Consider the following 144179-nt stretch of genomic DNA (forward strand, 5'->3'; position numbering starts at 1 on the left):
TGGCCTTATCTGATCCTGCTCCAGGGTGGGAGGACAGAACACTATCATTCAAAACATCTTGTAACTCTTCTGCAATCTCGTACAACATTTACATTTACATTTAAGTCATTTAGCAGACGCTCTTATCCAGAGCGACTTACAACCAAGTACTTCTCTCCAGCTGCCACCACAACATCTATCCTCTGTGATTTACGTTCCACATCCTGCGGTACAAATGACAACCATGGCTATGAACGCCCAAAAAAACAACCTTAAGCACATTTTATTCCTATCACTCTCTATTGGCCTCAGCCTACTCACAGGGCTCCTCTTAGGATCTCTCACCCTGGACCCATCATCCTCTACTCTCTTCACTGGCTTAGCATATGACATCTTCTGCACTACTCTGATCCTGGCAACCTCAACCTGCCTTTCTTTCACCGGACACCTCTGATCTCCAGCACCATGGGCACCCCTACAGTTTACATACACAACTTTTTTCAGATATACTACACATTCCTTTGTCTCATGTCCTCCGGCACGCTTCTCACATCTCCCTCCTACAAGCTGCTGCCACATGACAAATAAGCTAAAACACCTAAAACACTGTAATGGATTCGGGACAAAAGCTCTCATGGGATAACTGACACATCCTAACTTGACTTTATCTGGTAAAAACTCTGTGCATCAAAACTCGGTAGTGCAGACAGGAGCGGAATGAGTGGAACGGTATTTTCTGTTTCACCACGCTCTCCATCGGGTCTATGTCGCACCAAACGGCGCTCATCGCAGACATGGAGAATCTTCAACTTCAGTTGATCCTCCTCAACACTTAACACCACTCCAGTTATCACTCCTTTCAACACTCCTTTCTCCTTTCTCTTTCTCCACTCATTTCCTTTCTCCCTGCTCCAGAGAGGAAGGCAAAGTCACAGTTCTTGTTCCCAGTCGCATATGGCAGAGTGCACGCTCCTTCTGGACGGCAAAAAAAGGTTTTACAAAATCGACACGATTCACTTTCACCGACCCAACATTCCCCAACCTCTTCTCTACCCAACCTGACACCACATATGGATCTGCCAGAAGGCAAGGATCCATTCTCTCCAAAAAAATCTCACTCCCACTGGGCCAGATTCATCTTTGTCATCATCAAGACGAGGCTCAAGCTTGGCGGTCTTCACCACACCTGCCACCGCAATGATTGAATCCTCACGCTCGTCACGCTCAAGTTCCTTCTGTAGCTCTTCTAAAAGTTCTGTGTGATCCACCATTTCATATTCCACTTTTCTCCTTTTTTTCCTGTCCGCCATCTTTACTCCCATCTCATGGCCACACTGGCAGCAATCCCAAAAAGACATCTCTCGTTGCCTCCTTCTCAAAACACATAGGATAAGAAAGTCAAAGGTTCCTCCCCTCTGACCTTTTCCTCCAATGGGTTTTGAGAAGGAGACAAGGAGAGCACGCGATGAGTCAAGGAAATGCAATTGAGATTCTCCCATTGGCACATGTAGCAGAAAACCGTGAGTTGGTGCTTTGCCATTAGGGATGTTATGTCATGTTTTGCATGTCAAAGTAAAGGAGAACAACAATCTTGTTCATGTTGCATGTCTTCTATTCATTACGGTAGATTGTTGGGTGAAAATACAGTTCCTTTCGACTGACTTGCTTCGTGGAGTATAATCACAGTGTGTTTTATTTGTACGACCTTTTAAACGTTTAGGTATCTGTATTTTATTGTTTCATTGTGGATCCAAATAAAGTAATCAAAACGTGTGTGCGTTTGTCCCAGCTGTTGCAGGCTGCAGCGGGCAAGTTTTACCCTCACATCCACGTGGAGTATGAGTGGAGCCTGAGGCTTGATGAGATCGACGAGAGCGATGACGATCTGGATGACAAGGTCGGACTGGGACTTGACGTTCACACACGCCTGGGCATAAGCACACAACTTGAAATCCACATGCGGCGCTTAAATGTTTGCTCCAATCTCCCATTGACGTCAATGCATGATTCAGGCCAACGTGAAAGTTGACACTCTTCCATGTTGACACTTCCAAGTTGACGCGCCTGTTGTCTCTCTCTCCCCCTCTCTGTCTGCAGCCTAGTCCCATCAAGAAAGACCGCTCTCCTAGGCCGCAGAGTTTCTGCCACGCGTCCAGCATGTCTCCTCATGACAAGCTGTCTCTGCCAGGCTTCATCAGCCACCGGGACAAGCAGCAGCGCATGTCTTACAGCGCCTTCACCAACCAGATGTACTCCGCCTCCACCGACCTCACTTCCTCTTCCTCCCCTGTGGCCGACGCCCCCCCTCTGCCCCCCAGGAACCAGGGCAAAGGTGAGACCTGATTGTGATTGGCTAGGGCCCAGACGCTTATCAGTGTAGGGTGAAGTTACCCCTAGATGCTCATCTTTGGTCAGTTTTGCGTTTTACCCACTCATGGTTATGGATAGGAATGGGGAAAGAGGAAGCTGTTTCTAGATCTGTACCTAGGGGAAACTTCAACCCGGAGCACTCTTATCAGTGTGACAAGCATGACAAGATACATGGAGATATAATGAGATCATGTTTGACCTATCTCCTCTTTTTACATTGATGTTCATGCAAATTTCTACCTTAAATGCAAATGTCCTAAAGGTTGTGTGGCCAGTTGTGGAATGTTCATTGGATACGCAGCAGGTTGGCTAGCATTTACATATATGGAGACTTGCAAGTTGTCTCTTATCTCTAACACTGGTACTCAGGAATAACACAGTAAAACGGTTTACTGTTTTGCTCTGTATAAAACATTGTTATCATAACACTAGTTAACCAAGTTGCTTATATGATTAATCTTTCCCCCTCTTTCTCTTTCTCTTTCTCGCTCTCTCACACACACACACACACACACACACACACACACACACACACACACACACACACACACACACACACACACACACACACACACACACACACACACACACACACACACACACACACACACACACACACACACACACACACACACCCTTGAGAGGAATGTAATTTGTCAATCAGGGTGGGAAGCGGCTGTCATATAGACTGCTTACACAAGCAAGGCACCTCCCAGGAAATGATGGCTGCAGGCGAGGCGGGAGTGAAAGGGAAAGTGGAGATGCACACAGCCAGATAGGAAAATACACCCGGCTGGTCTTTTTAATGCTTCTTTATGGGAATCCAGGGGATGCGTCCCAAATGGCACCTTATGCCCTACATAGTGCACTACTTTTGACCAGAGCCCTATGTGATTCCCTATGGGCCCTGGTCAAACAGTGCACTGTATAGGGAATAGGGTGCCATTTGGGACGAAGACCAGCACACTTCCTTATCATCAACACTATCTGACCATATACAAACAGACTCCTGGAGGCAACCAGCAGTCAGCACAATTATAATGAACCATAACATCCCTCCCTGAGGACAGGAGTTAGAACACCAACACTCACACCACAGTTTACTCTTCACTATCCTTGTTACAATACAGTACATTGTTAAAGCCTATACAAACTACTATATGCTTGTTACAATACAGAACATTGTTGAAGTCAATACAAACTACTATATCCTTGTTACAATACAGTGGGCTACATTGTTGATGCCAATACAAACTACTATATCCTTGTTACAATACAGTGGGCTACATTGTTGATGCCAATACAAAGTACTATATCCTTGTTACAATACAGTACATTGTTGAAGCCAATACAAACTACAATATCCTTGTTACAATACAGTACATTGTTGAAGCCAATACAAACTACTATATCCTTGTTACAATACAGAACATTGTTGAAGTCAATACAAACTACTACATCCTTGTTCCAATACAAACTACTATATTCTTGTTACATTGTTGATGCCAATACAAACTACTATATCCTTGTTACAATACAGTACATTGTTGAAGTCAATACAAACTACTACATCCTTGTTCCAATACAGTACATTGTTGATGCCAATACAAACTACTATATCCTTGTTACAATACGGTGGGCTACATTGTTAATGCCAATACAAACTACTATATCCTTGTTACAATACGGTGGGCTACATTGTTGATGCCAATACAAACTACTATATCCTTGTTACAATACAGTACATTGTTGAAGCCAATACAAACTACTATATCCTTGTTACAATACGGTGGGCTACTTTGTTGATGCCAATACAAACTACTATATCCTTGTTACAATACAGTACATTGTTGAAGCCAATACAAACTACTATATCCTTGTATCCTTGTTACAATACAGTACTATTGTTGTTAAGCCAATACAAACTACTATATCCTTGTTACATTGTTGATGCCAATACAAACTACTATATGGTGGTGGGCTACATTGTTGATGCCAATACAAACTACTATATCCTTGTTACAATACAGAACATTGTTGAAGTCAATACAAACTACTATATCCTTGTTACAATACGGTGGGCTACATTGTTGATGCCAATACAAACTAATACAAACTACTATATCCTTGTTACAATACGGATGCCAATGGGCTACATTGTTGATGTCAATACAAACTACTATATCCTTGTTACAATACGGTGGGCTACATTGTTGAAGCCAATACAAACTACTATATCCTTGTTACAATACGGTGGGCTACATTGTTGATGCCAATACAAACTACTATATCCTTGTTACAATACAGAACATTGTTGAAGCCAATACAAACTACTATATCCTTGTTACAATACGGTGGGCTTCATTGTTGATGTCAATACAAACTACTATATCCTTGTTACAATACAGTACATTGTTGAAGCCAATACAAACTACTTTATCCTTGTTACAATACGGTGGGCTACATTGTTGATGCCAATACAAACTACTATATCCTTGTTACAATACGGTGGCTACATTGTTGATGCCAATACAAACTACTATATGCTTGTTACAATATGGTGGGCTACATTGTTGATGCCAATACAAACTACTATATCCTTGTTAAAATACGGTGGGCTACATTGTTGATGCCAATACAAACTACTGTATCCTTGTTACAATACAGTACATTGTTGAAGCCAATACAAACTACTATATCCTTGTTACAATACGGTGGGCTACATTGTTGATGCCAATACAAACTACTATATCCTTGTTACAATACAGAACATTGTTGAAGCCAATACAAACTACTATATCCTTGTTACAATACGGTGGGCTACATTGTTGATGCCAATACAAACTACTATATCCTTGTTACAATACGGTGGGCTACATTGTTGATGTCAATACAAACTACTATATCCTTGTTACAATACGGTGGGCTACATTGTTGAAGCCAATACAAACTACTATATCCTTGTTACAATACGGTGGGCTACATTGTTGATGCCAATACAAACTACTATATCCTTGTTACAATACAGAACATTGTTGAAGCCAATACAAACTACTATATCCTTGTTACAATACGGTGGGCATCATTGTTGATGTCAATACAAACTACTATATCCTTGTTACAATACGGTGGGCTACATTGTTGATGCCAATACAAACTACTATATCCTTGTTACAATACAGTACATTGTTGAAGCCAATACAAACTACTATATCCTTGTTACAATACAGTACATTGTTGAAGCCAATACAAACTACTATATCCTTGTTACAATACAGTACATTGTTGAAGCCAATACAAACTACTTTATCCTTGTTACAATACGGTGGGCTACATTGTTGATGCCAATACAAACTACTATATCCTTGTTACAATACAGTACATTGTTGAAGCCAATACAAACTACTATATCCTTGTTACAATACAGTACATTGTTGATGCCAATACAAACTACTATATCCTTGTTACAATACGGTGGGCTACATTGTTGATGCCAATACGCTGTTGAGTGGAGTGAAGAAAACCAGCAGCTGCTTTTTACTCACAAGAGCTTTTACCCGCAGGTCTCTTTTGAAGTGGTCATTGGAGTTGCTTGCTTAGGCATTTGCTGGTGCAATTTCTCCTCTTCTGCTTTGCTTGTCACTGATAAGATTTTATCGGCTGCTTTATATTGTCGACGTCCCAAAAGGCACCCTATTCCCTATATTAGTGCACTACTTTTGACCAAGGTCTACAAAGGACTCTGGTCAAAGGTAATGCACTACTTAGGGAATAGGGTGTACTTTCAAATGCAAACCAGTGTGTGGGAGAAGCTCTCTGAGCTTGACATAGATTCTCTCCCACACTCTTCATCTCTCTCTCTCTCTCTCTCTCTCTCTCTCTCTCTCTCTCTCTCTCTCTCTCTCTCTCTCTCTCTCTCTCTCTCTCTCTCTCTCTCTCTCTCTCTCTCTCTCTCTCTCTCTCTCTCTCTGTTTTTATCCTTTCTTTCTCTTTCAGCGCCCCATTTGGCATTCCTCGGCTCTCACTCGCACTACGCCACTCTGGCTGGCACTCGACCATACATCAGTGAATATCCAGTTTTTACATTTTGTCCTGCTGTGTATAGATCTGCTGCCCAGTTGTACTAGTAGCACTTTACGTCCCAGTAAAAAAAACGGGTGGCGTCTTCAACTTATAACAATTGCACTGTAGCAGTGTGGTTCGGTATTATTTGCTTACCCACAGTCTCATGACATTTTGTGACATGTCGCCACCCCTGAGCTGTAAAGTGTTACCATAGCTGACGCAATGACATCATATTCCCTACGTAGTGCTCTACTTTTGATCAGAGCCCTATGGGGTCTAAAAGTAGTGCACTACATATAGGTAGGATATAGGGTTCCATTTGGGATGCAGATTGACTTTCCTCTCTGACCGGCTGAGTTCTCTATTAGCCACGTTCTTCTAGCGTCTGTTTCCAGGCTTACACACTGCTGGGAATGGGACTAGCTGTTTCGGGAGAACTTACTCTATGTAGGTCTTAAAATCTCAGGAGTGTGTACATCGTAGGATGCTGCTGAGGGGAGGACGGCTCATAATAATGGCTGGAATGGAGTAAATGGAATTGCACCAAACACATGGAAACTATGCCGTTGGTGTATTTGATACCGTTCCTATTCTGCTCTAGCCATTACCACGAGCCCTTCCTTCCTCCCCAATTAAAAGGCCACCCACCTCTTGTGGTGAACACCCACCTACAAAGATAGGACGAAACGACACACACACACACTATACATTGTTCTCTGTTCATCTTCTTTGTATTCCCATCCAGGATTTTTCTGTTCACCAGTATGCTTTTTTTTTTTTTACCTGCATTGATGTTGTGTTAACATATCTCCCCCACGTTGTCCAGCAACTTTGTTGAACCCTGTCCTGATGGCAAGACACCTCCCTCTCAAACTACCTTCCCCAGCCCCTCACCTTCCTGTTGGTATCCCAGGTGACCGAATGAATGACACCTGTCCATCGCCTGTCCCTTCACTGCATGAGTTTGTATGTTGTCACCCCTCCAGCTCCTCCCTCCACCCTCACCCCTGGAGGCAGCTCCACCCTGTCTAAGAAGAAGCCTCCGCCCCCTCCCCCTGGGCACAAACGCACCCTGTCTGACCCGCCCAGCCCGCTCTCCCACAGTAGAGGGGGCTTATCCGGGGGTGAGTCCTCCCTCTGTGGCCAGACCCAAGCAGGCACATCTGAATACTACTTGGTCGTCTTTATTAGAAGGACATGATCTATAATCCATTCAACTCGCTGGTCCTGGAGAGTCGTAGTGTGTGCAGGCCTTTGGTCCAGCCCAGCACTAACACACATGATTGAACTAAGGTCAATCTAATTGCATACCCACACTGAGGCCCTACAGGACCAGAGTTACTCATATCTGGCCTAGTATTGAGGTTTCCAACCATATTCTCCCCATGACCAGAGTGTTTCAGTGCTGTTTATAAATGACACAGACACAGCCTGATCATTTTGTTGTGTGATGGCAATCCTGTTTAATGTATGTGTTAGATGTCAGATCATTATTTTATTTTTATTGTTTTGTTGTCTTGTCTGTCATTTGAAATACAAACAGCATATTACAGTGTCCTCTTACTGTGAGACAACGCTCTCAAACATCATTAGTATGGAAGAAAATGCTGATTATTACCTGAGGAATACCAGATCACTAGCGTACAGCTTCTGTACCTCATAATAGTCCATAATGGTAGCTAATGGAAAGCTCAGCCCCCACCTCTTCTACTATAAAAATTGCATGTTGTGGTACAGCAATATATTTGTATTTGTATACCAGTTATAGTACAGTACATTCGGAAAGTATTCGGACCCCTTCACTTTCTCCACATTTTGTTATGTTATAGCCTAAAATGGATTGAATTATAATTTTCTCTCATCAAACTGCGCACATTAGTCCAGGCGCCGAAGACGTGGATGTCAATTAAGGCAGCCCCACGCACCTCTCTGATTCAGAGGGGTTGGGTTAAATGTGGAAGACACATTTCAGTTGAAGGCATTCAGTTGTATAACTGACTAGGTATCCCCCTTTCCCTTTCCCCTTTCCTAATGACAAAGAGAAAAACGTTTTTTTTTATTTTTATGTTTGCAAATGTATTTACATAAATATTCACACCCTTTGCCATAAGACTCGAGGTGAGCTCATTGAGCTCAGGTGCATCCTGTTTCCATTGACCATTAAGATGTTTCTACAACATTATTGGCATCCACCTGTGGTAAATTCAAATGATTGGACATGATTTGGAAAGGCACACACCTGTCTATATAATATAATAATAATATATGCCATTTAGCAGACGCTTTTATCCAAAGCGACTTACAGTCATGTGTGCATATATTCTACGTATGGGTGGTCCCGGGAATCAAACCCACTACCCTGGCGTTACAAGCGCCATGCTCTACCAACTGAGCTATAAGTTCCCACAGTTGAGAGTGCATGTCAGAGCAAAAATCAAGCAATGAGGTTGAAGGAATTGTCAAATCAAATCTTATTGGTCACACACACACACACGGTTAGCTGATATTAATGCGAGTGTAGCGAAATGCTTGTGTTTCTAGTTCCCGACTATGCAGTAATATCTAACAAGTAATCTAACAATTTCACAACAACTACCTAATACACAGAAATGTAAAGGGATGGAATATGTACATATGGATGAGCGATGGCCGAGCAGCATAGGCAAGATCCAATAGATGGTATAAAATACAGTATATACATATGAGATGAGTAATGTAAGATATGTAAACATTATTAAAGTGGTGATCCGTTTATTACAGTGGCTAATGATTTGAGTCTGTATGTAGGCAGCAGCCTCTCTGTGTTTAGTGATGGCTATAGAGCTGTAGATCTCTGAAACAGGATTGTGTTGAGGCACAGATATGGGAAAGGGTACCAAAACATTTCTGCAGCATTGAAGGTCCCCAAGAGCACAGTGGCCTCCATCATTCTTAAATTTAAGAAGTTTGGTACCACCAAGACTCTTCCTAGAGCTGGCCGCCCAGCCAAACTGAGCAATCGGTGGAGAAGAACCTTGGTCAGGGAGGTGACAAGAACCCAATGTTCACTCTGATAGAGTTCCGCTTTGGGAGAAACTGGGAGAAATGTGAGAAACTTCCAGAAGGACAACCATCTCTGCAGCACTCCACCAACCAGGCCTTTATGGTAGAGTGGCCAGACGGAAGCCACTTCTCAGTAAAAGGCACTTAAAGCACATAAGAGTCCACTTGCAGTTTGCCAAAAGGCACGTAAAGGACTCTCAAACCTTGAGAAACAAGATTCTCTGGTTTGATGAAACCAAGATTGAACTCTTTGGCCTGAATGCCAAGCGTCACGTCTGCAGGAAACCAGGTACCATCTCTACAGTGAAGCATGGTGGTGGCAGCATCATGTCTGGAGGACACTTGGCACCATCCCTATGGTGAAGCATGGTGGTGGCAGCATCATGTTTTTCAGCGGCATGGACTGGGAGACTAGTCAGGATCAAGGGAAATATGAACGGAGCACAGTACAGAGAGATCCTTGATGAAAACCTGCTCCAGAGTGCTCAGGACCTCAGACTGGGGCGAAGGTTCACCTTCCAACAGGACAACGACCCTAAGCATACAGCAAAGACTACGCAGAAGAGGCTTCAGGACAAGTCTCTGAAGGTACTGAGTGGCCCAGCCAGAGCCTGGACTTGAACCCGATCAAACATCTCTGAAGGGGACCTGAAAATAGCTGTGCAGCGACGCTCCCCATCCAACCTGACAGAGCTTGAGAGGATCTGCAGAGAAAAATGGGAGAAACTCCCCAAATACTGGTGTGCCAAGCTTGTAGCGTCATACCCAAGAAGACTCGAGGCTGTAATCCTGCCAAACGTACTTCAACAAAATACTGAATAAAGGGTCTGAATACTTATGTAAATGTTTTTTTAGATATTTATAAATTTGCCAACATTTCTAAAAACCTGTTTTTGCTTCGTCATTATGGGGTATTGTGTGTAGATTGATGAGGGAAAAAGACACATTTTATCCATTTTAGAATAAGGTTGTAATGTAACAGAATGTGGAAAAACTGAAGGGGCCTGAATACTTTCCGAATGCACTATATATCAATATGTTATGTATAGATGAATTTCAAATATTTTTACATAAGAATCATAAGGAATTATTATGAATTATAATAATAATAATTGAAGCAGGAGAATTAAATCAAACATACAAGCTGTGTTTATTTAGATGACCATTTTGGGACTTGGGGAAATATAGGGCTGAATATATTATTAGAGTCTATACATTATTATGTATAGACACAGAGCAGCATATTTCCATCTTTCACAACCATCTCGATATTTCAGGAAGTGACTCCACCCCTCCTCCTGCGAATAAGATGTCACCTTTGTCCAACAAGTTTGAGGGCATTCCACAGCAGCAAAGGTACATAGACATCCATTTTGGATGCAGGCATTTAGAATATTTTCCAGAATATTGTTTACGTATGATTGCCAGATTGAGAGTTCTGATCGGATTATGTTTCATTAACTTCAAATAACCATCTGTTTTTTTAGCACTACTTCTAGCATCACAAAGTCTACACTTGGTCCAAGGGTTCTACCCAAACTACCTCAGAAAGGTACGTTGAAATGGGATTAGCAATGCCTATAACTGATGGTGGGAGCACATTATTTATGGCATATGACCCAGCTTTAGAGTCAGCATATGTTTAATATAGTACCTGTGCCCTGATTCTTCTCTTAGTGGCACTGCGTAAGATCGACACCATACACCCATCTATGGACAAACCTGGCCTGCCCCCGGAGGTGCTCCAGAAATCCCCTCCAGGACCTGAATGCCTAACAAAAGCCATCCTTCCCGACAAGCCGCAACTAGGGGACCTTCTCCCCAAACCCCAGCTCTCTGAACTGCCCCCTAAACCTGGAGAACTGCCCCCCAAGCCCCAGCTCGCCAACCTCCCTCCCAAACCCCAGTTAGGGGACCTACCGCCCAAACCCCAGCTCAAAGACCTACCCCCCAAGCCTCAGCTCTCCCAAGACGGCCATCCGAAACCAGGGGCAGCAGATCTGCCCAATCCGAGACCACCCCCTGGAGAGCTTGCGCCGAAGCCCCAGCCCCCCGACTCCCCGGTGGCTAATCAACAGGCAGAGATGGAGAGCCCGTCCCCCCAGGGCAGCGAGGACACCAATGGGAGCCCAGCGTGTGCTCCAGAGACACCAGTGCCCTTGCCCCGGAAGATCAACACGGTAAAGTTCACTCAAGGACACACAGCAGAAACCATAGCACTTTTCTGGTATTATTGAATAATATCTAGGTAGTTCTGCAAATAGTAGTGTGTTCCCACTGGTGGGTTGTGGCCAGTTCCTCTTGGGTTGAGGCCACAGACAGGGTTGTGGTGGCATTGTTAATTGGTGGGTCACAACACATAATGTTTTTGCAACCAGACCAGTCCACATACTATTGACTTGTCTCTAGTGACATTTTGGTAATGTTCATGTGTGTATTTAGGGGAAGACCAAATCTCGGCGGGTGAAGACAATCTATGACTGTCAGGCTGACAACGATGACGAGCTGACGTTTGTGGAGGGAGAGGTGATCATAGTGACAGGAGAGGAGGACGGGGAGTGGTGGGTGAGTAACGGCCCCCTAGAAGGCTCACTGGTGCTACACTTAAACTGTTATACCCTTACTGGTGTTACCCTAACCCCTTCTCAGCCTAACAGGCTCACTGGTGTTACCTTAACCTAGTCCCAACCTAGCAGGCTCACTGGTGTTACCTTAACCTAGTCCCAACCTAGCAGGCTCCCTGGTGTTACCTTAACCTAGTTCCAACCTAGCAGGCTCACTGGTGTTACCTTAACCTAGTCCCAACCTAGTAGGCTCACTGGTGTTACCTTAACCTAGTCCCAACCTAGCAGGCTCACTGGTGTTACCTTAACCTAGTTCCAACCTAGCAGGCTCACTGGTGTTACCTTAACCTAGTCCCAACCTAGCAGGCTCACTGGCGTTACCTTAACCTAGTCCCAACCTAGCAGGCTCCCTGGTGTTACCTTAACCTAGTCCCAACCTAGTAGGCTCACTGGTGTTACCTTTAACCTAGTCCCAACCTAGCAGGCTCCCTGGTGTTACCTTTAACCTAGTCCCAACCTAGCAGGCTCCCTGGTGTTACCTTAACTAGTTACCACTTTGCCGTACTCACAGCCAAACAGACCTTATAGCAGGCTAAACATTGAACAGGAACACTGTTCAGTGCGGTTGCCCTCACCTAACACGTTATCACTCTCTCTCTCTCTCTCTCTGTTTCCTTTCAGATCGGCCACATTGAAGGGCAGACGGAAAGGAAAGGGGCATTCCCAATGTCCTTTGTCCACATCTTAAGTGAATGACAGCCAGATGAGGCTTGCACTATAACCCCCCGCCCTCACCCCTAGTAGTATCCCTGTTCTGTAAATAGCTACTGTAACAACATATGAAACCAGTGTGCTAAAGAAAAAAACACAAGAAACCGAAGTAAGCTCAACTAGCCACTGGATGCTGAGCACATCCATGTTGTAAATAAAACAAGTATTCTTACCAGTATTATCTAAACCTTAGAGCACGGCCTATGACTGCCATAGCCACTCTCAAAACCTAGCACTTACCCTAAAGTCTATGTTCATGCTGTTACTGTGTGTACATATATATATATATATATATATATATATATATATATATATATATATATATATATATATATATATATATATATATATATATGTATATATATATATATATATATATTTCTGTGTGTGTGTGTGTATATACATGTTTTATTGTACAACCATGTACAATCATACATGTGCTCTCTGCCTGCCAGATAACAGGGCAGCTGTGTTTCAATATTATCTGTAATCATTTTACTGGTGGGCATCACTGATATCATTGCTTGCATTTCTGGAGAAGGACAAATACGAAAGAAACCATGTCACCCATGTCTCACCATTTCGTCATCCTACACCCCCATTAGACTGAAGAGATTCTCATGTCTCCGACTGAAGCATACCATGATAACTCATGATGAAATACGTCTTCATTCAGTGTGTTCCTTGTCGTTGCTCGCTTTGTGTTGCACATGTATTAGGATTGTCTCAGTATCACACCTGCTGCTACTGTACGGTGGGATATCAGAAGCCCCTGTGGAACCTCACAGGTCACCAGTAGTTCTCTCCTCTTAACACCGTTTCACTGTGTGATCAGTCATCTCCACCTTACTATGTAGACCTTTCTGTGCATGGTAGAAACATGACTGGAATTGAGCAGTGCTATTTAAAAAAAAAGCCACTCAGGGTTTGAAGAACCACTTCTGATCGCTACAAACACTCATGAGGACATGGGAAGGTCAATGAGGTCAGTCGAAGCAATAATTGTGGAGAATTCTCAGATGGCCTAGGGAGAGGTTTGAACAAATGTCCATTGACACTTCAAACCCATACAGGGTTAGGTCAATCAGGATTTATATATGGGACAAGAGTCACAAGTGCCACTGTTTAGACAAACTAAGATGTAGCCGGTGTGGACATTCAAATTCATCCAGAAAGAGGCAGTCGAGGAGAAATAAAGTTTGCCTAGCCCAGTGTTATATCCTTAGAATGCTGAGTGCTTTTTGGACAGGTCATTGCAACCAGATGGAACTGATAGATGTGTCCTTACCTCCCCATTGACTAATTCCTCTGGTTTACACTCTATGTAAAGGAATATCAACCCCAATCATTCCATTGTATTAAAGTGTTTTGTTGTAATGGATTTGAATCATTTGCCGTTTTTATATTCCAATAATAAGAATAAGTGTCACCAACCCAGAACAGCATGTACAGAAACTAACACTTGTAGTCACTTCTAAAGAAAAAGGACTAGTTGCTACAAATGTACAGGACTTCAGGGAAAGTAAAATACTTATTTCAGTCTGAAGCTTTTTGCACATTTAAACATTTCAGTCTAAAATGCAACAGGCCATTCAATTCCTGAAGTCATTCCAGAGGAGTCAAATGTAAAAGCAACTTCACATTCAAAAACAGTGCCTTGTGTTGCAACACCCACACACACACAGTCAACTTGATGCTACAAGCTCTTTTCATAACAGAACTGGTAAACTAAAATTCATTCATTTTGAGACATGGCCTTTCTGTGCATGCTTCTTTGATCCTTATCCACTGACTTGATGACCCCCACAGCAAACATCTGCTTCAAGCACCTTGCTGCAAAACGACCTGAAGGAACGGTGGGTTAGCTGCCTTGTTCAAGGGCAGAACAACAGATTTTTACCTTGTCAGCTCAGGGATTCAATCTTCAATCTTAACTAGTCCAACGCTCTATCCACCTACCTCACGAGGAGCCTGCCTGTTACGCAAATGCAATAAGAAGCCAAGGTAAGTTGCTAGCTAGCATTAAACTTATCTTATAAAAAACAATCAATCAATCAATCAATCATAATCACTAGTTATAACTACACATAGTTGATGACATTACTAGTTTATATAGCGTGTCCTGCGTTGCATATAATCGATGCGGTGCGCATTCGCAAAAAAAGGACTGTCGTTGCTCCAACGTGTACCTAACCATAAACATCAATGCCTTTCTTAAAATCAATACACAGAAGTATATATTTTTAAACCTGCATATTTAGCTAAGAGAAAGGCTAGCAGGCAATATTAACCAGGTGAAATTGTGTCACGTCTCTTGCGTTCATTGCACGCAGAGTCAGGGTATATGCAACTAATTTGCCAGAATTTTACGTAAATATGACATAACATTGAAGTGTAACGGCATTCTTCGTTTGTCGAAAGAGAGTCGGACCGAAATGCAGCGTGGTTGTTACTCATGTTCTTTAATGAATGAATCGCGATACATGAAATAACTTATACAAATACAAAACAACAAACGGAACGTGAAACCTAATACAGCCTATCTGGTGAACACTACACAGAGACAGGAACAATCACCCACGAAATACAAAGTGAAACCCAGGCTACCTAAATACGGTTCCCAATCAGAGACAACGAGAATCACCTGACTCTGATTGAGAACCGCCTCAGGCAGCCAAGCCTATACAACACCCCTACTCAGCCGCAATCCCAATAACTACAAAACCCCAATACGAAATACAACAAAATAAACCCATGTCACACCCTGGCCTGACCAAATAATTAACGAAAACACAAAATACTAAGACCAAGGCGTGACAGAACACCCCCCCCTAAGGTGCGGACTCCCGGACGCACCTCAAAACCATAGGGAGGGTCCGGGTGGGCGTCTGTCCATGGTGGCGGTTCCGGCTCAGGATGTGGACCCCACTCCATTAATGTCATAGTTCCTCCCCTTCGCGTCCTGGGATAATCCACCCTCGCCGCCGACCATGGCCTAATAGTCCTCACCCAGAACCCCACTGAACTGAGAGGCAGCTCGGGACTGAGGGGCAGCTCGGGACTGAGGGGCAGCCCGGAACTGAGGGGCAGCCCGGGACTGAGAGAAAGCCCAGTACTGAGAGGAAGCCCAGTACTGAGAGGAAGCCCAGTACTGAGATGAAGCTCAGGCAGGTAGTAGGCTCCGGTAGATCCTGGCTGGCTGGCGGATCTGGAAGATTCTGGTTGACTAGCAGATCTGGAAGATTCTGGTTGACTGGCAGATCTGGAAGAGACTGGTTGACTGGCAGATCTGACTGCTCTATGCAGACTGACAGCTCTGGCTGCTCCATGCAGACTGGCAGCACCTTGCAGACTGACAGCTCCTTGCAGACTGGCAGCTACTTGCAGACTGGCAGCTCCTTGCAGACTGACAGCTCTGGCTGCTCCATGCAGACTGGCAGCACCTTGCAGCTCCTTGCAGACTGGCAGCTCCTTGCAGACTGGCAGCTACTTGCAGACTGGCAGCTACTTGCAGACTGGCAGCTCCTTGCAGACTGACAGCTCTGGCTGCTCCATGCAGACTGGCAGCACCTTGCAGCTCCTTGCAGACTGGCAGCTCCTTGCAGACTGGCAGCTACTTGCAGACTGGCAGCTCCTTGCAGACTGACAGCTCTGGCTGTCTCCATGCAGGCTGACAGCTCCTTGCAGACTGACAGCTCCTTGCAGACTGGACGTTCTTTGCAGACTGACAGATCTGGCTGCTTCATGCAGACTGACAGCTCTGGCTGCTTCATACAGACTGACAGCTCTGACTGCTCCATGCAGGCTGACAGCTCTGACTGCTCCATGCAGGCTGGCAGCACCTTGCAGACTGGCAGCTCCTTGCAGACTGGCAGCTCCTTGCAGACTGGCAGCTCTTTGCAGACTGACAGCTCTGGCTGCTTCATGCAGACTGACAGATCTGACTGCGCTGAACAGACAGGAGACTCCGGTAGCGCAGGAGAGGAGAAAGGCTCCGACAGCGCTGAAGAGGCGGGAGACTCCGACAGCGCAGGAGAGGCGAGGTGCACTGTAGGCCTGATGCGTGGTGCTGGCACTGGTGGTACTGGGCCGAGGACACGCACAGGAAGCCTGGTGCGGGGAGCTGCTACCGGAGGGCTGGGGTGTGGAGGTGGTACTGGATAGACCGGACCGTGCAGGCGCACTGGAGCTCTTGAGCACCGAGCCTGCCCAACCTTACCCGGTTGAATACTCTCGGTTGCCCTGCCAGTGCGGCAAGGTGGAATAGCCCGCACTGGGCTATGTAGGCGAACCGGAGACTACGAGCACAAGGCTGGTGCCATGTAAGCCGGCCCAAGGAGACACACTGGGGACCAGACGCGTAGAGCCGGCTTCATGTCATTTGGCTCGACGCTCAATCTAGCCCGGGCCGATACGCGGAGCTGAAATATACCGCACCGAGCTATGCACCCGCACTGGGGACACCGTGCGCACCACTGCATAACACGGTGCCCGCCCGGTCTCTCTAGCCCCCCGGTAAGCACAGGGAGCTTGCGCAGGTCTCCTACCTGGCGTAGCCATACTCCCTGTAAGCCCCCCCCAAGACATTTTTGGGGCTGATTCCCGGGGTTCCATCCACGTCGCCGTGCTGCCTCCTCATACCAGCGCCTCTCCGCTCTCGCCGCCTCTATTTCCTCCTTGGGGCGGCGATATTCACCAGGCTGAGCCCAGGGTCCTTTTCCGTCTAGTTCTTCCTCCCATGTCCAATTCTCCAAGTGGTGCAGCCTCTCCCACTGCAGCTGCTTCTGTTGCCTCTCCTGTGGCTCCTGCCTGTTAACACGCTGCTCGGTCCGTGTGTGGTGGGTGATTCTGTAACGGCGTTCTTAGTTTGTCGAAAGAGAGTCGGACCGAAATGCAGCGTGGTGGTTACTCATGTCTTTAATGAATGATCGCGATACATTAAATAACTATACAAATACAAAAACAACAAATGGAACGTGAAACCTAATACAGCCTGTCTGGTGAACACTAACACGGAGACAGGAACAATCACCCACAAAATACAAAGTGAAACCCAGGCTACCTAAATACGGTTTCCAATCAGAGACAACGAGAATCACCTGACTCTGATTGAGAACCGCCTCAGGCAGCCAAGCCTATACAACACCCCTACTCAGCCGCAATCCCAATAACTACAAAACCCCAATACGAAATACAACAAAATAAACCCATGTCACACCCTGGCTTAACCAAATAATTAACGAAAACACAAAATACTAAGACCAAGGCGTGACATGAAGGTTGTGCAATGTAACAGCAATATTTAGACTTAGGGATGCCATCCGTTAAATAAAATATGAAACGGTTCCGTATTTCCCTGAAAGAATAAACATTTTGTTTTCGAAATGATAGTTTCCGGATTCGACCATATTAATGACCCAAGGCTCTTGTTTCTGTGTGTTATTATGTTATAATTAAGTCTATGATTTGATATTTGATAGAGCAGTCTGACTGAGCGATGGTAGGCAACTGCAGGCTCGTAAGCATTCATTCAAACAGCACTTTAGTGCGTTTTGCCAGCAGCTCTTTGCAATGCTTCAAGCATTGCACTGTTTATGACTTCAAGCCTATCAATTCCCGAGATTAGGCTGGTGTAACCAATGTGAAATGGCTAGCTAGTTAGCAGGGTGCGCGCTAATAGCGTTTCAAACATCACTTGCTCTGAGACTTGAAGTAGTTGTTCCCCTTGCTCTGCAAGGGCCGCGGCTTTTGTGGAGCGATGGGTAACGCTGCTTCGAGGGTGGCTGTTGTCGATGTGTTCCTGGTCCGAGCCCAGGTAGCGGCGAGGAGAGGGATGGAAGCTATACTGTTACACTAGCAATACTAGTGTGCCTATAAGAACATCCAATAGTCAAAGGTATATGAAATACAAATCGTATAAGAGAGAAATAGTCCTATAATTGCTATAATAACTACAACCTAAAACTTCTTACCTGGGAATATTGAAGACTCATGTTAAAAGTAACCACCAGCTTTCATGTTCTCAGCAAGTAACTTAAACGTTAGCTTTCTTACATGGCACATATTGCACTTTTACTTTCTTCTCCAACACTTTGTTTTTGCATTATTTAAACCAAATTGAACATGTTTCATTGTTTATTTGAGGCTAAATGGATTTTATTGATGTATTATATTAAGTTAAAATAAGTGTCATTCAGTATTGTTGTAATTGTCCTTATTACAAATACATTTTAATTTGATTTTAAATCGGCCGATTAATCAGTATCGGCTTTTTTTGGTCCTCCAATAATCAGTAGCTGTATCGGTGTTGAAAAATCATAATCTAGTCTAGATGGGGAGCACCTGGTGTACAAGCAGCCATTTGTTAAAAGACCAGACATGTAGGAAGGAAAGCCATGTGCCAGTAAAACATTGATCTAGAAAATGTTATGCAGTAACAGCTGCAATTTCTAAGCTCACTACCAGTACCCTGAAAAGATGGTGAGAAGTGTAGTGTACCTCAAGGAGGGTAGGTGAAAAAGCTCTCAGGGGGTTCTGTTGGGGATCATCTTGACAGTGGCAGCATCTCCAGACTTCAGGGTCTGGGGAAAGTCCTCTAGCGTCTTTCCTGTGCGACGGTCAAGCTTCTCCTTCAGCTCTGCAAAGCGGCAGGTCACATGGGTGATGTGGCAGTCCAGCACAGGAGAGTAGCCCATCTTGATTTTGCCAGGATGGTTCAGATTATGAGCTGTGGGAAGTAATACAGAACTAAATGAGCACAGTACAATGTTCTCAGCCACATCTTCGCAGCGGAAGTTCTTCACAGCTAAGTTCTTGATGTTGAAGCCCATGTTGTGACCAGGCCCAGCCAGCTCCAGACCCTGGTGGTGCATCTAAATGGACTTGACCTCTGCATTAAGCTTTGTAGGGGACAACGACAGGATCATGGTAGGCTTCAGAATCCCAGTCTTGATCTTCCACACTGGAACCTTTGAGCAGTGACATGTACACAGCAGACATCTTTATAAATTAAATCAAAATTCTCTCACTTTCTGAGATGGGAGAATATGGTTGACCCCGGTCCAGCCAAGATTGGAACGAATTACACAGCAGTGGGATCATAGCTGATTCTTGAGGAAAATGCTCACGCTTTGGATCACTTCATCAAAGTGTCTTGTTTGACACCGAGCGCGTAGGAGAGCCAGGCATGCTCCCTGGTCTGGCCAAACCGGCCTCGAACTCCCCTCTGGCAGCAGACACCACCAGAAGGGCAACATCAGCCTGAAATGAATGGTGAACAAAGGCACAAGATTAGGTTACCACCAAGACCAATCATTCGCATTGGCCTAAACTAGTGATAGACAACTAGTCCTATGGGGACAGATTGGTGTCACTTTTGCCCCAGCCAACACACCCAACTCCAATAATCAACATCTTCAGTTTAGAACGCAATTACTTCAACCAGCTATGTTTGCTAGGGATGGGAAAAAGTGTGAAATCACACCAGCTCCCGAGGACTGGAGTTTCCCCATCCCTGGCCTAAACTGCAAACACCCACAGGCAGATAGGCTACCATGGACAGCTTACCTGTGATGACCCAGTGATCATGTTCTTGATGAAATTGCGATTGCCTGGAGCATCAATTATCGTAGCGGTGTATTTGTGGGCGTTGAACTTCAACAATGAAATGTCAATGGTTATTCCTCACTCCCTCTCCCAGGCATGTTTGAAAGAGCTATTACCCATCTGTAGGAGGATAAATTAAATCAGCCACAATTGCAGTTGCTCAAGGAAATGTAACTGATGTTGCTCCAATTAGTTTGCTTGCTATTTGTTCCTTACCTGGGCTGCAGTCTTCTCGTACAACACTACAAAGTTCAAAGTTATTGCACATGCGCACGACTCTGAAATAAAATAATTTCTCACTGATATGCAACTGTACCACAAGCGATGTTCAGGCAGAGCATTTGATATTGTTATTATATTATTTTAATGATTACTTCATTGGCAACGTGGGCAGGAAGGAAGGAAATGCCAACCAAGAACAGTGAGCCATCATCTTCATGCATCAAACATCTTATAATGAAAGAAATACTTTAAGTTTGAATTTTGTAAAATTAGGGTGGATTTTGTGAAGAGGTGGGGAAATTATTGTTATCTATCAATAATGACAAACCTTCTGGCATTGCCGAGTTATTGTAGATAGAGTCAGCTAACATCCTCAGTAGCTTTCTATCTGTCATATCTTTAATCTGAAAAAGGAAAGTGTTTGTCTTCAGGCCAGCTCCTAGAAAACTGTTGGGAAAAAATGTGTTTGACTAAATACAATGCTGCAGGCCCTAGTTTGATCTTATCTTGATTTATTGTCCAGTCATATGGTCAAAGAAGGACCGAGTTAAGCTGCAGCTGGTCCAGAACAGACCAGCCTGTTTTTATCTTCATTATAATCAGGGGGCTAATATCAATACTATGCATGCCAGTCCCTCTTGGCTAACAGTTGAAGAAAGACTGACTACACCGCTTCTTTAAAAAAAAATAAGAAACAGTAATGTGTTGGAAATTCCAAATTGTTTGCATAGTCAACTTACACACAGCACTGACACATACACATGGGCTTTACGGAAGTGTGGCCAGAACAAAATAAGCAAACATGTTTGGTGTTCGCCAAAAGGCATGTAGGAGACTCCCCAAACATATGGAAGTATCTTGACACAAGGCGAGACCCAGATGCAGCCACAGGAGGAAGATGGTTGGAGTCATAGAATGTTTATTCGTCCAAAAGGAGTAGTCAAGAGAATGGTCGTGGACAGGCAAAAGGTCAAAACCAGATCAGAGTCCAGGAGGTCAGGTGAGACTAAAATTGAGCTTTTTGGCCAACAAGGAAGACACTATAAATGGCGCAAACCCAACACCTCTCATCTCCCCGAGAATACCATCCCCACAGTGAAGCATGGTGGTGGCAGCATCATGCTGTAGGGATGTTTTTCATTGGCATGGACTGGGAAACTGGCCAGAATTGAAGGAATGATGGATTGCGCTAAATACAGAGAAAGTCTTGAGGGAAACCTGTTTCAGTCTTCCAGAGATTTGAGACTGGGATGGAGGTTCATCTTCCAGCAGGACAATGACCCAAAGCATACTGCTAAAGCAACACTTGAGTGGTTTAAGGGGAAACATTTAAATGTCTTGGAATGGCCTAGTCAAAGTCTAGACCTCAATCCAATTGAGAATCTGTGGTATGCCTTAAAGATTGCTGTATAACAGCGGAACCCATCCAACTTGAAGGAGCTGGAGCAGTTTTGCCTTGAAGAATGGGCAACAATCCCAGTGACTAGATGTGCCAAGCTTATAGAGACATACCCCCTTATGCACGCTCAAGTTTTCTGTTTTTTTTTATATTATTTCTTGTTTCTTTCACAATAAAACATATTTTGCATCTTCAGAGTGGTTGGCATGTTGTATTAATCAAATAATACAACCCCCCCAAACATCCATTTTAATTCCAGGTTGTAAGGCAACAAAATAGGAAAAATGCCAAGGGGGTACTTTCGCAAGCCACTGTATGTGCACCACATCATTGCTCTGCTGTGTGTGCATGATGTGCCTCTTGCTAGCTGTCAGTCAAATGGTGGGAAATGTAGGGACAATGTCACAACACAGCTTCCAGAAAAATAATTAAGGATTTAGTTCCAAATTGCGATAAGACAGCAATTCTGCTCATATAGATTATGCATGTTTTTTTATTTCACCTTTATTTAACAGGTAGGCTAGTTGAGAACAAGTTCTCACTTACAACTGCGACCTGGCCAAGATAAAGCAAAGCAGTGCAACACAAACAACAACACAGAGTTACACATGGAATAAACAAACATACAGTCAATAACACAATATAAAAAAAGTCTATATACAGTGTGTGCAAATGAGTTCAAATAAGGGAGGCAAGGCAATAAATAGGCCATAGTGGCAAAAATAATTACAATATAGCAATTAAACACTGGAGTGATAGATGTGCAGAACATGAATGTGCAAGTAGAGATACGGCAGGGTAGCCTAGTGGTTAGAGCATAGTAGCCGGAAGGTTGCAAGTTCAAACCCCCGAGCTGACAAGGTACATATCTGTCGTTCTGCCCCTGAACAGGCAGTTAACCCACTGTTCCTAGGCCGTCATTGAAAATAAGAATTTGTTCTGAACTGACTTGCCTGGTTAAATAAAGGTAAAATAAAACACATTAAAAAAAAAATACTGTGGTGCAAAGGAGCAAAAAAACAGTATGGGGATGAGGTAGTTGGATGGGCTATGTACAGGTGCAGTGATCTGTGAGCTGCTCTGACAGCTGGCGCTTAAAGTTAGTGAGGGAGATATGAGTCTCCAGCTTCAGTGATTTTTGAAATTCGTTCCAGTCATTGGCAGCAGAGAACTGGAAGGAAAGGCGGACAAAGTAGGAATTGACTTTGGGGGTGACCAGTGAAATATACCTGCTGCAGCGCGTGCTACGAGTGGTTGCTGCTATGGTGACCAGTGAGCTGCGATAAGGTGGGGCTTTGCCTGGCAAAGACTTATAGATGACCTGGAGCCAGTGGGTTTGGCGACGAATATGTAGCGAGGGCCAGCCAGCGAGAACATACAGGTCACAGTGGTGGGTAGTATATGGGGCTTTGGTGACAAAACGGATGGCACTGTGATAGACTGCATCCAATTTGCTGAGTAGAGCGTTGGAGGCTATTTTGTAAATGACATCGCTGAAGTCAAGGTTCGGTAGGATAGTCAGTTTTACGAGGGTATGTTTGGCAGCATGAGTGAAGGATGCTTTGTTGAGAAATTGGATGCCGATTCTAGATTTAAATTTTGATTGGAGATGCTTAATGTGAGTCTGGAAGGAGAGTTTACAGTCTAACCAGACCCCTGGTTAATTAACATAGCAGGTTAGGATATAAGGTTAAGGTTAGGAAAAGGGTTAGTGTTTGCGAAAATGCTCTTCTAATCTGCTGCTAAACGTCACTTCCGGTAGTAGCTGTATCAAGTGGCGATTTTAGGAAGTCTCAGACCGGGGTTTGAGAAGTCAATGAGAGAAGTGAACAGTTCTTCCTTAGTTAATTTCCTTTAAATCTAAAGGCACAACCTAGATTTGAGCTAACATCTTAAGTAGCTGAACATGTTATTATTCCAACCTCACGTTTGAATGGTAAGGCGAAAGCAACCAACTGTGTTGAAGAAAGTTGAGGAGTGAAGTCAGGGGAGGTGCATCTGTGACAGAACGTCGGACAGTAACAGTAAGGTTTGTTTATAATGTCGAATAAACATGTCACCAACCACCATATTACACAATCACACAAACTTAAATCATGTGTGTAGGCCTACATTGTAGAATCAACTAGTGAGAGGGAGCATCAAATATCACATTAATTTGTATACACTCAGTGGACAGTTTATTAGGTACGCGGCTGTGGCTGGTTATATAAAGCAGGCAGAGAGGCTTTGAGGCATTCAGTTACTGTTCGATTGAAAGTTAGAATGGGCAATTCGAGTGACCTAAGCGATTTTGAGAATGGTATGATCGCTGGTACATGAGTCCATGGCTCCATCCTTCCTGGTGTCAATGGTACAGACTAGTGGCAGTGGTGTAATGGTTTAGGGAATGTTTTCCTGGCACATGTTAGGTCCCTTGATAACAATTGAGCAAAGTGTCCATACCCCAAATAATTCAGGCTATTCTGGATGTACCTAATAAACTGGCCACCGGATGGTCTGGTGGCAAGTTGGTTCTGTTTCAGTCATGTCTTTGGTCACATTCGCGTGGGTCAAACAAATCAAATCAGTGTTTTTATTTGTCACATGCTTTTGTAATGCTTACAGGATGAAGAACAGTTTCTACAACGGTGTATCTAAGGCTCTGGTCTGTCCAACAAGTGAGGGTAATACTGCTATCCACTAAATTGTTTTAATTATTATTTTGGGGATAAGGCAGGGTCACATGTTTGTTTTTTCATGCGTTCAGGGAGGGTTTAGGTCAAATATATTTTTTTGAAGGGAGGGCCATCCATTTACATTTTCATTTTGGAGAAGTCTGATTTATATAATAAAAAACGTTCACTGCCCTAAATGCTTTAAAATTCACAAAAAGCTGATGAAGATTATTTCATCGAACAAAACAAAAAGATCTCCTAGCCTGTGTTTCCCACAGACTTCATTTTCGGCGTTTATCCCAAAAACTCTACAAAAGCACAATTTATTTCCACATAGGCTTTGTCCAATGAACCATGGAGTTTATAAAAAAATGTTTTTGCTTTGTCATTATGGGCTATTGTGTGTAGATTGATGAGGGGGGGAAATTATTTAGTCCATTTTAGAATAAGGCTGTAACATAACAAAGAAAAGTCAAGGGATCTGAATACTTTCCGAATGCACTGTACATGAAAGCAGGAATAGAAATTATGCTCGCCCGAGGCAAGTACTTTTCAGACTGGGCTAGTAGACAATGTGCCAAACTAACCTGACACAGCAGTGACATTTTGCCTTTACAAACATTGCATCCCACAGATTTAGGACCTGAATGTTACCAGGGCTGGTAGAAATCATGGTCTGCTGGCCAGTGCCCAAAATCCTTATGTTCCATCCCTGCATATCAGTCCCTTTCAGACGATCCCCCTATCATTGTTGGTTCTCCTCAGTGACCTCATAGCTGAGGGTTTTAACTTCCCTCTTGAGAATTAGAATCAGAAGTACAGTCATATAGCTCATTGCAATACTTCACCTCTTCTGGGAACTAGTACCCTAGACTGTCCTGATCATCTAGTTGAGCATTCCAGATAATTCCTCCATCCCAGCAGAAATGTCTCGTCCACATAGTAGGATTTTAGATGTGCAGATAGACCAAAGACCAGTCTATTTTACCATGACTATAGTCAAGTCTGTGGATTAATGTATTTTAATACAGCGAGGGAAAAAAGTATTTGATCCCCTGCTGATTTTGTATGTTTGCCCACTGACAAAGAAATGATCAGTCTATAACTTTAATGGTAGGTTTATTTGAACAGTGAGAGACAGAATAACAACAACAAAATCCAGAAAAACTCATTTTAATGAGAGAAATAAGTATTTGACCCCCTCTCAGTCAGAAAGATTTCTGGCTCCCAGGTGTCTTTTATACAGGTAACGGGCTGAGATTAGGAGCACACTCTTAAAGGGAGTGCTCCTAATATCAGGTTGTTACCTGTATAAAAGACACCTGTCCACAGAAGCAATCAATCAATCAGATTCCAAACTCTCCACCATGGCCAAGACCAAAGAGCTCTCTAAGGATGTCAGGGACAAGCTTGTAGACCTACACAAGGCTGGAATGGGCTACAAGACCATCGCCAAGCAGCTTGGTGAGAAGGTGACAATAGTTGGTGCGATTATTCGCAAATGGAAGGAACACAAAAGAACGGTCAATCTCCCTCGGCCTGGGGCTCGATGCAAGATCTCACCTTGTGGGGTTGCAATGATCATGAGATCGGTGAGGAATCAGCCCAGAACTACATGGGAGGATCTTGTCAATGATCTCAAGGCAGCTGGGACCATAGTCACCAAGAAAACAATTGGTAACACACTACGCCGTGAAGGACTGAAATCCTGCAGTGCCCGCAAGGTCCCCCTGCTCAAGAAAGCACATATACATGCCCGTGTGAAGTTTGCCAATGAACATTTGAATGATTCAGAGGACAACTGGGTGAAAGTGTTGTTGTCAGATGAGACCAAAATGACCCCAAGAACACCATCCCCACCGTCAAACATGGAGGTGGAAACATTATGCTTTGGGGGTGTTTTTCTGCTAATCGGACAGGACAACTTTACCGCATCAAAGGGATGATGAACAGGGCCATATACCGTCAAATCTTGGGTGAGAACCTCCTTCCCTCAGCCAGGGCATTGAAAATGGGTCGTGGATGGGTATTCCAGCATGACAATGACCCAAAACACACGGCCAAGGCAACAAAGGAGTAGCTCTTTGTTTTTGGCCGGGTATGGTTCTCAATCAGGGACAGCTGTCGTTGTCTCTGGTTGAGGACCATACTTAGGCAGCCTGTTTTCCCACTATGATTGGTGCGTAGTTATTTTCTGTTTAGTGTGTGCTGCAACTGGCGGAGCTGTTTCGGTTGTGCCTTTTGTTTCTTTGTTATCTAGTGTTCAGTTATATTTAATAAAATTCCGACCATGTACCACGCTGCACCTTGGTCCTCACCTTCTTCAGGCTATGACAATCGTTACAGATCATTTCTTTGTCAGTGGGCAAATGTACAAAATCAGCAGGGGATCAAATACTTTTTCCCCCTCACTGTATTTACAGTATGTTACCATTTTAGTTATTAGCTAGCTAGTATTTTTTATTTTCTTCAGATGGGTGGACCGGAAACCCAGTGACAACACTTGGGTCTGCAGGTGCCATTTTCCTGTGGGAAAGAGAAATGGCCCTGAATTTACCAGAAAAGGTGCTCATCCACCATGGCAGAAGTGGAAGATCCGGACTGCTGTTTGGGAAACAAAAACAAACAATGAGGCGTAAGGATTGGGTGTTGAGGGACCACATGTCACATTGTCCAAGGTGGATTTGTGTTATAATAAAGAATGCATTTTTTGTCCAGATAAAGATGGTGTGTTTTAGCATGGAAAAAGATCCACCACTGACCACGTCTCTTTGTTTTCCAGTTCAACAGAGTGCATCCCTCAGGCCTTCTGGTACATGGATAACCTGTGCCCGTGTGATCCGAGCGCAAGAGTCCAGTTGTAGATTACAGCAGATCGAGCTTGTGGACGGACATATCAGTAGCTCATCAAATGTGATACAATATTGTGTACAACAGTACATTTGAAGATATATCTGTACAGTATGTTTGTCATGTTTGTCTATGGTTCTTAGGACTTATGGTTGGGTGTTGAGGGACTACTTGTCACATTGTCCAAGGTGGGTTTGTGTTACGATAAACTATTTGTTTTCTGTCCAGATGAAGTTGGTGATACAGTTTTGAAAAAGACCCACCACTGACCATTCATTTAAATATTGTCAGTTAATCATTCCACTTAAACTGGCTGGATAATTAGCTGACAAATTAACATACTGTGCAGATATATCTACAAATTCACCTGGCTAAATTATAGTTTGAGGAGTGACATGATGCTGTAATGATACATTTTTAAATGGGCTGGTTTAACAGCAAAATGAGCTAAACGGAAATATCTGCAAACTACTTTAATTATTGCATTATTGCAAATGTTCCAAATGGCCCTGCATTTAACAGAAAAGGAAGCTCCACACGACGAAGGGGGTACGAAATAATTTAAACATCACAGATATAAGTTCTCAGACCATTGATTGAACGTACATTAAATACATACTTTAGTTGGCTGCTTTGAGCAAAACTTGTATGTAATGTAACCTATTCTGGGAGCCTAGTGTGTGTGTGTGTGAACTATGTGAAATATTTTTGGACCATAGGCTTCCCTGAAAACAGGTACTGACAGGAGGCGCGACAAATACACTGGTCCAGTGCCCCACCCCATCAAAAAAACTGATTGGAATAAAACCTCAAGGTAAGAACAAAAACTGATTTGTATGCAAAAACTATACGATATTTACAGATGTTCACTGTTGCAGTGACAACTTTGGGAGCATGTGTCCTTGAAAAACTCCTCTAGTCCAGCAATATGAGTCTGCCAAAGGTCGTCACGCTGGATGGGGATGGTGATGGAGGCTATGGTGGTCCACTCAACAAAGAAGCAACTGTCCCTTCCAGTGGAGATGCCCTTGGACCTGGTGCCAGTAAGGATAGTCTTCACGGAGGCGGTAAGACCTTTACTCCTCATGGATATAGAAATCCTTCAACTTCACTGCGTCTTCAATGGTAAATTCTCTTGCACCATACGGACACTTGACCTCCACCACTGCTGTGGTGCCCACCAAACCATCGGTGAGATACCCAGGATCCCATAGCCTGTGTCCCAAAGCCCTGACTCCTGCCCCGTAGCCATTTTGAATGCCTTGATACCCTCATCTTCATTATCTGTGCCCCACTTTACAGACAACACCCCATCCAACGACTATGATTGGAGGACCCTTTTTTTTATAGCAGCGACAAAGTAACGCGCTTGGTCCTAACTGCTACAAATTGCTGGCCGTCAACCTCCTCTCCTCATGGTGTGCCAGTTGAGGTTGGTGCTCTGTCAAACGGTTGCCTGCTGTATAGCCTCCTGCTGCTCCACCGGCAGCGCCATGCCAGCCAAGATGCCTGCATGCCCTAGGTGCCCTTCTTTTTAACAATGTCCGGCACAGACAGGTTCTTATGGCTCAGGTTCATGGAGCCATGCCATTCCACTGAACCTGCACCTTAGCCACTGAAGATCCTCCTCTATGGGCTCTCGGGACAGAGGGTTATAGTCTTCTGCCGGGTACAGGTCCTCCGCTGACTGCACCTGGTTGGGCACGACTGGCTTCCTCTACTCGCATTCCACATACGTACAGCCAATAACTGCAAAAATAGCTAATGCAGCCACATGGCTACACTTATGAGCTCCATGGCAGCATTCCCATGTGGTAGATAGAATCGCCTGGTCACCAATAGAGAAATGCCAAGAGGAAGGATTTTAAGTGCCACGTGCCTTTCAATGCATGACTTTGAATGCCAAGAACTGCATTTGTTGTAAGAAATGTGTTGTATAAATAAAGTTTATTTTAATTAATGACATTACTGCTGTAGAATATTTCATAAACAGTCATTTTCATGAGGACAAGTGCAGTTTTTCCGTAAACTTTTAATTGATAACTTGGGATTTTATCACGTGACATACTGTATTAATCATACAGTGGGAATGATCCTATAAATCAAGACTGTACCACTCATAATAAATAAACACTGTGCCTTTTAAGATTTGTCTCTGGTCATGCAACTACAATACAGACTGGATGTATAAGCAAAGTCAATTCTGAATGTCAATAGATTTTTAGATTAATTCTCATCAATGACAACATTCTAGAACTAAGTTACTGTATTACTCATCAACAGTTGAAGTCGGAAGTGTACATACACCTTAGCCACGTACATTTAAACTCAGTTTTTCATCATTCCTGACATTTAATCGTAGTAAAAATTCCCTGTCTTAGGTCAAATAGGATCACAACTTTATTTTAAGAATGTGAAATGTCAGAATAATAGTAGAGAGAATGATTTATTTCAGCTTTTATTTCTTTCATCACATTCCCAGTGGGTCAGAAGTTTACAAACACTCAATTAGTATTGGTAGGATTGCCTATAAATTGTATAACTTGGGTCAAACATTTCAGGTAGCCTTCCACAACTTCCCACAATAGGTTGGGTGAATTCTGGCCCATTTCTCATGACAGAGCTGGTGTAACTGAGTCAGGTTTGTAGGCCTCCTTGCTCGCACACACTTTTCCAGTTCTGCCCACACATTTTCTATAGGATTGAGGCCAGGGCTTTGTGATGGCCACTCCAATACCTTGAGTCTGTTGTCCATAAGCCATTTTCCACAACTTTGGAGTATGCTTGGGGTCATTGTCCATTTGGAAGACCCATTTGTGACCAAGCTTTAACTTCCTGACTGATGTCTTGAGATGTTGCTTCAATATATCCACATAATGTTCCTCCCTCATTATGCCATCTATTTTGTGAAGTGCACCAGTCCCTCCTGCAGCAAAGCAACCCCACAACATGATGCTAACACCCCTGTGCTTCATGGTTGGGATGGTGTTCTTCGGCTTGCAAGACTCCCCCTTTTCCTCCAAACATAACGATGGGCATTATGGCCAAACAGTTTTATTTTTTGTTTCATCAGACCAGAGGACATTTCTCCAAAAAGTACGATCTTTGTCCCCATGTGCAGTTGCAAACCGTTGTCTGGCTTTCTTTATGGCGGTTTTGGAGCAGTGGCTTCTTCCTTGCTGAGCGGCCTTTCAGGTTATGTCGATATAGGACTCGTTTTACTGTGGCTATAGATCATTTTGTACCTGTTTCTTCCAGCATCTTCACAAGGTCTTCTGCTATTGTTCTGGGATTGATTTGCACTTTTCACATCAAAGTACGTTCATCTCTAGGAGACAGAATGCGTCTCCTTCCTGAGTGGTATGATGGCTGCGTGGTCCCATGGTGTTTATACTTGCATACTATAGTTTGTACAGATGAACATGGTACCTTCAGGCATTTGGAAATTGCTCCCAAGGATGAACCAGACTTGTGGAGGTCTACACATTTTTGTTCTGAGGTCTTCGCTGATTTATTTTGATTTTCCATGATGTAAAGCAAAGAGGCACTAAGTTTGAAGGTAGGCCTTGAAATACATCCACAGGTACACCTCTAATTGACTCAAATGATGTCAATTAGCCTATCAGAAACTTCTAAAGCCACAACATCATTTTCTGGAATTTTCCAAGCTGTTTAAAGGCACAGTCAATTTAGTGGATGTAAACTTCTGACCCACTGGAATTGTGATACAGTGAATTATAAGTGAAATAATCTGTCTGTAAACAATTGTTAGAAAAATGACTTGTGTCATGCACGAAGTAGATGTCATAACTAACTTGCCAAAAATATAGTTTGTTAACAAGACATTTTTGGAGTGGTTGAAAAACGAGTTTTAATGACTCCAACCTAAGTGTATGTCAACTTCCGACTTCAACTGTAAATCTGAAATCTGGGGTAATCTGGTTAAGGATGTTATAATTGATTAAGTGTCTATTTCCTTGTAGAATACTGACAGCTCTATAGAACATATTGTATTGCTAAGATGCCTAAACTTAACTTAATAGCTATACTCACGACACAGGAAAAACTTTATCCCTCATGCTGGCCCAGACTAAACAGGTAAATTGCCCCTGCACTTCTCCACATGGCCAGTGTTATAGTGGTCTTCTCCCCTTTTAATGCTCTTATGCTCATACTTGAAAAATGCCATAAGGTTCGAAATAGACACCAAAGTCAACATACTATACAAACAAGTAATACAAATCACTTTTAAGATTTACTGCTCTGCTCACTATTTTTTATTTATTTTTGTAAATAGAGGCGAATATATTATCAAAACATTACGCCAAGTTAAGCCTCACTATTTTAAAAATATATAGCGCAAAAACGATTGGAACCATTTTCGAGTTTGACTGCTAGGTTTTATGGGTACTATGAGGTGTCCACTGAAATCCACAATCAGCCTGTAGACGATGTCATGGCGTCATTGGCCAGATAAGCGCATGCGCAGACATCTCGCCCCGAGCTGCGCAAGTGCAGGCCATTAACTCAAAGGCTAGCCTTCGATATAAAGTTGTTTTTGACGAAAATTAAAACGTGTCAGTTTGTCACTTTCATGCAGTTGGAGTAACAACATATTCAACTACTTATGAATTTTGCCCAAATCTAGCTTTTATCTTTAGATTTTTTAAAAATGTAACAACTAAGGAAGAATGTTTCACTTCTCTCATTGACTTCTCTAACCCCTAACCTCAGCTTGGTCTGCTTGGTGTGCTTCAAAACCGTCACCGGAAGTCTTGTGATGTTGCGCATCTGGCTTTAGAAACTCTGTGTTGGCGAGCTCTAAAGTTACTCAATGTCGCCATGACATCGTCTACAAGCGTGATCGGGAATTTCTATTGGGGAAGCAGTTTCTACATATCGTCATACTAAATCATCCTTTCCTTAATCGTTTTCTAATTTCAATTTCAATGTGGTGACGTCAGAGTTGGGACGTCCCAAGGATCCCATTTAGATTTTTCCATGACGTTCGACCAACCGGGAAATAGCAGACAGCTGAAGCAACTCGTTATTTTTTGAGCTGCTACCAGGTGTACGGCGACTCCCTTTTCTCTTACTTCGAGCATCAAGGTAAAACCTTTTTTTTTTCATGTTATTTGTTTAGGTAGTCTCAAACACAATACTGTTAGTGCTGCTGTGATAGGAGCAGGCAGAGTAGCCAACAGCAGGAGTAACATTCATTGGGGTCTGTGTTCTCTTTATCGCCGTTGTGCGTGAAAGGCATTGCCAAAACATTGCAAAAAATATAAGCATTTTGTTTCATGTAATATGGCTACACATTTTAGTGTGTGTCTGTGTGTCTGTTTGTGGTTTAAGTGCATCGATAACTTCCTTCCTCTAAATTAATTTCAACCCCCCTGACCTTAAGCGTAGGCTGTTTTGCTCCATGAACGAAACTTCTATGTGGAAGCACCTGCTTTCAATATACTTTGTATCCCACATTTACTCGTTTACGTTATTTTCCCCTGTATGTAGCATATCACGTTTGTGTGCAGATGCTGCTCCATCTTGATGACAGACCATTCGTCATAGTGCATTGTAGACTAGATACAGTGCTAAAATATTACCTTATGGCTGGGTTTATGATCTAAGAGCCAATACCTGGATATGATGTGATAAGCATTGATATTGAATATGATGAGCAAGAATTTTAAATAATTTCCATTTTTTTATTAACCCCTTCCATTTATTAACCCCTTCCAAGTGGAAGTGAGAATGTTCAGTAAGTTAGTGTAATAATGTCATGCTGGTAATGTGACTAGGCTGTGGTATATTGCCATGATGTTGAGTGCAACATCTGCTGTACAAATACCACATGCTTAATCTCAGTGCTCTGTATGTAGTCTATGGTGATATTACTTATACTAGCATACTTTCCCCAAAATATTATACAGATCTGAGATGTAGTCTACAGAGACCCACAATGGAGTGTTATTCTAAGTTACTAGCACAACTCAACAACCACATTATTCCTTTCACTTAAGAATGGCACTGTGATAGCGTAGCCTAAAGAGAGGGACACTGTGGTCCATTTTAAGACGTCACCTCCATGGCATACGAGAGGTAAACAGGCTTTGCCAGCATGGTGCTTGTATGGGGCAAACACACCACTGCCTGTCCATTGTAGGAACAGATGCTGTAAATAAAGGAATTCTCGCTGTGCTTTGTTGTCAGCCATGTGTTAGTACTTCTGTTACTACTGAGAGACATAGCCCTAATCTTACTTTAATTTTCAGGCAGTTGAATCTAAAGTTACAAAGCGGGAGTTGTTCCTCTATGTGGGAACCCTGTGAATGAGTTATCACATAGCTGTAATTGAATGGGTCATTAACCCAGAGAAAGATCATTTTAGATTTAATCCCATAAGACCAATATGCAGCCAGGCCCACAGTTAAGTAACAATGATGTTTGTTGCTCTGTCTGCTCAGCCTGGCTGGGTTTGTCTCCTTTATGTGAAATCACCATGAAAGCCTTTCTGCAGTGGGAGCTCAGTGGAGTTGACCCAGTAAATTCTCTCACATGAATATCAATCTACTCATCCTGTATGGCATGATGACTCATATCAATGTGACTGCAATGCATTTCAGTTTAGTCTCAATCAATTCTGGAGCATAATTTCATAGTGATTTCTTTTGAGAAGATACACAGTATAGGCTAATCTACATGCGCTGTATTCCCAGTATACATAACATTCAAAAACTATTCATTAGTCCTTGATTTATTCCCCATTTGGTTGTTACAGCCTGAATTCAAATTTGAATGAATATTTTTTTTTTCTTACCCGTCTACACACAATACCCCATAATAACAAAGTGAAAACATGTTTTTAGAAATGTTGCCAAATGTATTTAAAATGAAATACAGAAATATGACATTTACATAAATATTCACACCCCTGAGTCAATAGTTTCGAGAAGCACCTTTGGCGCTGATTACAGCTGTGAATCTTTTGGTATACGCCTCTAAGAGATTTGCACACCTGGATTGTACAATATTTGCCCATTATTCTTAAAATATTTTTCAAGCTCTGTCAAGTTGATTGTTGATCATTGCTTAACAGCAATTTTCAAGTTTTGCCATAGATTTCCAAACCGATTTGAGTCAAAACTGTAACTAGGCCACTCAGGAAAATTTAATGTTGTCCTGGTAAGCAACTCCAGTGAATATTCGCCCTTGTGTTTTAGGTTATTGTCCTGCTGAAAGCTGAATTCACCTCCCAAATTCTCTGTTGGAAAGCATACTGAACCAGGTTTTCCTCTGCGATTTTGCCTGTGCTTATGGCTGGATTCAGTTTCTTTTTATCCCCCAAAAAACTCCACAGTCCTTGCCGATGACAAGCATACCAATAACATGTTGCAGCCACCACCATGCTTGAAAATATGAAGACTGATACTTGGTGGTGTTGGATTTGCCCCAAACATAACACTTTGTATTCAGGGCAAAAATCAAATGTATTTTTTTCACGTTTTCTTTGCAGTATTACTTAGTACTTAGTACTTATTACTTAGTTCACCATGCTCAAAGGGATATTCAGTGTCTGCTTTTTGTTTTACACACTTTTACGAGACACTGAAAACCGTCCATGGTCTTTGTGGTTGAATCTGTGCTTGAAATTCAATACTCGATTGAGGGACCTTGCACATATGTGTGGTACAGAGATGGGATAGTCATAAAAAAAATGTTAACCACTATTATTGAACACATAATCAGTCAATGCAACTTATTATGCGATTTGTTAAGCACATATTTACTCCTGAACTGATTTAGGCTTGACATAACAAAGGGGTTGAAAACTTATTGACTCAAGACATTCCAGCTTTAATTAAAAACAATTCATTAAAAAAAAGCCACTTTGACATTATGTGGTGTTGTGTGTAGATCAGTGACACAATCTCAATTTGAACTATTTTAAATTCAGGCTGTAACAGAACACAATTTTGAGAAAGTAAAGGGGTGTGAATACTTTCTGAAAGCACTGTAGGTCATTTAATTCATTATTTGTTTATCTGACAAATAATTGTATTACTTTATAATAACACCACAATATACAGTAATCCCAGGAATCATAGCATTCCAAGACAAATATTTTAAACCTCTAACTATATCATACTTGAGTTGCAGTTATTTTTACATTTAGATGTACGTGCACATATCTTTATTACTGTAGGCTACTGTTTTTATTTTTTTAACAGCTATACACTACTTTGACTTCTGCTCGGATTCGCAGGCTGTAAACCCATTTTCCATCCACTCCATCAACCACTACTAAGCTATACTGGAATGGCGCCGGAAGGGGTAGCTGCCGTTTTATTGGTTCTTAACAAACCGTGCTATTTTCTTTTTTTTCACATTGTTTAACTTATTTTGTACATATTGTTACTGCTACCGTCTCTAATGACCGAAAAGAGCTTCTGGACATCAGAACAGCGATTACTCACCTTGAATTGGACAAATAATTGTTCTTTAAGGAGTCAGATGAGAGGGATTTACTCCAGACACCTGAACATGCCCTCATCCCCGTTAATCGTAAGAGAAAGAGATTTTGTGGATGGAAGACCGAGGTGCCTTGTGAGGATCCGGCGATGAGTGGCTAATCTGCCTTTGCCATCTGTACTATTGGCTAACGTACAATCGCTGGATAATAAAGTGGACGTACATGTATATCCTACCAACAGGACATTAAAAACTGTAATATCTTATGTTTCACCGAGTCGTGGCTGAACGATGACATGAATATCATTCAGGTTGCAGGTTATACACTGTATCGGCAGGATAGAACAGCAGACTCTGGTAAGGGGTGGCGGTCAGTGTATATTTGTAAGCAACAGCCGGTGCATGATACCTAAGAAAGTCTCAAGGTTTTGCTCGCCTGAGGGAGAGTATCTCATGATAATATTTACCACCACAAACTGATGCTGGCATTGGTACTCAATAAGCTGTATATGGACATAAGAAAACAAGAAAAGCTCATCCAGAGGTGGCGCTCCTAGTGGCCGGAGACTTTAATGTAGGGAAACTTGAATCCGTTTTACCTCATTTCAACCAGCATGTTAAATGTGTAACCAGAAGGCAAAAAACTCTAGACCACCTTTACTCCACACACAGAGATGCGTACAAAGCTCTTGCCCTCCATTTGGCAAGTCTGACCATAATTCTATCCTCTTAATTCCTGTTTAAAACAAAAATTAAAGCAGGAAGCATCAGTGACTGTCAATAGAAAAATTGGTCAGATGAAGCAGATGCCAAGCTACAGGACTGTTTTGCTAGCACAGACTGGAATATGTTCAGTGATTCTTCTGATGGCATTGAAGAGTACACCACATCAGTCATTGGCTTCATCAATAAGTGCATCGGTGACATCGTCCCCAGAGTGACTGTACGTATATACCCCAATCAGAAGCCATGGATTACAGACAACATCCACACTGAGCTAAAGGATAGAGCTGCTGCTTTCAAGAAGCAGAACTCTAACCCGGAAGTTTATAAGAAATCCTGCTATGCCCTCTGACGAACCATCAAACAGGCAAAGCATCAATACAACACTAAGATCGAATCATACTACACAGGCTCCGACACTCGTCCGATGTGGTAGGGCTTGCAAACTTTTACAGACTACAAAGTGAAGCACAGCTGTGAGCTGCCCAGTGACACGAGCCTACCAGATGAGCTAAATTGCTTCTATGCTCGCTCCGAGGAAAATAATACTAAAACATGCATGAGCGCATCAGCTGTTCAGGACGACTGTGTGATCACGCTTTCCGCAGCCGATGTGAATAAGACCTTTAAACAGAGTCAACATTCACAAGGCCGCAGGGCCAGATGGATTACCAGGACGTGTACTCGGAGCATGCGCTGACCAACAGGAAGGTATCTTCACTGACATTTTCAACCTCCCTCTGTCTGAGTCTGTAATGCCAACATGTTTCAAGCAGATCACCATAGTCCCTGTGCCCAAGAACACTAAGGTAACCTGCCTAAATGACTACCGACCCGTAGCACTCACGTCTGTAGCCATGAAGTGCTTTGAAAGGCTGGTTATGGCTCACATCAACACAATTTTCCCAGAAACACTAGACCCACTCCAATTTACATACCGCCCCAACAGATCCACATTTGATGCAATCTCTATTGCACTCCACACTGCCCTTTCACACCTGGACAAAAGGAACACTTATGTGAGAATACTATTCATTGACTACAGCTCAGCGTTCAACACCATAGTGCCCTCAAAGCTCATCACTAAGCTAAGGACCCTGGGACTAAACACCTCCCTCTGCAACTGGATCCTGGACTTCCTGATGGGCTGTCTCCAGGTGGTAAGCGTAGGTAACAACACATCCGCCACACTGATCCTCAACACAGGGGCCCGTCAGGGGTGTGTACTCAGTCCCCTCCTGTACTCCCTGTTCACTCACGGCCAGGCATGACTCCAACACCATCATTAAGTTTGCTGATGACACAACAGTGGTAGGCCTGATCACCCACAATGACAAGCCTATAGGGAGGAGGTCAGTGACCTGACCGTGTGGTGCAAGGTCAACAACCTCTCCCTCAACATGATCAAGATAAAGGAGATGATTGTGGACTGCGGGAAAAGGAGGACCGAGAATGTCCCGATCATCGACTGGGCTGTAGTGGAGCAGGTTGAGAGCTTCAAGTTACTTGGCGTCCACATCACCAACAAACTAACATGGTCCAAACACACCAAGACAGTTGTGAAGAGGGCACGGCAAAACCTTTTCCCCCTCAGGAGATTGAAAACATTTGGCATGGGTCCTCAGATCCTCAAAAGGTTCTACAGCTGCACCATTGAGAGCATCCTGACGGATTGCATCACTGCCTTGTATGGCAACTGCTCGGCCTCCGACCGCAATGCACTACAGCGGGTAGTGCATATGGCCCAGTACATCACTGGGGCCAAGCTTCCTGCCATCCAGGAACTCTATACCAGACGGTGTCAGAGGAAGGCCCTAAAAATTGTCACAGGCTCCAGCCACCCTAATCATAGACTGTTCTCTCTGCTACCACATGGCAAGCGGTACCACAGCGCCAAGTATAGGTCCAAGAGGCTTCTAAACAGCTTCTACCCCCAAGCCATAAGACTCCTGAACATCTAATCTAGCTGCTCTTTAATTATTTGTTACTATTTATTTATTTATGTATATATTTTAAAATTCTTATCTGCATTATTGTTTAAGGGCTTGTAAGTAAGCATTTCACTGTTGTATTCTGCGCATGTGACAAATAGCATTTGATTGATATGGAAATGTTATAAGAAGGAAACATTTTTTGAGCCTTACTGCTATTAGCCCATACAAACTAGAGGTCGACCGATTATGATTTTTCAACATCGAGACCGATTAATCGGCCGATTTTGTTTTTATTTTTTATATTTTTTTTACATATACATACATACACATATATGTAATAATGACAATTACAACAATACTGAATGAACAATGAACATTTATTTTGACGTAATACATCAATAAAATCAATTTAGTCTCAAATAAATAAATGTTTATAAATAAATGTTTAATGTTCCATTTGTATTTCATATACCTTTGACCTTTATGTTCTAATAGGTACTTTAGTATTGCCAGCATAATCTCGGGAGTTGATAGGCTTGAAGTCATAATCAGCGCAATGCTTGAAGCATTGCGAAGAGCTGCTGGCAAAATGCACGAAAGTGCTGTTTGAATTGAATGCTTACGAGCCTGCTGCTGCCTACCACCGCACAGTCAGACTGCTCTATCAAATCATAGACTTAATATAATAACACACAGAAATATGAGGCTTAGGTCATTAATATGGTCAAATCCATAAACTATCAATTCGAAAACAAAATGTTTATTATTTCAATGAGATAAGGAATCGTTCCGTATTTTATCTAACGGGTGGCATCCAATAGTCTAAATATTGCTGTTACATTGCACAACCTTCAATGTTATGTCATAATTACATAAAATTCTGGAAAATTAGTACGCAACGAGCCAGGCGGCCCAAACCTTTGCATATACCCTGACTCTGCGTGCAATGAACGCAAGAGATGTGACACAATTTACCTAGTTTAATATAGCCTGATAACATTAATTTATTTTAACTAAATATGCAGGTTTAAAAAAACATTATTCTGTGTATTGATTTTAAAAAAGACAGATGTTTATGGTTAGGTACATTACTGCAATTATTGTTTCTTTTTCGCAAATGCGCTTTTGTTAAATCATTCCCCGTTTGGCAAAGTTGGCTGTCTTTTTTAGGAAGAAATGGTCTTCACACAGTTCGCAACGAGCCAGGCGGCCCAAACTGCTGCATATACCCTGACTCTGTTGCACAGAACGCAAGAGAAGTGACACAATTTCACTAGTTAAAATAAATTAATGTTAGCAGGCAATATTAACTAAATATGCAGGTTTAAAAATGTGTACTTGTATTGATTTTAAGAAAGGCATTGATGTTTATGGTTAGGTACACATTGGTGCAACAACAGCGCTTTTTTTGTGAATGCGCTTGTTAAATCACCCGTTTGGCGAAGTAGGCTGTGATTCAATGATACATTAACAGGCACCACATCAATTATATGCAATGCAGAACAAGCTAGATAAACTAGTAATATCGTCAACCATGTGTAGTTAACTAGTGATTATGTTAACATCAATTGTTTTTTTTATACGTTTAATTCTAGCTGGCACCTTACCGTAGCTCCTTGCTGCACTCGCATAACAGGTAGGTAGCCTGCCACGGAGTCTCCTCGTGGAGTGCAATGTAATCAGTGTCCAAAAATGCAGATTACCGATTGTTATGAAAACTTGAAATCGGCCCGAATTAATCGTCCATTCCGATTGATCGGTCGACCTCTAATACAAACTCATTGAATAACAGAAAGTCCCCCCCTCCCCCAAAATATGAAGGAAGTTTGTTCTGAAATGTCTGTGCTATATCTGAGAAATTTAACTGCTTATTTTTAAATACGAAATTTAACTGCTTATTTTTGGCAAAGTCATACCAAGGATAATTTTGCTACTTGATTTTGAATTTTAAGAACCCTTGAAGTATCAAAAGTATTGAAATTTTTTTTTATTAAAATGTTTATTTGGCCTGTTAGCCCATACAAATGCATTGAATAACATATTCACTATATGGAACAACATATAGCCCTCCCAAATCTAAATAATAATAATAATTATTATTATTATATAAAAATTAAAAAAATGTACCCCTTATTTTTTGTCACTAAACGGTCTCCTTTACTTTTTTCAACTGACACTGACATATAATGTGAAATTGTTACATAGGCAGATGCGGTGGATTGAGATGCATCCAATGCAAAAAATATCTCTAGCTTAAACTGATATATACATTTATTTGACCCCCTTTTCTACCCAATTGTTAGTAATTACTATCTTGTATCATCGCTACAACTCCTGTACGGATTCGGGAGAGACGGAGATCGAAAGCCATGTGTCCTCCATAAACACAACACTGCTTCTTAACACAGCGTGCCTCCAACCCGGAAGCCAGCCGCACCAATGTGTCGGAGGAAACACTGTGCACCTGGCCACCTTCGGTGGCGCGCACTGCGCCCGGGCCTGCCATAGGAGTCGCTGGTGCACGATGAGACAAGGATATCCTTACCGGCCATATCCTCCCTAACCCGGACGATGCTATGCCAATTGTGCGTTGCCCCACGGACCTCCCGGGCACGGGCGGCTGCGACAGAGCCTGGGCGCGAACCCAGAGTCTCTGGTGGCACAGCTAGCACTGTGATGCAGTGCCCAGACCACTGCGCCACCCGGGAGGCTCGAAACTGACATATTTGTATGGGATTTTTTAATAATTATTATGTTAATTAGATGTCCACTTGGCACGAACATCAACCTTAGGGGGTTTTATGTGCCTGTAATTTTACGGTACACTACAGGCTACTGGTTGCAGTGAAAATACGGTAAACAACAAGTTACTGAATTCTGATTATTTGTGCCAACCATCAGTGGAAGTGTTGTAACAGTTTAAGGAATACCTAGGATAGGTTAAGTAATCCCTCTCACCCCACCCCCCCTAAGTTTTAGATGCACTATTGTTAAGTGACTGTCCCACTGGATGTCATAAGGTGAATGCACCAATTTGTAAGTCGCTCTGGATAAGAGCGTCTGCTAAATGACTTAAATGTAATGTAAATGTAAGTGGTTGATGGTTATGTTGTCAAAGGTTGAGCACCTATTTTAACACTCAGTTCTGTAATATTTTAAGAGAATGTGACAATTAAGAGCTTCACTGTTAAGAGGTTACTGTGCATTTCACAGTAACTTAGTGGCTGTTAGTTGCCTGGAAGTTGCTGTGAATTTTGCATGCAATTTTAATCACATTTGAGTTGCTTCATGGAACAGCAAAGTTGCTTGAGATGATGTCACTTGCAACTACACATCATTGACCTCTGGAAAGAAAAAAAAATGCTGCAGTATGTCCATTTTGAATAGTAAAAAACATGCCCCCTTATTATAGCTCATCTGACATAGTAAGATTGCCTGCCTTTAACCAATGTGGAGAAAGTGTTGCATCCACTCACTTTAATTATCAGTGACTACCTCCAAGAAAAGGATATTTGAATAGAGCCTAAAAATATATACATAAAAAAATAGAGCCTAGTTGTTGAGTGTAGAGGGTTTTTTGCCAGACACGTTCTGTCTCTTGTAAATGTTGGCGCTATCTGACAGACATACAACGCATAAAAGAACATGCCTTTCTTTCGATTAGCTTTAGTCAATGAACAGCATTCTCACGTAGGTGTTCCTCTTGTCCAGGTGGGAGAGGGCAGTTTAGAGTGCAATAGAGATTGTGTCATCTGTGGATCTGTTGGGGCATTATGAGAATTGCAGTGGGTCCAGGGTGTCTGGGATGATGGTGTTGATGTGAGCCAAGACCAACCTTTCTAAGCATTTCATGGCTACAGATGTGCGTGTTATGCGGCGAGAGTAATTTAGACATGTTACCTTGGCATTTTTGGGCACAGAGATTATTATGTTGGTCTGCTTGAAACATGTTGGTATTAAAAACGGGGTCAGGGAGAGTTTGAAAATGTCAGTGAAGACACTTCACAGGTCAGTACATGCTCTTGAGTATGTGTCCTGGTAATCCGTCTGGCCACGCGGCCTTGTAAATGTTAACCTATTTGCAGGTTTTACTCACATCGGCTATGGAGAGCGAGATCACAGACGTCCGGAACAGATGGTGCATGGTTCAGTGTTGCTTGCCTCGAAGCGAGAACTGAGTGTATTCATTAGTTTTGCATCGAAACAAGATTTATTGGAAAAATTCAGCTAGTCTCTCACCATTTTCATCCTCTTGCGTTAGTTATGTTCCAACATTCCCTCTATCTTGTGCTAAGTTATTAGCACAGTTATTAGCTCAGTTATTTTTTAAGTCTTTGTTCCAATAGTTTATATATATATTTTTCTATCTTTCCTATCATATGAACATCTGTTTCTGACTCAAATAGGATTCCCTCAAGACTGCTCTGATGTCTAAAAGAGTTCAAATTGAAACGTTGAAAATATCTACATTAGTCGGGTCATAATGGCTTTTTAATTCTATGCCTGTATTTTTCCGTGTGGACCAATTTATCAGTGAATTCTGAAAAGCTTTCCAAGGATTGTTCCATAGGGTTGTGTTTAGGGAGTGATATTGGTTCTTGTAGCATAGATTTAATTGTATTCCATATTGTTATAATGTTCATGACTATCACATTGTTCTTATCTTTATCCTTTGGAAATAAATAAATAAAGATAAAGATTCTGGGGATGAGCATGCACATCTTCAATATGTACCTGCTGTTGCATTTACCTACATGGAACAATTAAAATCCTTGGGTGACGAGTTGATACCATTCCTAGTCTGGAAGGATAAAACCCCCATCAGACTTAGGAAGATGTAAAACCTTCCTTTATATTCTGAGTTGTATTTTTCTTTGTAAATTATGTTATGACCGAGTATACTTTTTTAAAGGATGTATTTGGTGTGGTGATGGGTATTACCGAAAATACAGTACCAGACCAAAATGTGAAATGCCACAAATGAACTTTTAGCAAGGCACACTTGTTAATTGAAATTCATTCCAGGTGACCACCTCATGGAGCTGGTTGAGAGAATGCCAAGCGTGTGCAAAGCTGTCATCAAGTCAAATGGTAGCTACTTTGAAGAATCTCAAATATAACATTTTGATTTGACTTGTTCAACACTTTTTTTTGGTTACTACATGATTCCATATCTGTTTATTTCATAGTTTTGATGTCTTCACTATTATTCGACGATGTAGAAAACATGTGTTGCAAACCTCCTCTTTCATCTTACCAAAACGGTCTATGACTCTGTCATACAATACACACTTTTAGTTTTTGTTGTCCTAGGCGACCTGGCTAAAATGTTTGCTCGCTAGCTTAACTTCCTTTCGTGGGCAACGATGCGCCAGGCCAGCTAGTTAACATTAGCATACCACATCTAGCTACATGTTAAACTTCCACCTTCTCAGGCCATGGGCACGATGTATGAATTAATGGTTGGATAAGAATCACCGTTATAACCATTGGCAAGTATGGAGAATTAAGTAAAACCACAAGTCCAAATCCCGATCACCTCCCCATGTCTAATTTTGGAAAGGGACGATTTTAGCTAGCTAGCTAGCCACCGGAGGACAATGACACAACGAGATGTAACAATTCAATTGTTTTTTTCTGTCAATGACATTTGGCTTTTGTGATTGGTCTGAAGCCAAATCTAAACTGTGATTGGTCTGAAGCCAAATCTAAACTGGCTTCCCTTTATACTTTTTGGGGGGGAGGCACCAGGACCATTCACAGCTGAGCTCACTCAGTTTAGCTCAATGCTGATTGGCTATTATTTTATACATTTTTCTTTTATCAAGGGAGGCCAGCTCTCTGGCTACCCTTTCATTCAATGCTACAGGTGGCAACAATACTTTGTCTTGTACTTACCATGTTCAAATTTCATACCCAGCCATTTTGAGTCTTGAGATCTCTTAAGACATATAAATGAAGACGTCTCGAGACATGTTTACGACCTCTCCGGTGAGACCTACAGCCCCTTACAATGTTGATACGTCCCTCTTTAAAACCTACAGTGTATCGCAAACAAATGGTTAAAAGAATGGTAGAAGAAGGGTATTACAGGGGTAATAAGGTTCCACATTGAAACACAAGGGCGATCTGAGATGGGGTTTGATATCCCATAGCCACCAGAGTAGTACTATGCAGGTATTTTTTTCCCTGCCACCTCAAAGCCTAGATATATTTTATGTTGACGGTTTGTCTCTACAGCTCAATCTTAGAGCGACTAGCTTTGTTGTTATAGGCGAAAGTCTCAGAGCTAGAAGTCCGATCACATTTCTGCATGACCACACCTAGTCCGTTATGGAAGGCCATTTGTTTGCAGCCTATTTGTATGCAGGCTGGTGGATAGTACAGGGTCCTAATCGTCTCACAGTCTACTGAACCTGCACTCAACCACGTTCTGAAAAGCTGAAAAGGGCCAGAGAACTCAAGGGGAGTGTGGTTCTGGTTTATTTCAAGTAACCTTTCAAATCCAAAATGGTTAAATGTTTTTATTGCCATGAGGGTTCTCCTTTACCAGTGATTCTTTAAGGGTGACTATGCAAAAAAGGTTTGTTGTGTCCATAGAACTAGAATTTATATTTCTAGGGTTGTGATATTGAGGATTGTTTCCCCCCATCTTGTACCTCAAACCATTGGCTGAGTTGATTGCAGTGAACACGAGTCTTGGTTGAACTAACACTAAGGATGTTCTGTTGATTGTAGCCTCACAGGAGGTATGGACCAGGGAGTCTAGTGGAAAATCCGAAGTGCACGCGAAATGAGAGGAAGTGTTGCACAAAAGGAAGTGGTGTGTGTCTAGCCGCTGTGCCTCCCAGTTTCTATCAGACTGCTGCGACGTTGCCCTCAAAAAAAACTGTCTGCAAGAGAATCACGAAGGCCTGCACTTGTGACTAACTCTCCACAGTTGCTGTCCAACAAATTCTCAACCTCTGGTAACATTGTATTCATGTGGCCTCTCGGGTCAAAAGTGTTTGGTAAATCTATGGATCAGTGCGATGCATGATCGATAAACAAGGTCCTAGAGGTTGGAAATGTGTGTTGTGGTCATGTGAATTGCTGGACCTGCTTACATGATGATTGGACTAGAGATGGACCGAGAGGAATAACTAGCTTTGAATATTGTTCAGGTTAAGTTTTGTCGCCAAAAGGTTTTGATTTTGAAGGAACAAGGAAATTAGATGATGGACTTTATAGTATCTGTTTTGAGACTCAATGAATCTGTGTTTTCAGGACCTGATCTCCGCTGGAGGACTGAACTTGGCCACCTGCCAGGCTGGGCCTCCTTCCTCCTGACTGACACCTCCAGAGCTTCTTCTGCAGGTTAGTATCACCACAAAGTTGCCTGTAGACGCTGATCTTGGGTCAGTTTAGCATTTTTAACACTAATGGTTAATAGGAGGGGGAAGCTGATTCTACTGTAGTTCTGTGCCTAGGAAAAACTTCACCCCGGAGCTTCCCGGGACCACCCATACGTAGAATGTATGCACACATGACTGTAAGTCGCTTTGGATAAAAGCGTCTGCTAAATGGCTTTATTATTATTATTATATTATCAACACCTACCGCTGTCATGTCCTGACTCATCTAACCTGAGGTTTAAACTGCAAGACCACAGCAAAAATTGCTATCTGCTACAAGGCCTTTCTATCTGATTCTTTATACTTCTCTGATTCTTTATACCTCAAGTGTAAAATAACTTAGTGGACCTTCAGCTTTAAGACAAGCATTGTATTTTGAACTTTGGTCACTCTTAAGCATTGTTTTTCTCTTCATTTTAAGTTCCTTCAAGTTCCTGTTGGGAATGCTTGTGTTGCACTTTTTCCCCATCGGGGTCACGATGTGTACGCTGTTTGTGTAATGCTGGTATGTAAATGAAGTGCATTGTGGGCCGTGGAATGGGTCTGAGTAATGCGAGTGCCTCAACTTCCTGCTCTATTCTCCAAGGCAGGGTGGCGGTGCTACTTACCTAACTAGGGTCGTCACAGGGTCACCAGCGATTGTCTGACCTCATAGAAGTGAAGCTGACAGCCAAGTGTTCGAATGTGTTCTCGACCACAAACAAGAGCTTAGTCCAGGGGGCTTAGGTCTCAATGTTTTTCTGTCTGATTAATAGTGTTTGTCTGGGTTTCTGTCTGAACATTTGTGATTAAACTGTTTATTTTTGTTATGCTAGTCTAGTCTATGTGAAATTACTAACTTGTTGTGCTCAGTTGGTGACGTCGCCCGCTCTGAGACAAAGTAGTTGTTGCAGCTTTTGTAGTTGTCGCGGCTTTTGTGGAGTGATGGATAACGATGCTTTTGTGGGTGACAGTTGTCAATGTGTTCAAAGCGTCCCTGGTTCAAGCTCAGGTTGGACGGAAGCAACACTTTCACTTGGTTCCTAACCTGTTACACATTCAGGATTTTATATTCAAGGTAAACTGTTTTGATTTGGAGGCTTATATGTGTCTGTTGTGTGCCAATCTGGCTGTATCCAGATGGAGGATTTCACTGTTGTTTCCTTGTTTCCTCACCTACACAACAAGCTCTAGCCACATCTAAGCCTAGAATCTTCCACAGCTACGCAATTAGCCCTAACCATATCTAAGCCTAGAATCTTCCACATCTCAGAGACACTGGTACAGTCAGCATTAGAAATGGGTGTCTATGACTGAGTGACAACATCACTCCTGTCTTTATTCATTCCTGCATGTGGCATTTTCCCACCCCTTTTTATATTTTCCCTCTAGTCTCCTTGGAGACCGTTACGATGGCTCAGTGGCGGAGCTGTCATTCTTGGGCCTAATCAGAGGTGTCATAGGACGCTGTGACGTCACCTGCCCACCTCACCCACTCACCACATCTTCCTACCTGTCTGTCTGATAAAGCTGCAGACAATCCATGGCAAGCAGTCTAGGACTTAATAAGCAAATTTAATTTAATATGTTCTGTGTGGTGGGTCATTCTATGACGCCCTTAACCACCAAGAAAAACACTTAAACGTGTCAGATAATGACACATAGTTTTGTTTTAATTGAAGTGTTTTATTGTTAATAAATATCTAAGACATTTTATATTGCAAACCATTTAATATATATTTATGTGTATATATATATATATATATATATATATATATATATATACAGTATATTGTAGAACACTGTCAGTACCATGAAATTGGCTTGAGTCATGGTTTAGTGACATATTTTGAGACGTGGTTTAGTGACATATTGAGACGTGGTTTAGTGACATTTTGAGTTTAAAAAAAAGTTATAATGAAAGAAAATATACTAGATATAAACAAATGTTTATAGGACATAGCTCAGCTGTCTTTCAATTCCATGTCACTGGTATTCCCACACACTTTTCGAGGTGCAATATCGAAATACTTCCGGGAACAGACCAAACAGACAAGGACGGAGTTTGGTGTTTGAGAAGTGAAAAGTTCTTCCTTAGTTGTTATACACTGCTCAAAAAATAAAGGGAACACTAAAATAACACATCCTAGATCTGAATGAATGAAATATTCTTATTAAATACTTTTTTCTTTACATAGTTGAATGTGCTGACAACAAAATCACACAAAATTATCAATGGAAATCATATTTATCAACCCATGGAGGTTTGGATTTGGAGTCACACTCAAAATTTAAAGTGGAAAACCACACTACAGGCTGATCCAACTTTGATGTAATGTCTTTAAAACAAGTCAAAATGAGGCTCAGTAGTGTGTGTGGCCTCCACATGCCTGTATGACCTCCCTACAACGCCTGGGCATGCTACTGATGAGGTGGCGGATGGTCTCCTGAGGGATCTCCTCCCAGACCTGGACTAAATCATCCACCAACTCCTGGACAGTCTGTGGCGCAACGTGGCGTTGGTGGATGGAGCGAGACATGATGTCCCAGATGTGCTCAATTGGATTCAGGTCTGGGGAACGGGCTGGCCAGTCCATAGCATCAATGCCTTCTTCTTGCAGGAACTGCTGACACACTCCAGCCACATGACGTCTAGCATTGTCTTGCATTAGGAGGAACCGAGGGTCAACCGCACCAGCATATGGTCTCACAAGGGGTCTGAGGATCTCATCTCTGTACCTAATGGTAGTCAGGCTACCTCTGGCGAGCACATGGAGGGTTGTGCGGCCCCCCAAAGAAATGCCACCTCACACAATGACTGACCCACTGCCATACCGGTCATGCTGGAGGATGTTGCAGGCAGCAGAACGTTCTCCACGGCGTCTCCAGACTGTCACGTCTCACATGTGCTCAGTGTGAACCTGCTTTCACCTGTGAAGAGCACAGGGCACCAGTGGCAAATTTGCCAATCTTGGTGTTCTCTGGCAAATGCCAAACGTCCTGCACGGTGTTGGGCTGTAAGCACAACCCCCACCTGTGGACGTCGGGCCCTCATTATACCACCCTCATGGAGTCTGTTTCTGACCGTTTGAGTAGACACAATCACATTTGTGGCCTGCTGGAGGTCATTTTGCAGGGCTCTGGCAGTGCTCCTCCTGCTCCTCCTTGCACAAAGGCAGAGGTAGCGGTCCTGCTGCTGGGTTGTTGCCCTCCTACGGGCTCCTCCACGCCTCCTGATGTACTGGCCTGTCTCCTGGTAGCGCCTCCATGCTCTGGACACTACGCTGACAGACACAGCAAACCTTCTTGCCACAACTCACATTGATGTGCCATCCTGGATGAGCTGCACTACCTGAGCCACTTGTGTGGGTTGTAGACTCCGTCTCATACTACCACTAGAGTGAAAGCACCGCCAGCATTCAAAAGTGACCAAAACATCAGCCAGGAAGCATAGGAACTGAGAAGTGGTCACCACCTGCAGAACCACTCCTTTATTGGGGGTGTCTTGCTAATTGCCTATAATTTCCACCTGCTTTCTATTCCATTTGCACAACAGCATGTGAAATATATTGTCAATCAGTGTTGCTTCCTAAGTGGACAGTTTGATTTCACAGAAGAGTGATTGACTTGGAGTTACATTGTGTTGTTTAAGTGTTCCCTTTTATTTTTTTAGCAGTGTATTTCTCAAAATCGAAAGCCTAGATTCGAGCCAGTGTCTTTAATTAGTTGAACATGTTATTACTCCAATTTCGTGAAAGTGACAAACTGACATTTTCTTCCAAAACAACTTCATATCAATAGTGCCATTTGATTTGATGGCCTGCACATGCACAGTTCGGCGTGAGGTAACGTTAGACCCGATGACGTATTTCTATGCATGAGTTTAGCTCGTCAACTTTCGCCATGACATCGCCTACAAGTGTGATAAGGGATTTCTATTGGAGAAACAGTTTTCATCTATCTTCAGTGATGGAAAAAGTACTCAATTGTCATACTTGAGTAAAAGTAAAGATGCCTTTTAATAGAAAAATTAAAGTAAAAGTGAAAGTCAACCAGTAAAATTCTACTTGAGTAAAAGTATTTGGTTTTAAATATACTTAAGAATCAAAAGTAAATGTAATTGCTGAAATACATTTTAAAATATGTATCAAAAGTAAAAGTAAAAATCATTTCAAATTCTTTATATTAACCAAACCAGACTGCACAAAGCATTTGTGTTTAGTGAGTCCGCCAGATCAGAGGCAGTAGGGATGAGCGGGGATGTTTCTCTAGATAAGTGCATGAATTGGACCATTTGCCTGTCCTGCTAAGCATTCAAAATGTACCAAGTACTTTTGGGTGGCAGGGAAAATGTATAGAGTAAAAAGTACATTATTTTCTTTAGAAATGTGGTGGAGTAAAAGTTGTCAAATAGTAAAGTACAGATACCCCAACAAACTACTTAAGTAGTGCTTTAAACGATTTTTTTTACTTAAGTACTTTACACCACTGCCTATCTTCATGCTGTCTTTGGACAAGTCTTTGTGTTTGTAACGCAAGATGGAAACGAGCCTTTCTCTCGTCAGAGATCGCATTTCTTTTTTGAGATTGCAAAATGTGACCTTTTCATTCAAGACAGGATAAATATTGTTTCAGGTGATAATAAAACATGTTTTGTTTAGTTACTTAACTTTTTTCTCTAACTTTATTGCAAGTCAATCTAGCTTGCACTACAGAGCAGCTAGCTAGCTAAAAACAAAGCTAGGTTGAAGATTAGCTAGCTACCGCCACCTAATAACTATCATCAAAACCAAACGTCATTACCATCACAATACATTTCAACAGGAGGCAACAGTCATACAATATTATTGGCTTAACAGCCAATGTGTATTTGGAATGGGTATATATAGGATTGGGTAGTTGTTAAATATCCCATAAAGGTATCAAACTGCATATTTTCACATTTTTCTGTTGTTTGGTAACTTACTGTTCTTTGACAGACTCTGGCTGGGCTGAAGGAGACACAAAGTTTGGAAAATTGTAAGGTATGCGGTGTCCGTCTCACAACGGAGCCTTCAAGGGGGCGTTGTGATTCCAGTCCATTGTGGATGTCCCCATTTCAAATGCATGACATTCGGTGCCACGTTACGCCTCAATCAGACCGACAGCGTCATGGCATCAATGCTGGTTAATAAATTCTGCAGTCAAACTTTTTTATTATGTAGTCCAACATTTTCCGGTTCCGGTTGGAGCGAGTGGTCGCATCTGCACTTCGCTCCCGCGGGTAGTATAACTTTTTCATTATATTTCATTATAGCACAACGGTTTGATTTGTCTAATCTTAGCAATTTCTTCTCAGCTAGCTACATAGCCGTCTTTGTATCAAAGATAATTGCGTAATTATCGTATTTCGCCGTCCTAACGTAGTCTTCACTAGCCAGCTAGCTAACGTCCACTGATTAGCTGCACTGGAGAAACTATTACACTCAACTGAACGACTTGATTAGTGTAGTGTTAGCTAACTACATAGCTGTCTTTGCTGTCTTCGTATCATCGTATCCAAGATAATTGTGTTGTTTAGGTTTAGAGTGTGTAGTCTTAGAGTGATTATCTTAATTTACCGAGGTTAGCTAGCCAGCTATTTGTCGTCCTTAACGTAGGTGACGTAGCTAGCCAACGTCTTCTGTATAGAACTCAACAACCCGGTCGCATTCACAGGTAGTATCACATTTTCACTTCATTTCATTACAGTACAACGGTTTGATTTGTTTGATCGTAGCTAGCTACATAGCTAGCTACATAGCCGTCTTTGTATCAAAGATAATTGTGTGGTCTAGAGCGATTTTCTAGGTTCGCTAGCCAGCTATTGTCGTTCTTTTAACGCAACGTAACGTAAACAACACTGCTAGCTAGCCAGCTAGCCCCCGAATAGCAACACTGCAGAAACTATTACACTCAACGGAACGACTTGATTAGTGTAGTGTCAACGCACCCACTGCCAGCTGGCCTACTTCAGCAGTACTGTTTCATTTTAATCATTTTAGTCAATAAGATTCTTGCTACGTAGCTTAACTTTCTGAACATTCGAGACGTGTAGTCCACTTGTCATTCCAATCTCCTTTGCATTAGCGTAGCCTCTTCTGTAGCCTGTCAACTATGTGTCTGTTTATCCCTGTTCTCTCCTCTCTGCACAGACCATACAAACGCTCCACACCGCGTGGCCGCGGCCACCCTACTCTGGTGGTCCCAGCGCGCACGACCCACGTGGAGTTCCAGGTCTCCGGTAGCCTCTGGAACTGCCAATCTGCGGTCAACAAGGCAGAGTTCATCTCAGCCTATGCCTCCCTCCAGTCCCTCGACTTTTTGGCACTGACGGAAACATGGATCACCACAGACAACACTGCTACTCCTACTGCTCTCTCTTCGTCCGCCCACGTGTTCTCGCACACCCCGAGAGCGTCTGGTCAGCGGGGTGGTGGCACCGGGATCCTCATCTCTCCCAAGTGGTCATTCTCTCTTTCTCCCCTTACCCATCTGTCTATCGCCTCCTTTGAATTCCATGCTGTCACAGTTACTAGCCCTTTCAAGCTTAACATCCTTATCATTTATCGCCCTCCAGGTTCCCTCGGAGAGTTCATCAATGAGCTTGATGCCTTGATAAGCTCCTTTCCTGAGGACGGCTCACCTCTCACAGTTCTGGGCGACTTTAACCTCCCCACGTCTACCTTTGACTCTTTCCTCTCTGCCTCCTTCTTTCCACTCCTCTCCTCTTTTGACCTCACCCTCTCACCTTCCCCCCTACTCACAAGGCAGGCAATACGCTCGACCTCATCTTTACTAGATGCTGTTCTTCCACTAACCTCATTGCAACTCCTCCAAGTCTCCGACCACTGCCTTGTATCCTTTTCCCTCTCGCTCTCATCCAACACCTCCCACACTGCCCCTACTCGGATGGTATCGCGCCGTCCCAACCTTCGCTCTCTCTCCCCCGCTACTCTCTCCTCTTCCATCCTATCATCTCTTCCCTCCGCTCAAACCTTCTCCCACCTATCTCCTGATTCTGCCTCCTCAACCCTCCTCTCCTCCCTCTCTGCATCCCTTGACTCTCTATGTCCCCTATCCTCCAGGCCGGCTCGGTCCTCCCCTCCCGCTCCGTGGCTCGATGACTCATTGCGAGCTCACAGAACAGGGCTCCGGGCAGCCGAGCGGAAATGGAGGAAAACTCGCCTCCCTGCGGACCTGGCATCCTTTCGCTCCCTCCTCTCTACATTTTCCTCCTCTGTCTCTGCTGCTAAAGCCACTTTCTACCACTCTAAATTCCAAGCTTCTGCCTCTAACCCTAGGAAGCTCTTTGCCACCTTCTCCTCCCTCCTGAATCCTCCTCCCCCCCTCCTCCCTCTCTGCAGATGACTTCGTCAACCATTTTGAAAAGAAGGTTGACGACATCCGATCCTCGTTTGCTAAGTCAAACGACACCGCTGGTTCTGCTCACACTGCCCTACCCTGTGCTCTGACCTCTTTCTCCCCTCTCTCTCCAGATGAAATCTCGCGTCTTGTGACGGCCGGCCGCCCAACAACCTGCCCGCTTGACCCTATCCCCTCCTCTCTTCTCCAGACCATTTCCGGAGACTTTCTCCCTTACCTCACCTCGCTCATCAACTCATCCCTGACCGCTGGCTACGTCCCTTCCGTCTTCAAGAGAGCGAGAGTTGCACCCCTTCTGAAAAAACCTACACTCGATTCCTCCGATGTCAACAATTACAGACCAGTATCCCTTTCTTTTCTCTCCAAAACTCTTGAACGTGCCGTCCTTGGCCAGCTCTCGCGCTATCTCTCTCTGAATGACCTTCTTGATCCAAATCAGTCAGGTTTCAAGACTAGTCATTCAACTGAGACTGCTCTCCTCTGTATCACGGAGGCGCTCCGCACTGCTAAAGCTAACTCTCTCTCCTCTGCTCTCATCCTTCTATATCTATCGGCTGCCTTCGATACTGTGAACCATCAGATCCTCCTCTCCACCCTCTCCGAGTTGGGCATCTCCGGCGCGGCCCACGCTTGGATTGCGTCCTACCTGACAGGTCGCTCCTACCAGGTGGCGTGGCGAGAATCTGTCTCCTCACCACGCGCTCTCACCACTGGTGTCCCCCAGGGCTCTGTTCTTGGCCCTCTCCTATTCTCGCTATACACCAAGTCACTTGGCTCTGTCATAACCTCACATGGTCTCTCTTATCATTGCTATGCAGACGACACACAATTAATCTTCTCCTTTCCCCCTTCTGATGACCAGGTGGCGAATCGCATCTCTGCATGTCTGGCAGACATATCAGTGTGGATGACGGATCACCACCTCAAGCTGAACCTCGGCAAGACGGAGCTGCTCTTCCTCCCGGGGAAGGACTGCCCGTTCCATGATCTCGCCATCACGGTTGACAACTCCATTGTGTCCTCCTCCCAGAGCGCCAAGAACCTTGGCGTGATCCTGGACAACACCCTGTCGTTCTCAACCAACATCAAGGCGGTGGCCCGTTCCTGTAGGTTCATGCTCTACAACATCCGCAGAGTACGACCCTGCCTCACACAGGAAGCGGCGCAGGTCCTAATCCAGGCACTTGTCATCTCCCGTCTGGATTACTGCAACTCGCTGTTGGCTGGGCTCCCTGCCTGTGCCATTAAACCCCTTCAACTCATCCAGAACGCCGCAGCCCGTCTGGTGTTCAACCTTCCCAAGTTCTCTCACGTCACCCCGCTCCTCCGTTCTCTCCACTGGCTTCCAGTTGAAGCTCGCATCCGCTACAAGACCATGGTGCTTGCCTACGGAGCTGTGAGGGGAACGGCACCTCAGTACCTCCAGGCTCTGATCAGGCCCTACACCCAAACAAGGGCACTGCGTTCATCCACCTCTGGCCTGCTCGCCTCCCTACCACTGAGGAAGTACAGCTCCCGCTCAGCCCAGTCAAAACTGTTCGCTGCCCTGGCCCCCAATGGTGGAACAAACTCCCTCACGACGCCAGGACAGCGGAGTCAATCACCACCTTCCGGAGACACCTGAAACCCCACCTCTTTAAGGAATACCTAGGATAGGATAAGTAATCCCTCTCACCCCCCTTAAGTTTTAGATGCACTATTGTAAAGTGACTGTTCCACTGGATGTCATAAGGTGAATGCACCAATTTGTAAGTCGCTCTGGATAAGAGCGTCTGCTAAATGACTTAAATGTAATGTAATGTTTTAGTGGAAAGTTCAACATTCACCTTTTTGCTACTATTTCTGTCAAGTCTGCACATACAATTTGATGCACACATTGGATAAGTCCAACATATGCACCACACAGAATAAACTGCAACTGCAACTCAATGCTGCAAGGTAAACGCAGCATTCCAATGGAAATGAATGTACTTCTGGTAGACCAAAACGCAATGTTTGCTGTCGGTCTGATCAAGGCGTAAGAGGTATAGCCAAGCTTTTTATACAAAAAAATACAACTAGGCAATAGTGCCACCAGGTGGTGATGGAGAATATAAGGTATAACCTACATTTAAAGATCTTGAGATATGCATTTGAATAGTTTGTACAAATAGGTTTATGAATATGTTTAACATGCTTTATCCCTAACTAGTATTGAAGCTTTGCTTACTGGCTCCATGGTTTAGGCGTATTTTACTTGCTCAGTGTAGTTCAGCAGTCTCTGTCGATTACGGCTCTTTGGTCTTGGAATCTTTTGGAAGCATTGTAGACAACACTACAACATTGCAAATATTTATTCAAAGCTGACTTGTGGATTGTCTTGATGAAGGAGATTATATATATATATATATTTGATGAGAACAGTACCTGAAGGCATTTTCCATGGAAAAAATATAAATAACTTTTTTTTCCTGCAAACATATGGCCCCACATCTCCATACATAGGTAATGGAAGATGATAAAGGCTTTTTTGAAATCAACAACGACTTTGCCTTTTGTTTTGGTTTGTTTGTCAATTAGGGTGTGCGGGGTGAATACATTGTCTGTCTTTTTCAAAATCACTGTACAACAATTTGACATTTGCTTAGTACATTGTTTTCACTGAGGAAATGTATGAGTCTGCTGTTAATGATAATGCAGAGGATTTTCCCAAGGTTGCTGTTGAAAATATTGGGGAAGATGCTAAAGCTAATGATGATTTTAAAGAGTTTAAGTATAGCCAATTGGAATTTGTTGTCTGTATATTTCATCATTTCATTGAGGATACCATCAACACCATAGGCCTTTTTGGGTTGGATGGTTTTTATTTTGTCCTGTAGTTAATTCAATTTAATTGGAGAATCCAGTGGGTTCTGGTGGTCTTTAATAGTTGATTCTAAGATTTGTATTTGATCATGTATATGTTTTTGCTGTTTGTTCTCTGTTAAAGGGCCAAAAAGATTGGAGTAGTGGTTTACCCATACATCTCCGTTTTGGATAGATAACTCTTCGTGTTGTTTGTTTAGAGTTTTCCAATTTTCCCAGAAGTGGTTAGTCTATGGATTCATCAATTACATTGAGCTGATTTCTGAAGTGCTGTTCCTTCATTTTCTTTTTCTTTTTTTCTTCTTTTATTTCACCTTTATTTAACCAAGTAGGCAAGTTGAGAACAAGTTTTCATTTACAATTGCAACCTGGCCAAGATAAAGCAAAGCAGTTCGACAGATACAACGACACAGTTACACATGGAGTAAAACAAACATACAGTCAATAATACAGTATAAACAAGTCTATATACAATGTGAGCAAATGAGGTGAGAAGGGAGGTAAAGGCAAAAAAGGCCATGGTGGCAAAGTAAATACAATATAGCAAGTAAAACACTGGAATGGTAGTTTTGCAATGGAAGAATGTGCAAAGTAGAAATAAAAATAATGGGGTGCAAAGGAGCAAAATAAATGAATAAAATACAGTTGGGAAAGAGGTAGTTGTTTGGGTTAAATTATAGGTGGGCTATGTACAGGTGCAGTAATCTGTGAGCTGCTCTGACAGTTGGTGCTTAAAGCTAGTGAGGGAGAAAAGTGTTTCCAATTTAAGAGATTTTTGTAGTTCGTTCCAGTCATTGGCAGCGGAGAACTGGAAGGAGAGGCGGCCAAAGAAAGAATTGGTTTTGGGGGTGACTAGAGATATACCTGCTGGAGCGTGTGCTGCAGGTGGGAGATGCTATGGTGACCAGCGAGCTGAGATAAGGGGGGACTTTATCTAGCAGGGTCTTGTAGATGACATGGAGCCAGTGGGTTTGGCGACGAGTATGAAGCGAGGCACATTTATTACTAGTTGACAGAACGCGTCTCCTTCCTGAGCGGTATGACGGCTGCGTGGTCCCATGGTGTCTAAACTTGCGTACTATTGTTTTGTACAGATGAACATGGTACAGCCAACGAGAGCGTACAGGTCGCAATGGTGGTTAGTATATGGGGCTTTGGTGACAAAACGGATTGCACTGTGATAGACTGCATCCAATTTGTTGAGTAGGGTATTGGAGGCTATTTTGTAAATGACATCGCCAAAGTCGAAGATTGGTAGGATGGTCAGTTTTACAAGGGTATGTTTGGCAGCATGAGTGAAGGATGTTTTGTTGCGAAATAGGAAGCCAATTCTAGATTTAACTTTGGATTGGAGATGTTTGATATGGGTCTGGAAAGAGAGTTTGCAGTCTAACCAGACACCTAAGTATTTGTAGTTGTCCACGTATTCTAAGTCAGAGCCGTCCAGAGTAGTGATGTTGGACAGGCGGGCAGGTGCAGGTAGCGATCGGTTGAAGAGCATGCTTTTAGTTTTACTTTTATTTAAGAGCAATTGGAGGCCATGGAAGGAGAGTTGTATGGCATTGAATCTTGCAAGAGCGACCTCATTGATGTATACAGAGAAGAGAGTCGGTCCAAGAATTTAACCTTGTGGCACCCCCATAGACTGCCAGAGGTCCGGACAGCAGACCCTCTGATTTGACACACTGAACACTATCAGAGAAGTAGTTGGTGAACCAGGCGAGGCAATCATTTGAGAAACCAAGGCTGTCGAGTCTGCCGATGAGGATGTGGTGATTGACAGAGTTGAAAGCCTTGGCCAGATCAATGAATACGGCTGCACAGTAATGTTTCTTATCGATGGCGGTTAAGATATCGTTTAGGACCTTCAGCGTGGCTGGGGTGCACCCTTAAGACTTTCTACTGCCAAGTTTACACCTTCACTATTACAGTGGAACGTTTTGTCCAGGAAGTTGTCTAAAAGGAATTTGTTGTTGCCTAACAGTTTTTTGGTAGGTTTCCACACTACATTCTACAGACTTTCTTAATATTATTCAGTTCCTTTGGCTTTGCTGCCTCATGTTTGAGTTTTGCTCTGTTCTAAGTAGAGTGATTTTTCTGTTATCTGATTGAGGTGTCAGTGGACTGACTGAATGCTCTAAGAGACTCTGGGTTGAGGTCAGTGATAAAGTAGTCTACAGTACTACTGCCAAAGATGAGCTATAGGTGTACCTACCACAGGAGTCCCCAGGAAGCCTACCAATGACTATGTACATACCCAGCGTGCGACAGAGCTGCAGGAGGTGTGACCCGTTTTGGTTGGTTATGTTGTGCCTAGGGGGGGGGGGGGGGGGACATATGGGGGAGGGAATGCTGTCACCTCCAGGCAGATGTTTGTCCCCCTGTGTGCTGAGGGTGTCAGGTTCTTGTCCGTTTCTGGCATTTAGGTTGCCACAGACTAGTACATGTCGCTTGGCCTGGAAATGATTGATTTCCCCCTCCAGGATGGAGAAGCTGTCTTCATTAAAGTATTGGGATTTTAGTGGGGGGATATCTGTAGCACACAGGATGACATTTTTCTCTGTTAAAATAATTTCCTTTTGAAAATCTAGCCAAATGTAAAATGTTCCTGTTTTGATTAATTTAATGAAGTGAGTTAGGTCTGCTCCATACCAAATTAGCATACCCACTGAGCCCTTCCCTGTTTCACACCTGGTAGGTTGGTGGATGGGGCTACCAGCTCCCTGTGACCAAGGGGGAAACACTTGGGTCCGTCTCCTCTATACCATGTTTCTTGAAGGATGACAATGTCTGTATTTCTGATTTCTTTGAAGTCCAGGTTTCTGCTCTTTAGTCCAAAGGCAGATGACGACTCTCTCTCTCTGTGTTTTCTGTCTCTCTGTTTTCTGTCTCTCTGTTTTCTGTCTCTCTGTTTTCTGTCTCTCTCTGTCTCGGTGTGTCTCTCTCTGTCTCGGTGTGTCTCTCTCTGTCTCGGTGTGTCTCTCTCATTGTCTCGGTGCGTCTCTTTCTCTCTCTCCCTCTGCATCTCCGTCTCTGTCTTTCTATCTCTTCTATTGATCTAGCATACGTCTGTCTGTTCTGTAGGACAGGCCATATAAATTACAATATCACTGTTAGTGCCACTGGCCAAATTAATGTTGCATTCTTCCTGTAGCTCAACATGGCACAAGGTGGTGCCCTAATCCAATTATTTGAACACTAGCCCCTCTTAAACCCTTAATGCAGTACATGGCAAGATGTCTGCTAATCTGAGGAGTTGCTGCAGTGTTTGAGAGCTGAGGAAATGTCCCCATTTTTTAAAGGATGGGCTGCAGCATGCATGACAAAGATGTCGAACATTCTGTGTGTTCCACGGCTTTGAGACCCAACTCAGTTGGTAGAGCATGGTGCTAGTAACACCTGGCTTGTGGGTTCAATTCCTGCTGTGGTCACCCAAACGATAATATATGCATGCAATACTGGAAATTGCTTTGGATAAAAGCGTCTGCTAACTGGCATATAACACATTTTTATATCCAACAGGTTATGCTAATTAATCCAATGTGGTTTTACTAGAAAGTTAGTCCACATTATGCATGTAAATTCTATGATAACGTTTCAATGTCAGGGTTGGTGCATGTGTTATGATTTTAGAATGTTTTAATTTGAGATATTTATTCATCTGAGTTTGTTGTGGTACCTAAAGGATTTGTAGCTGAAGCTGGCATGTGTAATACCTCTAGCATGGCTCAGAGTTTGGGAGTGGTCGCTCTTCCTCCAAGGTCTTCTATGCATTTCTGTTCATCACCTCCAGAGGGCTCTCAATGCATTATAATCGAGATACCAGCACGTCTGTACTGATAACCGTCATCTCCCAATCTCCTCAGCAAGCTCCACTGTGCCCCACCCTTAATCTTGTGAGGGTTCAAAAAAGCCAAAAAATAAATAATACTGAATCTATGTTACTTACATGTGCAGTGTACTGTATGTACTTCTCATATAAAATGTCATACACAGTCTCTAAGAGATGCTGATATATAGGCCTATATTCTGCCAACTATAAAGTGTGATACAGTATGCTGTGTTGCGTCCATGACTCAAACACAGTCAAAAGGTCATTTGTGTAATGATGGTTTGGGGCCTGTGACATGTGACCTACGATATGCAGCCTGCGCCCCCCTTCATCGTCACCCACCCCTCACTAACTACCACCCCACAGGGTATGAGGCTGTGGGGAAGTTCTGCTCTCTGCCCCATTACACCCTATGTTATAGCTGTCTGCATGGAGAGGTCATAGAAAGAGAAATTGGTGTGCTCAGCTCAAGTGTTTGTAGTAACAAAAAGTATTTGGGTGCTGGGTTCAAAAGGCATATACTTGAACGAAGGAAAACCCAATGACTCACATCAACACCATCATCCCGGAAACCCTAGACCCTCTCCAATTCGCATACCGCCCCAACAGATCCACAGATGACGCAATCTCAATTGCACTCCACACTGCCCTTTCCCACCTGGACAAAAGGAACAAATATGTGAGAATGCTGTTCATTGACTACAGCTCAGCGTTCAACACCATAGTGCCCTCAAAGCTCAGCACTAAGCTAAGGACCCTGGGACCAAACACCTCCTTCTGCAACTGGATCCTGGACTTCCTGACGGGTCACCTCCAGGTAGTGAGGGTAGGTAACAACACATCCGCCACGCTGATGCTCAACACGGGCGCCTTTCAGGAGTGCGTGCTCAGTCCCCTCCTGTACTCCCTGTTCACCCACGACTGCGTGGCCAGGCACAACTCCAACACCATCATTAAGTTCGCTGACGACACAACAGTGGTAGGCCTGATCACCAACAACGATGAGACAGCATATAGGGAGGAGATCAGAGACCTGGTCATGTGGTGCCAGGATAACAACCTTTCCCTCAATGTGAGCAAGACTAAGGAGATGATCGTGGACTACAGGAAAAGGAGGACCGAATAGGCCCCCATTAATATCAACAGGGCTGTAGTGGAGTGTTTACACTGCTGCTACTCACTGTTCATTATCTACTTTACCCCTACTTAAATGTACAAATGACCTTGACTAACCTGTACCCCCGCACATTGACTCAGTACTTGTACCCCCTGTATATTGCCTCGTTATTGTTATTTTATTGTTTTTTATTTTATTTAGTAAATATATTCTTAACTCTATTTCTTGAACTGCGTTTTTGGTTAAGGGCTTGTAAGTAAGCATTTCATGTTAAGGTCTACCTACACCTTTTGTATTCAGCGCAGTGACAAATTATATTTGATTTGATTTTGATTTGAAACTCACTGAAAGTTCTAATGTATTTGTTTAGCAGCAGAAGTCAGAATAAACTGTCACGTTTCAGCAGCAGCCCTTTGTCAGAGTTTGGAGAACAATAGACATTCACCCGTATTTGTAGATGACTCCACTACTGCTTTGTTTTTGCACAATTATTATTTACATATATTATTTACATTCATTATTTCAAATACGTTATTTACATAAATGTTCTATTGTTTTCCATAAGGGCTTCAAAATACAAAGAATTGCGGGACTATTGTTTTACAGGAAGCAAACTAACAGAAGTTGTTCATCTGATGAGTGTTAAAATGTGAAAGTAGTAGGCTACGTTGATGCAAAATGGGAGATAAAACATGTGCATTTACTGCAGCAATGCTCATCATGGGGAGAATTGCATGCCAGCCTCATTTTGGGAAGTGCTCCCCCATTTTCTGCCTGTCGTATCGGGCCAGTGTCAGAGAGCAGCGAGCTCCGGTGGATCTGGTCCTGGTCGACTGGGCTAATGCCATGTGGCTTGTCACCCTGCGAATCTAGGTCAAGTTTAAAGCTGCCTTCCTCTTTGCTCTGCTCCCACCACTGCAGTACCCCCCCCCCCCCTCAAATACACCTCCACATATCATAGTCACATATTGTAGACACACAGTATACATCCTACATCCTTATCTAAATACTTTTTTTTTGCATTTCCATCAAATATACAGTGCATTTGGAAAGTATTCAAACCCTTTGACTTTTTCAATACTTTGTTACGTTTCCAGCCATATTCTAAAATGTATTAAATATTTTCTTCTTTTCTTATCGATCTATACACAATACTCCATAATGACCCCATTTTCTCACATTTATAAAAAACAAAAATACCTTATTTACATAAGTATTCAGACCTTTTGCTATGAGACTAAATTGAGCTCAGGTGCATCCTGTTTCCATTATTCATCCTCGAGATCCTTACCTGTGATAAATTCAATTGATTGGACATGATTTGGAGAGGCACACACATGTCTATATAATTTTCCACAGTTGACAGTGCATGTCACAGCAAAAACCAGCTTGGAGTTTGCCAAACGTCACCTAAAGACTCAGACCATCAGAAACCAGATTATCTCTCTGGTCTGATGAAATCAAGATTGCCTTTAATGCCAAGTGTCACGTCTGAGGAAACCTGGCACCATCCCTACGGTGACGCATGGTGGTGGTGGCAGCATCATGCTGTGTGGATGTTTTTCAGCGGCAGGGACTGGGAGACTAGTCAGGATCAAGGGAAAGATGAACAGAACAAAGTACAGAGAGATCCTTGATGAAAACCCGCTTCAGAGTGATCAGGACATCAGACTGGGGTGAAGGTTTAACTTCCAACAGGACAACAACCCTAAGCACACAGTCAAGACAACGCAGGAGGGGCTTCGGGACAAGTCTCTGAATGTCCTTGAGTGGCCCAGCCAGAGGCTGGACTTGAACCTGAGAGACCATCTCTGGAGAGACCTGAAAATAGCTGTGCCTCGAAGCTCCCCATCCAACCTTTACAAGAGCTTGAGAGGATCTGCAGTGAAGAATGGGAGAAACTCCTCAAATACAGCTGTGCCAAGCTTGTAGTGTCACACCCAAGAAGACTCAAGGCTGTAATTGCTGCCAAAGGTGCCTCAACAAAGTACTGAGTAAAGGATCTAAGTACTTTTGTAAATGTGGTGTTTCAGTTTTGTACTTTTAATAAATTAGCATAAATGTATTAAAAAAACAACCTGTTTTTGCTTTGTCATTATGGAGTTTTGTCTGTAGGTTGAAGAGGAAAAAAACGGGGATGGCTGGTCATCACTGCCGTAGTAAGAGTGGATCCTCACGCTGCTGCAGAGAGAGAGAATAGTGTAGTAGTGGGATGTCAGTACTATAATCCCCTGCAGCAATGAGCTGTTTTTTTTATAGGACATCGCAGCCGACGCGGAGCCTCAAGTCCAGCAGTGTTCTGGGGCGTTTCCTTGGAGGGGGTACGGAGGTGTGTGACTCCAGGAATGCCATCCTGGGGGGGGGGTCACCATGTTCAATGGGGGTGGCACTGAATATTAGGATCTTCAGGGCTGACACCGAGATCTCCTCACTCATGTTGTTATTGTTATTCCTCCACTGTTTCATTCTCCTAGGCTGTGCAAGTCCGCTCTCAAATAAAAAAGTATATATTTTTTTATACAGGAATATTGTCAGTATAAATATTTGAGTTGTCATTTAGTTTTTATTTTATTTCAGAACATGACAGCAATTTGGCAAAAACCAAGTTGCATTTTGCTCAGGGAAATTATTCACTTAGTGCTGGAAGCTGGAAAAAACATTCCTTCACTGCCTGTTCACCAGATCCCCCTCGCTCCCCTCCTAATCCGCAGTTTTTTGGCGCAGGACCTCATCTGTATTAATATATTCATGTGCTTTGAAGTCTTACCACCACCGTACCATCTCTCTCCAAGCTCGCCTCTGATAGGCTGGTTGCTTGTTTTCAATGGCACCAGCTTTTGAGTCCATGGATACAGCACATGGTGGGGCAGTGTGGCTTAGCCAATTGGAGAGCGTTGTTTGGCTCGCGGTTGTAAAGCAGGGCACCCTGGCCCTAGACGAACCCCCCCCCCCCCTCCTCTCTGTGAGCACACGATCGCCCAGTGGGGGGGTCCAATCCAAAAACAACCACACCCTGTCCGCTGGCCCGGGACTCCCACTGACATATCAGAACCTCCAATACCAATGAATGGGCGCAAAACCACCCCCTTCCTGTCTCTTTCTTGCATTCCTCTCCTCTCAGCACTGCACTGAATGTTCTACACCTCTTCATCTCACATGATTTAGAGCAATAGATCATTACCACAAACCATTTACCAACAGCGACGAGACAGCCTACCGAGAGGAGGTGAGGGCACTCGGAGTGTGGTGTCAGGAAAACAACCTCTCACTCAACATCAACAAAACAAAAGAGATAATCGTGGACTTCAGGAAACAGCAGAGGGAGCACCCGCCTGTCCACATCATCAGGACAGCAGTGGAGAAGGTGGACAATTAAAAAAAAAAGTTCCTTGGCATACACTTCACGGACAAACTGAAATGGTCCACCTACACAGACAGTGTGGTGAAGAAGGCGCAATAGTATAGTGCCTCTTCAACCTCGGGAGGCTGAAGAAATTGGGCTTGTCACCTAAAACCCTCACAAACTTCAACAGATGCGCAATTGAGAGAATCCTGTCGGGCTGTATGACTGCCAGGTACGGCAACTGCACAGCCCACAACTGCAAGGCTCGCCAGAGGGTGGTGCGGTCTGCACAGCGCATTACCGGGGACAAACTACCTGCCCTCAAGGACACCTACAGCACCCGATGTCGCAGGAAGGCCAAAAAGATTATCAAGGACAACAACCACCCGAGCCGCTGCCTGTTCACCCTGCTACCATCCAGAAGGCGAGGTCAGTACAGGTGCATCAAAGCTGGGACCGAGAGACTGAAAAACAGCTTCTATCTCAAGGCCATCAGACTGTTAAACAGCCATCACTAACACAGAGGCCTACATACAGACTTGAAATCATTGGCCACTTTAATAAATGGATCACTAGTCACTACTAATGTTTACATGTCTACTCATCTCATCTGTATATACTGCATTCTATTACCATCTACTGCATTTTGCCAATGTCGTTCGGTCATCGCTCATCCATACATTTATATGTACATATTCTTATTCCATCCCTTTACCTTAATTTGTGTGTATTAAGTAGTAGTTGTGGAATTGTTAGATTCCTTGTTAGATATTTCTGCACTGTCAGACTAGAAGCACAAGCATTTCGCTACACTCACATTAACATCTGCTAACCATGTGTATGTGACCAATAAAATTTGATTTGATTTGAAAACCATTTCCCATTTGTCACTGGCACATACACTTTGGCTCAAAATAGAAACATTTGCAATATACAAGAAAAAGTTTGATATAGCTTTTTTTTAGTTATCATTAATGGGTTTAGCTTTTAATTTGGTTTGAATGAGAACCTGGGGGACTGTAATTCAACCATTCACCAAAATTATTTCTGCTGGCGCGGCAAAAAGCAAAAGAAAGAAAGCCTGTCCTCATTTCATCTCTCATTAGGTTTTCCATAAGCTGGAGGATCTTCTCTTGGACTTTGAAATGCGGAGCTGAAGCTACCGCAAATCCCCGTCCTTAAAATGACCTCAATGTAGACTGAGCGAGAGCGAAGGAGCTGTGTTTAACTCTCTGAGCCTGGTAGTGGCACCATGCCTCATACTACTCAGCTCAGTCACTCAGCCTCTCTGAGAGGGGGCAGTAGAGGACTAGGGGAGAGGCATTGGGAAGGCCTAGTCATTCAACAACATGGTGATGTGACTTCACCCCTTCCCCTCCTTCTGGGGATAATCAACGAGGTGATTCCTCCCTTCCCCTCAACAGTACCGAGCCGCTCCAGGAAGACTCTCGTTGCTCCTGACGACCAGGTGTTTTCTCTCTCCGAGGCTGACGTGGGGAAACTCTCTAAAGAGTGAATACCAGCTGATATCTTCAAACGGTCTCTGTAGTCCCCACCTGCTTTAAGGAGACCGCCATCGTCCCGGTGCCCAAGAAAAACAAGGGGACATGCCCAAATGACTATCGCCCCGTCGCACTCACCTCGGTCATCATGAAATTATTTGAGAGGCTGGTCATGGCCCACACTGGACCCACTCCAATTAGCCGACCGCTTCAACAGATCCACGGAAGATGCCATTTCCATCGCTATTCACATGGCCGTAACACATTTGGACAAGAAGAACACCTACGTGAGAATGCTGTTCATTAACTGCAGTTCAGCATTGAGGTACATGAGGTCTGATACCAACAGGCTCAGAGACCATTTCTATCTCCAAGCAATCAGATTGCTGAACACTTAAACTGTACTGACCACCTGCTCTGATTCTCCTCACCTTAGCACACATCACAACCGCTGCTACCAGATTCTTATTGTACTGCTCAAGTTATACATTATACAAGTTATACATACAATTATTTCCCACTTGTCACTGAGCTTCACTCTGTCACTAAGCTTTACCTAGACTTTAACCTTAATCAGCTTACTCGAGTTTACCAGCACTCACTCAGCCACTGAGTTTGTTTTAACCTGCCACCAGTAATCAGAGTATTCACCCTGTCACCAAGGTTGAATCTCTCAGCCTTCTCCACCTTGTCATAAGGTGTCGCCAGTCTAGCTCAGTGTCACGACTAGCCAGCAACAGCACTTAAATGCCCAAGAAAATGTACCTTCAGGGACAACGTTTTTCTCATCTCATCTTCACTCTACCCCTGATCCAATGCCATTTGAACTTTCTCTCAGTACAGTACAAACCCAACAGGCCTCTGTGCTTTCTAGTTGTCGAGAGAAGGTGTTGTCTTGCCAGGCTGTCACTCCTGATTTACATAACACACAACTCCAGACAGGGAGTCAGAAGGACCTATATGCCACTCGCTGCCTGGCGTGTGGCTCTCTGCTGATCATAGATCAGCACTCCTGCACTGAGATGCTTTCTAAATATCGCCAATAGACTACAGTCATAAAAGGAGCAGACCAAATACCTTAGGGGCAATCATAGACTTCTTTTAGCTCCTGAGTCTGGGCAGTGTGAATGCTTCAGTTTGTCCGATTCTGCAGAACTGTACATGCTTGTCTGGTCCATATTTTCCATATTTATTATATTTCCTCAACATGGCCTTCTAGGGAATGACTCAGTGCTGTGACAGACAGTCTAAGTGCACCTCGGGACTGGAAAGTTTTGTGTTGTACAGTAGCGCATACAGAATGTGTGTTCCTGTACCATACTCTAATTCTGCCCTAAATATGAGTCATTGGCTAGGAATTAACTGTATTAGGAACATCCATAAGGTGTGTGCACACACACAACATGGGAGCCTCTTACCCGACAGTGTGTACAGCAGGGGTTCCCTCTCCCAGAACTCTACAACAGTGGTTTCCCTCTGCTCGGTTTGGGGGTTGGTTTTAACTGTGGTTTTTCCAGGAACTGGGTGAATCTGTGTGCCTCATATTGACACTAGTGAGAGGGGCTGGGGAAGGATAGTGGGCTTAGTTCTCACACTACTCCTTCTGAGGTGAGATTATCTCCCCTCCCCACACACCCCTCTGCTTCTCAGAATCAACTGCCTCGCTTCCAGGAAATCTGACTGGTTGCAAAACAACCAGAGATTGAAATTCCGTTTTTTTTGTTCACTTGGCATTCACAAACAGAACAATATATTACATTTTTTTTATTTTACCAGGTTAGTTGACTGAGAACACATACACATTTACTGCAACGTCCTGGGGAATAACTACAGGAGAGAGGAGGGGGGGATGAATGAGCCAATTGCAAGCTGACCAAGAACACTAAGGTAACCTTCCTAAATGACGACCGACCCGTTGCACTCACGTCTGTAGCCATGAAGTGCTTTGAAAGGCTGGTCATGGCTCACATCAACACCATTATCCCAGAAACCCTAGACCCACTCCAATTTGCATACCGCACCAACAGATCCACAGATGATGCAATCTCTATTGTACTCCACACCGCCCTTTCACACCTGGACAAAAGGAACACCTATGTGAGAATGCTGTTCATTGACCACAGCTCAGCGTTCAACACCATAGTGCCCTCAAAGCTCATCACTAAGCTAAGGACCCTGGGACTAAACACCTCCCTCTGCAACTGGTTCCTGGACTTCCTGACGAGCCGCTCCTAGGTGGTAAGGGTAGGTAACAACACATCCGCCACGCTGATGCTCAACACGGGGGCCCTTCAGGGGTGCATGCTCAGTCCCCTCCTGTACTCCCTGTTCACTCATGACTGCCAGGCACGACTCCAACACCATCATTAAGTTTGCTAATGACACAACAGTGGTAGGCCTGATCATCGACAACGATGAAACGGCCTATAGGGAGGAGGTCAGAGACCTGACCGTGTGGTGCCAGGACAGCAGCCTCTCCCTCAATGTGATCAAGACAAATGAGATGATTGTGGACTACAGGAAAAGGAGGACCGAGCACGTCCCCATTCTCATCAACGGGGCTGTAGTGGAGCAGGTTGAGAGCTTCAAGTTCCTTGGCATCCACATCACCAACAAGCTAACATGGTCCAAGCACACCAATACAGTCGAAGAGGGCACGACAAAACCTCCTCAGGATACTGAAAGGATTTGGAATGGGTCCTCAGATCCTCAAAAGGTTTTACAGCTGCACCATCGAGAGCATCCTGACGGGTTGCATCACTGCCTGGTATGGCAACTGCTTCCTGGGCCAAGCTTCCTGCCATCCAGGACCTCTATACCAGGCGGTGTCTGAGGATAATATATAATAATAATAATACAATAATAATATAATAATAAATATATGCCATTTAGCAGACGCTTTTATCCAAAGCGACTTACAGTCATGTGTGCATACATTCTACGTATGGGTGGTCCCGGGGATCGAACCCACTACCCTGGCGTTACAAGCGCCATGCTCTACCAACTGAGCTTCAAATACTCCAGCCACACTAGTCATAGACTGTTCTCTCTGCTACCACACGGCAAGCGGTACCGGAGCAGCTTCTAAACAGCTTCTACCCCAAAGCCATAAGACTCCTGAACAGCTGATCAAATGGCTACCCAGACTATTTGCATTGCCCCCCCCCCCCCCACGCTGCTGATTCTCTGTTACTATCTATGCATAGTCACTTTAATAACTCTACCTACATGTAAATATTACCTAGACACCGGTGCCCCCGCACATTGACTCTATACCGGTACCCCCTGTATATTGCCCCGCTATTGTTATTTACTGCTGCTCTTTAATTATTTTCTTAAAACTGCATTGTTGGTTAAGGGCTTGTAAGTAAGCATTTCACTGTAAGGTCTATTGTATTTGGCGCATGTGACAAATACAATTTGATTAGGTGACCGTGAGAGGGCCAGATTTGGAATTTAGCTAGGACCCCAGGGTTAACACCCATACTCTTACACTAAGTGCCATGGGGTCTTTAGTAACCACAGAGAGTCAGGACACCTGTTTAACATCCCATCCGAAAGACTGCACGCTACATAGGGCAATGTCCCCAATCACTGCCCTGGAGCATTGGGATATTTTTTTTTTATAACCAGAGAAAAGAGTGCCTCCTACTGGCCCTCCAACACCACTTCCAGCAGCATATGATCTCCCATCTAGAGACCGACCAGGACCAAACCTGCTTAGCTTCAGAAGCAAGCCAGCAGTGGGATATGCTGCTGGCATACCACAATGGCTCACTTTTGCGCTGGGAATCAGATCATGATCATCAGATCGAGTCATTTGCTATAGTGAGGACAGTCATTGGTCAGGATCTGAACTCTGAACCCTGTTAGGTTCACATCTGAATTTATCCATGTGCATGTACAGGGTATGTGTGACAGAACAAAAAAACTAATTTAACAGACCAGTTTGCATATAACGGCTGTTAGTAAACACTAGATGTAAATGCGTATCTGCAGGGAATTGAGTAAAGCGGAGAAGTCACACTCAGTTGGACTTGGTTTCCGAGGCAGAATGATTCCTGTAAAATGTCCTCTATTTTAGGAGAGGTGGGCTTTTTTGGGGACATCTGGTGGGCCAGCGCTCGGTACAGGAAAACCACACAGTGTCTCAGAGGGCCCATCGGGGCACATAGGAGGAACCAGGGCTGCCAGCCCCCTCAATACCACAACACTTGCTACTTCCCACTACTAACAAACCCATATATTTTGTGTACTTGCCTCCACTCATGTTAAACCATATTGTTGTGTTTTCTCGTTTTGTCTCAACAGGTATCGTAACATGGGGAACCTGCTAAAAGTCCTGACTTGCACAGATCTGGAACAGGAGCCCAATTTCTTCCTCGATTTTGAAAGTATGTTTTTGCGGGGGAGGGCTTATTTATTACAATCCCTATCTACACACATGAACTTCCAATCATACTTATTTTAGCCCTCCCCCTTCTTACCTCTCCTCACCCACAGAGGCTACAGAACCTAATCTCTTTCCCATTTGCATCATCAGCTCTTCTCTTAGCTATGCTGTTATGGTAGGATTGGATGTTCCGAACATGATATTACATTAGAAACTACCTTCCACAACACTGAATTTCAGCATTGCAATAACAATGAGGATTTAGCCTAGCCTACTCACCTAGAACCTCTTCACTTATATCTGTAAACTCCCTACCAGACATAGAAATACCCACTTGATTGTCTTCCTGTGTCCACTAGATGCCCAGCCCACAGACGCAGAACGAGAAGTGTGGGAGAAGGTGGACCTGGTGCTGAAGGATGCTAGGGGAATCCTGGACGAACTGCAAGCATACAAGGGAGCGGGTCAAGAGATCAGAGAGGCAAAATACTAAAAGCATCACCAAATCTTCATTCATACAAGGGAGCGGGCCAATGAGTCTCAGAGTAGGAATGCTGATCTAGGATCAGATCCTACCCATGTCCATGTAATTGTTGTCATTGTGATCTAAAAGGCCAAACTGATCCTAAATCGGCAGTCCTACTCTGAGACGCTACTAACTAGATCAACTACTAACTCAGGATTAACTAACTTCAGACTTTATTCAACATTTTGTCTTTCCTGTCCCCCAGGCAATCCAGAACCCCACCGACGAGGAGTTACAGAAGGCAGCATGGGTAGCCGTGGTCCCCCTAGTGGGGAAACTCAAGAAGTTCTACCAGTTCTCCCAGAGATTAGGTACGTACCTGGGGCCTGATTTTAGGATTAGTTTCTCCTTATAAGATCACAATTAATAAAGATGACATGGACAGGGCGACCTGATCCTAGATCAGCACTCCTAGACGCTTGATGCATACAGCCCCTGTTCTGAGCCTCAGGTTAGATATGTAGCCCTACAGAAAAACACCCACACCTGCTTGAGACTAGTGACGTGTCCTTCAGAGCTTTGTGTAAAAGGTCAGATACACGCCTGCTCTAGAGGTTCACTAGCTACAGCTTCTCTAGTGGTTATATGTAAGATACACACACTCCTCTCATGACCTTAACCGCCTGTATGCGCAATCACATCAGCGATATCAGCTGCTGAACTGCAGAAATTAACATGCATAACCACACACACACAAACATGCACAGTGCACACACTCCTAGCCATCTTCAATGGGATGCTTGCTTGCGTTGCTAGATGTGATACCCACCCCCTCCCAGAGCTGAGAACTCCTCATTACCATGGAAAGGAATGTAAGATGGCGCCTGAGAAGAAGGCTTCCGTTTTTACGAGCCCCCAGCCGATTGTGGTTTTTTGTTTGTTTATTTGCATTGTTTGTAACTTGTTTTTTAAACTTATTTTGTACATAATGTTGCCGCTACCGTCTCTTATGTTCGATAATAACTTCTTAACACACAGGACCGTGATTACTCACTACGGACTAGCAGAATCCTTTCTTTCATGACTCTGATGAGCTCAATGCGAAGGATATACTGCTTCCTCGGGAACAGGCCCCAATCCCCGTGATCTGCGTGAAGAGAAGGTGGAGAAAGAGGGGCCGAAGGTCAGGCTGCCTTCTGAGAATTAGTAGGCGATCGAATAAACCCCCATTTCCCTCCATTCGTTTGCTAGCAAACGTGCAATCTTTGGAGAATAAAATCGACGAGTTACATGGAAGATTAAACTACCAACTGGACATTAAAAACTGTAACATCTTATGCTTCACGAAGTCGTGGCTGAACGACGACAATATCAACATACAGCTGGCTGGTTATACGATGTACTGGCAGGATAGAACAGCGGCGTATGGTAAGACGAGGGGCGGCGGTCTATGTATTTTGCTCGCCTGAGGTAGAGTATCTCATGATAAGCTGTAGACCACACTACCTACCGACAGAGTTTATCTGTATTCTTTGTAGCTGTTTACATACGACCATAGTCAGAGGCTGGCACTAAGAAAAGCATTGAATGAGCTGTATTCCAACATAAGTAAACCCAGAGGCGGCGCTACTAGTAGCCGGGGACTTTAATGCAGGGAAACTTACAGTGGGACAAAAAAGTATTTAGTCAGCCACCAATTGTGCAAGTTCTCCCACTTAAAAAGAGAGAGGCCTATCATTTTCATCGTAGGTACACTTCAACTATGACAGACAAAATGAGAAAAAAAATCTAGAAAATCACATTGTAGGATTTTTAAAGAATTTATTTGCAAATTATGGTGGACAATAAGTATTTGGTCAATAACAAAAGTTTATCTCAATACTTTGTTATATACCCTTTGTTGGCAATGGTCACCTACAAACAAGCACAATTTCTGGCTCTCACAGACCTGTAACTTCTTCTTTAAGAGGCTCCTCTGTCCTCCACTAATTACCTGTATTAATGGCACCTGTTTGAATGTGTTATCAGTATAAAAGACTGATAAATGTGCAACCAGAAGAAAAAGAACTCTTGACCACCTTTACTCCACACACAGAGACGCATACAAAGCTCTCCCTCGCCCTCCATTTGGCAAAAGTTAAAGCAGGAAGCACCAGTGACTAGATCAATAAAGAAGTGGTCACAGGAAGCAGATGCTAAGCTACAGGACTGTTTTGCTAGCACAGACTGGAATATGTTCCCGGGATTCCTCCGATGGCATTGAGGAGTACACCACATCAGTCATATGCTTCATCAATAAGTGCATCGATGACATCGTCCCCACAGAGACCGTACGTACATACCCCAACCAGAAGCCATGGATTACAGGCAGCATCCGCACTGAGCTAAAGGCTAGGGCTTCTAAGAAATCCCTCTATGCCCTCCGACGAACCATCAAACAGGCAAAGCATCAATACAGGACTAAGATCGAATCGTACTACATCGGCTCTGACGCTCGTTGGATGTGGCAGGGGTTTGCAAACCTTTACAGACTACAAAGGGAAGCACAGCCGAGAGCTTCCCTGTGACACGAGCCAACATCTCCCTGTCTGAGTCTGTGTAATGCCAACATTGAAGCAGACCACCATAGTCCCTGTGCCCAAGAGCATTAAAGTAACCTGCCTAAATGACTACTGACGCGTAGCACTCACATCTGTAGCCATGAAATGTTTTGAATGGCTCACATCAACACCATCATCCCAGAAACCCTAGGCCCACACCAATTTGCATACCACCCCAAAAGATCCACAGATGATAGAATCTCTATTGCACTCCACACTGCCCTTTCCCACAAAAGGAACACCTATGTGAGATTGCTATTCATTGACTACAGCTCAGCGTTCAACACAATAGTGCCCTCAATGCTCATGAATAAGCTAAAGACCCTGGGACTGAACACCTCCCTTTGCAACTGAATCCTGGACTTCCTGACGGGCTGCCCCAGGTGGTATGAAAAGGTAAAACATCCGCCACGCTGATCCTCAACCCGGGTGCCCCTCAGGGGTGCGTGCTCAGTCTTCTCCTGTACTCCCTGTTCACTCATGACTGTACGGCCTGGCACACCATCATTCAATTTGATAATGACACAACAGTGGTAGGCTTGATCATCAACAACAATGAGACAGCCTATAGGGAGGAGGTTAGAGACCTGGCCATTTGGTGCCAGGACAATAACCTCTCTCAACGTGATCAAGACAAAGGAGATGATTGTGGACTACATTAAAAGGAGGACTGAGCACACCCCCATTCTCATCGACAGGGCTGCAGTGGAGTAGGTTGAGAGCTTCAAGTTCCTTGCTGTCCACATCACCAACAAACTAACATGGTCCAAGCTCACCAAGACAGTTGTGAAGAGGGCACGACAAAATCTATTCCACCTCAGGAGACTGAAAAGATTTGGCATGGGTCCTCAGACGGAAAGGCACTACAGAGGGTAGTGCGAATGGCCCAGTATATGACTGGGGCCAAGCTTCCTGCCATCCAGGACCTCTATACCAGGCGGTGTCAGAGGAAGGCCAGAAAAATTGTCAGACTCCAGCTACCCTAGTCGTAGACTGTTCTCTCTGCTACCGCACGGCAAGCGATACCAGAGCGCCAAGTCTAGGTTCAAGAGGCTTCTTATCAGCTTCTACCCCCAAGCCATAAGACTCCTGAACAACTAGTCAAAAGGCTACCCAGACTATTTGCAGCCCCCCCACCACCACCTCTTTACACCACTCCAACTCTCTGTTATCGCATGGTCACTTTCATAACTCTACCTACATGTACATACTACCTCAATTTACCAGTGCCCCAATGCATTGACTCTGTATTGGTACCCCTCCTGTACATAATCTCGCTATTGTTATTTTACTGCTGCCCTTTAATTACTTGTTACTTATATCTCTTATTCTTATCCCCCAAAAATTTGAACAGCATTGTTGGTTAGGGGCTCGTAAGTAAGCATTTCACTGTAAGGTCTACACGGCGCATATTCGGCGCATGTGACTAATACAATTTGATTTGAGAGAGTGAGAGAGAGAGGGGATGCTAGCCTAGCCTAGTGCTGTCTGCTTACCAGTGACCAGCAGTCTGTCCATTGCTGCTTCGCTGACCTTAACCCCTTAATCACAGTGGTGACTAGCTGTGACTGCAGTCAGTTAATGAACACAGTGGGCAACAGCCCACTAAAGCCATGTTGTGTGTATCTGTGTGTGTTATATAATGAAGTAGGTCGTCTCCCCACATATCCGTCCGTCCGCCCCACTGCTCTGACTCCGGGGGCCACCTTTGCCTCAGCTGCCTCCTGCCTGACATAAGAGATGCTCGCCGACCTTTTCCGCAGGCCGGCTCGGCTGCAGACAGACAGAGAGGATGGCTGCTGGCTGAGAGATGGCTTTATCAGACCTCTCTGTGTTATTACCCCCCCCCCAGAAATGTATGTTCCGAACATTAGAAACTACCTTCCACAATATTGTAACTGTGTCACTCATCATTCAGGTTTAAGCACTTTAAATAGTGCACGATGTAGCATAATTACTCAATAAATGTTAAGCTTCCACCAATAGAAGTGTCCAGGACAGGAGTCCTTTGACGGCAGGGTTGGAGTGAATACCTGCCAACCCTCTGACCCTGCCACCCATCCCCTCCTCTCCCAATGTGAACAGAGCTGAGCAGTGCCTGCCTAGTCTACGTGCCCACATTCCGCTCGCCTGCTCTGCCGTGACCTGAAGGGATCAGACGCGCCCCCCCCCCATCCTCCAGACTCCAGACATGGTAGAGTGCCTCGATTCAAGTCCTAATAAAAGCAGCCCCATCTCAACTTCTGTTGCATCACTAAGGCCATTTTTAACCAGACCTCTCCTCCTCACTGCAGCAGCAATGCACTGTCCCAAGCAGATGGGGGGTCATTACAGAATAGCCAACATGCTCAATTTACTGGACTGCACTGCCAGCTCGCAGTCCGCCTCTGCAAAACCCTCTGTCTGCGGATCTCTGTGTGTCTGCGGATCTCTGTGTGTCTGCGGATCTCTGTGTGTCTGCGGATCTCTGTGTGTCTGCGGATCTCTGTGTGTCTGCGGATCTCTGTGTGTCTGCGGATCTCTGTGTGTCTGCGGATCTCTGTGTGTCTGCGGATCTCTGTGTGTCTGCGGATCTCTGTGTGTCTGCGGATCTCTGTGTGTCTGCGGATCTCTGTGTGTCTGCGGATCTCTGTGTGTCTGCGGATCTCTGTGTGTCTGCGGATCTCTGTGTGTCTGCGGATCTCTGTGTGTCTGCGGATCTCCGTGTGTCTGCGGATCTCCGTGTGTCTGCGGATCTCCGTGTGTCTGCGGATCTCCGTGTGTCTGCGGATCTCCGTGTGTCTGCGGATCTCCGTGTGTCTGCGGATCTCAGTGTGTCTGCGGATCTCCGTGTGTCTGCGGATCTCTGTGTGTCTGCGGATCTCCGTGTGTCTGCGGATCTCCGTGTGTCTGCGGATCTCCGTGTGTCTGCGGATCTCCGTGTGTCTGCGGATCTCCGTGTGTCTATCTTAAGAGAGAATAATTTTGTCTGGTTTATAGCGGTGCGTATTATGTCCTTGTGCTCTACTGTAAGTGGTAAGAGTTGTAAATGGATCAGAGTCACGATTATGTACAGCCAGGTGGAAGGTGGTGTTATTGTGCAACCAGATTACACTGTGTGTGTGTTTGGCTCATCCGGGTTATGTCATTATATTAAATCTGGTTGTCTTAGTGAGTCTAGACTGTGAAGGCTTCTCCACTTTCTGACTGCAGCTACATTTTCCCTCATGGACGGTTTTGCCATTGTTTATTTATGGTGAGCATCTTGGTGCTTTTGTTGGCTATCTTGAGACATGGAAAAGCATTTGGGTGTCTACTGCGTTATGTCACTCTCCTCATTTACAGAAAGGCAATGTTGGGAAATGCACAGCTGGCCAGGATACTAGTGGGGGAGTGATTTTATATTTTCCATTACCTAGCTTGTTACTACAGAACTGTGTAGTTTACCCCATTAAAGTCATGTAAAGTCTTCATATTTACTTACTGTCAAAACAATGGCAGGAAGCCTGGATGAATGGAGCACCTCCCACGTCTATCATTACAATGAGATAATTAGACTCATGTCTCATCTCCATCTGATTAGGTGATCTTTCCATCCCCTTCCACCCCAACCCCTAGAGACAGCCCTTCCCTTAGTCACTTAATGTTTACATGTCTGACATTACTCATCTCATATGTATATACTGTATTCTATACTATTCTACTGTGTCTTAGTCCATACCGCTCTGACATCGCTGGTCCATATGTACAGTTGAAGTCGGAAGTTTACATACACCTTAGCCAAATACATTTAAACTCAGTTTTTCACAATTCCTGACATTTAATCCTAGTAAAAATCCCCTGTCTTAGGTCAGTTAGGATCACCACTTTTTATTTTAAGAATGTGAAATGTCAGAATAATAGTAGAGTGATTTATTTCAGGTTTTTATTTCTTTCATCACATTCCCAGTTGGTCAGAAGTTTACATACACTCAATTAGTATTTGGTAGCATTGTGACCAAGCTTTAACTTCCTGACTGATGTCTTGAGATGTTGCTTCAATATATCCACATAATGTTCCTGCCTCATGATGCCATCTATTTTGTGAAGTGCACCAGTCCCTCCTGCAGCAAAGCACCCCCACAACATGATGCTGCCACCCCTGTGCTTCACAGTTGGATGGTGTTCTTCAGCTTTGCAAGCCTCTCCTTTTTCCTCCAAACATAACAATGGTCATTATGGTCAAATAGTTTTATTTTTGTTTCATCAGACCAGAGGACATTTCTCCAAAAAGTACGATCTATGTCCCCATGTGCAGTTGCAATCCGTAGTCTGTCTTTTTATGGTGGTTTTGGAGCAGTGGCTTCTTCCTTGCTGAGCGGCTTTTCAGGTTGTGTCGATTATAGGACTTGTTTTACTTTGTATATAGATACTTTTGTACCTGTTTCCTCCAGCATCTTCACAAGGTCTTTTGCTGTTCAACTGTATACAGTCGTGTTCAAAAATTTTGAGAATGACACACATTAATTTCCACAAAGTTTGCTGCTTCAGTGTCTTTAGATATTTTTGTCACATGTTACTATGGAATACTGACGTATAATTACAAGCATTTCATAAGTGTCAAAAGGCTTTTATTGACAATTACATGAAGTTGATGCAAGGAGTCAATATTTGCAGTGTTGACCCTTCTTTTTCAAGACCTCTGCAATCCGTCCTGGCATGCTGTCAATTAACTTCTGGGCCACATCTTGACTGATGGCAGCCCATTCTTCCATAATCAATGCTTGGAGTTTGTCAGAATTTCTTGAGGATTGACCACAGGTTGGGAGGTCTGGGGAGTTTCCTGCCCCAAAATATTGATGTTTAGTCATTAAAACACATTTTTCTACCACTCCACACATTTCTTGTTAACAAACTATAGTTTTTGCAAGTCGGTTAGAACATCTACTTTGTGCATGACACAAGTAATTTTTCCAACAATTGTTTACAGACAGATTATTTAACTTATAATTCACTGTATCACAATTCCAGTGGGTAAGCAGTTTACATCCACTAAGTTGCCTGTGCCTTTACCAATACAATTTGATTTGATTTGTGTTACAGAGGCGGCGCTGCACAGCCTGCTGGGAGCCCTGACCAGCGAGACATATGACAACCCCACGCAGAACCTGGAGCGCGAGCAGGCTCTGGCCAAGCAGTTCGCCGAGATCCTGCACTTCACACTGCGCTTCGACGAGCTCAAAGTACGTCCCATGACATCTCTGTCCGCCATTTACTCAATTTAGCCCAGAGTCTCCACATTTCCCTCATTTCATCCATCCCTTGTTGTTATCCTAAGCTATTGGCATGGTTAAGTTGTTATTATGTACACAGTGTACATATTCCTTCTGATAACGTGCGAGCTAACTCTCGCTGGCATAATGAGGTGTTAATACCCTGTTATTTAGGTGTTAGTGCTGTACACCATGAAGCCTCAGCCAATGAACAGATGATACAACTTGGATCCTGTTTAGGGAGGACTTGGTTTATAATACTGTAGTCTACACCAGTGGTAACTTTTTCAGACCCATTTTTTCAGACAATTTCTGGGGCTGCAATTGATTTTGCAATAATTTCTTGTGGCCCCACCCTACCCCATCTATAATGACACAACATTAAAATGGGTATTTTTCCATTAACAAATTCAATTCATTCTCATTACTAATTACATTTTCAACTCTTATCAAAATGAAAAGAAACCAATAAATACAATTATTTTTCTCAAATGTTATGTATTGTCCCATACAATAATCTGTACTCTTATTTATATATTTATATATATATATATATATATTATTTTTTTTTTAAATAAAAAAATATGGGGCATTTTGGTTGATCCCATTGCAGTTCACCCCTGACTTTGAATACCACTCACCGGTATACACACTGCTGGAATGAATGGGGAGACAAATAGGATAGTGTAGTAGGTTAGTTTTTTTTTTTTTACTAGCATCCCAAATGGCACCCTATGCCCTATGTAGTGCACTACTTTTGACCAGGGTCCATAGGGTTCTGGTCAAAACTAGTGCACTATTAAAGGAATAGGGTGCCATTTGGGAAGCATCGCTTGGCTAGGGCTCCCGTCTTCAACACATAGTGACATGCTTTATAGTTGATCCCGGGTAGAAACTAGAGGTCGACCGGTTAATCGGAATGGCCGATTTAATTAGGGACGATTTCAAGTTTTCATAACAATCAGAAATCTGTATTTTTGGACACCGATTTTTTTTGTGTTTTTTTTCTTCACCTTAATTGAATCTTTATTGAACTAGGAAAGTCAGTTAAGAACATTCTTACTTTCAATGGCCTAGGAATGGTGGGTTAACTGCCTTGTTCAGGGGCAGAACGACAGATTTTCACCTTGTCAGCTCGGGGGACCCAATCTTGCAACCTTACAGTTAACTAGTCCAACACTCTAACCACTCATTGCACTCCACAAGGAGACTGCCTGTTACACGAATGCAGTAAGCCAAGGTAAGTTGCTAGCAAGCATTAAACTTATCTTATAAAAACAATCAATCAATCAATCATAATCACTAGTTAACTACACATGGTTGATGATATTACTAGATATTATCTAGCGTGTCCTGCGGTGCATATAATCTGACTGAGCATACAAGTATCTAAGTATCTGACTGAGCGGTGGTAGGCAGAAGCAGGCGCGTAAACATTCATTCAAACAGCACTTTCTTTGCGTTTTGCCAGCAGCTCTTCGTTGTGCTTCAAGCGTTGTGCTGTTTATGCCTATCAACTCCCGAGATGAGGCTGGTGTAACCGAAGTGAAATGGCAAGCTAGTTAGCGCGCTAATAGCGTTTCAAAAGTCACTCGCTCTGAGCCTTCTAGTAGTTGTTCCCCTTGCTCTGCATGGGTAACGCTGCTTCGATGGTGACTGTTGTCGTTGTGTTGCTGGTTCGAGCCCAGGTAGCGAGGAGAGGGACGGAAGCTATACTGTTACACTGGCAATACTAAAGTGCCTATAAGAACATCTAATAGTCAAAGGTTAATGAAATACAAATGGTATAGAGGGAAATAGTCCTATAATTCCTATAATAACTACAACCTAAAACTTCTTACCTGAGAATATTGAAGACTCATGTTAAAAGGAACCAGCAGCTTTCATATGTTCTCATGTTCTGAGCAAGGAACTGAAACGTTAGCTTTCTTACATAGCACATATTGCACATTTACTTTCTTCTCCAACACATTGTTTTTGCATTATTTAAACCAAATTGAACATGTTTCATTTTTTATTTGAGGCTAAATTGATTTTATTGATGTATTATATTAAGTTAAAATAAGTGTTCATTCAGTATTTTTGTAATTGTCATTATTACAAATAAATACATGTTAAAAAATTGGCCGATTTTAATCGGTATCGGCTTTTTTGGTCCTCCAATTATCGGTATCGGCGTTGAAAAATCATCGGTCGACCCCTAGTAGAAACCCACAGATTGCCTATTTGTTTGAGTCACAGACAGATCCTCCACTTACAATTGCCTGGCCAAGTTGTCTAGCAAATGTGTCAGGGAGTCCTTAATAAATGGACGTCAGATATAATCAAATGAGTTTTAATCCAGCTCGCAAGGTGTCAGAGTGAAATGTACACACACACACACACACACACACACACACACACACACACACACACACACACACACACACACACACACACACACACACACACACACACACACACACACACACACACACACACACACACACACACACACACACACACACACACACACACACACACACACACACACACACACACACACTTCTACTCAAACTAGCATCCTGACACCCCCAGGCACTCTGTCACGATGCCCCAATTAACTAGCCCTCCTGCCTGGTACTCCCATACCCTGCATGGGCACTAAAAGCGTGAAAGTAAGGGGGTGCAAGGTGTCATGCCAGGCACCATTCATACATTTTTCACTCCCCATACGCCGATGACAGGCATTGACCTAGTTAGAACACCCACCCGCCTACCCGCCTGTCGTGTTTTTAATGCCACTCACTGGTGAAATGGGCTGGCATGGCACTAGCCATTGGCACTAGGTACCAATCTATTGTGGTGGGATTATCCTGCTTCTCGTGCAGGCCAGGGTTAATAGCGTGTTGCTAGGGGTAATTACGAAGGCGTCTCAGCACATTGGAGGAACAGGAGGTTGATGTGCTGGATGGGGCCCACTGATTGGCCAGTGGTTTATTAAAGGTAAGCTCCACTCAAGGCAAGGTCTAATGATCGTCTTTGTGGAAGGAAGCAGGGCAGCCGTGCTTCTTTGTTTGCATCGATTGCCTCTAGAGATTTAAGATGGAGTGTGCCTACTCGACAAAGTAAGATTTGAGGTTCTGTTGCCAAATCACAGAATGTCACCGATGTTCTATAGCTAATCACGTAGGGGCACTAGCTACCCCTTCCCTCCCCCCTATATCAGTGTCACCTCATGGCCTGACCTGTGACCTCTGACCGCTATCCTCCCTTTGTCTGTGGTCCCAGTAGTAAGGAGCACCGTCTCATGTTTGTATTATAATCGCTAACCTCTACTATCTGTATCAGAATAGCATCTCCAGTAGCCTCTCATCATCCTTAGTGTTGTTGACACTTCTTTCATACTTCCAAACATACTGAGCCACTGCCGCACTGCCAAAGTGAAGTAACAAGTATTTCATTCATTGACAGTTGAAAATAAGTGTCCTATTATAAAGGACAAGCGAGGAAATATGAAGGGATATAAATAAATAGAAGATTCATTCCTATCGATGTCCTTTTCATTCCATCTCCGTCCCTAGCAATGTATCTGCCTTGTTTTCTTAAACATCCTGTCATGATGGACTATTTCAGAGAGCTGGACATCTGCTGCCGCATGCTAGTTGTTGTTCTAACTTCAGAAACACACACACACAGAAAGTCCTGAGAGTTTTCTGTTTGTAATGTACATGTTAATCCGTGTGTTGCAGATGACTAACCCTGCCATCCAGAATGACTTCAGCTATTACAGGAGAACTTTGAGCCGCATGCGGATCAATAATACACCGGTGAGCTGACTACTGAACTCCAATCTGAGGGGCTGATGGTCCTTTACCCCTGAGGTTATGGCCACAGATATTTTGTGTCTGAAAATTACAGATTAAGTCAGCGTTTTTTGGACAACGAAGATGATTGTCCATCAACAAACGCACAATATGTCAGCCTTTGTGCATATGCAACGCGTCTGAAAATAGTTTACTTGAGCCACTGGGGACTCAAAGGGAGTTTGAGGCGCTCACTGGAGCACAGGGGGCGGAGCGGAGCGACATGCACCATATACATGATCTGAGATCAGTAGCATGTCCTCAGTCCCTCTGGGACTCACAGGCCTCTGTGGAACAGTTCGCACGTGATCTGAGAACAGTTTGGGGTCTGCACCACAGACCCTCTGGGATACACTGGTGTTAAGGGAAACCACCCAGACAGACCCTGTGCCCCAGTCCTCTTCCCGCTTCATTAAGCTCAGCAGGGGGCCAAGTGTTCATCCTGCATTAACATTACAGGCTATATGGGGTCATTATGGGCTATATGATAACTATTTCATGAGTAGATCTTGCACTAAGTCTATCATAAATACATTTAAAGGCAGTACAAGTTAATTGTATCATCTCTAAACCCCATGTACCTCAGGGGTCAGTATTTTGTCTCCTGATATTTGAATATTTTAGAAATGCTGTATTATTCAGATGAGATGTCTTCTTGCGATAGCATGGCAGGCGTCTAAAGGACAATTCAGCCTCCTATCTCCTCACAGCCCTACCTCAAAATGACAGCAAGTATACCATTCTCAATTGGACCAAGGACATGTTAGAAAGGTCTGCATTTTTTCAGTAGTTCTTTAGTGAATATAGTAAACGCAATCTGCCCGTGTTCTCAAGACGCGCACCTCTCAAATGACACAACTTTATTCCCTATAAAGTGCACTACTTTTGATCAGCGCCCATGGGGATCTGGTCAAAAGAAGTGCATTATGTAGGTAATGGAGTGCCATTTGGGACGCTGTCTATCCATAGCCAGGCGCTGAAAACTTTCTCCAGCCCAGCAGTACAGTGGAGCATTACTTAATTCTCAGCGTTCAAGGCACTGTCTACTGGAATCGCTCAGACATTTTATACAAAGACACAACACTTGTATTTTCCACCAGAAGAGATATTAGTTCTTATTCAAATGTGATACTTTTTTATGTGACACGTCTTGACGTCCCAGAGGATTATTCATATTATTCCGCATTAGAGAATAAAGGTTTTGTCTTTAAGGCAGAAAAATAATCTCCTTACCGTTACTGAATATACAGTATTTCTCTACCAGCATCTACTTTCTCCATAATATTCAATGTTTGTAAAGTGACAACATTGATGAACTGTTCCTTGGTTTTTCAGACAGAGGGGGAGAAAGAAGTCAACAACGAGCTGGCCAATCGGATATCTCTGTTCTACGCCGATGCCACGCCCATGTTGAAGACGTTAAGCGACGGCACGACAAAGTTTGTCTCAGAGGTAAGATCCCATCGAAAGTGGTTTCACAGCTTCCTTACTTAACAACCTTAATATCTGACACATTGCCCATCAATAATTGAAGTGACCAATGCAACAATGTGCTTTACTGTAGAAAAAAAACATCCCGTCTCTCTTTCTGTTGGCCTAGAATAAGAACTTGCCCATCGAGAACACGACAGACTGCTTAAGCACGATGGCGAGTGTGTGCAAAGTCATGTTGGAAACGCCGTAAGTGATCCCATCCACTTCCTCACTAAATCAAGACAATGTCAATGTCTGCAGAATCGTGGATCTGGGCCCATATTCTTAGTTTCTCAGAGGAGGAGTGCTGATCTATGATCAGTTTTGCCTTTAAGATCATAAGGACAATCGTATAAGGCAGAGATCATCAACTAGACTCAGCCACAGGCCGTTTTTTTTATTGAGCGGATGGGCAGGAGACCGGAACATAATTACAAAGAATTTGAATTATAATATTTAACAAAAAAATTATAATTTCAAACCTTGCTTACATTTGTATACGATCACATAAACTCAGCAAAAAAAGAAATGTCCCCTTTTCAGGACCCTGTCTTTCAAAGATAATTCGTAAAAATCCAAATATAACTTCACAGATTTTCATTGTAACGGGTTTAAACACTGTTTCCCATGCTTGTTCAATGAACCATAAACAATGAATGAACATGCACCTGTGGAACGGTCGTTTAGACACTAACAGCTTACAGACAGTAGGCAATTAAGGTCATAGTTATGAAAACATAGGACACGAAAGAGGCCTTTCTACTGACTCTGAAAAACACCAAAAGAAAGATGCGCAGGGTCCCTGCTCATCTGCGTGAATGTTGCTTTAGACATGCTGCAAGGAGGTATAAGGACTGCAGATGTGGCCAGGGCAATAAATTGCAATGTCTGTACTGTGGGGCGCATAAGACAGTGCTACAGGGAGGCAGGACGGACAGCTGATCATCCTCGCAGTGGAAGACCACGTGTAACAACACCTGCACAGGATCGGTACATCCGAACATCACACCTGCGGGACAGGTACAGGATGGCAACAACTGCCCGAGTTACACCAATAACGCAATCCCTCCATCAGTGCTCAGACTGTCCACAATAGGCTGAGAGACGCTGGACTGAGGGCTTGTAGGCCTGTTGTAAGGCAGGTCCTCGCCAGACATTACCGGCAACAACGTCGCCTATGGGCACAAACCCACCGTCACTGGACCAGACAGGACTAGCAAAAAGTGCTCTTCACTGACGAGTCGTGGTTTTGTCTCACCAGGGGTGATGATCGGATTTGCGTTTATCGTCAAAGGAATGAGCGTTACACCGAGGCCTGTACTCTGGAGCGGGATCGATTTGGAGGTGGAGGGTCCGTCATGGTCTGGGGCGGTGTGTCACAGCATCATCAGACTTAGCTTGTTGTCATTGCAGGCAATCTCAAAGCTGTGCGTTACAGGGAAGACATCCTCCTCCCTCATTTGGTACCCTTCCTGCAGGCTCATCCTGACATGACCCTCCAGCATGACAATACATTTACATTTACATTTAAGTCATTTAGCAGACGCTCTTATCCAGAGCGACTTACAAATTGGTGCATTCACCTTAAGACATCTAGTGGAACAGTCACTTTACAATAGTGCTTCTAAATCTTAAAGGGGTGGGGGGGTGAGAGGGATTACTTATCCTATCCTAGGTTTTCCTTAAAGAGGTGGGGTTTCAGGTGTCTCCGGAAGGTGGTGATTGACTCCGCTGTCCTGGCGTCGTGAGGGAGTTTGTTCCACCATTGGGGGGCCAGAGCAGCGAACAGTTTTGACTGGGCTGAGCGGGAGCTGTACTTCCTCAGTGGTAGGGAGGCGAGCAGGCCAGAGGTGGATGAACGCAGTGCCCTTGTTTGGGTGTAAGGGCCTGATCAGAGCCTGGAGGTACTGAGGTGCCGTTCCCCTCACAGCCATACAACCAGCCATACTGCTTGTTCTGTGGGTGATTTCCTAGAAGACAGGAATGTCGGTGTTCTGCCATGGCCAGCGAAGAGCCTGGATCTCAATCCCATTAAGCACGTCTGGGACCTGTTGGATCGGAGGGTGAGGGCTAGGGCCATTCCCCCCAGAAATGTCCAGGAACTTGCAGGTACCTTGGTGGAAGAATGGGGTAACATCTCACAGCAAGAACTGGCAAATCTGGTGCAGTCCATGAGGAGGAGATGCACTGCAGTACTTAATGCAGCTGGTGGCCATTCCAGATACTGACTGTTACTTATTTTGACCCCCCCTCCCCTTTGTTTAGAGACACGTTAGTCCATTTCTGTTAGTCACATGTCTATGGAACTTGTTCAGTTTATGTCTCAGTTGTTGAATCTTATGTTCATACAAATATTTGGAACCGGTTTAGGGAACAAACGTAAAAGATCAAAACATTTTTAGGAACAGAATCAGAACAGTGATCCATACTGTTCTATAACAGAACCATTCTTTTCAAAGCATGGGAACCTTTTAATAACGTTATTTTATGTTCCGGACATTTTTTTCAGTTCCACCAAAAAAACACAAAGAGCCTATCAAAAGCCCCTCTTAGGGGAAAGAAAAAATAATAATCCCGTAACATTAAATAACATTATTAACCGGTTCCCATTGTCAAAAACAAAATTGCTATTGCAACCTCTTTACAATATGGAATTGAGACCCAAAAGCTCAAGTTAAGTGTTCATTACCAAGGATGCCGTCAGCTGAGTCCATATATTTCGAAAGTTCACAACAAATCTTATACTCTTCCCTTCTTTTGGTCACCACCCTCTTGTAGTTGTCACCTTCCCAGCTATACATTTTATGACCCCACTGAGTTTCTTTATCCCCCCTGTAGTATGTCCATGGTCCTTTCTTTGTTTAGCTAGATGTCAGAATCACACCGCATCCATCTTCATTCTGGGCCTGACTCTGCTCTTTGATCCTAGGAAATGTCCTCTTATCTGATTAGGTCAACCTTTCCAAATTATCATACAGTGGTTTGCTAAAGTATTCACTCCCTTGGCATTTTTCCTATTTTGTTGCCTTACATCCTGGAATTAAAATAGAATTTTAAAATTTGGGGGGGGGGGGTGGTTGTAATTATTTGATTTACACAGCATGCCTACCACTTTGAAGATGCAAAATATTTTGTGAAACAAACACGAAATAAGACAAAAAAACAGAACTTGAACGTGCATAACTATTCACCCCCTAAGGTCAACACTTTGTAGAGCCACTTTTTGCATTAATTACAGCTGCAAGTCTCTTGGGGTATGTCTCTATAAGCTTGGCACATCTAGCCACTGGGATTTTTGCCCATTCTTCAAGGCAAAACTGCTCCAGCTCCTTCAAGTTGGATGGGTTTCTTCTGGTGTACTCGAGTGTTGCTTTAGCAGTATGCTTAGGGTCATTGTCCTGCTGGGAGGTGAGCCGCTGTCCCAGTCTCAAATCTATGGAAGACTGAAACAGGTTTCCCTCAAGAATCTGTCATTCCTTCAATTCTGACCAGTTTCCAAGTCCCTTCTTATGAAAAACATCCCCACAGGGGATGGTGTTCTCGGGGTGATGAGAGGTGTTGGGTTTGTGCCAGACATAGTGTTTTCCTTGATGGCCAAAAAGCTGAATTTTAGTCTCATCTGACCAGAGTACCTTCTTCCATATGTTTGGGGAGTCTCCCACGTGCTTATTTTCTTCTGGCCACTCTTCTGTAAAGCCCAGCTCTGTGTACGGCTTAAAGTGGTCCTATGGACAGGTACTCCAATCTCCGCTGTGAAGCTTTGCAGCTCTTCAAGGTTATCTTTGGTCTCTTTTTTGCCTCTCTGATTTAATGCCCTCCTTGCCTGGTCTGTGAGTTTTGGTGGGCGGCCCTCTCTTGGTAGGTTTGTTGTGGTGCCATATTCTTTCATTTTTTTAAACAATTTGTTAAATAATGGATTTAATGGTGTTCCGTGGGATGTTCAAAGTTTCTGATATTTTTTTATAACCCAACCCTGATCTGTACTTTTGTCCTTGACCTGTTTGGAGAGCTCCTTGGTCTTCATGGTGCCGCTTGCTTGGTGGTGCCGCTTGCTTGGTGGTGCCGCTTGCTTGGTGGTGCCGCTTGCTTGGTGGTGCCGCTTGCTTGGTGGTGCCGCTTGCCTGGTGGTGCCCCTTGCTTGGTGGTGCAACTTGCTTTGTGGTGTTGCAGACTCTGGGGCCTTTCAGTACAGGTGAAAATATACTGAGATTATGTGACAGATCATGTGACACTTAGATTGCACACAGTTGGACTTTATTTAACTAATTATGTGACTTCTGAAGGTAATTGGTTGCACCAGATCTTATTTCGGGGCTTCATAGCAAAGGAGGTGACTACATCTGCACGCACCACTTTTCCATTTTTTATTTTTTTGAAAGAAGTCATTTTTAAAATTTGAACTTCACCAATTTAGACTATTTTGTTACATTACATGAAGTACAAATAACAATAAATTTACAGGTTGTAATGCAACACAATAGGAAAAACGCCATGGGGCATGAATACTTTTGCATGGCACTGTACACAATCTTTTGGCCCAAACTCCATTAATACTCACAGTAATTATTCACTAAACAGGATACAAACAAACATTTTAACAGAATGTTAATGTTGTACTTTTCGTTTTTCGTTTCTGTTCCCTGAACCGGTTCCAACACCTGATTCGAGCTGATTTGCTAATGTTTTTACAATATTATATGTCCCACAAAAAACTTGAGGGGCCAAATAAAATTTCCCGCCAGTTGGGGAACCCTGGTGTAGGGTGTCCATCCACTCTGCACAGAGCGGGTGAAAAATGTACTTTGGTGATGAAATTTCACATCTTTATGTTAGAAAATAAATGTTACTTAGACAAATATCATGTTCATGTGCTGAATTGTTCAGTGTTGTCTTTCTCTTACGTATCATTAACATTATATCTACAAAAAAGTTTTCATAACCTAATACATCCGATAATAATCACAAAGCTCTGAGCAGCAACTTTTAGGATTTTTCATGTTGTGGTGGTCATCTGCAAAGTTGTTTTTGTGGGTTGTAAATAGCGAAATGAACATGACAAGAAATTAATTTACTGTAAAAAGCTTTGAAAATGAAAGCTTGATGTACGCTCAGTGCTCCATTGACATTTCACAGAGATACGCTTGTTTTTGTGAGAACTCTTCAAAAAAACAACAGGAATTTTGCATTAATATGAAAAGTGTACACTAAAATATGAAAATTCTACATGTCATGTCTCAAAATTGATATCGATCTTAGCTTTTATAGTGTTTTATGTCCTCAGTTGACCTTAATTCTTGCACAGTGTAACTGACATTATGATTTTCCTGATTTTTAACCACTTTCTTTCTCTGGCCTCCATTGATTTAGTCACCCTAATTTTGGACATCCTACAAGGGTAAAAACTCAAATAACTTTATGATAGAGACATGAGGTTTAGACCATTAGCATATTATTTGACCCATTGGTCAAAAGATGTGTTTTTGATTGGACTTTCTATTATATGGACAGGGAAAACATTATCCCTGATCAGCAATCTCCTTGCCTTTCTGTGTTTCCAGGGAGTACCGTAGCCGCTTCACCAGTGAGGAGACGGTTTCGTTCTGCCTGCGCGTCATGGTTGGCGTCATCATTCTCTATGACTATGTGCATCCTGTCGGAGCCTTCTCCAAGTCTTCCAAGATTGATGTGAGTGCAGGGTGGAGGCTCCCAGTCCCAGAGGATTGGCCACACACAAGCACAACACTGATTCATCTCAACATGGTGTTTTCTGCTTCACAGATGAAAGGGTGCATCAAGGTCCTCCGAGATCAACCGCCCAACAGCGTAGAAGGCCTTTTAAATGCTCTCAGGTAAGGCCCACCTTGTCTATAGCTGAACAATGCTTTTCTTTAACAGAGAATATGTTTTACAGAATACTGTTGCAACCTTTTTCTTCTCACACTTTAACAGACAGTAGTAGCATACTTACTATATACAGCCATATTTGGCCACTTTTCCTTCATTATTCCGTTTTTTTTTCAACACGTTAAGAGGTATTAAAATAATATGTTGTTTATGTGAAATGTGGAATCCCACAGTTTTAGAATTGTGAAGATCAGAGAGAATTACATTTCTTTGAGCCCCGGTGCCCTGCCCTCTTCTTAAATCTTAGTGGCTCACGCTCTCGCAGCTGTTCGCAGCTGAGACGGCCATTTTCGTGTTAACCACATCTGCACATCACCAGGTCCTTCGGGCACGCTCAGTCACTCTCTTCCAGTCACGTGAGGTCACTCCTAGGTCAAAGCCTCCAGCCCTCTTTTCTCTTTCTTTCTGTCTTTCTGGGATTGCACATCTGTCTCTGAGAGGAGAACGCCAGACTGGAAATCAACGTTCAGAGCTGTGATACTGTCATCAAGGCTTTCTCACACTCTCTGCAAGAGCAGTCGTGTTACGGTCACAGATCCTGGCACTGATCGCTCTGTCTGTTCTGTCTATTCATCTGTCTCTCGCAGGTACACAACCAAGCATTTGAATGACGAAACGACCAACAAAACAATCAAGAGCATGCTGCAGCAGCAGTAGGACTGAAACCCTGGTACAACCGCTCGCCTCATGCCGGTTTCGGGAAACATCGATGCCCTCTCCCAACGACGTCGGTGCACAGAATGTTTTGTTTGATTTTAAATGGAGAAAGAGCTGCACTTTTTTTATAATGCAAAATGCTACTGCCATTATGCACGTATTTTATGTGCCACAAAGATGTTGCTGAGATTTAAATATGTTCGATGAAGGCCATACAACAAGATGGCAGCTATGAAAGCATTGTGGGTTCTGTTTTTTTTAATGATTTGAGTTTTTCCCTGTGTAAGAGATGGAAGTGCTTTGACTTGAACATTTTAAAAAGAGAGCTATATAGAGAAATATATATTCTTTTTGTTTTGATTTATTATTTAATGTTACATCTTCTGCATGACGAAATGACATTTCTTCTATTTAAAAAAAGTATGGTTCAAGTTTTATTTGTCTGCTCAGTTGTGTTCAATGTTTTGTTCTCTGAATGGTACTTGTCCGAATTAAGATGATTAAAAACATAGTACTGTTAATGTTTTATATTTTTTATAGGTTTTGAGTGTGATTTGAGGGTATGCTATTTTTCATAGTTGTGTTGTATTTTTAATTTGGACATTTCAAACTGCGATGTGTGCAAATCAATTTAAAGTTGTGAGTCTGTACTGTTGTTGACAGTATGTTGCCGCTGGAAAAAATAAACAGAGAACTCTTGTTTTCTACAAATGACTCTGTGCTTACCCTGCATCTTTTCTAGAAAACACCTTGTAGTCAAATTTAGTTAGAGCAAGAAAAACATTTTATAGACAACGAAATACACTATATATACAAAGGTATGCGGACACCCCTTCAAAATAATGTATTCGGCTATTTCAGCCACACCTGTTACTGACAGGTGTGTAAATTTGAGCACACAGCAATGCAATCTCCATAGACCAACATTCAGTAGAATGGCCTTACTGAAGAGCTCAGTGACTATAAACATGGCACCGTCATAGGATGCCACCTTTTTAACAAGTCAGATCGTCAAATGTATGCCCTGCTAGAGCTTCCCCAGTCAACTGTAAGTGCTGTTATTGTGAAATGGAAAAGTCTAGGAAAGCCCACAAAGTGGTAGGCCACACATCTCACAGAACGGGACCACCAAGTGCTGAAGCACATAGTGCAAATCGTCTGTCCTTGGTTGCAACACTCACTACCGGGTTTCAAACTGCCTCTGGAAGCAATGTCAGCACAATCATTGTTTGTCAGGAACTTCATGAAATGAGTTTCCATGGCCAAACAGCCGCACACAAGCCTAAGATCACCATGCGCAATGCCAAGTGTCGATTGGAGTGGTGTAAAGCTCGCCGCCAATGGACTCTTTAGCAGTGGAAACGCGTTCTTTGGGGTGATGAATCACGCTTCACCATCTGGCAGTACGACGGACAAATCTGTGTTTGGCGGATGCCAGGCGAACGCTACCTGCCCCAATGCATAGTGCCAACTGTAAAGTTTTTTTGGATGAGGAATAATGGTCTGGGGCTGTTTTCTATGGTATGGGCTAGGCCCCTTAGTTCCAGTGAAAGGAACTCTTAATGCCACAGCATACAATGACATTCTAGATGATTCTGTGCTTCTAACTTTGTGGAAACAGTTTGGGGAAGGCCCTTTCCTGTTTCAGCATGACAACCCCCCCAATGCACAAAGCGAGGACAATACAGAAATGGTTTGTCGAGACCGGTGTGGAAGAACTTGACTGGCCTACACAGAGCCCTGGTCCTTCTGTAGCTCAGTTGGTAGAGCATGGCGCTTGTAACGCCAGGGTAGTGGGTTCGATTCCCGGGACCACCCATACGTAGAATGTATGCACACATGACTGTAAGTCGCTTTGGATAAAAGCGTCTGCTAAATGGCATATATTATTATTATATTATTATATATTACCTGAACCCCATCGAACACCTTTGGGATGAATTGGAATGCTGACTGCGAGTCAGGTTCAATTGCCCAATATCAGTGCCCGACCTCACTAATGCTCTTGTGGCTGATTGGAAGCTAGTCCCCGCAGCATTGTTCTGTCTCAGCCTCCAGTATTTATGCTGCAGTAGTTTGTGTCGTGGGGCTAGGGTCAGTTTGTTATATCTGGAGTACTTCTCCTGTCCTATACGGTGTCCTGTGTGAATCTAAGTGCGTTTTCTAATTCTCTCCTTCTCTCTTTCTTTCTCTCTCTCGGAGGACCTGAGACCTAGGATCATGCCCCAGGACTACCTGACATGATGACTCCTTGCTGTCCCCAGTCCACCTGGCCATGCTGCTGCTCCAGTTTCAACTGTTCTGCCTTATTATTATTCAACCATGCTGGTCATTTATGAACATTTGAACATCTTGGCCATGTTCTGTTATAATCTCCACCCGGCACAGCCAGAAGAGGACTGGCCACCCCACATAGCCTGGTTCCTAGGTTTCTTCCTAGGTTTTGGCCTTTCTAGGGAGTTTTTCCTAGCCACCGTGCTTCTACACCTGCATTGCTTGCTGTTTGGGGTTTTAGGCTGGGTTTCTGTACAGCACTTTGAGATATCAGCTGATGTACGAAGGGCTATATAAATACATTTGATTTGATTTGATGATTGTTCCAACATGTAGTGGAAAACCTTCCCAAAAGAGTCGAGGCTGTTATAGCAGCAAAGTGGGGACCAACTTCATTTTAATGCCCATGATTTTGGAATGAGATGTTCGATGAGCTGGTGTCCATATACTTTTGGTCATGTAGTGTACATTACGGGACGTTTGACTCACCAAAAAGACTATATTATGGAGGTTCCAGTTTAATGGAACGGCAATAAACTGCTAGGGAAACAACAGATGAGTCAGTCAAAGCTATATTAGCCCCCACCAGTTAGTCTATCCACACACAACACATGGGAAGGCAGGGCCAGAAGAGGTCACCATTTCTTCAGTATAAGGCATGGTTGGGTAACTCTGGTCCTCGGGATCTGCAATGTTTGGTCGTTGCTATTCTTGGTAACTGATTTAGACCAGGGGCCTAAGAGTAGGAGTGCTGATTTAGGATCAGTTTTGCCTTGTGGATCACAATGAATATGATTACATGGATAGGGGGGACCTGAACCTGGATCAGCACTCATACTTTGAGACGCTTGATAAATAAGACATAGTGTGACATTATTTTACTCACAGCAGGTCGACGCTTCCAGTTCTGAAAAATATGTGTTGGCGCAAGTTGTAGTTGTCTAAAGAAAGATGCTTCATAAACATTGCTAATGCAGGTTTTATTGAATCTGGCTCCTAGATAAAGGAGCCATTTTATATTTTTTGCCATCATTTTGATTTCTTCATGTATTTTTTGAAGGACACTGATGAGAAAACGTCAAAGAAGTAGTGATTTGAGGCCAGAACAAATGGTTTAATATCATGTCGGATTCTTGAATGTTTGAATTTGACTTCCCTTTCATAGCACTTAGTTCAACGTTGACAGTTCTAATTTTGTGTGCTCTTTTTGTTATTGACATAACCTTGTTCTGTTCAATGTTCTCTACCTATATGTACTCTACATATCCCAAGTTTGTGTTAAGTTCAAAAGAATACAAGATCAAATTTCTGACACCATTCAACTTTCAAGCCAATTATCTCAGAATCATGTGTTTGCAGATAGAACCTTGTAGTCCCAGGTTCTCTATTTCTCTCCTTGAAAATATTAACAGGATATCAAACAAATTCCATGTCCGCCCATTCATTCACAGAATGCGTCACCATGTTTGACTCATTGACTTTCCCGTTTTATAAAAACATGTGGAGAATGATCAAGTAGTCACTAGTTAACACAGTCACAAAGTTGCTATTATGGCTAAATTACGCCCATTTCAACAATTCCTCTAATTAAAATCTGATTTGAAACCTAACCTTAACCCCACTGCTAACCTTATGCCTAAACCTAACCTTAAATTAAGACCAAAAAGACAATTTTTGATTTTCTGGCCAAGCGAGAGGGATAACTCTGCAACAGGTGGCGAGTTAAAATGTAAAACAATGCGTCACCAAGAGAAAAGCTTTTGTATGGAGGTCAATGAGTGTCGAAATTTGTCAACAAAAAATGTAATGGCGTGAGGTTTATTTATTTTTATAGAAGTTGTGTAATGCTTAGGTTATTACTAGTGTACTGATATAATTAGGACACGTGACAACCCGGCAACTTTATTTACAAGTTGTGCCTATTAGTGCTGTTCTTGGGACTTCCATACTCTAAACCGGTACCTTAACCATTACAGTGCCTTAACCATTACATTTCAACTTCAATGGAGGGTATAGATGTCCCAAGGATCTGGATAACCATTGAGGTTATTCACACGTGTATCTGCTCTCACATTGGCTAGAATGGTCCCACCTGATCTTGCCTCCTCCTGACTGCCTTCCATTTTTTAAGACATTTCTTTTCAGTGGCCAATGGAGTATCTGGTTAATATAATGGAACATCTGTGGTATACTTCCCTCTCCTTGTAGAGGGCACTTCAGTAACACTGCTCTCTTCTTTTGGGATCCTCCCTCTAAATTCACTTTTTTCCTCTCATTCTCTCATAAACAATGTGACGACCCTAACAGTATAAACGCTCTGAAATTCTTCCAAACTATATTTTACTTGAATATGACATTGGCCAGAGAGAGAGGGAGAATAAGTGAGAGAGGGGGCTAGTAATTGGGTTGGCACTGCGGTATTGTCTGCAGTATGTTAGAGAAACATTTAGGGTCAGAGAGAGAGAGAGTAGAGATTTGAGGCCATAAACAAACGGTTTCATATCATGCTTTATTCTTGAACATTAAAATTGGATTTCCCTTTCATGGCACTGCATTCTTGTCAAAATTGAGCTACTGACATACAGTAGCCTTGTTCTGTTCAATGTTCTCGACCTATATAGTACTCTATATATACCCACAATTTATGTTGTTATCTCCATAAGAATACAAGATTTTAAAAATTGCTGACACCATTCAAACCAATGCGGGTTTGGAACTTTGAAGCCAATTATCTCAGAATCGTCTTTTTGCAGATGGAACCTTGTATTCCCAAGCTCTCTACTTCTCTCCTTGAACATATGAACAGGATATCAAATCAATTCCATGTCCGTCCATTCACAGAATGTGTCACCAGGTTTGACTCATTGGCTTTCCTATTTAATAATCCTCTCCTCCTGATGGGTCATTCTAAAAATATTGAGAGAATGAACAGTATACCTCCCTCTTCTTGTAGAGGGCATTCCAGTGACATTGCTCACTTCTTTTGGGATCCTCCCTGTACATTCACTTTTTTTCCTCACATTCTCGCAAAAACAATTTGAAGACCCTAACAGGAGAAACACTGAAATTCTTGCAAACTGGCTTCTCTTTTATATGACAATGCCGGAGAGAGAAAGAGAGAGTGAGAGAGGGGGCTAGTCCTTGGGTGGGCACTGCGGTATTATCTGCAGTATGTTAGAGAAACATTCAGGGTCAGAGAGAGAGGGATAGACAGAGAGAGAGCGAGAGAGAGAGAGAGAGAGAGAGAGAGAGAGAGAGAGAGAGAGAGAGAGAGAGGAGGAGAGCATGTCGATGGGTGTGTCCCTCAGTTCTGCAGTATTACTGCACTGGCAGAGACGGGAAGAGGGGAGAGGAGGAGGAAGGACAAGGAAAAGAATAAAGAAGGGAGCAAGGGGGAGAGCAGGTTGGTGTTGGGTGAGGTCTTGCATTTTTTTGATGTCCTTGAGGGAAGGAGAAAATCAAAAGGAGAGAAAGTCTAGGATGTGTAGTGAAAATGGAATGTGTAGCCTTTGGCTGGCCATGCAACTGTATCAAAGCACCTCAGGTCAGTTCAGATGCAAAATGTTCGACATGCTCGTTGGGCATGGAACTATCTCCCTTAGAATGGCACCCCGTCACCCTGACAACCTCCCAGCATGTCGTGGCAACCTTCTTCTTCTCAGGCCCCTCTCCCACTGTGACCCACAATGCAGTACCTCTCCACTCTCCTCTCGTCTCTCATCAGTTATCGTGAGGCTCCCATGGGGCTACAGTAGAAAGGATCACTGTGATATCTGCATACCCTTACTCAGTGGGAAAATAGTCAGATCGAGATCTAGCGGTCTTTTACTGCTGTTTTTTGGTTTGGTTGTGCATCATTCATGACCAATATGCTGCAAATATTCAACAATTCGATAATAATTGACAAGATGTTACATTTCAAAATGCTGATTTCCTTTAAATGCGATTTTGGTTAGTCTGTACAGTACCATGTAATTCCCTGGTGTTTTTAGGGTACTCTGCTCCCGATTGTGGATTCCCCACCTCACCTCAAGCAGATGGCCTAATGAACAGAAAATATCGGAGGAGATGATGACCTTCAGGGTCTCCCACTAAGCGAACAGAACATACTTACAGAGGCAGACACACAGAGAGACGGACAAGTCATCATGGCTTCCCTTTGGATGAGGGCTCCCCAGAGGTATAGTGAATTATATTGTTGGTCACACCCCACAGTCTTGTACATCTCTTTCAAATGACCTCTATCACTCATTGTGGGTTTAGGAGTCTGTCACCATGTGGCTTGCATTGTCACAGCTCTCTGAGCAAGGATTGGCATACAGTTGTTGTGGTTGGCTATATTTCAGGGTGACTGATAGGGCTTCGCTGATAGCCAGTGAAAGGGCAGACAGAGGTCAATCTAGGGGAATTTTGAAACGCCACATTTCTGTCAGGTTTTCTGATCATGCATGATGTCTCGAGATGGATGGATGACGGTTTGACCTGGGAACTAGATGATAGAGAATGTTTCATGGTACACACCGGATGTACAGTATGTCATGACATGGATGGTGATGGCTCCTCCTGGTCCTAAATGACCTCAATGGGTTTGATCACATTCTATCACTTTGGTATTGAATCAGGGCAGGTTATTATAGTAAATGTATACTGTAGTTATGGTATAACACGGAAACCTGTTGGAAATGCCGACCTTGAGGGTGAAGGTCTCTATACTCAGAATTTCCTGTCTCTGTCAACACAGATACCCACTTTGTCTTTAGTGCAATGTATTCTCATATCTGAGATGTGGGACAAAATAGTGACACAAAAAGACACTGGTAAACCAGAAGCTGCCACTGTCTGCGGCCCACTTTCATAAGAGCTGGTACAGTGTGAGCTCTGAGGGTGTATAACAACTTTTCAATTTCTGTGTGAATCACAATTGACACCCTGTTCCCTATATATGTCACTACTTTTGAACAGTGCCCATATGGCTCTGGTCAAAAGTAGTGCACTATCTAGGGAATAGGGTGCTATTTGCGATGCATCCTCTGACACAAATGAGTGTTTGAGAAGGAGCTGTAACTGTGTCTGTCAAGCTTGTCAAATCGAGTAACGAGAGTTACGAGATGGTGTTTCTGGTGTGACTATAAAGTGTTGATTTGGGACCTCACCAGATTCCTTAAAAACAAATAACAGGTTCATTAACATTTATGCTTTTTGGGGTATCTGTACTTTACTATTTATTTTATTTTTTTACAACTTTTACTTTGACTTTTACTTCACTACATTCCTAAATAAAATAATTTACTTTTTACTCCGTACATTTTCCCTGACACCCAAAGTACTCTTTACATTTCGAATGCTTAGCACGACAGGAAAAGGGTCCAAAAGGGTCTCAAGAAAAGATCCCTGGTCATCCCTCCTGTCTCTGATCTGATCTAAACACAAATGCTTTGTTTGTAAATAATGTCTGAGTGTTGGAGTGTGCCTCTGGCTATCTTTTAAAAAATGTAACAAAAAAATGTGGTTCCGAATTTGTAATGATTTATACTTGTACTTTTACTTTTCATACTTAAGTATATTTTAGCAATGACATTTACTTTTGATACTTAAGTATATTTACAACCAAATACTTGTATACTTTTACTCAAGTATTATTTTACTGGGTAACTTTCACTTTTACTTCAGTCATTTTCTATTAAGGTATGTTTACTTTTACTCAAGTATGACAATTTGCTACTTTTTCCCCCACTGCACTAAACAATGCTACGACCGTTTCATACGGGATGTGGTTTCGAGGGGCATCCATCAGTTATGCCGACAAGGTGTGGGAGCAAATTTACAACTCAGACTATTTAAGGAAAGTCAGACGATTAGAATTTTGAGAATGTTCACTTTATTTTCCAAGGTATGACGCTGACAGTGTGATAATAGTATGTGCTAAACTGAAGAGGAATAGCTGTCAGTTATTTCTCTGTAATGTGTATCTTCTTAATTTCAGTGAAAACCCAGCAGAAAAAAACAGTGCTCTCTATCCGTAAACCACAACCTCCTAACACATTGCCCATCTGTTTCTCTAGAGAGATGGGTTCACTTTTCTAAGAAAGACAACGATTATCCTCCGAGACAACCCGACACTCCACACACACAAACTTAGAGCTGTATTCAATCCGTTGCGCCAAAGTATCACGGTTAGTTGATATGTATAATACCTACAGTTGAAGTCAGACGTTTACATACACCTTTAGCCAAATAAATTTAAACTCTGTTTTTCACAATTCCTGTCCTGAAATGTAGTAGAGAGAATTATTTATTTCAACTTTTATTTCTTTCATCACATTCCCAGTGTGTCAGAAGTTTACATACACTCAAATAGTATTTGGTAGCATTGGCTTTAAATTGTTTAACTTGGGTCAAAAGTTTGGGGTAGCCTTCCACAAGATTCCCACAATAAGTCACTTGAATTTTGGCCCATTTCTCCTGACAGAGCTGGTGTAACTGAGGCAGGTTTGTAGGCCTCCTTGCTCGCCTTTTCAGGTCTGCCCACACATTTTCTATAGGATTGAGGTCAGGGCTTTGTAATGGCCACTCCAATATCTTGACTTTGTTGTCCTTAAGCCATTTTGCCACAACTTTGGAAGTATACTTGGGGTCATTGTCCATTTGGAAGACCCATTTGCAACCAAGCTTTAACTTCCTGACTAATTTCTTGATGTTGCTTCAATAGATCCACATATATTTTTTTCTCATGATGACTTCTATTTTGTGAAGTGCACCAGTCCCTCCTGCAGCATAGCACCCCCACAACATGATGCTGCCATCCCCGTGCTTAACGGTTGGGATGGTGTTCTTCGGCTTGCAAGCATCCCCCTTTTTCCTCCAAACATAACGATGGTCATTATGGCCAAATAGTTCTATTTTTGTTTCATCAGACCAAAGGAAATTTCTCCAAAAAGTACAATCTTTGTCCCCATGTGCAGTTGCAAACCGTAGTCTGTCTTTTTATGGCGGTTTTGGAGCAGTGACTTCTTCCCTGCTGAGCGGCCTTTCAGGTTGTGTCGATATAGGACTCGTTTTACAGTGGATATAGATATGTATGTCCCTGTTTCCTCCAGCATCTTCACAAGGTCCTTTGCTGTTGTTCTGGGATTGATTTGCACTTTTCACACCAAAGTATGTTCATCTCTAGGAGAACGCGTATCCTTCCTGAGAGGTATGACGGCGGCGTGGTCCCAGGGTGTTTATACTTGCATACTATTGTTTGTACAGATGAACGTGGTACCTTCAGGTGTTTGGAAATTGCTCCCAAGGATGAACCAGACTTGTGGAGGTCTACAATTTTTTTCTGAAGTCTTTGCTGATTTTTTTAGATTTTCCCATGATGTCAAGCCCTGAGGCACTGAGTTTGAAGGTAGGCCTTGAAATACGTCCACAGGTACACCTCCAATTGACTCAAATTATGTCAATTAGCCTATCAGAAGCTTTTAAAGCCATGACATCATTTTCTGGTATTTACCAAGTTGTTTAAAGGCACAGTCAACTTAGTGTATGTAAACTTCTGACCCACTGGAATTGTGATATAAATTAAATAATCTGTCTGTAAACAATTGTTGGAAAAAGTCAGTCCCTCTGTAGCTCAGTTGGTAGAGCATGGCGCTTGTAACGCCAGGGTAGTGGGTTCGATCCCTGGGACCACCCATACGTAGAATGTATGCACACATGACTGTAAGTCGCTTTGGATAAAAGCGTCTGCTAAATGGCATATATTATTATTATATTATTAAAAATAACTTGTGTCATGCACAAAGTAGATGTCCTAACCAACTTGCCAAAACTATAGTTTGTTAACAAGAAATTTGTGGAGTGGTTGAAAAACGAGTTTTAATGACTCCAACCTAAGTGTATGTAAACTTCCGACTTCAACTGTATTTAGGCATTGTAAGATCTGGTATGCGTCAGCAACGTCTGAGCAGAGGAACACGAACGATATTATAGCAATTTGGTGCCCGACTGCATAGTTGATTAATTGGTACGCAACCATAGGTTGACTCGCAATGTCTGAGCGTCATCTCGCTGAATTTACATTTTAAATGAATATAAATCTTAATGTGACCCGTCAGATTCAGAAGCTTCAAAACCTCGTTAGAATTATTATTTTTTAAACCCTATTGAAAACGCCATTAAATGTTTTACCCAAATTTAAAAATAAATAAAAAAAACGTTTTTTAAATCTGAACATACAGTAATAATTTTATTTGACTTAGTTTTGGAGTCAAATATAATAGTTTTAGTTTTTCAAACGGGTTTGTTTGTTTATTTATTTCAGTTTATTTCATGATAGTTTTAGTTTCCGTTTTAGTTTTCCATAATAAGTAGTGACGGGGAAACGAAGCTTCCTGACGCATTGACGCTTCCCAGCCAATTGTGTCGGAAATAGGCGCAAGGCTCAGAGCTCCGGTATCAAACGTAACATCACTAATAATAACCATGCCCATGAGCCAAAATGAGTCCCGGAAAATTGTGCAGAATTGTGTACTACGTCATTCAGTTCGTATGATCCGTTCAGTCCTGAAAAAAAAAATGAAAAAAAGTTACGAATTGTGTGCTTAAGATGCCAGACTGCATCTTTAACGGGTCTTTGAAGAGCAGGTGCATGCCAGCGAACCCCCCTAACCATAGATGCTGTAATCATTGTTTGTTAAAAGTAGATAGGGCTTGGGTTCAGACATGTATGAATTCTCTGGAACTAAGCAAGAAGACACTGTGTGGAGAGAGAGGGCAAACATACCACCTGTTTCTCTAAAAAAGTTTAGTTAATAAATCCCCTCGTAATAAAATAAACAAATTAAACAAATAATAAATAAACTGTGGGGAGGTTTTGGCCCGCGGGCCGCCTGTTGCTGACCCCTGCTGTACAGTATCTCATATCCCAATAGGGCATCTTTGGGCATTTCTCATTATACATACTACCATGGTACTTTTATGGTAGAGTGGCCAGACAGAAGCCAGTCCTCAGTAAAAGGCACATGACAGCCTGCTTTGGGTTTTGCCAAAAGGCCCCATAAGGACTCTCAGACCATGAGAAACGAGATTCTCTGGTTTGATGAAACCAGGTGTCATGTTTTGTCATTTATTATCTTGTCTTGTCCCTGTGCTTCCCATTCTATTCGTTTCCCTCTGCTGGTCTTATTAGGTTCTTTCCCTCTTTCTATCCCTCTCTCTCCCCCCTCCCTCTCTCACTCTCTCGCTCTCTCTTCTCTCTATCGTTCCGTTCCTGCTCCCAGCTGTTCCTATTCCCCTAATCAATCATTTAGTCTTCCCACACCTGTTCCCGATCCTTTCCCCTGATTAGAGTCCCTATTTCTTCCTTTGTGTTCCGTTCCTGTCCTGTCGGTTCCTTGTCTAGAATTCACCGTGCTGTGTTTGTGTATCGCCCTGTCGTGTCGTGTTTTCCTCAGATGCTGCGTGGTGAGCAGGTGTCTGAGTCTGTCTGGTTCAAGTGCCTTCCCGAGGCAACCTGCTGTTCACCTGCTGTTCAAGATCGAGTCTCCAGTTTGTCCTCGTCATTTCGAGTGAAAGTTGTGTTTTTTTGTTTGTATTTACTTTACTGGATTAAAGACTCTGTTTTCGCCAAGTCGCTTTTGGGTCCTCTTTCACCTGCATGACAGAAGGAACCGACCAAGGAATGGACCCAGCGACTTCAGACGCTCGTTACACTGCCGTCGAGATCCAAGGAGCCATGCTCGGCAGACACGAGCAGGAATTGTCTGCTGCTCGCCATGCCGTGGAGAACCTGGCCGCTCAGGTTTCCGACCTCTCTGGACAGTTCCAGAGTCTACGTCTCGTGCCACCTGTTACTTCCTGGCCTGCCGAGCCTCCAGAACCTAGGGTTAATAACCCACCTGGCTACTCCGGGCAGCCCACTGAGTGCCGCTCCTTTCTCACGCAGTGTGAGATTGTGTTCTCTCTCCAACCCAACACATACTCTAGAGAGAGAGCTCGGGTTGCTTACGTCATTTCACTCCTTACTGGCCGGGCTCGAGAATGGGGCACAGCTATCTGGGAGGCAAGGGCTGATTGCTCTAACAAGTTCCAGAACTTTAAAGAGGAGATGATTCGGGTTTTTGACCGTTCAGTTTTTGGTAGGGAGGCTTCTAGGGCCCTGGCTTCCTTATGCCAAGGTGAACGGTCCATAACGGATTATTCTATTGAGTTTCGCACTCTTGCTGCCTCTAGTGAGTGGAACGAGCCGGCGCTGCTCGCTCGTTTTCTGGAGGGACTCCACGCAGTGGTTAAGGATGAGATTCTCTCCCGGGAGGTTCCTTCAGATGTGGACTCTTTGATTGCTCTCGCCATCCGCATAGAACGACGGGTAGATCTTCGTCACCGGGCTCGTGGAAGAGAGCTCGCATCAACGGTGTTTCCCTGCTCCGCATCGCAACCATCTCCCTCCTCTGGCTCAGAGTCTGAGCCCATGCAGCTGGGAGGGATTCGCATCTCGACTAAGGAGAGGGAACGGAGGATCACCAACCGCCTGTGCCTCTATTGCGGAGTTGCTGGACATTTTGTTAATTCATGTCCAGTAAAAGCCAGAGCTCATCTGTAAGCGGAGGGCTACAGGTGAGCGCAACTACTCAAGTCTCTCCATCAAAATCCTGTACTACTTTGTCGGTCCATCTACGCTGGACCGGTTCGGGTGCTACATGTAGTGCCTTGATAGACTCTGGGGCTGAGGGTTGTTTCATGGACGAAGCATGGGTTCGGAAACATGACATTCCTTTCAGAGAGTTAGAGAAGCCTACGCCCATGTTCGCCTTAGATGGTAGTCATCTTCCCAGTATCAGATTTGAGACACTACCTTTAACCCTCACAGTATCTGGTAACCACAGTGAGACTATTTCTTTTTTGATTTTTCGTTCACCGTTTACACCTGTTGTTTTGGGTCATCCCTGGCTAGTATGTCATAATCCTTCTATTAATTGGTCTAGTAATTCTATCCTATCCTGGAACGTTTCTTGTCATGTGAAGTGTTTAATGTCTGCCATCCCTCCCGTTTCTTCTGTCCCTACTTCTCAGGAGGAACCTGGCGATTTGACAGGAGTGCCGGAGGAATATCATGATCTGCGCACGGTCTTCAGTCGGTCCCGAGCCAACTCCCTTCCTCCTCACCGGTCGTATGATTGTAGTATTGATCTCCTTCCGGGGACCACTCCTCCTCGGGGTAGACTATACTCTCTGTCGGCTCCCGAACGTAAGGCTCTCGAGGATTATTTGTCTGTGTCTCTTGACGCCGGTACCATAGTGCCTTCTTCCTCTCCGGCCGGGGCGGGGTTCTTTTTTGTTAAGAAGAAGGACGGTACTCTGCGCCCCTGCGTGGATTATCGAGGGCTGAATGACATAACGGTTAAGAATCGTTATCCGCTTCCCCTTATGTCATCAGCCTTCGAGATTCTGCAGGGAGCCAGGTGCTTTACTAAGTTGGACCTTCGTAACGCTTACCATCTCGTGCGCATCAGAGAGGGGGGACGAGTGGAAAACGGCGTTTAACACTCCGTTAGGGCATTTTGAGTACCGGGTTCTGCCGTTTGGTCTCGCCAATGCGCCAGCTGTTTTTCAGGCATTAGTTAATGATGTTCTGAGAGACATGCTGAACATCTTTGTTTTTGTCTATCTTGACGATATCCTGATTTTTTCTCCGTCACTCGAGATTCATGTTCAGCACGTTCGACGTGTTCTACAGCGCCTTTTAGAGAATTGTCTCTACGTAAAGTCTGAGAAGTGCTCTTTTCATGTCTCCTCCGTTACTTTTCTCGGTTCCGTTATTTCCGCTGAAGGCATTCAGATGGATTCCGCTAAGGTCCAAGCTGTCAGTGATTGGCCCGTTCCAAGGTCACGTGTCGAGTTGCAGCGCTTTTTAGGTTTCGCTAATTTCTATCGGCGTTTCATTCGTAATTTCGGTCAAGTTGCTGCCCCTCTCACAGCTCTTACTTCTGTCAAGACGTGTTTTAAGTGGTCCGGTTCCGCCCAGGGAGCTTTTGATCTTCTAAAAGAACGTTTTACGTCCGCTCCTATCCTCGTTACTCCTGACGTCACTAGACAATTCATTGTCGAGGTTGACGCTTCAGAGGTAGGCGTGGGAGCCATTCTATCCCAGCGCTTCCAGTCTGACGATAAGGTTCATCCTTGCGCTTATTTTTCTCATCGCCTGTCGCCATCTGAGCGCAACTATGATGTGGGTAACCGTGAACTGCTCGCCATCCGCTTAGCCCTAGGCGAATGGCGACAGTGGTTGGAGGGGGCGACCGTTCCTTTTGTCGTTTGGACAGACCATAAGAACCTTGAGTACATCCGTTCTGCCAAACGACTTAATGCCCGTCAAGCTCGTTGGGCGTTGTTTTTCGCTCGTTTCGAGTTTGTGATTTCTTACCGTCCGGGTAGCAAGAACACCAAGCCTGATGCCTTATCCCGTCTGTTTAGTTCTTCTGTGGCTTCTACTGATCCCGAGGGGATTCTTCCTTATGGGCGTGTTGTCGGGTTAACAGTCTGGGGAATTGAAAGACAGGTTAAGCAAGCACTCACGCACACTGCGTCGCCGCGCGCTTGTCCTAGTAACCTCCTTTTCGTTCCTGTTTCCACTCGTCTGGCTGTTCTTCAGTGGGCTCACTCTGCCAAGTTAGCTGGTCATCCCGGTGTTCGAGGCACTCTTGCGTCTATTCGCCAGCGCTTTTGGTGGCCGACTCAGGAGCGTGACACGCGCCGTTCGTGGCTGCTTGTTCGGACTGCGCGCAGACTAAGTCGGGTAACTCTCCTCCTGCCGGTCGTCTCAGACCGCTCCCCATTCCTTCTCGACCATGGTCTCACATCGCCCTAGACTTCATTACCGGTCTGCCTTTGTCTGCGGGGAAGACTGTGATTCTTACGGTTGTCGATAGGTTCTCTAAGGCGGCACATTTCATTCCCCTCGCTAAACTTCCTTCCGCTAAGGAGACGGCACAAATCATTATCGAGAATGTATTCAGAATTCATGGCCTCCCGTTAGACGCCGTTTCAGACAGAGGCCCGCAATTCACGTCACAGTTTTGGAGGGAGTTCTGTCGTTTGATTGGTGCGTCCGTCAGTCTCTCTTCCGGGTTTCATCCCCAGTCTAACGGTCAAGCAGAGAGGGCCAATCAGACGATTGGTCGCATACTACGCAGCCTTTCAGAAACCCTGCGTCTTGGGCAGAACAGCTCCCTGGGCAGAATACGCTCACAATTCGCTTCCTTCGTCTGCTACCGGGTTATCTCCGTTTCAGAGTAGTCTGGGTTACCAGCCTCCTCTGTTCTCATCCCAGCTTGCCGAGTCCAGCGTTCCCTCCGCTCAAGCGTTTGTCCAACGTTGTGAGCGCACCTGGAGGAGGGTGAGGTCTGCACTTTGCCGTTACAGGGCACAGACTGTGAGAGCCGCCAATAAACGCAGGATTAAGAGTCCAAGGTATTGTTGCGGCCAGAGAGTGTGGCTTTCCACTCGCAACCTTCCTCTTACGACAGCTTCTCGTAAGTTGACTCCGCGGTTCATTGGTCCGTTCCGTGTCTCCCAGGTCGTCAATCCTGTCGCTGTGCGACTGCTTCTTCCGCGACATCTTCGTCGCGTCCATCCTGTCTTCCATGTCTCCTGTGTCAAGCCCTTTCTTCGCACCCCCGTTCGCACCCTCCCCCCCCCTCCCGTCCTTGTCGAGAGCGCACCTATTTACAAGGTACATAAGATCATGGACATGCGTTCTCGGGGACGGGGCCACCAATACTTAGTGGATTGGGAGGGTTACGGTCCTGAGGAGAGGAGTTGGGTTCCGTCTCGGGACGTGCTGGACCGTTCACTCATTGATGATTTCCTCCGTTGCCGCCAGGATTCCTCCTCGAGTGCGCCAGGAGGCGCTCGGTGAGTGGGGGGGTACTGTCATGTTTTGTCATTTATTATCTTGTCTTGTCCCTGTGCTTCCCATTCTATTCGTTTCCCTCTGCTGGTCTTATTAGGTTCTTTCCCTCTTTCTATCCCTCTCTCTCCCCCTCCCTCTCTCACTCTCTCGCTCTCTCTTCTCTCTATCGTTCCGTTCCTGCTCCCAGCTGTTCCTATTCCCCTAATCAATCATTTAGTCTTCCCACACCTGTTCCCGATCCTTTCCCCTGATTAGAGTCCCTATTTCTTCCTTTGTGTTCCGTTCCTGTCCTGTCGGTTCCTTGTCTAGAATTCACCGTGCTGTGTTTGTGTATCGCCCTGTCGTGTCGTGTTTTCCTCAGATGCTGCGTGGTGAGCAGGTGTCTGAGTCTGTCTGGTTCAAGTGCCTTCCCGAGGCAACCTGCTGTTCACCTGCTGTTCAAGATCGAGTCTCCAGTTTGTCCTCGTCATTTCGAGTGAAAGTTGTGTTTTTTGTTTGTATTTACTTTACTGGATTAAAGACTCTGTTTTCGCCAAGTCGCTTTTGGGTCCTCTTTCACCTGCATGACACCAGGATTGAACTCTTTGGCCTGAATGCCAAGCGTCACATATGGAGGAAACCAGGCACCGCTCAGCACCTGGCCAATACCATCCCCCACGGTGAAGCACGGTGGTGGCAGCATCATGCTGTTGGAATGCTTTTTCAGCGGTAGGGACTGGGAGACTAGTCAGGATCGAGGGAAAGATGATCTGAGCAAGGTACAGAGAGATCCTTGATGAAAACCTGCTCCAGAGCAATCAGGACCTCAGACTGGGGCGGCGGTTCACCTTCCAATCGGACAACGACCCTAAGCACACCACCAAAACAACGCATGAGTGGCTTCAGGACACGTCTCTGAATGTCTTTGAGTGTCCCAGCCAGAGCCCGGACTTGAACCCGATCTAACATCTCTAGAGAGACCTGAAAATAGCTGTGCTGTGATGCTCTCCATCCAACCTGACAGAGCTTGAGAGGATCTGCAGAGAATAATGGGAGAAACTCCCCAAATACAGGTGTACCAAGCCTGTAGAAGACTTGAAACTGTAATCGCTGCCAAAAGTGCTTTAACAAAGTACTGAGTAAAGGGTCTGAATACTTACGTAAATGGAACATTTCAGTTTTGTACCTTTAATACATTTTCACTTCTAAAAACCTGTAACAAAATGTGTAAAAAGTGAAGGGGTCTGAATACTTTCCGAATGTACTGTATGGGGGGGATACAACCATCCTAGCTTTGCAGATTTTGCTGCGAATAGACAGAATCATTACATCTACTATCTACTATCCATATGTAGCTTGTTTTTAGTCTCAGGTTCAGTTAATGGCTGAAGAATTGCAACATTTACCTGGAGCTAACTCTGCAAATATCACTGCTGAGTGATTTAAAAAGTCATAGTCGATAATATCGATCAATAATACAATAATATCATACAGTCGTATTAAAAAGTTTGGGCACCCCTGGCTATTTCCATGATTTCCATTTATAAATAATTGGGTGTTTGGATCAGCAATTTCATTTTTATCTATCAAATAACTGATGGACACAGTAATAATTCAGTAGTGAAATGAGGTTTATTGGATTAACAGAAAATGTGCAATATGCTTCAAAACAAAATTAGACAGGTGCATAAATTTTGGCACCCCAATAGAAAAATCACATCAATATTTAGCAGAGCCTCCTTTAGCTAAAATAACAGCCTCTAATGAGTGTCTGGATTCTGTATCAAGGTATTTTGGACAATTCCTCCTTACAAAACATCTCCGGTTCAGTTAGGTTTGATGGTTGCCGAGCATGGACACAGATTCTCAATGATATTCAGGTCTGGGGACTGGGATGGCCATTCCAGAACATTGTACTTGTTCCTTTGCATAAATGCCCGGATAGATTTTGAGCAGTGTTTTGGGTTGTTGTCTTGTTGAAATATCCAGCCCCGGCGTAACTTCAACTTTGTGGCTGATTCTTCAACATTATTCCCAAGAATCTGCTGATATTGAGTGGAATCCATGCGACCCTCAACCTTCACAAGATTCCCAGTACCGGCACCGGCCACACAGCCCCACAGCATGATGGAACCTCCACCAAATTTGACTGTAGGTAGCAAGTGTTTTTCTTGGAACTCTGTGTTCTTTTGCCGCCATGCATAACGTCCCTTGTTATGACCATATAACTCAACATTTGTTTCATCAGTCCACAGCACCTTATTCCAAAATGAAGCTGGCTTGTCCAAATGTGCGTTTGAATACCTCAAGCAACTCTGTTTGTGGCGTGTGTGCAGAAAAGGCTTCTTCCGCATCACTCTCCCATACAGCTTCTCCTTGTGCAAAGTGCGCTGAATTGTTGAACGATGCGCAGTGACACCATCTGCAGCAAGATGATGTTGTAGGTCTTTGGAGGTGGTCTGTGGGCTGTTTTTGACCGTTCTCACCATCCTTCGCATTTTCCTCTCCAATATTTTACTTGGCCTGCCACTTCTGGCCTTAACAAGAACTGTGCCTGTGGTCTTCCATTTCCTCACTATGTTCCTCACAGTGGACACTGACAGCTTAAATCTCTGCGATAGCTTTTTGGAGCCTTCCTCTAAACCATAATGTTGAACAATCTTTGTTTTCAGGGCATTTGAGAGTTGTTTTGAGGCCCCCATGTTGCCACTCTACAGAGGAGAGTCGAAGAGAACAACAATTTGCAATTGGCCACCTTAAATACCTTTTCTCATGATTGAATGCACTTGTCTATGAAGTTCAAAGCTTAATGCGCTCACCAAACCAATTGTGTGTTGCAATTAATCAGTGCTAAGTAGTTACAGGTATTCAAATCAACAGGATGACAAGGGTGCCCACATTTTTGCATAGCCTATTTTTAACATCTGATTTAATTTCATACAACTTAATATTGCTACACTAAAACTCTTTGTCTGGACAATACCCCAGTACTCAGCTTTTATTAGAAAATGAATGGCACTTTTCAAGGAATCTGGCATCTGGGTTAAGCGGGCATTGTGTCAAGAAGCAGTGCGGCTTGGCTGGTTTGTGTTTCGGAGGACGCGTGGCTCTTGACCTTCGCCTCTCCTGAGTCCATTGCAGCGATGACACAAGACTGTAACTACCAATTGGATACCACAATTGTTTAAAATATATATATATATTTATATCATTATATTTCACCTTTATTTAACCAGGTAGGCCAGTTGAGAACAAGTTCTCATTTACAACTGCGACCTGGCCAAGATAAAGCAAAGCAGTGCTTTGAGTTACACATGACAACAACAAACGTACCTTCAATAACACAATAGAAAAACAATAGAAACATCTATATACAGTGTGTGCAAATGTAGTAAGATTAAGGAGGTAAGGCAAGAAATAGGCCATAGTGGCAAAATAATTACAATTTAGCATTAACACTGGAGTGATAGATGTGCAGATGATGATGTGCAAGTAGAGATACTGGGGTGCAAAAGGCAAAAAATAAATAACAATATGGGGATGAGGTAGTTGGGTGGGCTATTTACAGATGGGCTGTGTACAGGTATAATGATCAGTAAACTGCTCTGAAAGCTAACACTTAAAGTTAGTGAGGGAGATATCAGTCTCCAGCTTCAGTGATTTTTGCAATTCGTTCCAGTCATTGGCAGCAGAGAACTGGAAGGAAAGGCGGCCAAAGAGGAGTTGGCTTTGGGGATGACCAGTGAAATATACCTGCTGGAGCCCGTGCTACGGGCGGGTGTTGCTATGGTGAATAGTGAGCTGAGATAAGGTGGGGCTTTACCTAGCAAAGACTTATAGATGACCTGGAGCCAGTGGGTTTGGCGACGAAAATGAAGCGAGGGCCAGCCAACGAGAGCATACAGGTCGCAGTGGTGGGTAGTATATCGGGCTTTGGTGACAAAACAGATGGCACTGTGATAGACTACATCCAATTTGCTGAGTAGAGTGTTGGAGGCTATTTTGTAAATTACATTGCCGAAGTCAAGGATCTGTAGGATAGTCAGTTTTACAAGGGTATGTTTAGCAGTATATGTGAAGGAGGCTTTGTTGCAAAATAGGAAGCTGATTCTAGTTTTAATTTTGGATTGGAGATGCTTTATGTGAGTCTGGAAGGAGAGTTTACAGTCTAACCAGACACCTAGGTATTTGTAGTTGTCCACATATTCTAAGTCAGAAGCATCCAGGGTAGTGATGCTAGTCGTGTGGGCAGCAATCGGTTGAAGAGCATGCATTTCGTTATACTTGCATTTAAGAGCAGTTGGAAACCACGGAAGGAGTATTGTATGGCATTGAAGCTCATCTGGAGGTTTGTTAACACAGTGTCCAAAGAAGGACCAGAAGTACACAGAATGGTGTCGTCTGCGTTAGAGGTGGACCAGAGAATCACCAGCAGCAAGACCGACATCATTGATATATACAGAGTAAAGAGTAGGCCCAAGAATTTAACCTTGTGGCACCCCCATAGAGACTGCCAGAGGTCCGGACAACAGGCCCTCCGATTTGACACACTGAACTCTATCTGAGAAGTAGTTAGTGAACCAGGCGAGGCCGTCATTTGAGAAACCAAGGCTGTTGAGTCTGCTGATAAGAATGCGGTAATTGACAGTCGAAAGCCTTGGCCAGGTCGATGACTATGGCTGCACAGTACTGTCTTTTATCGATGGCGGTTCTGAAATTGTTTAGGTCCTCGAAAGCGTGGCTGAGTTGTACCCTTGACCAGCTCAGAAACCAGATTGCATAGCGGAGAAGGTACGGTGGGATTTGAAATGGTCGGTGATCTGTTTGTTAACTTAGCTCTCGAAGACTTTAGAAAGGCAGGGCATAAGTCTGTAACAGTTTGGGTCAGAGTTTCCCCCCCTTTGAAGATCTTTCCAATCTTTAGGGATCTCAGACGATACGAAAGAGAGGTCGAACAGGCTAGTAATAGGGGTTGCAACAATTGCGGAGGATCATTTTAGAAAGAGGCGGTCCAGATTGTCTAGCCCAGGTGATTTGTAGGGATCCAGATTTTGCAGCCGTTTCAGAACATCAGCTATCTGGATTTAGGTGAAGGAGAAGCGGGGGGGACTTTGGCCAGTTGCTGTGGGGGGTGCAGAGCTGTTTGCCGGGGTAGGGGTAGCCAGGTGGAAAGCATAGCCAGCCATAGAAAAATGCTAATTGAAATTCTCGATTATCGTAGATTGATCGGTGGTGACAGTGTTTCCTATCCTCAGTGCAGTGGGGAGCTGGGAGGAGGTGCTCTTATTCTCCATGGACTTAACAGTATCTCAAAACCTTTTGGAATTTGTGCTACAGGATGCAAATATCTGTTTGAAAAAGCTTTCCTAACTGAGTGTGTATATTGGTTCCCAACTTCCCTGAAAAGCTGCATATCGAGGGGCTCTTTGATTCTAAATGTATCTTTATTTAACTAGGCAAGTCACTTAAGAACAAATTCTTATTTTCAATGACGGCCTTAACAGTGGGTTTAACTGCCTGTTCAGGGGCAGAACGCCAGATTTGTACCTTGTCAGCTCGGGGGTTTGAACTTGCAACCTTCCGGTTACTAGTCCAACTCGCTACCCTGCCGCCCCAATGCAGTACGCCACAGTATGTTATTGTGCTGGTCAAGGGCAGTCAAGTCTGGAGTGAACCAAGGGCTATATCTGTTCTTAGTTCAACATTTTTTGAATGGGCCATGCTTTTTTATGATGGCAAGGAAAGCACTTTTAAAGATTAACCAGGCATCCTCTACTGATGGGCTGAGGTCAATTTCCTTCCAGGATATTAGAAAGGCCTGCTCGCTGAAGTATTTTAGGGAACGTTTGACAGTGATGAGGGGTGGTTGTTTGACCGCGGACCCATTATGGACGCAGGCAATGAGGCAGTGATCTCTGAGATCCGTGAGATCCAGATTGAAGACAGCAGAGGTGTAGAGGGCAGGTTGGACAGGACGATATCTATGAGGGTGCCAGTGTTTACGGATTTAGGGTTGTACCTGGTAGGTTCTTTGATCATTTGTGTGAGATTGAGGGCATCTAGCTTAGATTGTAGGACAGCCGTGGTGTTAAGCATATCCCAGTTTTGGTCACCTAACAGCACAAAGATAAATGGTGGGCAATCAATTCACATATGGTGTCCAGGGGGGGGGGGTCTATAACAAGCGGCAACAGTGAGAGACTTATTTCTGGAAAGGTGGATTTTTAAGAGTAGAAGCTCTAACTGTTTGGGCACAGACCTGGATAGCATGAAAGAACTCTGCAGACTATCTCCGCAGCAGATTGCAACTCCACCCCCCTTTGGCAGTTCTATATTGGTGGAAAATGTTGTAGTTGGGGATGGAAATCTCAGAATGTTTGGTGGACTTCCTGAGCCAGGATTTAGACATGGCTAGGACATCAGGGTTGGCGGAGTGTGCTAACCATCTTCTTAAGGATCTACTGTCCTGTGGGTTCTCATTCCAACCTTAATTTAGCATAGCTGATTCAGCTAGTTAATGTCTTGTTGAGCAGCTAATAAGTAGAATCAGGTGTGTTAAATTAGGGTTGGACTGAAAACCCACAGGACAGAAGATCTCCAGGAGGAGGGTTGGACAGCCCTGGCTTATATGGTCCACTACTTTTGACTAGAGCCATAAGGACTCTGATCAAAAGTAGTGTATTATATTAGGGAATAGCATGACATTTGGGATACAGCCCTGTTCTGTTACAGTGGCAAAACCAACTTCCTCAGAGTATGGTTCAGAAGGGGAGGCAACCGTTTACTGTCAGTCTGGAAGGCATAAATCCTAGTGAGACCCCTGATGACTGTGCAACTGTGGTTGAGGTCTTCAAAATGGAGCTTAGTCTTCAGCTGTCTCAATACTGAGATGTATGATGGAGCATCCGAATGAGATGTCTGGGTGTATGAAATCTCCCAGGGTGGGCTTTCTCCCAGCCAATCAGATGATGTTTCACCTTGGCCTTCCGTTTCAGTGGTGGTCCTGGTAGGACCTGTGGTACTGGTACAGTTTCTGTGAAGAATTCCGATAAAACAGGAAAGTCCAAGCTTGAAACCAACACTCTAACAATGCAATTTACGAGGCAGTGTAGCACATGAAGTCAGTCAATTTACGATAACTTGAATACTTTATGTGCTATTTAAATATTTTTTTTATTTAACTTAGTTGTTCCATTTAGTAATACAACATTTGCTATATAAATCATTTGTACAATTTCTGAGGTCAACATGTCATACTTTATTTCCAAATTGTATTCAGCACTTGTATTCAGAGTTTCCAGGGCTATGTCCCAAATAGCACTCTATTCCCTATACAGTGCACTACTTTTGACCAGAGCTCTATGGGCCCTGGTCAAAAGTAGTGCACTATAAAGGGAATAGGGTGTAATTTGGGGGACACAGCCAGTTCTCCCATGACAATGACCCATGTGGTACTCTGATCTGGTCTGTTGTAAGTGAGAGCGAGCTCAGGGCAGCACAGCTGTTCCTCCCTGATCACATTACTGTAATCAATCCCCATGGCAGTAGTTATCTAGCACTGCCCACGCTGTTCAATTTTATGTCCACCCTTAATGTCATTCCTCTTTCTCCCATTGACTCAGCTTTCATTAGGTTAGAGTGGAGCCTGGTTCAACCCTGGCTGTCACACTGCCATGCCATTCATCCACTGCCTCTGCTGTTTTCTCTTTCCAGGGAAAAACAACCATATGCGTATGTCTCCTAGAAGCATTTCAGTTTTAAATAACAGATGAGCTTTTTAGTCTTGTTGTACAGCGTTTCCCGACGCCAATCCTCGAGTACCTCCAACAGCACACATTTCTGTTGGAGCCCAAGATGAACTCACCTGATTCAACTCATTGAGGGTTTGATGATTAGCTGACAGGTTGAATCATATGTGCTTGTCCGGGGGCGACAACAGAAATGTGTGCTTTTGGGGGTACTGGAGGACTGGAGTTGGGAAAAACGCTGTTCTAGTATCTTCTTGTTTTTTGTAAGGAGGTAAATACAATTTTCATGTAATGTATTCAGTGGGGACTCTCTGTCCTTGTCATGATAGCATCCAGGCCATAATGATAGAGTATCTATCTATCTATTCTTTGCTTGGGTAGTGGCAAGCATGGTTTGGCCTGGTTCTATGTGTATGCGAGATCCCTCATGAAAAACAACTCCTCACAAGGTCGTTTCCCCATAATGTGATGTTAATATAGTAAGTAATGGAAGTTTATTTGTTTTGCCCAGTTGACGAGAAAAGGGAAAGGTGTGCTCTTACTGTACCTATCCCGCCCCCTCTCTCTTTATGTCTCTCCCTCTCAAACACGCACTTGCATGCACGCATATACACACACATGTACGCATGCACACACTTTATACTCCATGCATGTAACCTGGGCCTGCAGGTGGAGCAGTAGCACCAGTATTGGCTTCTGTATGTCAGTCATTTGGCCTCACCCAGAATGGAAGAGGTGCTGACTGTAACACATTTCCTCTGGCCGCACCCCTCCGCTGCATTGGGAAAACACTGACTTAGCGCGTATGATAAACCTGTCTCTAGGGGTTAGCGAGGCAAGGCTAACTTCACCACTGCTGAAAACACCCTCTCCCCAGCCTACCACTGATAAACTATTGCACTCACACTTACAGTAACCAACAGCCATTTAAAAGAAGTTCACATAACTATGTGTTATGGAACTATGGAGATCCATTAAAGGTACTGATTTTCAGGCGCAGCTCGTTGAGGGTGGATAGGATACATGTACTTTGGGTATTAGAATGTCTGGGCTGGACTTTAGGACATCTCTACATTGCAGTATACTATGGCAATGACCTAGATATCAATTGGATTTCTTGTAAAAACAAATACATTAAAAAGGGTGTTGTCACGAATAAAACATATCTATATATTTTTTAATATGTATTGGAAAATACTAATATCATTTTCCCCCAGCAAAATGCTGTCTCACTTTCCACACAGTGGCAGAGCCAGTGGATGATGACAGTAGGTGTGATGGAGAGTGTTGCAGCTCCCATGCAGTCCGAGTGGCTGCAGTGTAATGTGATGACTGTCCACTCCCTGTTGCTGGGAGGAAGGGGAAGGAAGGAGCTCCCCTCTGCACATTATAATCCGTCTGCGCCCTTGCGACTCTGCATGCCACCGCATCAAATCCCTCCCCCACCACCACACATGAATAATGCAGTGCAGTGTGCCTCCTTGATCGTTGCAGCCGACATGCCATCTGCGGAGTCAACTGTTGGCGGCAGGTAACCTAGCGGTTAAGAGCGTTGGGCCAGTAACTGAAAGGTCGCTGGTTTCAATCCCCGAGCTGGCAAGGTGGAGAAATCTGCCGTTCTGCCCTTGAGCAAGGCATTTAAGCCCAAAAACAACTGTTTCCTGGGTGCTGTTCCATGATTCAGAGGTTTTGGGTTAAATGCAGAAGACACATTTCGGTTGAATGCATTCAGTTGTGCAACTGACAAGGTATCACTTCCCTTTCTCAGGCAGCAGGTGTATCAAATCTGTGTCTGCCTCGATTCCTATCCTCGAGCTGAGCCTCCCTGTTAGTGAGAGCAAGCAGACGGAATGGGGGCAATTGGTTACAAATATTTACGTTAGTGTGTGAAACCAATGTCATCTCACACAGAACAGGATATCTCTTATGCAGTGTCTGTGAGCTTCAAGTTAAAAGCTTTGGTTTGTATATAAAGTGAATGTCATAGGGACAGGAAAAGCAGGGCAGGAAATGTAGTCTTAATGGGGATGTTTTGTGGCTAAAATGCAACTGCTATTTTTGCAGTGTGAACACGTAGCTCCCGGTACAGTATGAGTAACCACATGTTCTTTTCTTTCAGGTTTACACAGGACTGGTGTTGTGTCTACCTTACTCCTGTGTTTGTAAAGGACATGTTTGCCTTCCCCTGACAGGAAGAGATAAGAAGCTACAGCTACAGCTCCTTATCTCTTCCTTATCTGACTGTCCAATCATACATCACCTTATCTGACTGTCCAATCATATGCTCCGAATCACCTCATGGCACCTCACAGATTCATCAGGTGATGACAGCAACTCAATTACTCACTAGTTGCCTACATGAGACCATAGCTTTGTGAATTACTATTATGTATAATTTATCAGGTGTTATTGTGTTGAGCATTGTTATGTACTATCATGTCGCTCATTCATGACATTGCATAAACAACTGATATGATAGAATGTATGCACACATGACTGTAAGTCGCTTTGGATAAAAGCGTCTGCTAAATGGCATATATTATTATTATTATTTATTATTATGATGTGCTACTTGAAAATGACTTGAGCTCAACTGCCATACTGGACAAAATGACATCCATTCTCTAACCCTAAACATCATTGGTCACAGTTTGTACTCAGGCTGGATAGAACCAAAAAGGGTTATAATTCCTTGCTTCATACACTGCCGTTCAAACGTTTGGGGTCACTTAGAAATGTCCTTGTTTTTTAAAGAAAAGCACCTTTTTTTGTCCATTAAAATAAAAAATTGTTCAGAAATACAGTGCAGACATTGTTACTGCTAAAATTACTATTGTAGCTGGAAATGGCAGATTTTTTTAATAGAGATATTTACATAGGCGTACAGAGGCCCATTATCAGCAACCATCACTCCTGTGTTCCAATGGCACGTTGTGTTAGCTAATCCATGTTTATAATTTGAAAAGGCTAATTGATCATTAGAAAACCCTTTACGTTATTTTAATGGACAATTTTTTTGTTGCTTTTCTTTAAAAAACAAGGACATTTCTAAGTGACCCCAAAACTTTTGAACGGTAGTGTACATGTACACGATGGACTGCAATGGTCTTATTACATTGTTATTTTGATGCATGCTGGCCAGTTATGTGTGTGGCCTGTGTGACCCTATGAGGCCCCTCATAGAAGAGTAACATCTGCTACTGTAACCGCACATGGGGCGTCAGAGTTTACTAAACAGGTTCTGACACAGATAGCTATCTGCCGGAAGAAGAGCCAGTGGAAAAGGCCCTGGCAATGAGAGGCCATGTAGTAATGTAGTGTGGTGGGAGACTAGGGTTGTGTCCCAAATGCCATCGTATTCCCCATAAGGCTCTGGTCAAAGGTAGGGAATAGGGTGCCATTTGGGACGCATCCTATGGGCTAGTAACTGAACAGATCACTGAGCACTCTGCTTGACCGGCATTGAGTTATTGGCTCGAGATGGAGAGGCTAGGGAGGCCAAGGAGACCTTACACTCAGACCACTAACCTACTCTATTGTACACAGAACATCAAAACACAGCTGTGAGAGAGACAGGCACTTCCTGTCGGATACAGTGTAAGTAATTGATATAGTCGTGATTGTCAAAACACATTTCATCTATGTTTCACCATAGAGAGAACTGTGAATTCAACACATTTTTTTCACACACTCGCCCATCCCTTTTCCACAAACCCATATATTAAAATGTCCTGTATATATTTCTGCTATACTGTATATCAATGCCTGCCACTCGGCTCTAACAGTTTATGAAGTTGTCCCTATCATTCCCCATAGGCTTACAAAACTCAAATGTAGCTGAAATTAAAGCATGAACATTCAAGCATCTCCTCCATCCTTTGATATTCCAAGTATGAAGTATGTCTCAGTGCTTTGAGCATCCCTGTATTCTTGCATATCTACATAGACTACATAGGCTTCACATTTGAACTCTGTTTACTTAGTTTACTGGTATAGATAGATATCAGGGCCCATATTCACAAATAGTCTTAAGAGTAGGAGTGCTGATCAAGGATCGGTTTTGCCTTTGAAATAATAGTGAATAAGAGGAGGGACCTAGATCAGCGCTCCTACTCTGAGACACTACGCTCTCAGAAAAAAAGGTTCCAAAAGGGTTCTTCGGCTGCCTCCATAAGAGAACCCTTTTGGTTCCAGGTAGAACAATTTTTGGTTCCAGGTAGAAACATTTTGCGTTTCATGTAGAACCCTCTGTGGAAAGGGTTGGGTTCTTCAAAGGGTAATCCTATGGGGGCAGCTGAAGAACCCTTTTTGGTTCTAGATATAACCTTTTTCTCTAAGAGTGTATGAATAGGGGCCCAGAACTATAGGATGCAGTGCTTCAGTACCATAGACCACAAACACCAAGATAGCTGGAAGAAGACAAGGTATTGGTCATCCATCGGAACCAGACACCTGTTAAAAGAAAATAGCTCTCAAGGCTACTGTATAGGGTTATGTTAACTATGTTGCAATAATATAATAAACAGTGTATACTCTGGAGACATGGACTCTGATCCTGGCTACCACTCAGCCTAAGGAACAATGCCAAGTCAGACTATTATTCACTTCCCCTCAAAGCTAAACTCCAGCCAGCACTCCCCAAACCCCCATCCCAAAGGTGTTTCATATTTATTTTTCTTTATGGTTAGTCTGGTATTGTTTTTGTTTTCCATTTTTTGTGTCTTGTTTTTCTTTTATACAATTGTTAAGCGACGTTGGGTCAATGAAAAGTGCTATATAAATACCATGTATTATTATTCTATTATCATTCTAATCCTCCTGTGACATGGGTGGTATTTGTCATGTTCCGTTATTTAACAGGCTTTTGATGTTTGTTTGACCTTTGAGAGGGTCACCTGGTAGGGGGCCTCATTTATAAAACGGACTTACGATCCATTTTGATCTTAAGTATGACTTACGCAGAAAACCCGCGTATAAGTAGTTATTTATAAAACCTTTATAAAACCTTACTTTGACATAACTGTCCTGCTGGTTTGGTAGGGCTATTCTTTTTTTTTTTTGAAGACGATGGACAAAATAGTGGGTTGAAAAACAAAGCCAAACGAGTAGCTTGGAAGCGTGTTGCCGCTGCAGTGAATGAGGTGGGCAGCAAGACATAACAGTGGCTGATGTGAAAAATAAATGGTCTGACCTTAAACTGCAAGGGATAAAAAGAATAGCCATACATAACTGGCAAGAAAATCACTTACGTCAAGTCTAGACAGTGCGTAGAGATACGATCATTTCCAAGTCAAAGTAAGGTTTTATAAATGACTATTATATCACTAGCCACTTTAAACAATGCTACCTTATATAATGTTACTTACCCTACATTATTCATCTCATATGCATACGTATATACTGTACTCTACATCATCGACTGCATCCTTATGTAATACATGTATCACTAGCCACTTTAACTATGCCACTTTGTTTACTTTGTCTACATACTCATCTCATATGTATATACTGTACTCGATACCATCTACTGTATGCTGCTCTGTACCATCACTCATTCATATATCCTTATGTACATATTCTTTATCCCCTTACACTGTGTATAAGACAGTAGTTTTGGAATTGTTAGTTAGATTACTTGTTGGTTATCACTGCATTGTCAGAACTAGAAGCACAAGCATTTCGCTACACTCGCATTAACATCTGCTAACTATGTGTATGTGACAAATAAAATTTGATTTGATTTGATTTACTTATTTTTCTGCAGAAGTCATAATAAGATCCAAATTGACCTTATTCACTGCAGTGGCGACACACGTCCAAGCTACCTGTTTGGCTTTGTTTGTCAACCCACTATTTAGTCCACAGAGTAATATGTGTTGCCTTCAATCTCCTTTACCATCGCCGTGATCTCGTCTTCCAAAAAGTTAACTTTTCTCTTTTGGTCCATGGCTCTTCCTGACTAACGCCACACCCTGATCTTTTTCATCTGTATTTCGCCCATCTTCCCCATTATTTCCTGCGTATTTATACCTGTGTTCTCTGTTTGTCTATTGCAAGTCAATCAACACTTTTTGTATAAGCTCCTGCTTTCCCCAGTCTCTCTTTTCTTGTCCTCCTGGTTTTGACCCTTGCCTGTCCTGGCCCTGAGCCCACCCCCCTGACCACTTTGCCTGTCCTGACCTTGTGCTAGCATTCTATAAGGGGAAATCGCTGATTGTAAGGCACATTCAGGTGCTGTCAATTTTAAGTTAATTTGAGATACATAGATTACAGGTGCGCAAATTACAAATGTTTTTTTTATGCTCAGTAACTTTTTAGAATCAAACGTAAGCACACCGGAAATGATCTTATGACTAAGTTCAAGTATAAATCTAAGAACATTTTTTATAAACGAGGCCACTGGGACTTGAGTTTGACCTGATCTGACAAGACAAATTTGAACAATAACACATTTTTATAACAATATGTTTAGCTTCATAGCTTCAAAGACCAAAAAGTATTCCCACTAACTGAATCGGCAACCAACCTCAGACAGCCATTTAAATTAAACTTAGACACCCATGCAGACCCATAAAGACTGAGAGACCTACTGTACTGTATATGCATTTCACTGGTTCTCTCAGACCTTTGCTTTTCAGGGAATTTAAAGACCAGTCAACAGAGCAGAGAAGTACCAGAGGGGCTTGGCTTAACAGAAAGCGTGTGAAAGCTTTATGATGCCAGCAGCAGATAGGATCACGCCTTCTCTCCTTTATTAGAGCCTTTCACTGATCCACAGGCTCTTTCCTATTCGGGGATGTCGTTTGTCAAAGAGATCCCCCCCGGAGCCTGCTGAGCTGGGGTGGATTCAAGAGTTTCCTCTACTGCTCAAACGGTATTACCCCAATTCTCAGATTTACCCCCTTCTCATTCACAAGGAGGAGAAAGAATTTAGAAAAGATTGATCGCCTCTCATGACTAGTCGCCTTCATTCATGAGTCAAGGGCCTAATCTCAACTGGGAGGGAAAGCGAGAGGGCCCAATGAGAAAGAGAAATGGGCCAATGTTCTTTATCAAACACAAAAGAGCCAAAGCAATTTACGGATTCAAAATATATACCTGATAGGGTGATATTTCAGAGTACATGTAAGCCTCTGCATCAAATTATGCTTAAAGAACCGAGGTAGGCTGTGCTCACTATCTTGAGCAAAAAATAATAATGTACAAGTACATGGCTCCCTAAATATCCTTATATCTTATTATAATCCTTATATGCTTTATCTTCCTATAATTTTTCTGCACATTTCATCATTAAGACAATGAAAACAACATCTGAGAAAAACAACCGCTGTGATGATCTCATAGTGGCGAGTGCGTGGCTGGGCAATGAGAGGCAATAAAAGAGCGGTAATGGAGAAGCTGGCCTCGCTCAGCCTTAGCCCAGTGACCCAATGAACTGCATGTCACAAGGAAGAACGCCATTGGCTGCCTGGCATCTAGCGCTGACCCCATCTGTTTTATTCTTCTTCTCTCTCTCGCCCTCTCCACTGGCTGGTATCTAGCGCTCCTTCTTTCTCCCCTCCCCCCCTCTCTCTTTAACTCCCTCTCTCCGAAAAAAAGATTGCAGGCAGAGTGCAGTATAACTGCTGTTGGAGTGCAGTCTAACTGCAGTGTGCTGCAAATATTGCGTCCAAAATAATACTGTTTTGTTAATCACAGTAATTTTGCAGTGTAACTGCAGTTACAGTGCAGTATATCTGAAGTTCAACTGCAGTACACTGCAGCTATTCTGCAATTACTGCCTCCAAAATAGAACAGTCGACTGCAGTTACAGCACTTTTACTGGTCATTTTTTGTAAGGGTGGCTCTCTTTCTGTTTCTCTCTCCTTCATCTCCACTGGTTGGCATCCCTCTCTCCCTCTATCCCACTCTGTTGCTAACAGCTCAGCTACCGCACCAGTGCCAGTGGTCTACTTTTTCCCCAAACAGCCAAACACAGCCAGAGGAGAATCTGATAAATAACACCGGCCCTTCTAACTGGTTGGCCTTTGCTCTACTGGTGCTGTTGCTAGGAGACAGTACCAGGCTTCAAATGTGGATCAGATGCACAGCACCTGCGTTCTGGTCTCCAGCACAAACAGGAATAATGCTACAGGAAAAACACAGACTAAAACCAATGCCACATTTCTGGCCACTAGAATGAATCTGCATATCGTACAGTAGGTTTCAGCGCGCATGTTAAATTTATGAAAATGTTTTTTTTCTTCCTGTTGTACACAAGAGAACATTGACATCTCATTGTGTGGTAATGACAGGTCATTCTTAGGATACAGATGTGTTATGGATTGCAGAGAGCATGAGAGGATTGCAGAGAGCATGAGTGCAGGTGTTGCAGCATCTGGTACCCAGGTTACTTTCCATAGCGTGGCACAACGGGTAGGGCCCTCATAAAAAATATTGCCGTTTTGAAACTGCAGTAAAAGTGCAGTAACTGCAGTCGATTGCGATATTTTGGATGCAGTAATTGCAGAATAACTGCAGTCTACTTCAGTTGAACTGCAGTTATACTGCACTGTAATTGCAGTTACACTACAAAATTACTGTAGTACATATGTTGGAGGCAGTATACTGTACCCTAACAACAGATATACTGCACTCTGACTGCTTTTCTTTAAAGGGATGTGCACTTCCATACGTTTGGGCACACATAGCATGAACTCAGAATTATTTCATGGGCAACCCAATAAAACCTTCCTCTTTCGGGGAAAAAAACATGAGGAAAATCACAAGATTTCATGTGGAAATTCCACATGTGATTTTGAAATACTTCATATGTGAATTTTCATAACCTTTTATGTTAATTCAAATTGACACATTAATATTACATATGTGTCTCCAGAAGATCACAAAATAATCACATTGTTTACAGCTGAATTATTTGACAGATTTTGTGTGTTCATTTATACAGTAATTATTCAACATGGCCTCACCTCAGATTTGAACTCACCACCTCCTGATTCCCAGCATTCTGATCTTCCTGCTGTGCTACCATGTCTGTGTCAATGATGGATTTCTCCTGTATTTCCATACTTTGGACTTCAAAGTAAATCTCCATTTGTAAGAAAAACTATTATATTTATCATAATGATTCAGGAGTAACATTCAAAAAGGTATAATATGACCCACCATCATTGGACAACTACAAAAAACGCTAAGATTTCTGAAATAAGTCAAATCAATAAATGATGAGAGAATAGTCAGATTCACTGATAACTAAAATAGTAATGCAGATGGCACGTTTTCGCTATGTTCCAAGATGTATTATAGGTAATGAATATGTAGGGGGAATTTGTGGTGCAGCAGAAAGTTTACCCTCAGTTTACCCTAAATCTAGAGGTTGTCAGTTCGTCAAATTGAAAAGTCAGTGCTAAGTGATCATGTAAAGATTTGTACACTATTTTACAGCATACCACTTCCAGCATACCACTTACCTTAAAACCCCCTTACCATTTAATTACTTCCATTACAAACATATTTAGCAGTGAAAACAACACCTCACGTGTAAATTGCAGATTCGTGTGACATTTGCAGATTCACTGAAAAACGTCCACATGTAATAATCTAATTTACATTGTCACGTGGAATTGCATGTGAAAAACCCACAAAGAGACAAGACTGTTTAGGATACCAAGGTTTTAAATAGATATACATCTGATGGACCATGAAATGGTAAGGTGGGAGAAATGAAAACAATCAAAGCATTTGTGATTATGTAACTGTGGATTTGTGGGGCATTAGGATAATCTCCCTGGCCTTAGTGTTTATTATTCAGCTGAGATCCAACAGCTGCATCCAACAGCTGCCTCTTACACCATCTAAAAGCCTTCTGATTTGTTGATTTACATACCTGTAATTTAGACCAATTTCTTCCCAGTCAAAAATATGTTGAGAGGATATCATTCCTTCAGTCAGGTCAGTGTTTGAAACGCTAAAGACAGTGAATAAGTGTCAGAACCGACTGTACAGTAAATACATTTCCTCCCTAGAACAAATGACACCATATTCCCTATTTAGTGCACTACTTTTTTTGTGTGACTTTTACCCTCTTTTCTCCCCAATTTCGTGGTATCCAATTGTTAGTAGTTACTATCTTGTCTCATCGCTACAACTCCCGTACGGGCTCGGGAGAGACGAAGGTCGAAAGCCATGCGTCCTCCGAAACACAACCCAACCAAGCCGCACTGCTTCTTAACACAGCGCGCATCCAACCCAGAAGCCAGCCGCACCAATGTGTCAGAGGAAACACCGTGCGACCTGGTTAGCTTGCACTGCTCCCGGCCGGCCACAGGATTCGCTAGTGTGCGATGAGACAAGAATATCCCTACCGGCCAAACCCTCCCTAACCCGGACAACACTAGGCCAATTGTGCGTCGCCCCATGGACCTCCTGGTCGTGACAGAGCCTGGGCTCGAACCCAGAGTCTCTGGTGGCACAGCTAGCACTGGGAGGCCCCTAGTGCACTACTTTTGACCAGGACCCACAGTACACTATATAGAGAACACGGTGCCATTTCGGATGCAGTCTACGTCAATATACCTTAAAGGGATACTTCAGGATTTTGGCAATGAAGCCCATACACTTCCAGTCATTGCACTAATGCTAGTTAGCATTGGCTCGCAAAACTACCTCTAACTTCATACTAGACACAGAGACATAAAAATGTTATCCATAAGTTTATCTGACTCTGGGGAAGTAGATACAGGGCCTCATTGTCAAAATCCCGAAGTATCCCTTTAACCTCACTCAGGGCAATGGTACATCAAAGCTCCCGGGTAGGGCAGCGGTCTAAGGCACTGCATCTCAGTGCTAGATGTGTCATTACAAACCCTGGTTTGATTCCAGGCTGTATCACAACTGGCCTTGATTGGGAGTCCCATAGGACTCCCACAATTGGCCCAGCGTCGTTAGGGGAAGGATGGGGTAGGCTGCCATTATAAATATATATTTTTTCTTAACTGACTTGCCTAGTTAAATAAAGGATACATAAAAAAAGTGAATCAGTGGGGTAGATGTGCAGCAAAGCACAGTAAAATATTTGAGAGAATGTTAAAATCATCCAGTCCAGCTGTTTGATTTGGCTTGGCAAAAACATTTTTTTCTGCTTCTGGCATTTAGTGTTGGGTTTATAGGGTGAGCCTGACTTCCCATTTTTGCGTACCCCCAGTACACTATTCTATATACCCCAAGCTGTGTGTTGTTTTACCGGTCATATGCTCCATGGCTCTAAGAGGGTAGATTACACTGTAAGTACAGTAAGGATGTGAATGCCATGTCTCACTCTCTTTAAAGCTTTTTCTCCTTCAAAATATATACCTCTCCGGGGCATTGCACTTTCATGTGATCGGCTTGACGAGAGGGTGGGTTGAGCGGAAGGCATGTTGTGTCTGAGCTACACTGTGAATCTGACCAACTACAATCTAGAGAACGTGATACATACTGTAGGGCAGGCTACTGGGTGGTTTACGGGGCTTATACAGCACTGTACTGTTATACGGCTTCATATGGAGCGCTTGTGCAATCAAATGCATTTTTCTTTTATTTCCCTTCCATGTTTTGTTGTTGTTGCTGTTGTTCAGACCAGCCTCAATTGATGGAAAAGTCTATTCAAAATTTCATAAAAGGTACACCTCCACACAATTACAGGAGCATTCCATAATCTGAATGTCGACAAATGTGACATGGGTGAAGTATAAGCGTATACAGACTCCCTGCGAATCCTGATTGACAACTTTCACACAGACAGTCATGTGTGAACCACTAAGGTAAATGCAGAGTATAAGGATGGATCAGCAATGTCTTTTGGTCATGGGAGAAGCAGAAGTGGCACAAGTCGGTTCAACACAACATGTTCATATAAAAAGTTTTTGTGGTTTTAGTATGTTTCCCAGACTCCTTACCTGTAGAAAAACTAGCTAAACTGCCTAGCAGACATTTCCTCAACTGCCTGTCAACCGTTGCTATGCTATGGTGAGCAAGATGTCACATGACCATTCGTCTTCTTGTTGTAAATTGTAAAGGACAGTTACATTTTTTTGGGGGGGGCAATAACAAAATTGGTAGCTATATACAAATGTTGTGCACTCACCTCAACATACACTTTATATCCTCCTTCAGCAGTTTGACTATTCAATAAAATATAAAAGTCCTGCAGGATTCGTGCTGAAATTGGTCCTGCAGGAATTTCCATATCCTGCAGGAATGTCAAAATCCTGCAGGTTTCGGTCCTTCAGGATTCCTGCACAAATTGTCATGGTCCTACAGGAATTACCATATTTGTGCGGGACAAGTCATACTGCTGCAGGAGTCCTGCAGGAGCATCAAGGACTTCCTGCAGGATTTTGTCAATCCTACAGGATTCCTGTAGGACACCTGCACAATTCCTTCACAAAGGGTCAAATTCCTACAGGACTTTTTTTGTAAGTGTGTGTGTGTGTGTGTGTGTGTGTGTGTGTGTGTGTGTGTGTGTGTGTGTGTGTGTGTGTGTGTGTGTGTGTGTGTGTGTGTGTGTGTGTGTGTGTGTGTGTGTGTGTGTGTGTGTGTGTGTGTGTGTGTGTGTGTGTGTGTGTGTGTGTGTGTGTGTGTGTGTGTGTGTGTGCACGTGTGCAGATTCTTAAGAGTACATGCATACTAATGTATGTCTGTACCTCCACAGCAACTGTCTGTCTGAAGCCATGGGACTGTTGTGTGTTATATGAAGGGTGGTTGTCATGGCAATGAGGAATAGGTAACCTTCTTGTCCTGGATGTCAGTCTGCATGTCTGGCGATCCTGTTCCCAGCCACAGTGCAGTACAGAGGGCCACGCATCTAGTTGATTTACAGGATTCTCTGAGGAAAACCTAAACCTCGTGAGCGCAGTACCCCCTTCTCCTCCGGGCTACTCCTTTCCGGCCTCCCAGGCCCCTTATGGAAATATGCAGAGGGCTATGGGGTCAGCAAATTCATTGCTCTGAATGTACTATGTGCGAGCACGGCCCGTTTGATCTCAGTGTGGTATTTGTCTCTAATAAATTAACCAGCAATCAAGGCTATTTACTTTGGTTTGGGGCTACTTGAGCAGGCATCATTAAATGGCCCAAATTCAAGTGTTTACGAGACAACGTGGCCTTTGTCCTCTTTAAGGGCGGTTGGGGCTCTTTGTAAAGCCTGAAAGTGCAACACAGGGGTTCTAGTTAGGATTGCTCTTAGCCTCTGGATGATGAATTTTGAGGAAAAAAAGCATTTCACTTTTTAATGAATGCATTGTGGAGCTAGTGTTCATTCACATCAAAGCCACCGGTTCCAATATAAACGAGAAAGTCCGCGTCCTTATTGCAAACAGAAGTCTCAGCATTATGGTCTCGCAATACAGCTGTCACATGGCAGTCATTAAGGGATTTCAGTTGAGCTACTATGTTACCATGTAGTCCAGATGTTCAGAGAAACCTTGGAAAGCAGAGCATTAAACACCACCTGTTACCATGGATGCTGTGTTATTGTGAAGAATGGGAATACCTGTGGGGAAAACAAAATGGCTATGGTTAAGTAAGGAATAATAGTTTCATTTTATGACCTGTAAGACATAACATAATATTGGAATTGAGAACAATAAAAAATGGCATGTGTTTAAATAAACTGCTAAGAAGTTGGGGGGGGGGGTGTTTACCTTCAAATCTCCCAAAAGGTTCCATGTCCCTAAGGTAAAAGTAAAGAACAGTGTTGAGGCAACTCCTGCTGAGGTTGTCCTAATATGGAGCTATGGCTTTCAATGAGTCAGATTGCACTACTCTAGAAGATGGATATAGTATACACGAATACTGATACAGTAGTTCTACCACTACCAGCTACCTCCCTGTCTAAATGGTTCACACCATAGCTACAGGAAGTAGCGGTGCTGAGGGTGCCTGAAAAATCAGAACAAAAAAGAAATGTAATACAAAGACAGTAGTGTACTGGGCCTTTAATAGTCATGTATTAGCAGACCGATATATCTGTCTGCAGTGTGGGTAAAACATTTTGGGTTCTGAGCCAGGGTATTGTAACCATCAGCCCAGGATCAGAGTCCCTGACACTACTTGTATCGCCTGTTTGCAGGAAGTGAACCGCTTTAATTTCAGAGAAAATGGAGGTAAACCGATCTTCCGGAGAACCGATCATCCTTTCCCTCCCTCCTCTCTACCTTCTCTTCCTCTGTATCCACTGCTAAAGCCACTTTCTACCACTCTAAATTTCAAGCTTCTGCGTCTAACCCTATAAAACTATTTTCCACCTTCTCCTTCCTCCTTAATCCTACACCCCTCCCCCTCTCTGAGGACGAATTTGTCAACCACTTTGGAAAGAAAAGGTTGATGACATTCGCTACTCATTCACTCTGCCTATTGAGTCCACTGTTCTCACTCACACAGAACTAATCTACGCCTCGACCTATTTCTCCCCCCTCTCTCCAGATGAAATCCTGTGACTAGTGAGGTCTGGCTGCCCGACAACCTACCCGCTTGACCCCATCCCCTCCTCCCTTCTCCAGACCATCACTGGAGACCTTCCCTCATCAACTCATCACTGACCACTGGCTGCATCCCATCTGACTCCTCAATAAACTAACACTTGACTCATCTGGGGCTGCGGTTAACCTAGTGGTTAGAGCGTTGGGCCAGTAACCAAAAGATTGCTGGATCAAATCCCCGAGCTGACAAGGTAAAAATCTGTTGTTCTGCCTCTGAACAAGGCAGTTAACCCACTGTTCCCTGGTACGCTGTCATTGTACACAAGAAGTTGTTCTTGACTGACTTGCCTAGTTAAATAAAGGTTAAATTAAAAATAATAATTTAAAAAAACTATAGAACCTTATCTTTTCTGTCTCTGAAAAACTTTCTCGTTATCTCTCTCAGAACAATCTTCTTGACCCTAACTTCAAGATGGGTCACTCAACCAAGTCTGCTCTTCTCTGTGTCACGGAGGCTCTCTACACTGCCAAAGTTGACTCTCTCTCTGTTCTCATCCTCCTAGATCTATCCACTTCCTTCGGCACCGTGAACCATCAGATCTTCCTCTTTACCCTCTCAGGGCTGGGATTCTCAGGCTAAGCACACTCTTGAATTGCATCCTACCTGGCAGGCAGCTAATACCAAGTGACGTGGAGAGGATCTGTGTCTGCACCACGTACTCTCACTACCGGTGTCCCCCAAGGCCTCTAGGCACTCTCCTCTTCTCTATACACCAAGTTACTCGGCTCCGTCATATGTGACTCGTTTTAGGAAATTAGTCCTATGTGGCGCATCAGGAGAGCAGGAGAGGCATGTAGCATGCTTCTGTCTATAACATTGGCTGTTCAGTATGTGTAGGTAATCCTTTTTCACGCAGCTATTTTTAAAGATATCACCAAAACATTCAAGGGCCATTTTCTCAAAAGTGAGGTGACAAGTTTATCATCTTTCAAAGCCGAATTACTTTCCCATTGTTCCTCAACTGTAGTGTATGATATACAATTTTCTAGCTCTGAGTCTCTACTTTTAACCAATGTAAAAAAACACAATTTCAAATTTTGCTATATAAGACTGAACCGAGCCGTCACATATCCTCACATGGTCTCTCCTATCATTGCTATGTGGATGACACTCAACTACTTTTCTCTTTCCCCCCTTCTGACGACACGCATCTCTGTGAGCCAGACATATCTCAACTTGGATGTCGGCCCACCACCTCAAGCTCAACCTCAACAATACGGAGCTGCTCTTCCTCCCGGGGAAGGCCTGCCTGCTCAAAGACCTCTCCATCACGGTTGACAACTCCACAGTGTCGCTCTCTCAGAGTGCAAAAAACCTTGTTGTGACCCCTGTCGTTCTCTGCCAACATCAAAGCAGTGACCCGCTCCTGCAGGTTCATGCTCTACAACATCCGTAGAGTACGACTCTACCTCTCACAGGAAGCGGTGCAGGTCCTAATCTAGGCACTTGTCCTCTCCCGTCTGGACAACTGCAACTCACTGTTGGCTGGGCTCCCCACTTGTGCCATCAAACCCCTGTAACTTATCCAGAACGCTGCAGCCCGCCTGGTTTTCAACCTTTCCAAGTTCTCTCATGTCATCCCGCTCCTCTGCACACTCCACTGGCTTCATGTCGGAGCTCGCATCCACTACACGGCCATGGTGTTACCTACGGAACAGCAAGAGGAACTGCCCCTCCCTACCTTCATGCTATGCTCAAACCCTACACCCTATACCACAACCTGAAAACATCTGAAACCCTACCTCTTCAAACAGTAGAGCCTCCCATTGAATAAAGTATACACTTGCACTTGACCCCCCCCCTTCTAGCTCTGACTCTACTGATGGCCACTTTACTGAGGGAAAATGTACTTTCTATGCCTGTGATATGTGGTCGTCCCACCTAGCTATCTTTAAGAGGAAAGCACTAAATGTAGTGTTTGCTAAATGACTAAAATGCCAATGTAAATTTGCAGCCAAATCCCCATTGCTGTGGTTTACCGTCCTTGGCTTCCTCTTAGAGATGCATCTGTCAACACTCCATTACAGGTGGTTGTGGTGTCTCACAACCCACGTCACACAGCAGCAGCAGCAGCATGCAGCTTAGCTCTCTGTGTAGTTTAGTAGTCACTGAACATGAACAGGCTTCCATCTGGCCAGAGGTTAACTGTATCGGTGTTCAGGGACTCTTTGAGAATCTAGTGCCCCTACAGAAAAGCAACAGAAATGATGTCTCATCGTCTGGGATTGGAGTCTGGCTGAGCTCTCATTTCCTGTCTCTAACAAGAGATCATGGCTGCATCCCAAATGGCACCCTATTTGTATAGTGCACTATTTTTGACCAGATCCCTATGGGCCCTGGTCAAAAGTAGTGCGCCATTTATAGGGAATAGGATGACATTTGGATTGTATCCCCAGTCTCTGAAAGGATCTGACTGAAGGGCACAGAAAATGACTAATTCTGCTTCCATGTTAAAAGTCTGTGTCCTCCTCTCCACTCACCTTTAATACACTATGATTATGGCCGCTACTCACTAACTGCAGTAGTTCCTAGCAGCCTAAATGTACCGCTAATATGTACCCATAATTGGTGTGTATACAGTACATGATAAATTAATTGCCAATTAGCAGCTAACCCGGATAACAACACAGCTATCATGGAACATATCGCCTCCCCTGAGGCATCGAAGAGCACTATAATTGACAACAATTAGGTGTCAATGCAAAGCATTATACCGACATGAACGGCCACAGTAAGACGCCTAACAGAGTAACACTGTCCTGGTGAGACTGCAGGCTTCAGTGTGGTGGTCTCCAGGACGATATGAATTATGGGCTGTCTGAAGGGGGTCATCTATCCAGAAATAGGCCCTCCTGAAGAGACATCCATGGTCACTCACAACACAAGGCCAGCAGACCCCGAGGACGCTTGTCTAATATCCGTCAGAACACATTACCACCGCACTGTCTGGCCTGCCTGTCTCCCTCTCTGTGAGTGTGTCTCCCTCTCCGTGGGACCTGATGTATGTCTGTTGTTGTGGTTGTGTCTGGGACAGAATGCGGCTTATGGGTTCAGACAAATGCTTTACAGTAGTCAGGAACAACTCTGCTTTAAAAGACCTAGTGCAGTCAAAAATGTTGTGTTTTTATATACATTTCCATGATATAAGGTTGGAATAATACTTTGAAATTGTGAAAATTATGATAATACCCTTTACGTATAAGAGCTGTTTGAACATTTTCTGCCCGTTTTGGTGGGATGAAGTTTTGGCCTTCCATGGTGACATTACCATGCAGTAAATTAGTTAATAGACCAATAAGAAAGAGTTCCAAATCTCTCAGCCATGTACAGCTCATTTAAAATGTTCCCTCTCCCCACTCAGATCACTCCCAGACAGTCCCAGCAAAATCATTGCTTGAGAGATTGCAGTTTGCTAAGAAGCTATTTTTGTTTCTTATTGTCACGAACATCGTCGTAATATGAATCGGACCAAAGTGCAGCGTGGTATGGTTCCATCATCTTTTATTAGAAGTGAAACACACAGAAAACAATAAAGCTCAAAACGAACTGTGACGCTAATGTAGTGCTCGCAGGCAACTATACATAGATAAGATCCCCAAAAAAACAGTGGGGAAATGGCTGCCTAAATATGATCCCCAATCAGAGACACCGATAGACAGCTGCCTCTGACTGGGAACTATACCAAGCCAACCTAGAAATATATAAACTAGAATGCCCACCCTAGTCACACCCGGACCTAACCAAAATAGAGAATAAAGGATCTCTAAAGGCCATGGCGTAACACTTATTTATCTTTTTAACAATCACAGTAACCAGGTTTCCATCCAACCGTTCAATAAAAAAAAAGTCAGGACAGGCCTGATGGAAATAGCTAATTTGTCGGTAAATGTCAACATAACAAAATACCCTAAACAAGGTGGGACCTTTTTGTGTCTGTAAAATTCTTAATGGTAGACATATATAATAACCATCATATCAAAGTAAACTTGGAGTCAAGCGATGTAGTGGTCCTCCCACTACGACTCGGAAAAGCATACAGTTTATTAGGCTACAGATAATATAAGTTAGATACACTTCACACGGTGGTGAAAGTGCAAGATGATGACCTTGATGCTCCTTTCCAGTAAATATTCTGGTGACATGATGATCGATGCTTGGCTGCCATCCATAATAATGTCCATAATAATCTCAACATGTAGGCTATAACCACACTGTATCTGCAAGCTATTGACTAGAGTGCACGTGCAAATACCAGAGTGGGCACATTCCCTATATAACGCAACATGTTTTGTATAGTTGTATAGAACCATCAGTATAGTTGAAAATGTGATGGAATATTTTTACGTGCACTACATCATCACACACAGGCTTTTACCGGCAACAAGCCTGCTAACTTGGGACACATTTGTTTGAGTTCACACACATAGTGGATATTTATGAGGCAGTTTATGGGGGAATGTTGACCTCGTAACACCACTCACATTGCATGCTGGGGGGGGGGTCCACACAGGGTAGTTTTTCAGTATACAGTGGCTTGTGAAAGTATTCACCCCCCTTGGCATTGTTCCTATTTTGTTGCCTTACAACCTAGAATTAAAATGTATTTTAAAAAAAAATTCTGGGGGGGGGGTTGTATAATTTAAACAACATATCTACCACTTTGAGGATGCAAACAATTTTTTATTGTGAAACAAACAAGAAATAAGACAGAAAACTGAAAACTTGAGCATGCATAACTGTTCACCCCCCAAAAGTCAATACTTTGTAGAGCCACCTTTTGCAGCAATTTCAGCTGCAAGTCTCTTGGGGTATGTCTCTGTAAGCTTGCCACATCTAGCCACTGGGATTTTTACCAATTTTTCAAGGCTCCGTCAAGTTGGATGGGTTCCGCTGGTGTACAGCAATCTTTAATAAGTCATACCACATATTCTCAATTGGATTGAGGTCTGGGCTTTGACTAGGCCATTACAAGACATTTTGGCTACTAAAATAATATTTTGGGAAAAAAGGAACATTTGCTATCTAACTGGGAGTCTCCTGAGTGAAAACATCCGAAGTTCTTCAAAGGTAAATGATTTAATTTGATTGCTTTTCTTATTTTCGTAAAAATGTTGCCTGATGCTAGCAGAGCCTAGCCATAGCATTATGCCATGATAAACTTACACAAATGCTTGTCTAGCATTGGCTGTTAAGCATATTTTAAAATCTGAGATGACAGTGTGATTAACAAAAGGCTAAGCTGTGTCTCAATATATTTAATTTGTGATTTTCATGAATAGGAACATTTTCTAGGAAGATTTATGTCCCCTGCGTTATGCTAATTAGTTTGAGGCTATGATTACGCTCCCAAATAGTATCAAGAAGTTAAAGCTTGGTCAAAATGGGTCTTCCAAATGGACAATGATCCCAAGCATACTTCCAAAGTTGTGGGAAATGGCTTAAGGACAACAAAGTCAAGGTATTGGAGTGGCCATCACAAAGCCCTGACCTCATCCTATAGAACATTTTTTAACAGAACTGAAAAAGCGTGTGCAAGCAAGGAGACCTTCAAACCTGACTCAGTTACACCAGCTCTGTCAGGAGGAATGGGCCAAAATTCACCCAACATATTGTGGGAAGCTTGTGGATGGCTACCTGAAAAGTTTGACTCAAGTTAAACAATTTAAAGGCAACGCTACCAAATACTAATTGAGTGTATGTAAACTTCTGACCCACTGGGAATATGATGAAAAAAATAAAAGCTGAATCAAATCATTCTCTACTTTTATTCTGACATCTCACCTTCTTAAAATAAAGTGGTGATCCTAACTGACCTAAGACAGGGAATCTTTACTAGGATTAAATGTCAGGAATTGTGAAAAATGGAGTTTAAAAGTATTTGGCTAATGTGTAATGTAAACTTCCCGCTTGAACTGTACATACGCACGCACCACTTTTCCGTTGTATTTTTTTGGTGCATTTTTTAAAAAGTCATTAAAAAACAACAACATTCACTTCACCAATTTGGACTATGTTCTGTATGTCCATTACATGAAATCCAAATAAAAATCTATTTAAATGACAGGTTGTAATGCAACAAAAAAGGAAAAACACAAAGGGGATGAATACTTTTGCAAGGCACTGTAAAGGTCGGTCTGTCATTTTTGAGCTGATATAAATCAGATAAACATCAAAGTAAAATGAATACATACTTTTACTGTTCTTATAGGTATAACTGGCTAAAGTTATTCTGCTATGGTGATACCCTGCACCTGTGTGTGGGCGAGGTAGATCGTATCCACATAGATGCTTCATCTACACAGCAAAGTGTGGAATAATATGTGGATGGACAGCCAATTGTGTTGAAATGGAAAAAACCCACTGCTCCGTTAAATATAGAAATTCAGGTATGTAACATGTCCACATGGGCAGTAAGGGCAGCTGCAGTTTCATGGTACTGATGGCAATTGAACATGAGCAGAAGTTATGTCAGAGTGTCACGCTATACTAGAAACATTATGACATCCATAGATCCTTTGTGTGGCTTTCAATGGCTATTGATAGATTTAGCCTGCTTGACTCCTTCAAAGCAGTTGGAATGTACAGATTGGCTCCTCAACTCTGCTTTCAGACTTGAACTTGAGGCTCTTTATGAGGCCCTTTGAAACTGAATAGAGTAGAGAAGTGAGAGACTGTGGGTATATAGAAGAACCCTCTGAGCCTCTGTGCATAGTCATAGTGTGTCCCTCCCGTCCTGCTTCATGCCCGAGGGGTCCCTGGGTGGGTGCTGACACGGGAATGATATCACCAGGGGGCCCTTTGTGCTTTTATTTTTTGGACTGTTGGAATTTGCACACAAGGGATGAGCAGAGCTCTATCTCCAGATCTGAGTGGACACAGCACATTTAAAAATCCCTAACAAGATTAAAACCACAGGGCAATCATCTGTCAGTCCACACACGCCAGCTACAGTACTGAGAACTAGCTACTGAGAATCCCATAGAAACTAAAGTCTACTAGCCAAGCCACCTCCCAAAGCCACCTCCCATATTCACACGCAACATGGGCGTCTAGCAGTGGCGAACCGCAAGGGCCTTTTATGCCCTCAGAGAAGGCCTAAGGATTTATAAAATGATTTATAGTTTTTGTTTAACATCTTACACATCTCCAAAGGAATTGGGCTATATGAATAGGGTTAAATGGAAATGTTTCTTTCAAAAGAAATATGGAAAGCATTATGCATAACCATGGTGAGGACCAGTGGAGGCTGGTGAATTGAAAGATTGAGGAGGATGGGAGACCCACGGAGTAGGTGCGGAACGCAAGGAGACGACAAAGTGTGTTTCAAAAATCATCAAATACAAATTATTTTAACCTAAAGCATTTAATAAAGACATGTATAGTACAATGGGGAATGGGAATGAGAGGGCTACTTACTCAGCGTTGGAAAGGTGTCACAGCAGCGATTGAATGAGGGTATGGGGCATAAATTGAAGTGTTCAGAGGCTTGACCAGTGCAGGATAGGATTTGACTTGGAAGACAAAAAAAACAATAACACAACACACTACATACACAGTTAGACAAAAGAGCTAAGAATGAGTTAGTCCAAGCAAGGAGTAAAATCAATCTTTGATGTGTAATAATGTGTATGTGTTTGTGTGTGATTGACTCTACATACAGCAATGAGAGAACGTGTATAGGGGTACTCACAGTGCTTGGAGGGGAGACATTCAATGTGCCAGTGGATGAGCGGGCACATGAGACATGGCATAAGTTCATGTAAGGAGAAAGTTGACAAGTGTAGTGGAGTTGCGCAGTCATCCCCTCTTAGTCAGGGAACAGAAGGGGACTTTGTTGTAAATACAAACAGCAGATACATTCCATTACAGCTGTGCCATTGTAGGTTTGGACAACAAGTTTCTCTACGAAGTTAAACTCAGACATCTCAACATTCATAAAGTCAAACAGATTGCACATCACGCCCACTTGACACATCAAAGCCCAAGAAACGTTCCTGAATAAAGCCCTGATCATCCACATACCTGACGATAAGTGACAACTGCAAGCAGACTGGTGCCACCATAGGTCCTAGAGCGGTGGGCCAATTCTTACATCCTGGGGCTCAGAGTTTTTCCTTATCTGTTAACCTAACCAGGAAAACTCTGGACCCTATGACAGTGATTAATCCACTGTAAGGTGGTTTTAAATGGGCTATGATGGGAACAGTTTTTCCTAATCAGGCCACATGTTTTTTTAACTCCGGGGGGGGGGGGGGTTCATATAAAGTATATTTAGACCAGATTAGGAGGGGTATTTCCTCTACCGAGGCACATAGACAACAACTGACAGACAATAGAACTCACAGGGCTGAGCAGGCTTTATGCATGTTTTCATCATGCAGGCCTATGTATGCAACAGTAGGCCTTATAAAACATTTACTCACATCTGTCATCACTATTAGATTGATTGATTCATTCCATTTGATAATTTCGGATTAAAAATGTATAGGCAGCCTAGCAAGCCCAATTTTGAATATAAACTAAATTTCATCACATTCACATTTTCTCCTGACACACAAATGGACTATTACATAATGTTACCAATTAGTTTACCCTGACCAGTGCACAGGCTGTATGCAGCTTCTCGTATTAGTAGACTACAGTTGATCAGACTGAACAACTGTATCGTTTTCATCCCATACAGATGTCAGATTTCTGACATGCTGTATGGGATGTTCAGGTGTAGCCTAGGCTTTTTGTAGGCTGAGGTTTTGCTTGTGTCTGTCCGTGAAAATGTCCCCCCCAAAAATTTAACTTTTAATGGATGATGCGATGGAAGCTATCAAATCATCCAGAATAGTTTTCGACATCCCAGAAAAGACAATCGCAAGTTCGATATGTTACCTACTTCCGGCGCCGACAGAGATGGCTTCGCATTCCTAGGAAACTAGGCATTTTTTTTGTTTTTTTTAACGTGTTATTTCTTACATTATAGTACCCCAGGTCATCTTAGGTTTCATTACATACAGTCGAGAAGAACTACTGAATATAAGATCAGCGTCAACTCACCATCAGTACGACCAAGAATATGATTTTCGCGACGCGGATCCTTGTGTTCTGCCTTTCAACCAGGACAACGGAATGGATCCCAGCCGGTGATCCCCCCCAAAAAACGACTCCGTAAAAGAGGGAAATGAGGCGGTCTTCTGGTCAGACTCCGGAGACGGGCACATCGTGCACCACTCCCTAGCATTCTTCTCGCCAATGTCCAGTCTCTTGACAACAAGGTTGATGAAATCCGAGCAAGGGTAGCATTCCAGAGGGACATCAGAGACTGTAAAGTTCTTTGCTTCACGGAAACATGGCTCACTGGAGAGACGCTATCGGAGGCGATGCAGCCAGCGGGTTTCTCCACGCATCGCGCCGACAGAAACAAACATCTTTCTGGTAAGAAGAGGGGCGGAGGCGTATGCCTTATGGCTAACGAGACGTGGTGTGATCAAGGAAACATACAGGAACTCAAATCCTTCTGTTCACCTGATTTAGAATTCCTCACAATCAAATGTCGACCGCATTATCTACCAAGAGAATTCTCTTCGATTATAATCACAGCCGTATATTTTCCCCCCAAGCAGACACATCGATGGCTCTGAACGAACTTTATTTGACTCTTTGCAAACTGGAATCCATACATCCTGAGGCTGCATTCATTGTAGCTGGGTATTTTAACAAGGCTAATCTGAAAACAAGACTCCCTAAATTGTAACAGCATATCGATTGCGCAACCAGGGCTGGAAAAACCTTGGATCATTGTTACTCTAACTTCCACGACGCATATTAGGCCCTGCCCCGCCCTCCTTTCGGAAAAGCTGACGACGACTCCATTTTGTTGATCCCTGTGGCAGGGTCTACAGTCAGTCACGGACTACAAGAAGAAAACCAGCCCAGTCACGGACCAGGATGTCTTGCTCCCAGGCAGACTAAATAACTTCTTTGCCCGCTTTGAGGACAATACAGTGCCACTGACAAGGCCTGCAACGAAAACATGCGGACTCTCCTTCACTGCAGCCGAGGTGAGTAAAACATTTAAACGTGTTAACCCTCGCAAGGCTGCAGGCCCAGACGTTATCCCCAGCCTCGCCTTCAGAGCATGCGCAGGACAGCTGGCCAGTGTGTTTACGGACATATTCAATCAATCCCTATACCAGTCTGCTGTTCCCACATGCTTCAAGAGGGCCACCATTGTTCCTGTTCCCAAGAAAGCTAAGGTAACTGAGCTAAACGACTACCGCCCCGTAGCACTCACTTCCGTCATCATGAAGTGCTTTGAGAGACTAGTCAAGGACCATATCACTTCCACCCTACCTGACACCCTAGACCCACTCCAATTTACTTACCGCCCAAATAGGTCCACAGACGATGCAATCTCAACCACACTGCACACTGCCCTAACCCATCTGGACAAGAGGAATACCTATGTGAGAATGCTGTTCATCAATTACAGCTCGGCATTCAACACCATAGTACCCTCCAAGCTCGTCATCAAGCTCGAGACCCTGGGTCTCGACCCCGCCCTGTGCAACTGGGTACTGGAATTCCTGACGGGCCGCCCCCAGGTGGCGAGGGTAGGCAACAACATCTCCACCCCGCTGATCTTCAACACTGGGGCCCCACAAGGGTGCGTTCTGAGCCCTCTCCTGTACTACCTGTTCACCCACGACTCCGGGGCCACGCACGCCTCCAACTCAATCATCAAGTTTGCGGACGACACAACAGTGGTAGGCTTGATTACCAACAACGACGAGACGGCCTACAGGGAGGAGGTGAGGGCCCTCGGAGTGTGGTGTCAGGAAAATAACCTCACACTCAACGTCAACAAAACTAAGGAGATGAGGGAACACCCCCCTATCCACATCCTCGGCATACACATCACAGACAAACTGAATTGGTCCACTCACACAGACAGCATCGTGAAGAAGGTGCAGCAGCGCCTCTTCAACCTCAAGAGGCTGAAGAAATTCGGCTTGTCACCAAAAGCACTCACAAACTTCTACAGATGCACAATCGAGAGCATCCTGGCGGGCTGTATCACCGCCTGGTACGGCAACTGCTCCGCCCACAACCATTAAGGCTCTCCAGAGGGTAGTGAGGTCTGCACAACGCATCACCGGGGGCAAACTACCTGCCCTCCAGGACACCTACACCACCCGATGTTACAGGAAGGCCATAAAGATCATCAAGGACAACAACCACCCGAGCCACTGCCTGTTCACCCCGCTATCATCCAGAAGGCGAGGTCAGTACAGGTGCATCAAAGCTGGGACCGAGAGACTGAAAAACAGCTTCTATCTCAAGGCCATCAGACTGTTAAACAGCCCCCACTAACATTGAGTGGCTGCTGCCAACACACTGACACTGACTCAACTCCAGCCACTTTAATAATGGGAATTGATGGGAAATGATGTCAAATATATCACTAGCCACTTTAAACATTGCTACCTAATATAATGTTACATACCCTACATTATTCATCTCGTACATCTCGTATATACTGTACTCTATATCATCTACTGCATCCTTATGTAATACATGTATCACTAGCCACTTTAACTATGCCACTTTGTTTACATACTCATCTCATATGTATATACTGTACTCGATACCATCTACTGTATCTTGCCTATGCTGCTCTGTACCATCACTCATTCATACATCTTTATGTACATATTCTTTATCCCCTTACACTGTGTATAAGACAGTAGTTTTGGAATTGTTAGTTAGATTACTTGTTGGCTATTACTGCATTGTCGGAACTAGAAGCACAAGCATTTCGCTACACTCGCATTAACATCTGCTAACCATGTGTATGTGACAAATAAAATTTGATTTGACTTAAAGCATCGTGGCGTGCAATTACCTCTGTAAGATCCTTGTAGTTCCCTTGTTGGCGGGAACTTTCCCAGTCGTCTTGTCCTCTAAAGGCAATTTCTTGCATGCCCCAAAACGCAGTGGTGTTGCTAAACCGCTTTAGGAACATCCCTGTTTCTTCTTACTTTCTCGTGCTGCGCAGTTTAAATACGCAGACCTTCATCGTGATCGATGCAGCTTTTCCCCAGAAGCTTGAATCTGATGTGGGCATTCATATGTATGCTCCCTGCGTTTGTTTTGCCATTTATCTGTACAAGCTATGTTCTTCAGGTCATTGTACCCACCTTTCGACCAAGGCTCAGACTTTCCAAAAAGCAGACAAGGCCAGCAATACAGGCGGTTTGATGAAAGGCCGGCGTATTCTTGGAAAATCTGGGTTATGTGCAACATAAGATCAAACAATTACAAGGGTTTAAGTGAGAGGTCTAATTGCTGTTTCCAAGTAGCCACATACCTCTCCAAAGTGTGCACAGTTCCTAAGTAATTTCAATGCACTTTTATGACTCAAAGAGTCTTGAACTATACTATACAAAAAAAAGGGTTCTTTGGCTTTCCCCATAGGCGACACCTTTTTGGTTACAGGTAGAACTCTTTTGGGTTCCATGTACAACTCTTGGGAAAGAGTTCTACATGGAACCCAATAAGGTTCTACCTGGAACCAAAACAGTACTACTTGGAACCAAAAGGGTTATTCAAAGGGTTCTCCTATAGGGACAGTCAAAAAAACGTTTTAGGTTCAAGATCACCTTTTTTCTATGAGTGAAGCTGTGCCCTTGAAGAACTAGAGCAAGCACACTTAGTTGTTAGTTTAGAACACAGCCCTGCATCTATGCCTTTACACAATTACTGCAATCCAAAAATGGTCCATTATTATCCTGAGTCAGGTGGGCATAATTTGAAAGCTTGTTCTATTACCAACATGACTAGCTGAATTATAAAATGCAATCTTACAGTGTTAGGCTTTCACAAGGTAATTCAAAGAAGCAGGTCATAATTTTGGTGTCCATAGCATGGAGTCATGAGAGGTGAGCTGTAATGTATATGCAGGGAGTCAGGGAGAAGGTACAGAAGTTGAGGTTAATAATAATAATGAACATGACGAAAATAGTAAACAGGAGAAGCATACTGAACATAACCAAAACCAATACTGCCTAACGACTGAGGCTGCCGAGGGCTATATGAAGGGAGAATAATCAGGGTGGTGCTAAACGATGGGGAGCAGGTGTGCGCATGATGGTTGCCAGGTGTGCGTAATCTTGGGTTGCCAGGACCGGTGGTTAGTAGACCAGCGGTCGAGCGATGGGGGGAGGGAGCAGGAGTAGGAGTGACAAGTGCATTCAGATGCGTGGGCCGCTGCAAATTTTACTACATGATTCCATATGTGTTATTTCATAGTTTTGATGTCTTCACTATTATTCTACAATGTAGAAAATATTACAAATAAAGAAAAACCCTGGAATGAGTAGGTGTGTCCAAACTTTTGACTGTTACTGTATTTTTTACTTCCGCCTTCTCAAAGGCCTAGACATGTCACACTCGAGGAGAGGGGGGTAGTAGTGTGCGTGTGGAAAGGAGTGGTTTTGTCGAAAACTCTCTACTATTATAGGTTAGATGTTTTGATTGATTTTGTTTCTTACCATGCAACTACCGTACAATGAACTACCATATTGCGAGAGTTTGGACTTCTGTTTTGAAGCAAAAGGATGAGTCTGAGTTGTATTTCACTGTTAGTTTTACACAAATAATTATACATTTTCAGTTATAAAATTATCAATTTTTGATTTTGTATTAAAAGTACTGATGATGGTGGTACTGTTGCTTCATGCGTTGTACTGTGACTGTCCCCCACGCTAGCTACCGTCTGCGACATGACCGTGATACAGCTGCCTTGATACAGCTGCCCAGTAGGAAACACATCGATACAATGCTGGTGCACTGGTCACCGGCTTATCGACTCGTTGTGCAGCCCAATCAGTGTCACGACTTCCGACCGAAGTCGATCCCTCTCCTTGTTTCGGCGGCGTTCGCCGGTTGACGTCACTGGCCTTCTAGCCATCGCCGATCCACTTTTCATTTTCCATTTGTTTTGTTTTTGTCTTACACACCTGGTTTCAATCTCCTAATTACCTGTTCATTATTTAACCCTTTGTTCCCCCACGTTTGTTTGTGAGTGATTGTTTCTATGTAGGAAGGTCTGATATTGTGGGCTCTGTTTGGTATTGCATTTATTATATGTTGAGTAAAATACGTTTATTTACTCATCTGCTGTCCTGCGCCTGACTCCTATACACCAGCTACACACAGACTTCCTTACAATCAGCCACACAAAACGGTCTTGAGTGGAAACAAATCTGTCCAATTAGCTGATTCGCTTTCCATTCACCCACTCTTTTCGACACACCCACTCGTCCCATACTCCAGTCGCCATATTGGGCTGCAGCTACCCATACTTGCTCCTGAGAGCGTGAGCAGAAGCCTAGTTTTCCCACAATCTTGCTAGCTTGTGTTGTAGTGTGAGGCGGCTGCAGCCATATGATGTTTTTGCTAATTCGTTAACATCGTCCTTCAAGATTAGCTTTAAACATTAATAAGAACATTTTCAGATCATCATTTGATGACTGACACCTTTTTTTTCGCTTGTTGTTAGCTATCTATTTTAAAACAATGCATGTGAAACATTGTTGCATTTAAACTTTAGATCACCTGTTACTTTGCGTGCTGAGCGTGATAAAATATGTTTGCAATGGGAAGTAATAGTTGTTCTTTCGTACACGGCGTGTGCATGTTACAGTCACTGTCCTTTCAGCACCAGGAGCTTGTCAACTTTGATGTGCCACTGTTGTAATTATTTATCCCCACTGAAGTCCTAGGTCCAATGGGTCACGGTTTGCCACTGGCATCTAGGGATGCATATACAATCATTCTGGTGACTATTCTACTTTTGGACATGTTGACATTGATTATCACTGACGGTGGAATTTCTTTTCTCTGTTGGGTTGGAAGAGCACTTTTCCTTTAGTGTTATTTGTCGTCTTGAGGGTCTCCAAGTTGACTGTGTCTTAGCGGAGAGAGAAACACAAACAGACATATTACAGGATTTGAAGACAGTGGAGAACAGGTAGAGATATACACACAGTGAGGGTCTGTTGCCTTGCTGCATAGTTATCCCATTACGTCACTGGCAAGCAGCCCAGTCTCGGAGCAAGATGCTGAGTGG

The 144179-nt window shown here is 43.5% G+C and overlaps 2 protein-coding genes and 1 pseudogene across 7 annotated transcripts in view; 2 read left to right on the top strand and 1 right to left on the bottom strand.

Moving 5' to 3' along the window:
• The window catches only part of LOC123991068 (arf-GAP with SH3 domain, ANK repeat and PH domain-containing protein 1-like), a 77569-nt gene extending 64681 nt beyond the window's left edge, over window positions 1–12888 (top strand). For 4 of the 5 annotated variants that reach the window (XM_046292241.1, XM_046292242.1, XM_046292243.1 and 1 more), the window contains 8 exons: window positions 1769–1876; window positions 2077–2311; window positions 7401–7538; window positions 10734–10812; window positions 10944–11008; window positions 11134–11636; window positions 11899–12021; window positions 12702–12888. In XM_046292241.1, coding sequence (XP_046148197.1) covers window positions 1769–1876; window positions 2077–2311; window positions 7401–7538; window positions 10734–10812; window positions 10944–11008; window positions 11134–11636; window positions 11899–12021; window positions 12702–12776 — 1326 coding nt within the window. In that variant the 3' untranslated portion in view covers window positions 12777–12888. Of the gene's footprint in view, window positions 1–1768; window positions 1877–2076; window positions 2312–6345; window positions 6415–7400; window positions 7539–10733; window positions 10813–10943; window positions 11009–11133; window positions 11637–11898; window positions 12022–12701 lie in introns of all 5 variants that reach the window. The other variant, XM_046292244.1, reaches the window with a different exon arrangement.
• Window positions 12889–14526: 1638 nt separating this feature from the next.
• Window positions 14527–20956, bottom strand: LOC123990377 (annotated as a pseudogene).
• Window positions 20957–32335: 11379 nt separating this feature from the next.
• On the top strand, window positions 32336–91352 carry LOC123991070 (CYFIP-related Rac1 interactor B-like). Of its 2 annotated transcripts, XM_046292246.1 has the most exons (12): window positions 32340–32633; window positions 45920–46009; window positions 70380–70462; window positions 70821–70942; window positions 71193–71298; window positions 78589–78728; window positions 82490–82567; window positions 83939–84055; window positions 84204–84283; window positions 89635–89761; window positions 89855–89925; window positions 90568–91352. In XM_046292246.1, the coding sequence occupies exons 3-12, from the start codon at window positions 70390–70392 to the stop codon at window positions 90635–90637; spliced, it is 984 nt and encodes a 327-aa protein (XP_046148202.1). In that variant the 5' UTR covers window positions 32340–32633; window positions 45920–46009; window positions 70380–70389; the 3' UTR covers window positions 90638–91352. The 2 variants fall into 2 exon arrangements, with proteins under 2 accessions (XP_046148203.1, XP_046148202.1); XM_046292247.1 differs by lacking the exon at window positions 82490–82567 and having other exon boundaries at window positions 32336–32633.
• The last annotated feature ends 52827 nt before the right edge of the window (window positions 91353–144179 follow it).

This window comes from Oncorhynchus gorbuscha, linkage group LG12 (assembly GCF_021184085.1).
Source record: "Oncorhynchus gorbuscha isolate QuinsamMale2020 ecotype Even-year linkage group LG12, OgorEven_v1.0, whole genome shotgun sequence".
Classification (NCBI taxonomy): domain Eukaryota; kingdom Metazoa; phylum Chordata; class Actinopteri; order Salmoniformes; family Salmonidae; genus Oncorhynchus; species Oncorhynchus gorbuscha.

Coding starts and splice junctions, on each gene's coding strand:
- LOC123991070 (XM_046292246.1), top strand. CDS start 70,390: ATGGGGAACCTGCTAAAAGTCCTGACTTGCACAGATCTGGAACAGGAG. Junction 70,463..70,820: donor TTTCTTCCTCGATTTTGAAA/GTATGTTTTTGC, acceptor TGTGTCCACTAG/ATGCCCAGCCCACAGACGCA. Junction 82,568..83,938: donor TGCGGATCAATAATACACCG/GTGAGCTGACTA, acceptor TTGGTTTTTCAG/ACAGAGGGGGAGAAAGAAGT.